At 36.8% G+C, this 144,179-nt stretch overlaps 1 pseudogene; it reads left to right on the top strand.

Moving 5' to 3' along the window:
• Positions 1 to 26,673: 26,673 nt before the first annotated feature.
• LOC118857550 lies at positions 26,674 to 29,234 on the top strand (annotated as a pseudogene).
• Positions 29,235 to 144,179: the final 114,945 nt, after the last annotated feature.

The raw sequence follows: 144,179 nt of genomic DNA, 5'->3' as shown, positions 1-144,179 counted from the left end.
AGATCAGAGTAGAACTTTGTGTAAAATATCTGTGCTGAAGACAATATAATCTGTGAGGGAATTGAGTGACTTATTTACAAGGGATTAAAGAAATCTGCATTTCTCTAATCAATAGTGTTTTAGAGCATTTTAATATGACTATAGATTGCTTTAATTTCATCAGAAAACTGCCTGTTCACATCCTTTGACCATTTATCAATTAGGGAATGACTTGTATTCTTATTAATTTGACTCAGTTCTCTATATATTTGAGAAATGAGGCCTTTATCAGAAACACTGGCTGTGAAAATTGTTTCCAATCTTTCTGCTTTCCTTCTAATCTTGGTTGTGTTGGTGTTGTTTGTGCAAAAACTTTTTTATTTAATGTAATCAAAATTATCCATTTTGCATTTCATAATGTTCTCTATGTTTGGTCACAAATTCTTCTATTCTCTATAGTTCTGACAAGTAAATTATTCCTTGCTCTCCTACTTTCTTTATGGTATCACCCTTTATGTCTAAATCATAAACCCCTTTTGACTTTATCTTGATATAGAGTATAAGATGTTGGTCTATGCCCAGTTTCTGCCTTACTGTTTTCCAGTTTTCCCAGCAGTTTTTGTTAAACAGAGTTCTTATCCTAGAAACTGGAGTCTTTGAGTTTGTCAAACAGTAGATTAGTATAATCATTGAGTGCTGTGTATTATGTACCTAATCTACCCACTGATCCACCACTCATTTCTTAGCCAGTATCAAATAGTTTTGATGATTGCTGCGTTATAATAGAGTTTTAGATCTGGTATAGCTAGGTAACCTTCTTTTGCATTTTTTTTTCTTAATCTCCTTGATATTCTTGACTTTTTGTTCTTCCAGATGAATTCTGTTATCATTTTTTCTAACTTTATAAAATAATTTTTGGTAGTTTGATTGTTATGGTATTGAATGAGTAAATTAACTTAGGTAAACTTGTCATTTTTATTTAGCTCAGCCTATACATGAGCAATTGATATTTTTCTAATTGTTTAGATCTTACCTTATTTATGTGAAAAGTGTTTTGTAATTTTGTTCATCTACTTCCTGGATTTCTCTTGGCAAATGGACTCCCAAATATTTCATATTGTTAACAGTTATTTTAAATGATATTTCTCTTTCTAGTTTTTGCTGCTGGGCTTTGTAGGTAATGCATAGAAATACTAATGATTTATATAGGATTATTTTACATCTTGCAAGTTTGCTAAAATTGTTAATTATTTTAAGTAGTTTTTTAGTTGATTCTCTAGGATTCTCTAAGTATACCATCATATCATCTGCAAAGAGTGATAGTTTTCTTTCCTCCTTGCTTAGTCTAATTCTTTCAATTTCTTTTTCTTCTCTCATTGCTAAAGCTAACATTTCTAGTATAATACTGAATAATAGTAGTAATAGTCATCTTTGTTTCACCCATGATCTTATTAGGAAGGCTTTTAGCTTATCTGCATTACAGATAATGTTTGCTGATGGGAAGTATCATATTTTCAAAAACAAATTGACCATTATTGCTGTATGACAGCCAGACCTGGAATACCATTGTCTCCAAAAACTAAAAATGAGCTTCACATAGAGTATAATAGAAAGTATGACCATGCTGAAACATATACACCACTAAGGAACTCCAGAAGAACAAGAGAAGGGCATTTTATCAAATAAGTGTATGACAAAATGAGGAGAGGGCATGTACATGACAAGTGGATAGTCAAGGTGCTCCACTAGTACACTATGATATCAGAAGAAAGTGGCCAAGTCCTCCAGGAAGCTGGGTAGAACCTTTCTAATGGACTTTTGGGAGAACAAGGATAAACAGATAAAAGTCACACATGCTAGGCATGTATAGAAGGGTTTTAATCTGCATTATGGGAGATTGCAAATCATTCTAAATCAGTAGAAATCATCTACCTAGCATTTATATATTACTTTAAAAGTTAGCAAAGTGCTATATATAGGTTATCTCATTTAATCCTTGCAACAACCCTGTGAGGTAGGAGCTATATACCATTATCCCCATTTTACAGTTGGGGAAACTGAAGTTAAAAGAGGTTAAGTAACTTGTCAGTGGTGACAGACCTAGGAATTATCTTTACTTTATCTATCTGTACTTTAACTCAGTTCTTCCTAACTCCAAGTTCAATATTCTTACACACTGTACTACCTAGATGCCTATCAATGAGATCATAGATACATTAGATTATTTGGGTGATGGGAACAGATTAGCTCTTGGGAATGAATAAAAGGTATGTAAATAAAACTTCACAGAATGGATCACAAACAGCATTGAGTGAGGATGGTGAAGACTTAGAAGGGTGACAAGAGCACTGTCTTCAAATATTAGAAGAGTTATATGCAGGGAGAATGTAAAGTACTCTTCTTGGTAGCCAGAGTAAATTACTAGATTGAATGTTTCAAGAATTCTGGTCAGAAAAATAGAACAGAGTAAAAAGCTTCCTTGCCAATCAGCATTGGGATCAGGCTGTGAGTGGCCACTGCACTTCCACTTACACAAATGAAATAGGAAAAACATGAATGAATGAACAAGCAAATAAGTAAGTGAACAAATGAATGAAATTACTTCCCTCCCTTCTTTTAACAGATGAGAGAATATGTGTGTAGAATAGCCATATGCTACCAGAGTTGGTTTTGTTGAATTGTATTTTCTCACTTTTATTTATTCGTTACAAGGGATGGCTTGATGGCGGTTTGGGAGGAGAAATACACAATGCTATATTCAGAAATGAAGGTGATAGAAAAACAAAAGCTAACAATGAAAAAGTATCTTCAAATAAGAAAAAAATCCTATTTTATCAAGTCATCTCTTCTTCCTTTCCCCCAGGAGAGAGAGGTTTTTTGTTTGTTTTGTTTTGTTTTTTTTTTGCTGAGTGTAGCTTCAGAATAAAATGGAAAGAGAATAAAATGTGCTATATAGTTGAATCATCTCCAAATGGTTGCAAGGGAAATATCAAAATAGAAATTCAAATGCAGACACATCATGAAGCTGTACCATATGTTTGCTAGCCGATGCAAAGCAGAGAAGGTTCTACTGATATACATCCAGCAGTAAAATACTAACTTCTGTCTGGAAATTCCATTTTATTATGTAATATATTTGGGAGGAAAAAAATTTGTAAATATGGAGCCAAGATACAAGTGCTACAATAAATGGAATTTTCATTACTGTGAAATCACTTCTGTAGCATTTGACTGCTTTAAATAAATCATAGGGGAAAATGTTTTCATAGCTCTACAAGTTAGTAGTGCTTTCAGAAAAAATTCCAAGTTTCTTTTTGATTATTAAAGTTTAAAACTATGTACTACCATCACTTAAAATCAAGGGCTTAACCACAAGATCCATTATTGGGACAAATTCTGAGTTATGCTACTTTCAGTTCATGTGGTTTTTTCCTCTCTTTTAGGATTGCAGAAATATATAATGATATTTTAAAATTCAAGTATTAGGAAATGTTAGGTGATAATATAGCTTATCTGCAGCACAAATTCCCACTGAGGCTGTGTATACACAGGAACATGACACTGCTGAGAGAGTGTGTTGCATAATGGAGAGAATGCTGGGCTTGGAATCAAATAACATTTATTAAGAACCTACTATGTGCCAGGCATTTTGCTAAGCACTGGGAATATCAAAAGAGGCAAAAGGAATCAGGAAGATTCAAATCCTGACTCTGACACTTACTAGCTATGAGCCTGGATTAGTCATTTGACCTCTCTCAGCCTCAGCTTCCTTATCTGTAAAAGTTACAATAATAACAACTGTAATATGACTAACTTACAATGCCACAAAATACAAATGAGATAATCAATATAAAGTGATTTGTAAATTTTAAAGTGTGATCAAACTTCGTCATTATTATTATTGCCACCATTTGTGCAAGGATGAGAACAGTGTGGGAAAGGTGTCTGAATGATTAACTTTTATGCACAGTATTTTTTTTGTTTCCTTTTTAATTTTGATTCCAAAAGTTTCTTTTCCTGTCAGAAGTCTATGGAAGGGCTGTTATTGAGTTTTCCACTCTGATTCTACTTAAAGCTAGATATGGGTTTGAAATTCCTGTCATGCAAAATTTCCTCTACTAATGGGAGTGAACAAGCAGACATGAGAAAGACAAGTTGGCAGCCAGAGAGAATCCAGAGGAGGGCTCTTGCCCATTCATGCCCTGTGGAGTGTATTCCAATAACCATCTCTAATTCCAACCTTTCATTTCTCATCAGGTCTTTGTTTGGCTATATGGGCAGGCACCCACCACCCCAGTGTCTAGGCCTGCATCCAGGGACATCCATAAAAAAAGCTCTCCTTGATGAAATCTAAGCTTCACTCCCCTTATTTTGTTTGAATTTAGTTATGTTTTCTTTATTATCTATGTAAACAAGATTTCAGAGGGGTAGGGAATGTGTGAGAGCAGTATATCATGCTGTTAAAGTGTAAAGAAAAAAGTCTTTGAGACACTAACCTGAAAGCAATGTTGGACAATGGAAAGAATGCTGACCTTCAAATCCACAAAACCCAAGTTCAAATCTCACCTCTGCTGTTTGTTACCTATCTGACCTTGGGCAGGTCAGCCAAACTCACAGGGTCTCAGTTTTCTCATCTGAGAATTAAGGAAGTTGGACTAAATGACCTCCAAGGTCCCCTCCACCTTGAGATATATGATACTGTTGCGTGCCTCTAGGCTCTGTGATTAATTTTTTTTTTGTTCTTTCAGACTTTTTAGTTTTTCCACCTACCTGAGAAATCCACATTCCTTCATCCCTCTCCAAGGATTTTCATTTTTAAATCTTAAGGTTTTAATAGAAACTTAACAATAGCATCAATGCAAACAATTACAAGTGCCTAGTGACTAATTCAAATATTTAAATTAATTTCAATGTTGGAACACTTTTTTTTTTCATTTCCATTCTTTAAAGTCTACATCAGAATGATTTGGTCATTCATTCTCTTATTAAATTTAATATCTGTCTTTCCCCCAATTACATGTAAATCAATTTTAAACATCTATTTAAAAAAATTTGAATTCCAAAATTCTCTCTCTCCCTCTTCTCCCCCCTCATTGAAAAGGCAAGCAATCTGATATAGGTTATACATGTGTGGTCACATAAAACACATTTTCGTGGTCCATTTCATGTTGTGAAAGAAAACATACCAAAAAAACCCCATGAAAAATAAAGTAAAGAAAAAGTATTCTTCGTTCTACATCCAGATTCCATCTCTTTCTCTGTAGATGGATAACATTTTTCATCATAAGTCCTTCAGAATTGTCTTGGATCATTGAATTGCTGAGAATAGCTAAGTAATTCACAGTTGATCATCATAAAATATTGCTGTTACTGTATACAATGTTCTCCTGGTTCTGCTCATTTCACTTTGCATGATTCAATAAGTCTTTCAAGGTTTTTTCTGAGAGCACCCTGCTTGCTATTTCTTTTAGTACCATATTATTCCATCACAAGCATATACAACAACTTGTTCAGCCATTCCCCATTTGATAGGCATCCCCTCAATTTCCAATTCTTTGGTCATTCATTCTCATTCACTTTTACTCATGTGATTCTAGTCAATGTGCAATAATTTACTTAACAAGTATCGCAAAAATATTGTTTACCATTTTTTGTTTGTTGCTCCCTCATCTGATGTTTTCAAGATACTTTACAATTTTAAATCTGCCAGTGTGATCCTATGATTACTTTCCTTAAACTTTCATTCCTTTCTAATTACCTTACCTTACCTCTCCTAATAGGTTCCTTTCTCTTTTCATGACCTCTCTTCTTTTCCCTCTCCCCTGTTCTCTACCTTCTCTTTTTAATTTTCAAAAATACTACTTCTATCTCATCTTCTTGCTCTGTCTTCTTTCTCTCATTTCTAGTGTTAATTCCTTCAATGTTAGTCCTCAGAGATCTCTATCTAGTCTCATCACTCTACTCCCTGTAATTTCCAACTTCCTTCTTTCCATTCCATTCCTCAAATTACCTCTATCCTCTGTTTCCTCCTGCTGTTTTTTAAAATCCATATTTTTCTTATACCCTTCTCTGACTTCTTTCTTCCTTCTTATCTACCCTTCAAAAATATGAGTTAGAAGAAACCTTATAGATTACCTAATACTCAGTCACTCATCTTCCTCCTCCTCCTTTTCATCCTTCTCTTGCGCCTTCTCCTCTTCCCCTTTTTTTTCTTTCTTTCCCCACTGTCTCCAGTCCATGATTATGCACCAGAGTAGGAATTTACAGGAAGTTTACTGTTATTGGTATCCCCTCCTGCACCTGCCTTCTTCATCTTTTGAATTTAATTCATTCAAATTCTTCTCCAAAAGCCATCTAGTCCTATTTTTTCATTCTGACAATGATACCTGAGTCACATATAAAGTGGTTTATTGTTGTTGTTATCCTGTCACCTTCATCCCCAAAAATCATTCTCATAAACTCATGCAGACATTTTCACCTCTCATTTTCTCTCTTTCATCCTGGTCTTCGAACTCAATAAAGATGAATTTGAAATACATTCTAGTGCCAAGGTAGAGTGGGTTCCTCTGACCACTACATTGTTATAGACCTAAATCACACCATAATTTTCCTTCTTTTTAGGAAGGCAAATTAAATGCATCTAACTAGCACCCATATGACATCACAGGATTTTCTATCCAAAACATGAATATCTTTGGATGAAGGAGTTGACCAGAAGTGAAAATAGCTGTGGGAAAATTATATGTTAAAGTCTCTAAGGTTTGTATTCAGCATATTTGTAGCCAACATCTGCCCATTAGATACCTTTCCAAAATCTCTATGGGACTAAATGTATAGGTACTTAAATAACAACAACAAAAATTCATTCCTAACAAATATACAAAAGCAAATTCATTCCTTAAAAAAGATAGAATGTTATTGCTCCTATAAATGTAACAGAAATAATTCCATTTTGTATCTGATTTACCAGTTACAATATCACTGCCTATTGGAATTGAGTAAGATGAGGTGGAAGATCAAGAGCGAGAAAGAATTTTGGCCTCCATGGTCAACAGCTTGATCTTCCCTTTTATCAAGTGTAGTACTAAGGCAGTATTTCAGGGTTCATTCCACTATAAGGACACATTTTCAGAAAACCATTTGGGCTGCCCTATTAGGACTGAATTGATTGAGCTGATGGTGTCACCAGGTCTTACAATACCAACTGCAGAATGGCCAGTAATTATAATAGCACCAGGCCTCAAGTTTCTCATTGAATAGAGTATTATTAAAGTTAAAGATTATCAAACACTCCAACAGTACCTAACAACCCATATGCATCATAATATTAGGCTGTGAAAGGGGCCTTACTTTGCCTTTACATTTATTTTGTAAGGCTCAATCTTTGTAAATAAAAGGATTCAATTAATTTTTGGCCTTATTCTTAAGAGAACATGGAAAATAATAAAAAAGTTTATTGCATATACTGAGATAAATGTTGAAAGTGATAATACCTCTTCTTGTAAATGAAGATTTTCTGCTAAGGTTTTTTGAAGTACAAAAATCACAAGATAAAAAAAAAATCTCAAAAGCAATTTACTGAAAACATAACCTGAAGGTAAAAGAAATTCCTGACACACTTAAACATGGAAGGCCTTCTTGGGGTGGGTAAAGCAATGTTGCTCATGGTTTATATTGCACAAATGGCCTTTTGAAAATTTGGTAACTATTTCCTGCCACTGAGTAAAATTTTCTTTAGAAGTTTGTTAGACACTTTGAGAGTTGTCTTTCTCTGTGGATCCTTGAGAAATACAGGATTATAGATTTAGAGCTGGAAAGGACCTTAGAGGTCATGAAATCCAACCCTATGTATTTTATAGGTGAAAAAAATGAAGGGTGAAGGGTGAAGTGACTTGCCCAAGCCACACTCACCTCATAGGTGAGATTTGAACTCAGGTCTTACTGAATCTAAGCCAAGCACACTAGACTACAACAATAAGGCAACTACTGCTGCATTAAAGAAAAGCCACAGCAGAAACACATGTTGAAAGGGGAAAACGATGAAACTAGAGATTTGTTGGTGGTGGCCATTCAGGATCTAAAATTGAGAAGTAACATTTACATATTTGGATAGCTAAACTGGGTTATCAGGCCTACTCTGTCTACCAAGACACAAGCACCTTTCGTTTTTTATTTTTTTCTATTTCATTTAACACGACAGAATTATTAAGCACTGACATCGTGCTAGATGCTGATGATACAAAAAAAGTAGAACCACAGTCCCTCCCCTCAAAGAGCTTGAATCTGATTGGGGAGTATAGCAGGTACACCTTTAATTACATGAAAAGTAATTTGTGGAGAGTATTCAAGAAGGCTTGAATAAGGAGATAAAGTCTCAAGAAATATATTCCAGCACTGCAGAATAGCAATCCATAAAGACTCTCCAAATATAACAGGTTTCTTAAGAGTTTATGGGATGCCTTTGCTGTTTTCTTGTTACTTCCTGAGGCTAAACTTAGGGCTACAATTCAACACATTCTGCACTGGTTCAGCCCATCCTTCTGGAAATTCTCTCTTTTTCAATCCAGCTATTAACAATGACTTCAACATTATATCATAGTCAAGTAAAACTGTTTAAGAGATTTGGAAAAGTATGGTAATATTAAGCAGCAGTAGGCCCAGACAGCATGAACTACAGTGGAAAAAAAGCCCCTCCTCAAGGTCAAAGTTTCTCTCCACACCCCCCAGGGTGGAAACCAATTTCTTCTGACTCCCTTGATACTTCCCTTTAGTATATGCAAACAATTGGGCCTTCTCATAAATCCATCAATATATTAACTAAGTGGGAGGGTATTTTAATAACACTTTGTTTTCTCCTCAATTACATGTTAAAACATTTTTTAACATTTTTTAAAGTTTTGAGTTCCAAATTCTATTATCCTCCCCTTCCCCTCTTCCTGAGATGGTAAGCAATCTGATATAGTCAGTTTGTACAAGAAGACTTGAACAAAAAGGAATGGAAGGAAGGAAGGAAGGAAGGAAGGATGGAAAGAAGGAAGGAAATATGAGAAGGAATGGAAGTGAGAGATGTGAAAATAACATCAATAATATTTAGCTGTCAGCTATGGGTAGGGAGCAGCATTAGCCAGATTCTGTGTATATTAACAGGCATGACCAACACCAGTTGGACAACTCTTTTATAAATGGAATTGATGAGATGTAAATACATTAGCACAGAATTACTGAACTTCAGAGTTATACTGGACATCAGAGACCATTTAATCTGACCCATACCTGAAAAAGAGTTGCCATAACATGCTTGGCAAATGGTCTAATAACCATTGTTTAATGCTCTCTAATGGAGAGGCACTCTCTGCCTCCCCAAGTAGCCCATTTCACTTTTGGACAGCTCTAATTAAGATTTTCTTTCTATTAAGCCCAAATGAGCCTATTGGCTGCTTCCATTCCTTGCTTCTAATTCTGTGCTCTGTAACCAAGCAGAACAAGTATCATCTTTCCCTAAGACAGACCATCAGATACTTGAAGACAGAAACCACGTACTTTAATCTTCTGTTCTGCAGGCTAACCATCCACAATCTCTTCAACAAAGTTCTCTTTTAATCTTTTTTTCCCCTATATTGCTTTAAGACAAAAACAGAAGCAAAAACAAAAAACCCAACACCTTGTTTGTTTTCCTTAGCATTACTCCCCATCCTTAGTTCATCCTGAACTTAAACACTACTGATAGATGCTATTCCTGAAAGATAACACCATGCAGATATAGACATCCATTGTTAATTATGCTTCCTTTATCTTTGATGTATGGCCTTTTAAAATGCATGCTAGTCAGTTACCATTCATGTCAGCTTCTTGAGACAACCACCCCCGTTTGCACAACTTTAGAATTGTTATCTTTTCATGTCTCTAGAATTTAATTCATGAAAACTTCCTTCCTCTCTCTTCTGGACTGACTTCCTCTTTTGAACTTTAGAATTTTAGTCTAGTTGATCCTACCTATATTTTCTATGAATCCTTTAAATTTGTTCTTTGGAAATCTAGTTTGCAAATTAGACTTTGTCTAGCATAACAGATTCTTTCTCTAGCCCTTTATTTTCGCTCTGTGTGTGTCTCTCTATTTCAAGTATATTTCTTGTAAACGATATATTGTTATGTTCTTGTTTTTAATCAATTCTGCTATCTGCTTCCATTTTCTGGGTGAGTTATTATCTTTCTAAATAGGCTAAATAGCTAAAGTCTCAGGAAATTGTAGTTTTCCCAGCCTCGGAAATGATGTGGTTATCGTGGGTAGGGTTTTAGAGTTGAAACGGACCTTAGGAATCACTTGGTGAAGTTCAGTCCCTTTAGAGGTGAAAACATTGAAGCTAACATAAATTAGCTGACTTGTCTAATGTAAGCAGCTAGCTATTGATAGTTCAAGACTAGAACCCAGGTCTACTGACTCCCAGACCATATTATTTCCTCTTGACAGTATGTCTAGACCACTTCCCTTTGGTGTCTCTCACCTAGAACCCAGAGAATCAAAGTTGTTAGCCTATAAAATAGTCTACCCCACTAACAGTGTCATCAGCTGATAAAATGCCCTGGTAGCCATCATATAAATTGAGAGTATTCCAAACACTTTTTTTGTTTTATTTTGGTTTTTTTTCTAAAACATTTGAGTTCAGCACTTTGTTTCTTGTTGTTGTTCAGTCATTTCAGTCATATTAGATTCTTTGTGATCCCATGTGGGGTTTTCTTGGTAAAGATACTAGAGTGATTTGCCATTTCCTTCCCCAGCTCATTTTACAGACGAGGAAACTAAAGCAAAAAGGTTAAGTGAGTTGCCCAGGGTCACACAGCTAGTAAGTTTTTGAGGCCAGATTTGAATTCAAGTCTTCCTGACTCCAGTCCTGGCATTCTATTCACTGTGCCACCTACCTGCTCATCACTTTGTTTAGGAGTAGGTTAAATGCCATACTCTTCATGAGCAAAGTGTGACTTACTTGATTGGTGAGACTGATTTGGGATCAATAAAGGGTCTGACACAATTGACACAATCATTAGATTTAAATAGCTGCCTTTATGAAATCTGAGAAACATAAAATAAAATCTATCTCCACTAAAAAATTGTTCTTTAGATCCATTAAAAAAGATTGAATTTGAAAAGAGAACACCAAACTGTCAAATGTAGCATACAAGGAAAAATCATGTGGGATTTCAATGAATAGTGACAGATCTGGGGTTCTAACCCAGGCCTCTGACTCTAAATCAAGTTTTGTCCTGGATCATAGTCTACCTTTCTTCCCCTCATTTATTGAGTAGGTGCTTACTATGAACAATTCGTGTTTGGCCTGTAGATAATGAAAATATATAAACTGCAATCCTCCTCAAAGAACTTACAGTATTTTTTTAAAAAGCTGGTGCCCAGACTTTTTACAAGTATAACTTGCATTTACCCATTAGCACCATGGAGTTAAAAGCTCATAAAAGTCATATAATGCTTGATGTTGATATAGGCAAAAAAATAAAAGGCATGCATTATCTCATTTAAGTCTCACAAGTCATGTGAGGTAAGTGCTGCAGGTATTATTATACAAATTTTATAGATGAGGAAAATGAGACTGAAAGAAGCTAGGTAACTTGCCCAGAGTCATACAGCTAGTAAGTGTCTGAGGAAAGATTTGAACACAGATCTTTCTGATTCTAAGACAAGAATTCCATCTAGTTTGTCGTTATCATGTCATTCTCTACTTCAAACCTCCCATGATCATTCTGTGGTCATTTCTTTAACTTAATAAATTTCACTTCACTACACAATTATCTAAGAGAATGCACCATGCTCTACTTTCTATGAAAAAAAAAACAAGCTAAAACAATTGATTTTTTGAAGGAAGAAATATGGTATATTTTCACATGTAAGAGAAATTAGTCTCATTTTGCTTGGTTATACAAAGTAGAAATAATTCAAAAAAAAGTTATAGAGAGGGAAATTTAGGCTTGATACTAAGGGAAAGTTTCAAACAATTGGAATTACCCCAAAGTAGAATAGGCAGCGTGGGAGGTTACTTGTTCACTGGAGAACTTCAAGGAAAAACTGGATGAACACTCATCATGTATGTTATAACAAGGTTTATTTTTCAGCTATTGGTTGGACTAAATAGTCTCTGAGATCTCTTCCAACTCAGATTCTGTGATATTAGTCATAGTCAATATTGAAGGAAAGAGAATTGCTTTAATTCTTTCTTCAATTGTAATTCAATTGCTTTTTGTCTTAACCACAGGTCTTTGAAATTATTTGTTTTCAATAGATACTATTGCAGACTTGGAGTCATCCCTTCTACAATACAAACATCAGCTGGTATCACATTTCTAAGATTTCTTTTTATTTAGAATATTTTTTGGCATTAAGTAATCTTTTCACTACTGTTTTTTTCTCATTATAACTTTGTTTCAGAATGGATCTAAATTGTCTATATCCAGTCTTAAATGAGATATACACATTTACACATACACACATATGTATATACATGTATGTTGCAGGCAAAGCCTAAATATTATTAATCCCTGAGAAGGTATTTTATGGAGTAGCCAATTTAGTCAACATCTATCCAAAATAAATTTCCATTGTGGATGGTTAAGTGATATCTACTGGCTTCTCCAAACATTTCTGAATACTACGAATTCCAAGGGTAAGATAGGGTAAAACCCAAATCCAGATTTCCCAAGCTCAAATTGTCAAGGGTTCCAAATCTGAACCACCCCCATACCAGTCCATAACAAAACCAGAGGGAAATTCCTTACAGTTTATTCTTTTCCCATTGTCTTTTCTGGAGGGTGGAGAGGGGAGGGGAGAGGAGAGAGCATGTGAGAGTCTGTGTCTATGACCATGGACAGAAACAACTTGCCTATTTTCAAGTGACCAGATAAACTAGTCCTATTCAAATTCAGGAAGTTATTCAGTATTATTCAGAGCCATCTCAACTGTTTAGATTTTTAGTACTGAAAATATTGTATTACCAACTTGGAATAAACAGTATAAGAAAATAATGAAAATTATTTTAGGCATTTGCACATCAATAAGCCTAACTTAATGATTCTAAAAAGTAGTAGAACTAGTTTCCATTTGGCAAACTAGTTTTATTTTTCTCAAGGAAAATAACTAACAATCTTAATGATTTAAAATAATTCCTTTCTGGTCAGGGCAGAGTTAATGAAAACACATAGATCTTCGTATGCACACACAGGTATGTTCTAATACTTTAGTGTGTCAATAAATTCATGAGTGCATTGATATTTAAATTATATTCTCTCCCACAGGGCATATCACTTCACATTCACATTTTTTGTCCTATGTGATCTCTGTCCATCTCTAATGCTCCATATAGTCAAGCAAGGAAACATTTATTAAGGGTCTGGCACTCTGCTGTGCACTGGGGTATACATATGCAAAAGTAAGACAGTGTATGCCCTCAAGGAGCCTACATTCCACTAGGGAATCCTAGTATGTGAACAGATAAGTAAATACAGGATAAACTTGTATATACAGATATACCTAAGAAATAAATATAGAGGCATTTGGGGAGTAGGAATAGGAGACTAACAAATGGGAGGATCAGAAAAGGCCTGAAGGAGGTAATACTAGAAGTGAACTTGGAGGGAGGTAGCAATTCCAAGAGGCTGAATTGAGGAGAAACAGCATTCCATTGATGGGGGGGGGGGGCAACCTATATAAAGGCATAGCGGAAGGAAATGAAGTGCTATGTATGGAGAACACTAAGTGGGAAAGCTTGCAGGGCAAGGTGAGTGGTGGAGGAAAATAATGTGTAATCAGGCTGAAAGTGTATTGGAACCAGATTGCAAAGAGCTTTACATGCCAAGCAGAGAGATTTGTATTTTATTCTAAGGGTAGTATGAAACAACTGAAAATCCTTGAACAGGGCATTGAAAGAATCAAACTTGCAGTTTAGGAATATCAATATAGGATCAATTCTATGTGCTAAACGCTTCCTTTTAATTTTTGTGTTTTTTTATATTTCAAGAATAACTATGGGATACACTCTTGCTCTATGACCACACAACACCCTTTTGGATGTCCTTGATGTTGTTTTTCATATACTGGAATCCATGTTTATCCATCCTGCCCTTTGAATCATCTGCAGCTGGGAGTCTTCTGAAATTGCAGTGTTTGTTTCATGCCCTGTGGCCATATAGCATCACCAAGAGAGTACTGATGTTAAAAATGATGGACTTTTATGGCAATAAGCAGCTAGGGATCATTGAAAACACTGCATGATTTTATAAGTAAAATTAACCTTTAAGTTTCAACTAAAATTCCATCTTTTACTAGGTTTCCTCATCTCTTAATTCTAGAGCCTTCTCTCTGTTAATTCTTTTCCTATTTGTCGTGTATAAAGATTTCTTTGTCTATATTTGTTTGCATGTTATCTCCCCCATTAGATTGTAAGGTACTTGAGGGCAGAGACTGGATTTTGCCTACTTTTATATCTCCAAGTTTCAATACAGTGCCTGGCATCTAGTAATTTCTTAATAAATGTTTATTGATTGGTTGTCTATTCAATTCTTGTCCTTGTTCATTCGTTGTCTATCTGCAAGTCCTGCCCTAGATATGTGTGTGCTCTCCTAGGCGTTTAAATCCTACTGTTAAATTTTCATTGTTAACATTTTATACCATAGAAATTGGCAGTCTTGATTTATTGGTTTGTTGATTGTCTAGACTTAAGAAAGTGTTAATGATGTGGATTAAATTTAGAAGTGGGTGCACAAGAGCAGGATTGTTAAATTTTTCCCACACACCCCTGTACTACTCTATAAGCATCATTTAATCTAGGCAGCACTGTAGTACTCCCATTCTGAAAGGCAGAGTGGGTCCCCCAAGAGGGTGATTAAATTACCTTAGTAAATACCTATGTCTGAAAGCTAATTAACTCAGTCTGGTTAATTGATAATCAATGGGGAAGACACTAGTATTAGAATCCAATGCCAAACTCTTGAGGATTAGAGTTGGTTTCTAATATTACCAATTGAGTTTTCTACCAGTGGTTCCCATTGATTATCTAATTAGCCAGACTAAATCAATTAGCTTTTAGAAACAGGTATGTACTAAGGTGGTAAATTAAAAACAGTTGGTACAAAATTCTGCGCAAACTGCAAGCACTCTCTCACAAGTACATACAGATGCTGGGGGAAGTGGAATCAAGCTTGAAGTGCATATGTGACCGAGGGATGGTAACATAGGGTAACACAGCTCCCAAATGGATGGAAATCCTTTTCTTCTTTTGTGACATCCTGAGATTTGCAGCATCCATTAGTTGTATAGTTTAATGTGAAGTTAAATAAAAAGTAGGCAAAAGTTTATAGCTTCATGGTTTAATAATTTGTGAGGGTCAGGGCCCTCCTGAAGTTTTCTGTCCTACTTGCATCTAGCTTGTCCTCATTCTTAATGCGGATCTTACTGACAGTTATTGTTTGTTCTGGGGCACTGCTCTACTGCAAAGTCTCAGGGGCTTGACTGGAGTGCCAGCATTAGACTGGTCTGCTATTGGAATACCAGATTCTAAATTGGCTGTTTGTTTTATTCAATCCCCTCAATGTGTGATTGATTCTCTTTAACCAACCATAAGACGTTCATTGTGTGATGTCAACTGTTTTCATCACACTGGAAACTAGGTATACCTTTGATTAATTAATTGACTGATTCTATAACTCAATTGAAAAAGTATTTTCCCCTGATAGAGGGAGAGCATAAGCACCTACTATGTGACAGGCATGGGGCTAACCACTTTTTACAAATATTATCTCATTTTATCCTCAAGACAACCTTGTAAGGTAGGTGCTATTATTACCCCCATTTTACCTTTGAGGAAAATGAGGCAAACAGAGGTTAAGTGGCTTTCCAAGGGTAACACAGTTAGTAAGTGACTTAGATCATATTTGAACTCATGTCTTCCTGAATCCAGGCCCAGTGCTTCATTCTCTGTACAGCCAGCTGCCTCTGATAGAGAATCATATTACATTCATTGGGCTGAAGGCAGAGACAGCCTCTTACAATTTGTATGTACAAAGTCAGTTCATCCAAATGGTAGTGTGCTATAAAGGATAGGGAGCAGACCTCATAGCCAGGAAGAGTTGGGTTCGAATCTTTCCCTCTGACACATACTGGCTATAACTCTTGGTAGGTCACCTAACTTCTCTAAGTAATTTTTTTTAATACTATGAGTTACAAACAAGTTTACAACCTATATTGGTGGGAGGAGTTTCCTTACTAGTGAGTTCTTACGCCAGTGAAATCACAAATGCAGTACCTGTCCCAATCTCTACACTATAGTAGAATATAAGCTCCTTGAAGGCGGATACTTTTTTTGTTTTATATTCCCAGCACCTAATCAGTGCTTTGTGTATAGCAGGCACTTAATAAGTGCTTATTGAATTGAATTGTTGGACTAAATCAATATCCTGCCAATTGCGTGCCACTCTCTGAGTGATGTACTTTCTTCAATCACTTTGTTTTTCCTATATAGACTGCCAGTCCAATACCTTTGCATACTAGGGCCCAATGCAATCCACAAGCTATTATTTACAGAGAGGGAAAAAAAAAGAGTATCCCATAGTTGAGAAGCTGGAGTCTAATCCTGCCTGGTACATGCATTAGGAGGTGACTACAGGCAAGTCCTTCATCCTCTCTGTACCTTAGCTTCCTCATCGTTGAGATGCTCTAGGTAACTTCTAAGGTTACTTTTAGGTCTACATTGTTGCATACACATATAGGTGTATATAGATATATTTTAGGAAAATCTATAGGCCTTCACCATGCCAATGGAATCCATATTCTATCTGGTCTATGCATAATACATCCTCTGCAACACTGGAAAACTCTTTTAGATACTTCAACTGATCTTAATACTCATTAAATCACTGAGCAGTAATCTCTATGTTCATAGCTATCATAGAATCCTGAATTATCTCACATTTGGGAGATAACTTAAGGGAAGCCTCTAAGGCAATATTTTTCTATTTATTCAAAGTTGTTTTGTATTGAAAAAAGCTATGGCTATAGTATGTTTTCTGCTATTTACATCTTTTGGCACTGAATATATAGAACACTGTCTGCAAAAAGTCTGCCTATTTTAAGAACAGCTTTGATGATAAGCCTGTTTATATTGCAACAAATTACAAACGATTATGAAGAAGAGAAATTGTAATCAAAGAAATAAAAGGGTAAAAAGGGAGGCTGGATGGTTCAACAATGAGGGATAAACAATGAACAGAAAATATATTCCATTCATATCTTTGCAATGTCAAGAGAAATTGAGGAAGGTGCCCAGTCCCTGGGGTTGATCCCTTGTATTAAATCTTCAGAAGGACAGGGGTAAGAGTTATTCAGAATGATCAAGGCAAAGCAGTAAGCATTTACTATGTGCTTACTATGTGTCAGGTAAGTATTGGGGACACAAATGCAAGGAAAAAAGACAGCCCCAGACCTCAAGGAGCTTATGTTCTAATGAAGACAACACACAAAAGGAAGCTTAAAAATTAAGAGTGGGCTAAGGAAGAGAAGAAGGTAATGAAGATATGCAGCTCCTGTTGAAGTCCAGAAAGTAAGAAGTATATGTAGGGGGAGGGTTTAATAAAGGATGCCTGGCTAGAGTCCCTTTCCAATATGGAGTCCAATATGGGAGGAACTCACCAATGGGGAAAAGGGCTATCCTGGTGGATGGATGTTACAATGTGAAGCAGGCAGGAATGGACTGCAATCTGCATTGTTGCAGTGAATATACAAATCGATGAGCTCCATTTGAGAATATCCTTGCTGAGTGAGTAGACAAATGTAATGGCAAGCAAAGTGGGACTTTTTGTTTTGCTCTTTTTTCTTTTGGAGTTCTAGTTCTTCTCAGCACTAAGGTAATCAAGTGCCTTTAATTGAGACTTGCCTTTTTTGAATGAACAGTCTTTGATTAATCAAAAGTTTTTGATGACCTGCTTAAGTCACAAGAAAACCCAAGTCACATGACTTAGGTTCCAGTCACACAGTTGTGACACTCTCTGTGGGCTGACCCTGAAGAGCTGTATATTTACTCTAAGGTTAGCATTTTGCTTTGGGGGCTCACTCATTGGAAGACTGTTCCTGTGATTTGGCCAGATGAAATTCCGGGTAGCCATTAAGGAGCACAACACGCCTCTCCCCGCCTCTTTGAAAACTCAGATGTTGGTGCTTCTCTCTCTGGTAACTATGTATGTATTGCTATGGATGGACAGAAGCCCTGTCTTCTGATTTGTGTTACTTGCTCTGTTTATATAATTTTTGCTTGTAATTTCTATTTGTGTTTTCTCTGAAGTTCAGGGTGTTGACTTCTTCCCCTGAACTAATTGAATGATATATGTATGTTTAATTAAAGTGAGATTGTAAACTCCTTAAAGTTGCTTTCCTTAGAAAAGCAGATCAAAGAACCTGTGCTAGCAGCCCTCCTGTGTGCTGGTGTTGTTGGTCTTGTTTTTGGCCTTACACAGTCACAGTAGCTGCAAGTAACATTGTTGTTACAACCAATTCCATAAAAATTTTACAGAGATGAAAAGTAGTCATATGAGTCGGTAGCAGCTGACCTGGAAGTAACTTTAGAAGCCAGTAATCCTCGTTTTATAGATCCAAAAACTGATGCCCAAGAGAAAGTGTGACTTGCTCATGATCAGACAGCTAGTAAGTATGAGAGCAATGATTGGAACCCAGATTTTAATGACTCTAAATTCAGCAGTCTATCTACTATACTACATCGCTTCATGTCTTTTAGGTGATTTTAGAAAAATCCCAACATGTGATATTTTGCATTCTTTTACATTTACACTCTTTTAGAATCTTTTCCTACATAATTTACCTTGAAACTATGTATGAGTGTAACTAAAAATGTACTATTGCCAATACAGATTTCTTATGTATATATTTGCTCAGATTCCACCTTCTTGTTCTAAACTGTTTCTAGTGTCATTGATTCCTCCTCATATAATACATCATTGAATGAGGTTGTAAAGTCCAAATGTGATGATGATGCTGTTGTTGATGAGGCTAATTAATTAGAGATATGGAGCAGATCTATTCCATTTCACATGTATTTGTTGCCCTCCCTGCAGTTTCTTCTAAAATGTTCTCTGGATGCTCTGGCTTAGCTGGGTCTTACATGAAGTCTCAACCCATTTTCTCCCTCAACTGTATGAGGAATATATACAAAGGAGCTTTGCTATGGCAACTACTCATGCAGACTTTTGCAGTTTTCTATACCTTCATAGCCAATAGACAAAAATTGCTGAAGATACACTTTATCTATAGCTTTTTCCATGGCCGCATTATTAACCCCAGTAAATCCTAAGTTACTTGAGAGCAGGAACTTGTTTGTATTATGTTGTTGTTTTTTTTAAAATCTCTAGTGCTTAGCATAGTCTCTAGTAAGGTAGTTGTTCAATAAGAGCTTATTTAACTGAATTGAATGTATTTAAAACTAATAATTAGGTATTATGAGGTGAAGAATGAGAATGTGATTTATTCCCAACATTTCTAATTTGGTTTCAAAAGGAATGAAGTATCAAGCATAATAGGAATCAGTACAACTTTATTAAAAAATCAAAGGGGGCTTTGATGGAGGTAAAAACTTAGAGATGAATGAACAAAAACTAAATCATATTTGGTAAGAATTTGCTTTTTGAGGAAGTTGTCCAAAGAAAACTACCTTTCAAGAAAACAAGTTTTGAAGATCCCAGTCATGGTATATAATTTCTTCCATTTATATATAGCTTCCTGTTTTCATGACCTTTTCATCTACATTATCTTATTTGGTCCTTTCAGGAAACTTTTAAGTTGGTGAAAGAAGAATAAGGACAGGCACTACCATCCCCATTTTACAAATGAAGAAATTGAGGCTCAAAGAAGATAAATGTTGGCTTCAGGCCATATAGCTAATAAATGATGGTGTCTGACCTAATTCCACTGCTATTTTTACTACACCATGCTGCTCATGTCAAAAACAGTTGTCACTCAGCAATTAAAATAATATAGCAAAAAGAATATTCTATACTTTGGGGAACTTCTCCAGTCTACTTTTGAAAAATAAATTTAGTTTTTAAATACTACTTGTAGCTTACCATGAAGGCTTTTTGACATATGCTATTTATATTGACCTAAACATTATCCTTCACTTTAAATCAAGTATAATATAGTGAAAACACTCCGTAGGCATAGAATGACCCAAGCAGACAGTAGTAGCATGTTTGAATGTGCCAACTCTCATTCCATTCAAATGAGCCTTCCTTTCCAACTGGAGCCCCTCAGTGGAAAAAATGACTTTCTCATAGGAAGGCTTCATTGTACATATGAAGAAATGTGGGTTCCAAGAGAAAATAGCATTTTGAAAACTCAGAGAAGGAGAATTTTTAAAAGGCCATATACCAGTAAAATACGATGATATTTTAAAAGTTTAAAACTATGTTAAATAATAGTATGAGAGTGAATTTTGCACATTACTTTAATATCAAATGAAAAAGTAAGAAGTATTTTTCAGTATTCATTAAACAATCATCAATGATCACCTGGTTATTACTGGTTATTGTAAGAAGTGGGAAGGAAAGAGTGAGTCAACACTCATTCTTCTACCCCCACCTATCTTCTACCCTTATTCCTCTTCTTCCATGTCCCTTTTTCCAATACAAAACAATAATAATAAGTCTCATAACTACTACTACTACTACCACCACCACCACCACCACCACCACTACTACTACTACTACTACAATTCCATGTGGAAGACTGGAATGGCTAAAGCACTCAGCCTTCTAAAGATTCCCTCCCATGTATACTCTGCACTTTCATATCTAGATTCTGGTTTATGTCTATCTTCAGCTCCTTCTGGATCTCTCATTCAGCCAAATCTGTCAGCTTCCTTTTTATGGGCCCAAATCCTAGGGTAGAGCTCAGATCTCTAACAGCCCTGCCTCAATCACACATCCCCAGTACCATAACTCAATCAGTCATTTTGGGTTGAAGTGCCAATGGATGAATAAGTTCTTAAGCCTCTGCCACAAATATCATCAAAAAGATGTCATCAGTCATCTCACTGAGATATTAATGGGGATATCTACACCCTTCATAGTTAGAGGTTTCCAAGGCAGAACAAATGCATTATCCTTTAACCTCATCAGATTGTCTTGGGCTACACCCCACTAATGAGAGGTCATCAATCATCTAAATGGAGATATCCACACCTGTATATACCACACTCTCCATAATTAACAGTAACGACTGTTCACTTTACATAGTATTTTCAAACTTGTGAAGAAACTGTGGCACTGAACTAAAACTCTAGCATATGCCTGGTCTTTCATTTTAGGAACCAAAAGTATTTAGAGATCCAAACCTGAAATTCAAAATAAGCCCTGAATATCAGTATCACATATTTTTGTGAGAGAATGAGGAAATTAAGATAGTTAATATGAAATGTACAGAGACTTCTTTAACATATTTTTTCTTTTTATGTTTAAGTGCTATTCTTCAGGAACTGCCCTAGGAAGGGAGACATGTTAAGAGAGCAAGATTCCAGTGAACTTTTTGTAATTCCTGTACAACTCTGGGTGAGCCACTGGGTGAGAGATGCTAATTTTTATTAAATGGCAATTAAAACCTCAAAGAATAATATCATGGCAGGGTACCCAGGGCATTCAATAATACTAAGTCCTCCCACAGAATCATTAAAAAAATATAGGATTAAAAGATATAGAGAGGCTGGAGGGTTTTCAATCTGTTGAAATAATGGATCCAGCAAAGTCAAATCAAGTCTGTTCTTTATACTACTGAAAAACAAATTTTTATGCTCAAACTACTTACATTTATGCTCAAACTACCTGACATTTGAGGTCCTCCAAAATCTGGCACCACCCCTGCTTATCCGTTCATGAACTCTATACTGCAGAAAAACTGTATTTTCTATTTTCTGCCACATATATCCTTTTCTTTCTTCCTCTATGACACTGTGGACACCATTTCGTGTGACAGGAATCTTCTATCTTCACTAAATCTATTTCAAAATCCTACGCATCCTTTAAGACCCAGCTCAAATGCTACCCCTTCCAGGAAGCTTTACCTGATTCCTTCAATTAAAAATAGTTTTTCTTTTTCAGATAATAGAATCATAGACTTGGGGCTGAGGAGGACCTCAGAGTCCATCTTGTCCAAGCTCATTATTTTATGACTCAAAGTTGTTCAGATAGTAAGAGCCAGAGTCTATATGTATACCCAAAGCCAATGGTTTTTCATTGAACTTTTACTTGGCACAAAATTTGTTTTTGTTTTTTTCCTATTCATTTTTTTTTTACTATTGTTACTTGCATCATATATGGAGACAGTTAAGTGGTTAGAATGTTTCACCTGGAATCAAGGAAAACTTAGTTCACATCCAGCCACAGACACTTATAAGCTGTATAACCCTGGATAAGTCACCACTTCTGTCAGTCTCAGTTTTCTCAAATGTAAAATGGGGCTAATAATAGAACCTAGCTCCCAGGTTTGTTATGAGGATTAAATAAGATAATATCTGTCAAATGTTTAGAATAGTGTTTGACACAGAGTTGGTAATTACTACTTCCCTGTTCTTCCCTCTCTCCCTCCCTCCTTTCCTTCCTTCCTTTCCTTCCTTCCTTCCTTCCTTCCTTCCTTCCTTCCTTCCTTCCTTCCTTCCTTCCTTCCTTTCTTTCTTTCTTTCTTTCCTTCTTTCCTTCCTTCCTTCCTTTCTTCCTTCCTTTCTATATCCTTAAGTATTTCTGACTATTCTCAACTCTCCCCCTCTCTCTCTCTCTCTGGATCTCTTGACATCTGCCAGATCTGTCAGTTCCTTTGTTCCAGGTCCAATTCCAGGGATGCAGCCCAGATTAACAGATCACACATGGTACGTGCATAATATCTGTTAAATTTGAATTTAAAATATGAAAAAAGTTTGAGAAATAGTGCAAATAAAATATTCCACATCTATTGTCCCCTATGTCATTGTATTTATTTGTTCCCATAGCAACCCTTGATAACTGCCTTCTTTCCACTTCATTCTGATACCTAGATTTTCATCATACAATGAAGATTCTCAGGCACTGAATATTTTTTAGAAATTCACAAGCTTCTTTCTATAGAGCCAGTTTCTTAAAGAGGCCAAACATTTTCCTCACTGAAGATTTTACCTTTATTTTGAATGCAATAGAATAAAGCTATTTTAAGTACTATATTGTCTATCAATTGGTAAAAAATCCGCTACAAGAGAAAAGAAAAAACACAAACACTTAGTCATGTATATTCTAGAATTGTGGTGGTAGATACTGGACTTCAATATGTAATATAATAAAATAAATATAACATAATATAACGTAACATAACATAACATAACATAATATAATATATATGAATTATAATAATAAAATTTATACTATTTTAAAAATTCTTCAGACCTTACTTTACTACACAATTAAGGTCAATATAACAGAGAAGTTCCTCCCAAATTAACTGATGAACACACTTCTTCCCTCATAGAATTTGGACATAAGCATTGAAAGAATAGGGACTGGCTACTGATTAAATTTCAAGGATAGAGTAGTATTCCAGGTCATTGCCTGGGATTCTGACAAGAATGGATTATATCAGAGGAGCTAATTCTCTTCAATGACCTGTAAAAGTGAGTAGACAGACCTGCTCAAACCCCTAGTCTTCTTTTTTTTCTTTTTTGAGAGTACCAATCAGAGTGCAACAGAGTAAACTTTTACGCTGGACATGAACATGTACAGAGTCTCTTCTCCTCATGAATCACTACTTTTTGTCTAAGGGCAGAAGAACGATGCAATTAGAGAACATGTGTTCATCCCTGGTTTTCTGAGCCCAAGTCAGAGATGACAGATCTGATGATCAGCTTCCCTGGTCCATGAGATATAAGAAGCTAGAGAGTAATGCTTTCTGGAAACTGAGACAGGAGCTATATTTGGAGACTTCCTCTGGAGTGAACTCCAGGATGGAGCAATGAGCCCCAAAGAAAAAAAAATAACCTTTTTGGGTTCACCTCCAAGATTGTATGTGGTCTGTGTGAGTCCAACAATTTGGTGGAGCTGGGGGTGGGGAATAAAGATGGGGGCAATCCTGGGCTTTGGGCTGTATATTACTAGGTACATCAGTACTATATCATAAAATCCAAAATTTGGGAGAGACAAAGTACATACAACATCATTGAAATCAAATCAAGACTCTATTTGAAAATATCTGGTAATGGAGATCCCACCAACAGATAAGTCAGTCAGTCAATAAACATTTATTAAACACCTATTATATGCCAGGCCCTTTATAACCACTAGAGTTATAAAGAAAGGCAAAGATAGGATCCACTCTAGAGGATTTCAAATCTAATGACAAAGATGATATGCAAACAACTTTGTATGGAAAAGCTATATAGCAAATCAGGGGTGGGGAGCCTGCAGGCTCGAGGCCACATGTGGCCTTTCAATGTCTTTGGGTGCAGCTTTTTGACTGAGTCCAAGTTTTACAGAATAAATCCTTTTATTAAGGGTATTTGTTCTGTGAAGTTTGGATTCTGTCAAAGGGTCGCACTTGAGAACCTAGAGGGCCACACGTCTAGTAACTAGACAAATTAGAGATAATCAATGTGTTTCCTTATCCTAAGTTGAAATTTGGATCCCTTTTGCAAAGGTAACTGTCACATGGTGTGGAAAGGATTCACACTGACCTAATTCTGGGACCACTCAATTTGATTTACTGAGTTCCTAAGAAGTAGTAATGTTTCATGACCCAATGCAATCTAAAGCACAGTTTGTACCTTTCAGACTATATCTGAAGGACTATATCTTTAGAGGAGAGTACTTAGTTTCAGAAGTAACTTTTGAAATCAATTCAATGGTACAAATTTGTCCCCAGCTCCAGAGAATAGACTGAGGTAGTTTTCACTAGCATGAATCTAAAAGTGATCCATAAGCTAATCATAAAGACCATAATTTAAAGCTGGAAGGGACCCTAGGATCCAGTTCTCTATGTAAACATAGGAACCACAATTAGGGTAAAACACTTTAAATTTTTATCTACAATTTGGATTTAAAGGTGAGAGTATTATTTTCTTCAACATAAAGGTAAAAATAAATCTAACTTCCAATGTAAACCAGTTGTCATTGATAGTTGGGTCTTAGCCTTGGGAATTAAGGAATTGGAATTAGAATTGGCTCTTTTGAGCCAAACCATTTGATAAAATTCATTGCTAGAGCACTGATATATTACAGCAACCTAAAGTAGGTTGGAAAGAGAAATTTCAGAGTTTTCTTTTTAAAGTTCCTTTCCCTCTTATTCTTGCTTTTTTACAACAGCCATGTAATATCTTAAAGCAAAATGTGTCCTTAACCTAACTTCTTTCCTCTACTCTTGATAAAACCTTGTTGGCTAACACCCCACAGGATTTTTCATGCTTTCCCCTAGGCTTGTTTACACAGTGGTTTTGTTAATAAATAGTGTATTCACCAGCCTACAACAGTAGCCAATTCAAAAATCCAATGATTCTTGACCATTAGAAGTGTAAAAGTCATGCTGCAAAACCCTATGGTGAATGATAAAAGAAGAAATTTGGCAAGCATTTAATTTATAAAATGATAATTTGATCTTTAGGAAATCAAGCACACATAATTTTTATCCTTTGAGACTATTTGCATGCATAATTATGCTTTATTGTTAAACAATAATTCTAGGCATGCCAAAAGAAAAAGTATGGAGATACTTTATACCCTACAGAGTTGTTAGATCCAAAGGAACCCTTGTGGTTTGCTACTTAATATATATTGTTGGTTTTTAAAGGAATTTTGGGTTTTTCTTTGTTTCTTTCTTTTTTTCCTTCAATAAACCTAAATTCTATGCACCAGTACCTGGAGGAAGGAAGAAAGAGAGAGACCAAACACCATCCTACACAAACTTCCCTGAGCAGCAGTAGAAAACTAAAATAAATAAAAATAATTAATCCTTTTGGACCCTGAATCAGATTTTCCAGATGCAATCTCCATTGAAGGAAATGGGCATGTTGAGACTACCAAAACAGTGCCAGGGAGTTAAATTCCTCCTCTATGTTTTTTCTTTAATTATCTAATTTATTTTGACTTTCCTCCTTGCTTTAAAACAAAACAAAACAGAAGCTACTTTTAGAAAATGTGTTAATCTAAGGACATGCCCACAAGAACCTCATCCTATGGCGCAGAAAGGGGTGTTCTCAATAAGAAGAAATATTCCTTAAAATGACAAGTACCTTCCTCCTTTTAAAATGCTCTTCTGTTGAATACATGGAATTTATAATATTCTTATATTTTGAATCAAAATGAGGTTCAACTAAATGTTCTCTGTCATTTTTTATTTGTTGAGAGTGTCTCTGTTTAATATAATTATTAAAAAATATTTTAAAGTGATTGGTAGAAACACAAGAGCTAGGAATCTAGAGACACTAGTACACTCCTCACTGGAGTTCTGGAACTAGCTGCCTGATCTGCTTTTTGGTGTTCCCTAGTTCAGTTTCACAGTTTGCATCAAAACTGCATCCTCTAGCTCAGGTAGTGACTAAGTTTATGGGAGGGAGGTTCTTAAGCTGCACTGCTGTAATGAAAGGAAAGGTGTCATTTTTACAATGTTGGATTCCCCTTGGATATTCGGGGATGACTAGCACCTCTGCCATGAGAGCCTGCAGAGTGCTTCTCAGAGCTGCTGATGCACCATTGGTGCTTACCCACCTCTTACCTTGAAGAGGCTGTAGCATAGGCAGAGGCCACATCCTGGTAGAACCATCTTAACAGATGAGCTAAATCATGTTGAGGGTAACTTCAGGCCTCAAACCTGTTGGTGGGTTAGGGGGATTTCTACCCCAAACATAGGAACACTTGCCCAGGTAGAATGGGCAGATGAGAACAAAAAAGCAGGCACTGTGGAGCTTGGTCAGACATCAAAGATGCCAAGGTCATCCAATGCATCCTGGGCCATCGCCAGTCATCCTGATTTCTACCATGCCCCTGGATTTCAATGGCTTTGGAAGAAAGTGTGATGCTGTTGACTGTGCAACTCTGTATCACTTAAATCCAATGCATGCCTAAGTCAAGACATCACACCATGATGCTACTGGTCCTCTTTGAAAAACAAAAGATGAAGAACAACTTTTCATTTAAAAAATGGGGTCCCCCTGACAGAAGCCTGGAATCAAAGTGAAGGCTTCTAGTTACTATAAGGCCCACATGTGAGTCCACAACTATGGGGCTCCTAACTCTATTCTAATAGAAACCACATCCCACTGACTTGGGCTTGAATGTTGCTGTTGTTTTCAACTCTGTATTGCCCAAAGAAAACAAATGGGAAATGGAAAACAAACTTTTAAAACTTTTAATATGAGGAGTAAGCACTAACTACATTTGTAACAATTATAGGGGCATAGAGTAGAGCTGGAAGGGTTTTTAGAAGGTCATCTAGCCCCACTCATTTTATTTTACGGATAACGAAACTGAGGAACAGTACAAGGTCACACATGTAATAGAAGACAGGAGTCAGGAAATAGAAAAAAGAGAATACCATATTACTCATCCTCACCAATAGTGTCAGAACAGGCTCAACCTGGCCTGTAGATCTAGATTAGGGTGGGCTTGGGGAGTCAGCTGGACTAGAGGAAGGAGTGGCCCTGGATAACAGAGAACCCACATTGTCCATTCTAAAGGGAACCATCTGGAAAATTAAGGGTCATACCATAGATTTAGCTCTCTGAGATAAACTCAAAATAGCAATGGAAGTACCAATATAATTTAATTGGCTAGAATTTCCAGAGTAGCTACAGAATAATCATAAATTCTTGGCAGTTCTATGGTTTAACAGTATTCTGGGGTTGGGCTGGAAGTCTCATAACACTTTCAAAGTGGACTGCCAGAAATGGGCAGAGCTAGTGGCAAGCCTTTGGGCTTTGGCTTCATGTGGAGCACCACATCATTGATAATATTTTCAAGCTCAACCAAATCACACTTTCAATTAAGACACTGATTTGCAAATTAGTATTAAATAATTTAAAGGAATCTCTCACTCTCTGCCCTCCCATTGGTGAACATGGTCCATGTGAAGCTCTAAGATACCCTGGGGTCCCTCCAGGGGCCAGCAAGAATGAGCTTGAGAAGGTGCATAAAAAGTTGACCAGAGAGTACATGCTGATAAGAATCCAAACGCAGGAGACAAATTCAAAGAAATAAGTTTTATCATATGAAGTCTTAGCAAACTCCGAAAAACAAGAGATACATGATTGATATGGAAGGCAAGGCCTTCCAAAAGGTAGTGTTGGAGGCAGTGGTATGGATGATATTCTTTCTCACATTTTTGGTGGCAGATTGTTCAGTTTTATGAAAAATCAAAATACAAGTCAAAATGGAAGAAGATGAGGCAAAGACATGATGCATCCACCCAAGGTGTCTTTAGAAGATCTTTATAATGGCAAGACTACCAAACTGCAACTTAGCAAAAATGTTCTTTGTAGTGAGCCTAGGGAACAAGATGAGAGCTTTTCAGAAATGTGCTACATGTGCAGGGTAAAGTGTATGAATAATGATAAGATAGTTGGCTACTGGGATGGTACAGCAGATGCAATATGTATGCTCTGATTGTAATGGAAGAAAAGTTATTAATAGGAAGGATCATTGTAAAAAAATGTGAAAGAAAGGTGATAAAAGAAGTGAAGATTCTTGAAGTGCATGTGGATAAAGGTAGGAAACATGGACAAAGAATTACATTTCCTGGAGAAGCACATCAGGCCCTAGGAGAGGAACTAGGAGACATTGTTCTTTTGCTACAAGAAAAGGGGCATGAGGTATTCCAGAGTAATGGAAGGAGTGGTCAGATTGTTGTGAAATACCAAATTGGGAAAGTAATTGAACCAGGCTGTGTCCACGTAGCTGGAGGAGAAGAAATGCCACCATGTCATAATACCTGTGAAAAAGGTGATCTTTATATAAAGTTTGATATATGGTTTCCTAAAAACAACTGGATCAACCCAGAGAAATGTTCAGAACTTGAAGACCTTCTTCTAGCCAGATCTGAAGTTTCCAGTGTGATTGGTAACACAGAGGAGCTAGATCTACAGGAGTTTGATAGCACTCGAGGCTCTCCATGTGATCAGAGGTGGGAGGCATGTAAAGCCAGCTCTGAGGAGGAAAGTAGCCATAACAGACCTGGAGTATAGTGTGCCCACCAGTAAACATTGCTTTAAAAAAATAAAAAGTTGCACAAGAGGAAATACTTTCCAGTTTTGCCTGATATGTTTTCAGCTATTTGGCTGAATTATCTAAGCAATCCAGATGAACTGATGTACATCTATTGCTGTATATGAAACTTTTAAACTAGTTGTAGTACCTACAGAGTGTACAATTTAAACCCATCACAAAGCTTTACATCTTCATTTTAACTGTTCTGTAGCAGAATAAAGCATTTGAAAGGAAAACAAGATTCCCTTTCATATGAATTCTAAGTTTCAGTATTGGTATCCAAGCTTGATTTTTACAGTTGTGTAGATTTTGTGTTCTCTATTTTAAATTTAAATCCCATATTGTAAAGTTTGTGTACAATTTATCCTTGTGCTTTTTATTTATATTTTGGCTGTACTTGCATAAGCTGATACAAATGTAATTAAAAAAAGTCATAGCCTGTATGTGTCATTTAAATATATGGTCAGTGGGCACACAATGGATTTGGAGCTGAGTTGGAACAATGGAAAACTATACCGGAAGGGGTTGTAAAGCTTTAGGGGTTTTTTTTGCTGTTGTTGTTGGGGTTTTTTTTACCATCTTCTGAAAGTTTCTGAACTAAGGTATAAAAGTTGGTGAAATGTTTTTCTTAAAGTGAATTACCCTAACTTTTTTTAAAAAGATAACATTGATGCCTTTGTTCTTAACGCTCCTACTGAGCTCAATTAGTTTAAAAATCTTAATAAATATTCAATTCCATTTCTCTAAAAACATAATTAAGTTTTCTTTTCATGAAGTTTATATAATGATTAGTCAGTAATTAATTTTCCCAGATGATGTACATATGCAAACCCTTTTATTTACTTGTGTACTCTTCAATTAAGCAATGCCACCTGCTGAGGATTTAACATTTCATGCATGCCCCAGTAAGCCATGATAAAAAAAATAGCCCAATGCTTCTCTGGGTTGCTTTTTCTAGTATTGAATTCCTTTCTTTTTCTTTCAAATAAGCTTAATTGTCTTTTGTTTTTAGATCACAGTAATTTCTAGAAATGCCCCTTTGTCCCCAATATATATTGAATGTTCCCTTGAAACAAAGAAAAACAATTATCCCACCAATGATACAGTGGTCACATCTGACAAAAGATATATCTGTCTTCATAATTCCCCATCTCTTTGCTATGAGGAGGGAAGTATATAAGTGTAGGTAGGTAGCACAATGGAGAAAGGATGGGGCCTGGTGTCAAGAAGACCTTGGTTCCAATCCAGCCTCAGACACTTATTAGCTATATGCCTATAATGGTAAAAATGTGCGCCATAATTCTTTAATATTAATTATTGAAACATCTTTCTCATAAGTTTGGAGAAAGCAAGGTTTGGAGAGGAACAGTTTCTGCAGCACCATGTTTATAGCCCTCACCATGTCACAATTTTTTGGTTACGCACTGAAAATGTACATGGTGTACCAGAAAATCTCAAAGTTTTTAATTTTAATTTCTCTTTACTATTAGTACTTGGAAATATTTTTATCTTTTTTAAAACTTCATATTCTTTGGCCACTTAGTAAGCAATGGTTCTCGGTCTTATGTACTTGTTTCAATTATCTTCATATCTTGGATATCAGTTTTTATCAAAGATATTTAATACAAATATTTTTGCATTATTTTTTTCTTCATAGGGGAGCTTGATCCAAAAAGTTTGAATACCCTATGGTACTTCTTTCTCCTCCATCTTCCCAGGGTATTTTTCAGATGCTTTCTGACAGGAAAAAAGGAAAGAAGGAAGGAAGGAAAGAAGGAAGGAAGGAAGGAAGGAAGGAAGGAAGGAAGGAAGGAAGGAAGGAAGGAAGGAAGGAAGAAAGGGAGAGAGGGAGGGATGGAAGGAAACCAATATTTACTTAGCACCTACCATATACCAGGTACTGTGCTTTACGATTTACATTGTTCTCTCATTTGATCCTCACAATGACTCTGAGAGGCAAGTGCTATAATATCCCCATTTTACACAGGAAAAAAAAATGAAGCAAACAGAAGTTAAGTGACTTGCCTGGGGTGACATATATGGTAAGTGTCTGAGGCCAGATTTGAATTCAGGTCTTCCTGACTCCAGGTGGAGTGTTCTACCCATTGTTCCACGTAGATGCCTCTGAAATTCTCAGTTTTTCCATCTGCAAGATGGGGGTTTGATTTTTCTATTTTCTTCACAAAGTTGTAAGAAATAAATGGGATAAAGTATGTGAAATACTCTAGTCTAAGGCACTGCAAGAAGTAATCGCTATTAGAGGATAGGTACTGGACATATGATTTGATTTGTATAGGAAATTCTTAGGTGAGGAACTTCATGTACTACAGCAGATCAGCACCATCTCTATAAAATATAATCCTAAAACTGATCTTCAGCATTGACAAGGTTAAGTGACTTGCCCAAGATCACCTAGCCTATATGTGTCAGAACTTAGCGAAATTCATCAAATCAGTAAAAAGGCTTTGGGGCTTTTATCCCTTCATTAATTTAGAATAAAAATTTAATTTGACAGATCTTGGGGGAGTGGGTTGGTGCCCCCAGACTATCACAATTTTATAGGCTCATTCAGTTCACATTAGACTGATCATCAAATATTTTAACATTCATACAATTAATTAATCTCAATTTTACATCAGCTATAATGTTATCAGACCCATAAGGATTTCCAGGAGGAGAACATACAATTAGCAAAGAAGAGGTGATCTAGCTTGTGTGATGTCATTTCCTAACAGTGGAGATGTTGTTACTTTCTCTTTTTTCTTATTGCTTATTTAAATTTGGTATTAAGCCAAGAGGCACATCTTCCAGCTGAACAAACAGAATTCTCCTTATGTCTTTGACACATTGAAGTGAGCACTGAAGTGAAAATAATGTGAAAATAATTTACAGTTTTAGGTTAAATTTTTAACTAAGATTTCTTTGAGAGCTTGCCAGGTCCTCTCAACCTGCTTTATCATTTTTTGAAAGATGTACTGCCACGTTAGTGGGTGTCCCATGCTCTAAGAAGCCATAAATCAAAGAAGCACTAATGAAGTTTTTGAATTTACTGAAGTGAATGAGCAGGAATTAACTTATGGGTGGGGTCATTAAGATGACTGCTCTCTATATCAATTCTGGGATGTAAAAACAGCCAGTGTATTTAATCGTTAATATCTTGCATTTCAACTTTCAGTCTCCATAATAACATTTCCATTCTACAGTACAGTATCATTCCCATGGTTCAGGGCACAGTCTGTTCAAGTCAAAAATGGATGCTTTGCCAAAAATACATCTGGAAACAATGTTATAGGCTGGAATTTCTATGTGCAAAAGCTTATGGAAGGATCTGTGCTTTTTCGCTAAAAAGCCCACCTCAGGTTTCCTGCTCTTTAGTTTACAAAATGACTGTTACTTCAGTGCTAGTCACTCATTCCTAACTCTTTGATGTGCTCTTCTGGGACAGTTTCCTATTTATAATGATCTTTTCTGGGGGGAAGGATGCTCTGCCATGGTGTGCACTCTAATAGATTATGCTGGTAAATCTTGGGTCTCCCGTTCTACTTCCTGAATAGCCAAGAGGCAGCTGAATGGCCAATGTCAGTTTACAGAAGTCGAATACATAGCAGAATGAGGTTTCTTGGTATGTTCCTTCTGCAGCCAGCTGATTCTTTTCCATCCTGCTCTTGAGTGTAATGAGAGAATCCCTTTTCAGTTTTGAGGTTTGCAGATCCAAACCTCTTCAGTTGTATCATCAAAAACAGTTCTCAAATAACTCTTCTGGTATGCCCCATTTTCTGCCTTCTACTCAGAACTTATTCTTTTCTAGCATATACATATTTTTTGTACCCTGGCAGACAGCCTAATAGCTATCTCCACAGCTGATACCAATTTGGCTCCTGGGTTTTACAGCAGTATATGGTCTCAGATAAGCCAGCTGGCCATCACGAGAAGCTTGTCATGGCAGATTTATGATACATTCACAACTGCTGCCCATCCTGTTTCTATCCATGTCTATTCATATCAATTCAACAAGCATTTATTAACTGCCTACTATATTCCAGGAATTGTCTTAGGCAAATAACAAGGGATAAGAAGACAAAAAACTCAAGGAACTTGAATTCTACCTGGAGTATACAACTCCAAATACACAGTCTTTCTCCATGACCTGGGCAATTATTTAATTTTTTAACCTGTATCTCCAGCATCTGGCACATAGCAGGTGCTTAATGATGATAATGGTAACAATAAAGACTAGCATTTATATAACACTTTAACATTTTCGAAGTGCTTTAAATATGTTAACTAGTTAGACAAATACTGGTTATTTGACTGACTGAATGATTTTGACCCTCGGACTTAGCTTTTCTTCTTCAAGATACTAGGAAAGTCAAATCAGATATAGTTGGATGTTATCAAGGATAGTCACAATTATAAAACAGTACTTCTGATCTCACTATTTGATTGCTAAAATGGGAAAAATAATAAAGATAATTAGTTTATTTGCCTATTCTGTTTCTGTAGACTTTTTAAGTCAGGGGTTCAAAATTTAGATATGAACCTTTTATAACATAAAATGAGAATATTAAAGAAGAGATAAAAATATTGGAGGATAAAGAAGAAGAGTATAAAAGGAAATGAAAAGGAATAGTCTGGGCCATGGAGATCACTTTAGTCAGTTTCTGTTAAGCACAATAGGGCCAATAAACAGAAAAACAAAGTCATGCTTTTTTTCCTTTCTGGGTTCCTTTTAATGTTTTCAGAATGAAGTTGGGCCAGGCATTGAGAGGCAAGAAACTTTGTAGGCCCTCTCTCCCATCTGTGTCTTTGTTTCTTCTAAGAATACTATGGATGTTTTCTGAAACAGGAAAAGGGTCATATTCTAGGAGGTTTCTACCCATGGGCAGGTCTTTATGTATTTATTAAACTTTTCTTTATTTGAGATGGAATTCTGAAGACCATATAATATGTCTCTGGGGCATAACACTCCTCCAAGGACAGCTGTGCATGATGCTGAGATGGAGACAAGAAACACAAGTGTACTTCTTTTCAGGCTTCCCTAGAGGCCTAAGGGTGCAGCAAAAGTCTTAAAAAAACACTGGAGAATTAATAGTGACCATTTTCCTCATTTCCACAGTGTTTAAAAGTATAAAATTTTGAAAAGAAGAGGTAATTAAAGAAGTACCAGACTGGCATGATACTGTGGAAAAAGGTATTAAATATGTACCAATGAACATGGTATCAATGCAGCTGAGTTTAAATCCCTAGCTCTACTACTTCCTACTTATAAGACCTTACCATCCTTAACCTCTCAAAGTTTCCACAACTGTAAAATGAGGGGAATGAACTAGATGAACACTGAAGTCATTCAAGCTCTATATTCCAGGAATATGTGGAACTATGATCCCATGGCCCTGTGATCATATGATAAAGACTTTTCAACATATGGCAGAGAACTCGTTTGGACCTTACTCTATATAGACTCTTATTTATAGAAAAAATGAAGCAAAAAATGCAAAAATAATCATAAAGAACATATTTCTTTTCAGTATACTTAAGGGAGTGCTCTATTAATAAATGGGTAGGTAGGTGGTGCAGTAGATAGACTGATGGACCTGGAGTCAGGAAGACTCATGTTCCTGAGTTCAAATCCAGCCTGAGACACACTAGCTGTGTTACCCTGGGCAAGTCACTTCACCCTGTTTGCCTCATTTTCCTCATCTGTAAAAAAGCTGGAGAAGGAAATGGCAAACCACTCCAGTATCTTTGCCAAGAAAAACCCAAATGTGGTCATGAAGAGTCAGACATGACTGAAAAATGACTAAACTGAATACGTATAGAACAAAACGAATAATTAAAACATTATGAAATAATTCAACCACAATAGATTTCATCTGAAATACCTAAATTATTGGGAGAAATAATTTTATTCTGAATTTTTATATTATTTTCATATTTGTCTTTTTGCCTATTCCATTTTCCTATGATACCAAACATCAGAATGCTAATAGTCATTATCATAAAGGTAATGACGATAAAAAGTCCTATATGTTGCTTATGTTAGAGAACATTTGAGAATTTGTATTACTCATAGAATAACATGATGATGTAGTAGATAACAAGACAGCTTTGGAAATAGAAAGGCCTGGATTCAAGTCTAACCTTCCACATATATTGGCTGTGTCACTCTGGTCACATTACTGTGCCTCTTAGCATATCTGCAGGGTAGTCTTTAAGACTATAAATTGCCACACATATGCTTTGACCCAGCAATATCATTATTAGGTCTATACCCCAAAGAGATCAAAGAAAAAAGACCCATTAGGTACAAAAATGTTTATAGCAACCTTTTTGTGGTAGTAAAGAATTGGAAATTGAGTGGATGCTCATCAACTAGGAAAAAAGTTGAAAAGGTTATGTTCTGATGGAACACTACTGTGCTATAAGAAATGATGAGGTGGATGGATTCAGAAAAACCTGAGAAGACACATATGAACTGATGCACAGTGAAGTGAACAGAATCAAGAGATCATTCTACACAGGAATAGCAATATTGTAATGGTGATCGACTGAAAAAGACTTATCTACTGTGATCAATACAATGATCCAAGACAATTTCATGAAGAAAAATGCTATCCACCTCTAGAAAAAGAACTGATGACCTCTGAGTACATATCAAAGTTTAATTTTCTCACTTTATTTTTCTTGCTTTTTTGCAACATGGCTAATATGGAAATATATTTTGCATGATTTCGCATGCATAATGGGTATCACATTGCTTGCCTTCTTGGTGGGGCAGGGGGCTAGAGGGAGAGAGAAAATTTGGAATTCAAAATTAAAAACATTAAAAATAAACAATAACTTCAAAATCTCAATTCCAAAAAAAATGACTTTAAGTTACTGCCTGAGTTGAGGATCTACATTGCTGGATGTAGTTTCCACTGAAGTAGTTCTCTACTGTGTTGAAATCATAAAAGTACAACATCCCTGATGAACTCAAAATTAAAAATTTATCTAAGTGCTGAATAGTTAAGATAATGTATGTATGTATGTATTTCCTGAAAAAGGTGGTCACAAAATCACTAAATTAACTTTTACTTTTAACCCTTAACTCATGGAAGTAGCCAATTGCCATTTTCTAAAGGTTTGATTCAATATTCCTCCCTGAGACTCTGGCCAGCCACACAACTCAGTTGGGTGTTCTGGGCATTGCTGTGAATACTGGGAAATACACCAACTAGAATGAATTCTGACTTTAAAACATAAGCCAAGATACATAACCATTCAGAATGCAGTACTGTAGTGTTTGGCTCATTGAAGCAGGTGCACCCTTTTCTATTCATTGGAAGCAAATCAGAGCAATATTTTGATACTGTTCTACTGTTCAAGTCCTATTTTCAGGACCAGATTTGGGTAAAATGGGGAACTAAATGAATGTTGTCCCTCGGCCTTCCCCTAACACAACCCAAATCTTATCTTTCAATGTGTCTCTCCCATCCGCCCCCTGACCACTGGTGTGCTGCAGTCTGCTGGAGCTAGTCATTATCTTTTTAGCGTGAGCATTTATACCTCAGAAACAAATATTACAAATCCGATTGTGATTTGTTGTCGTTGCTGCTCTCGATTGTCTAGACTTTCAAAAGTGATAGAGGAAATGTTAAAAAAGTAGACTAAATTTAACAATGGGTCCCAAGTACATTTTCTTCAGAGAGCTAGTTATTTAACTTTTATCAGCACATCCCGTATCCAACCATGTAGAGTTGAGAGAATACTCTGGAAACATGTGGCCAATGCGGTTTAGTATAAACAAACATACTGGGCTAGGGTGAGAGAATTGGGTTCAAGGCTCAACTCAGTCACTGATTAGGTATAATTGAGATTATCCTTAAGAAAGTAATTTATCTTCTTTGTGCTTCAGTTTTTCTACATTTAAAATAGGAATATACATATATACACACACATGCATGTATTTCTGTGCATGTATTTATGTGTACATACACACATTTGTCAGTATGTAGGTGTGTATGTATGCCCCACCAATATTAAACACTTTATTTAAAAATGAAATATGATAATGGATATGCAAGTGTACCCAGTGCCCAGTGCCTGTCTCCTTCCCCAGTGAGGAAGAGACTTGGAATTTTAAAAATGGGTGACCCTCAAACTCTGGAACCCTTGGCTGGCAATTTTCTACAAGAACAGTCTCTCCATGGATGATGACAAGATATATTTTAGCTGTTGGAAACCAAAGAATTCACATAAGTTTTCTACTTCTAAGCTAGAAAAGGGTCTCTGACAGACTCAGGCTTAGTGAAGAGGATTTATAGCATAAAGATACAATTGTGTCTATGGACACTAGGTAGCTAAGACTAATTCTACTCTTTGTACTGAAGAACTTGGCACCTGGGACAAAGAATCTCCTTATGAGGAGGATAGCCCATTTTAGCTAATTACAATAGATAAATACCCCCTTAGGAGAAAAATTTATTTTCCCTCGAAGTTGTTGCCCCATCACACCCACTAACCATAGCCCCAGTCTAAGGACTGGACTTATTGAGGAGTGTACATTATAAAAAGCGATAAAGGAAAGCCTTAGGACTTACAAATAAAAAAAATGGCAGAGTCCATTCATCCTCTTATGAAGAAGAAATATCAATACAGCTAAAGAATACAGGCATGCTAGAATCTGGAAACAGAAAAAGGTCTCCAACCAGTGGAGCCTTTCATGACAATAACCAACCAACTATGGGATACTTAGCAGTAGTCACAACAAACCAGAAGAAAGAAATTCCTGGCAGAGATTATGCATCTGGACAAGACTACATGTCATATTAGAGAAGCTAGTGGAAGTACTGCATTTCTATTGCCAGTCTTATTGGACTGAAGGTATGAATGGGTTGTTATCTCCATACAAGTTCCCCACAGTCCATGAGTGTTCCTTGGCCATATTTTCCTGCTGAGAGTGTGTATTTCTGAGAAAGTGTGCCAAGTTTTATGGGGGGGGGAGATATTTTATTGCTACTTTTCTATGTAAGTTGATTGAAGACTATTTTGAATAAACTGTTTTCTGGATGGTTTGTAATGTAAGCACATGTAGGCTGATGAGCTATGGTTTGGACCAGACCCACAGAGTACTTTGAACCTAGGATAGCCTTGTCTGGGGGCCCCATTTGTGAGTTTGGTGTACCCTCAGATTCTTTGTTTTCTTCCTTTCTTTCTTTCTTCCTTCCTTCCTCCCTTCCTTCTTTTTTTTCTCTTTCTTTTTCTCTATAAAATATATATAAATATATCTTTATATATAAAATACACATGTGCATATATGTGTGTGTGTGTGTGTGTGTTTGTGTGTGTAAATTTATATATAATATATGTGTGTGTGTTTAATCTCCAGGCCTAATCTCTTTCCTAAACTCAAGTTCTACATTGCCAAATGCCTGCCAATAAGTTCATCTATACATACCATCAACATCTCTGACCTTTTTGCCTAACCCAATAATTCTCCAAACTTCCCTGGTCCTATTAAGGTCATAGACATCCTTGCAGTTGCCTAGATACAAAACCCAATTGATGCATTGCACCAAAGTTAGTACTACCTTCAAGGGACAGATCTACAAAATCCTCTATACTTAGACCAATATAATCAACAGGAAACCTGGAAGGGTCAATAGAATGACTTTTATATGCCCACTCTCTCAGACTCACACAATTCTTGTGACTTATTATACCAGGGAAAGGCAAGGTCTAGGGGTGCTCCTCAGTATTGTGACACTGTTCCTCCATTGAAATCTCTGCTTGTGTAAGAACTGCTAAGGAAGGCACCATAGGATGGTAAGAGCGCTAGCTTTCAAGTCAGAGGGTCTAAGTTCAAATTCTGCACCCGCCACCACCCCTGTGACCTTGGGGAAATAATCTTTCTGAGCCTCAGTGTCCTCATCTGGAAAATGAAGGAGTTGAATAGATGGCCCCTGAGGTCCCTTCAAGCTCTAACATGTATCATTCTTCTTAACGCCGTCCAGAAGACAGTCTAGATTCTCCTGCAAGGGCTCAGGAACTGCTCTGTTACTGCTTTTACTTTTTTTTGAAGGGGTCAAGAAGGGAGAGGAAGGAAAAGGAAAAACATCATTAAGTATCTACTCAATGCCGGATACTTTACAAATATTATCTCATTTGATCTTCACAACCCTTGGGGGTAGTTGTTATTGTTCTCCCCATTTTACAGTTGAAGAAACTGTGACAGCCACTGAGTATCTGAGGCCAGATTTTGTTGACACTGTCACCTCCACTGCTGCCATCTCCAATTCTTTCAGTCTCTAGTTAGGTCCAGGAATCTCTATTTCTCCCTACTCTTTTTTTGTCTCCATCTGCCGCCATCTCTGGGACCATGTGGTTACCTGGAAAATGAGGTTTTCTGGAGAAGCTTATGGGTAGACTCCCCTCCTGGGCTCCAGTCCTTGTATGTGCATGACTGATTTTTTTTTCTGTACAACCTCCTAGTATTTTCTGCTTTCTCTTTTCCAAACCCCTTTTAAAGGCAAAATCCTAAAGAATAATGGAAGGGGAAGATGAGGACGTAGTGAAAGTGATGTAAAAAAAAGAAAGAAAGAAAAGAGTGTCACTGAATTGTACAAAAAAAAAAATCACAGAAGAGAACAGAAAGTAATTCAGAAGGAAAACAGACAAAAAGGTATAGTTTTCAATTTAAGTTCAAATAAAAAATTCAAAACTAAAATGCTTAATTTATTTTATGCCTTAAAAGTGACAGGAGCTGGATTGTAATTTCACTGGTAGAAGGAATTCCTGAATAATGAAACTCCTCCTAAAGATGTAGGTTGACACCATTTCTACAATTTATTATCTTAGAAAGTCGCCTAGAGCATTGAAATTGAATGACTTGCCCAGAGTCACAGAGCCAATATGCCTTGATGGCAAAACTGGATTCTAGGTCTTTCTGGCCTCAAGATGGTATCTCTTACCTAATTTGCCACACTTTTTAAAAGCATTATTAATTAACATGTAATAGGAATTTGCAGTTTCATGTGCAAATCTCTTTTTTCTCTTCTCTGTACTCAGGAAATGTTTGTTATTAATGGTGTTTGTCAAGTGGAAAATAGCAAAAAAAATTTAAATTAAAAAAAGCGATCATTTCTCTTCAGAGGAACCTCATAAATAAAACAATAATATCCATTAAGTTAATATCATGTGAAATGTACATGTGAAACGTACTAAGGGAAATTAAAAATAAATAAGAAACTTTTTTAAACAGGAACTTAAAGTTGGAGGGAAATTTAGAAGTCCATCTTAGAAGGCAGCTTGTTATACTCAAAAGTATACCGTCTAGAGTCTGAAGACCTGGGTTCAGATCCACCTCTGATGTCTACTACTTATGTGACCTTGGGGAAAAAATGCCTTACCTCCTTGGGCCTTAGTTTCTTAGTTTCTAAAATAAAGGGACCAGAGTAGATGGCCTCTGAGGTCCTTTTTAGCTATAGATGTATGATAATCAGAATTGATTATTTAAATCCTTGAACATATTAATATGGAATTAAGTGCAAAGGAAAACTGTATAGTAAGAGTTAAAGTCATGAAGAAAGTTGAAAAGAGCAGCATGGAGACCAGTATTTGACAACAACAAAGTTAGGAATTATAGCCATGCTATATTTGGTGAATCAACAAATATTTGTTGTGTCATCTATAAATGTGGTCCTATAATAGATATTTTAAGGGATAAAAAGAAGATATGATTCCTACTTCCCAGGAGCTTACATCTCGGAAAGATAAATTTACAGAAATAACTACAATGTAAGATAACATATAAGTACTCAATGAGTGGTTAATAAGGTAATGGGACTTCCAAGGATGGAGTGATTGGTTCCAGTTGTACTGAACAAAGAAGTTCACAAGATGTCCTAGGCTTGGCCACCACAAAAAGACTTGTCCTAAATATTTTTGTATATATGGGTCCTCTTTTTAAAAAAATCTCTTTGTAGTATAAGCCTAGGTGCAGGGTGGGGAGGGGTGCATATGGCTGGGCCAAAAGTTTCAAAGTTTAGCAGCTTTTGGAGTTTAGTAACAAACTGCTGTCCTAAATGGCTGGACCAGTTCTCAACTTTACTAACAGTGTAATGATGAAGAATGCTACCCACCTCCTGACAGAGGAGCGATGGACTATATATGCAGAGCAAAACATACATTTCTGGATGTGGTTGCTATAGAAACTTGTTTTGCTTGCCTCTATATATTTGATAAAGGGTTTTATTTTTGTTTTATTCCTTATTAATGGGGAAAGAGAAATAGAAGAGAGAAGAAATAAATGTTTTTACTTATACAATTTAATTTAAAAAAAAAGTTGTGCTGGACTTGGGATTGGGCCTTAAGTTTTGTTGTTCAGTTGTTCTCTTCATGACCCCATTTGGGGTTTTCTTGGCAAAAGATATTGGAGTGGTTTGCCATTTCCTTCTCTCATTGATTTTTTAGATGTTCAAGAACTGAGGCAAAATGGGTTAAGTGACTTGCCTAGGGTCACAAAGCTAGTAAGTGTCTGAGGCCAGACTTGAACTCATGAAGATGAGTCTTCCTGACTCCAGGCCTGGCACTCTATCCATTGTGCCACCTAGCTGTCCTGAACCTTGAAAACAGGGTAGAATTTTGAAAGTTGTGGATGTGTAGCTGACGGTGTACCAGATTAGAGATAGGATTAACAACAGGAAAAGTTTAGGGAGCAGGAAATTTCCAGGTGTGTTCCAGGGTAGTACATCAGGCAAAAGATAAGAATTCATGTATTGAAGAAGTGAAAAAGAAGACTAGAAGTCTAATTTGCTGGCAGATGGTGGAGAGCCTTAAATGTCAAGCTGAGGAGCTTAAACTTTGTCATACAAAAGTGATACAGTTATACAGTGATACATAGAAAAGTGATAAAGGGTTTTAAATCATATGAAAAATATGACAAAAGTGGAATTTTAGAAAAATTAATCTCATTATACACAGAATGTAATGAAGAGGACAGAGACTGAAATCAAGGAGACTGGCTAGAATGCTATTGTGATGATTAAAATGTGAAATAGCCACGACCTGTATCATCCTTGTATTCATGGGAAAAGAAAGAAAGGAGGGTATTTAAGAAATATTGTGAAAGGGGGCAGCTAGGTGGCACAGCGAGTAAAGCACCGATCCTGGAGTCAGGAGGACCTGAGTTCAAATCCAGCCTCAGACACTTGACACTGGTACTAGCTGTGTGACCTTGGGCAAGTCACTTAACCCCAATTGCCCTTCCTTCCCCCCTCCAAAAAAAAAAAAACATAAAAAAAAAGAAATATTGTGAAAGAACAATTGACAGAACTTGGATATGATAGACACAATAGAGAATGATGAAACTTCAAAGTTTGTAGGTTTTAAGCCTGGGTAACTGAGAGAATAGTAGTACCACTAACAGAAATTTAAAAGTATCAGGGTTTGTTTGTTGTTTATTCAGGGAAGAATGGGGTAGGAAGTAAATGATTTTATTTTTATTCAGGTTGAATTTCTCCAAATAGCTCCCTGCACTCTATCATGTCTGGGTTTCCTAGCTTTAAAAAAATAAAATAAAATCAATTGCATCATTCTTTATGCAAAGTTAGACTTTTTTTACACATGGGCAGTAGGGCTATATTATCGTCCTGTTTGAACAAAACAGCATTTTTTGACTCTTGGTCAATCCCTTTCGTCATCTCTCTAAGTGCATGTCTATACTTTTGTGGGCATACATATGTACGGAACTATATTATTAAATTTGTTTTATTTTGTAATCTCCCCTTGTACCCATAAACACATCTTTGAGATTTATTCTCTCATAAACCCACAAATTACTACTAGGAGGGTAACAGTATATTCATCCCTTTGTAGCGCTGACTCTTCCAAAGTATGCCATTTCTTCATTAGTGCCCTGCCTTTTCCAGTAGAATACCAGGGCATGAAAGTCCAGCTTTAAGAACAAGAAGATGAATGCATGAGTAACCAGCATGATCAGCAAATATACCCTGTACCAGAAGGCAGGGTTTGATAACTCCCTTAAGAAAGGAAAAACAAAAGCTACAGTTTTGGTTAAAGTGATCAAACCAATGCAGAAAATAGCAGGAGTCAATTCTAAGGGACTGAGACCTAATATATTCTATTTCAGTGGCAGTTATTCTGAAATTAATGTGAAGCTTTCCACACAAATATTTGTGGTAATATGTTGGAGAAACAGATACCTGACCTCAAAAATTAAGATGATTTCATAAGGAAGGAATAATTTCACAATGCATTAGGCAAAATCACATTCTGCTTAATTTTGTCCTGTGTGGGAGGTAAAGATTCTTCCTGTGGTCCCTTTCTCCAACCCTCAAATCTCAGTACCTCCTACATTTCCTCTTACTCCCAGATAATATCCTTAAGGATGTGAAAACTGAGCCAACCTCATTCTAGAATTAGCCTTAGTAAGGTACTGAAGCCACGGGTCCAGCAATCAGAAAATCTATGACACACATAGGTGGTAAGGAGAAGACATGGCAAGACAACTGTCCATGTGAAAAGATTTGTTTTAGATGAGTCCTAACTAATTACCAGCCAAGTTTATGATGTGGCTACTAAAAACAAAATTCTGTGATTTTAGGTTGTATGAATTATAGTGTCTGCTATTGAGAGCAACTGTTTGAAAACTTTTCCCCTTTCACACTTCACACCCCTCAGGATGTCTAAGATCTCATTGGTAAATGCAATTCTCTCTGTAGTATCTATGCACATTTAAGGAGTGGGAATTAGAAAAGGGCAAGCATGGTCAAAGAACTGCTCATGATGATTTGGAGTATAAGCAGATCCTACAGGTGTCCTTGAAAGGAAAGTTGGAGATTAAAGGGGAAAAGAGGAAAAGGGGAATTTTGTTGTTGTTGCTGTTGTTTAGTCATGTTCAACTCTTCATAATTCCATTTGGTATTTTCTTGGCAAATATACTCAGTGGTTTGCCATTTCCTTCTCCAGCTCATTTTATGGATAGAAAACTGAGGCAAACAGGGTTAAGTGACTTGCCCAGGGTCACACAGCTAAGTAAGCTGTCTGAGGTTATATCTGAACTCAGGTCTTCCTGATTCCAAGCCTGATAGTCTATCCACTGTAATACTTAGCTGTCCCAAGAGAGGAATTAATAGTGCTTAAATTTAAAGCATGGGTATGACTTTTAGACCTTGACTTTTAGACTATGTCGCATGGGCATTGTTTTGAGGGATGGAGAACGGGGTTACAGGGAAAGACTAAACACCCTTGCTGTGCTTGACCTTAGCAATGATCATAGAGCAAAGTCAAGAAGTCGCAAGGCAGGATCATGCCTCATGTAGCTCTGGGAGAAGTCTTGTTTTCAACAATACTATGGTAATTACCTGGCCATTCCCATCTCCTCAGGCTGAGAGCCAGGACATTTATGAATGGATAACAATTCTTATCACCTTGTACTTAGAACTATGCAGATGAAGGTGGGGGCCCAAGCTTCAGCTTAGAAAGGTCTTCTGATACAGAGATCAAATGGAATGTGTGGCCTATGTCTACGGGACATGCAAGGAATACTTTTGCTCTTCTTAGCATTTATGTAATTTTATTAAATGCTTTATTTTACAGCATGTTTCTGAACTACAGACAAATCAGTGAATTTCATAGCTAGTGACATAAAAAGGAAAAGAACCAGTTCATTGGGGGTCAAGCCATTGGTGTTGGGGGATGCAGATCCAAACTCCTAGATTAACATAATAAAATCAACACCACCCACAAAGCAACAGGGCCAAGGGAAGAGTGATCAAAAAAATTATTCTTTCAGCCAGAGATAAATACAAGGGCTTAGACAATTATGCTGGAATTTCCTCTGGCATTGGGGTGTGTATATGTCAAGTGAGGAGGAGAGTTTAATTGAGAGACACATGTCTAGGGGAGTGTGGAATATAAAGAGACACTGGTCAGAGTACTCCTTAGGATGATATCATACATATATACACACATGTATATATAAAATATATGCATATATATGTAATATACATACTAATAATGCAGATCACAACTTATCCCCTCCAGTCCAACCAATATCCATCTGCTCCTATAATTTGCCACAGAAAGTACATATAACATGTTAGGAAACTTCCTAGTGTTCTCAAAACTCTGCATTAGATCAAGGGAGCTTGAAGTTTGTCCATTAGCTGACCCTAATTACTATTATAGGACTGGTCCATCTCTTTTGCTGGCCATTATTTTTCACTGATGATATCCTTTTCAGCCCTCTCCTACATAATTCCTTGATTAGAAAATTTTGCATTATGATTACACCCACCATGAGCTTCTCCATTGTCCTTTGTATGATCCTAAATTTTAATTCTTTGGAGACAGCGGTTGTCCATGACTCACAAACATACATCATCACTGGAGGAATATCTGCATCAAAAAGTTGGGTCTTTGTTTTAAGGAGAAGGGCTAGGTCATAAGAAATGCTGTGCTATTTCCCAAAGGCAATCCAACCCACTCTTCTCCTCCTGTTCATTCCTGGGCTTAGCTCACTTTCCACTTTCTGTGTCTGTACTGGATTTATATAATGATGAATGAGCTCAAAAGATAGTTTCTCTGACTACTTAGAACAGTTGAGAAAAGAGACATTCTCGATTTACTGGGCTTTCCTATGTGGTTAGTTAGGTCAAACTCATTTCATTGATTACTGATCTTATTCAAGAGGCTCCACAATGTTCCCAGACTTGATGAAATTGGCACAATCTCATCCACATTTGGAGGATGTTCTCATTCACAGAGAATTCCCCTTGGGCTTAGACTTTTGCTAGACTTCCTCTACGGCAATGGAGAACACTTTGGTGAGCATATGCCTTCCTGTTTTATGCTTCACTTGATATTAATATTCATCAAACAGACATCTTTCAGAGTACCTTAAATGATTTTGACATATGCAAGGGAGAGATTTTGTTACAGAGGAATCAAATGTCTTTTCACAGTCAAAAATTCACTTTATTCCCCTCTGTGTACTCTGTGATAGGAATGTAAGGAGAGAGTATGGGGTAGAGAGACTACTGTGGGCTAAAATTATGGAATAAAGTCCAGAGATATGTGACTTGAGCTGGATCTTGTAGGATAGGTAATATTTGAATATGTGAATAGGCAGGCAAACTGTATAGAAGAGTAGCCCTGACTGGAGTCAGAAGACCTTAATTCAAAATCCTGCCTCTGATACTTACTACCTATGTGACTTTAGGCAAGCCTCCTTAGCATTAGTTTCTTTATCTATAAAATGAGGAGTTGGTCTGGATGAGTGTATGGAAGTAAATTTATAAAAGTGGGATGGGATTAAAGTTATATTATAGAAAGCTTTAGATAGCAGGGTAAGGAGACTGGGCTTTACCTTCCATAGGAAAGTGACATAATGATGGGAATGTTTTAAGAAGATTAGTTTGACGTTTTTTCAAAAAATTGTTGCTCTGGAGCTTGCTTCATCAGTATTTGGACGTGATGCTTGGTTTTCAAAAGTTACGTAATTAGATAAAAGTTCGCCTAGGCTGTACCAAACTAGTAAGGTTTTAATTATGGCCTTGGCAATCGACTCCATCTATTGTCTGAAGACCAGTATAGCTAAGTGTCAGAATGGTCATCACTAGCCAATAGACTTAATAATTCTTTGGTTCAGATAATCAATGGAATAAGTAAAGCTGTAAAAGAAACTCCAAGTATAAACATTACTAAAGAGGAGATATGTCTCTAATTACTAACAGCATGATAATTTGCTTAGGAAACTACAGAGAAGAAGGAAAGAAATTGAGACAACGAATAGTTTTGGTAACACAGCAAGATATAAAATAAATCCACTCCACAAAAAAAAAATTCTACATAGCAATAACAAAATTCAGGAAGAAATTGAATGTCCACTAAAAAAAACTGCAAAATGTATAAAAGTTATTGATATATCAATCTGCCAAGATGCACTCACAACTTATATAAATAAAATTATGAAGCACTTTGAAAATAAAGAAAGAATTATAATTAGAGGCACAATTGTTGCTTATGAGGGAGCTAGGTGGCACAGTGGATAGAGTGCCAGGACTGGAGTCAGGAAGACTCATCTTCCTGAGTTCAAATCTGGTCACTATGTGACCCTGGGCAAGTCACTTCACCCTATTTGCCTCAGTTTCCTCATTTGTAAAATGAACTGGAGAAGAAAATGGCAAACCACTCCAGTATCTATGCCAAGAAAACACCAAATGGGGTCACCAAGAGTCAGACATGACCAAAAAATAATAAACAACAAAAAATCACTGCTTAATATTATAAAATTATGACACTACCTAAATTATTTTATAAATTTAGTGTTATAAAATAAAGCTACTAAAAAGGTATTAAAAAGAGTTACACAAACACACATAAGATCTAGAATCTCAAAAGTAATAATGAAAAAATTAATAATGAAAGAATAACACTTCCAAATACTAAATTAAATTGTAATGTAATAATGTTGAAAAATATTTAGTATCAGTTAAAAATTTTAAAAGTTAGATCTGTGGAACAGATGAGATGATCAATAATCATAAAAAGATGCAGTTACTCATTGTTCAGTAAAGATGAGAATTTAAGTTACTTGTTGTAGGACTCTTTCTTCCAATAAGATTTGCTGGAATAACTGCAAAGTAGTTTAGCAAAAAATAGACTTAGACCTACATCTTATGTCAAATACCACACTAAGTTCCAATTGAATCTATAATTTAAGTATGAGATCACATAATTTTTTTTAATTAGAGCAAAGTGGGCTGGGGTTATCTTACAACCATGACAGAGGTCCATAGTAGCAGATAGAAATCCTCAGATTTCATCTCCCGGATATCCTGGGGACATGCCCCTGCACTTTAAGTGCTGGTGCCAGACTTTGACTAGTGAGTCTGCCTCCTTTTCCTATAGAAGAAGAGGATAGAAATTTCAGCAACAGAACACTAGGTTATGGATATGGGCAGGAAGGTGGGGTAACTACCATGTCAAGCAGTTGCACAAGAGGAATGTGTGTACTAAAAAAGTGAAAGCCAAATACAGGAGAAGCCAAGGAGCTATAGGTACCCTGGGAAATGGAAATCAGCTAGGAATCATGCAACATGAGAGAACAGAAGCCAAGTATAGTAACTGTCAGGAAGGTGGGAACAGAGCTAAAGGGATAAGGGATAGGGTCAAAAAGTACGTCTGGGTAGATCCTGTATTTTGCTGAGCTCATCAAAAGGAATAGACCCAATGCTCATGATTCTTCACTTCTATTCTCTGTCTCCCTTTCTAGGAAAAGTGTGATTGTTCCCTGAATCTCTATTTCTTAAGAACTTGTTTGCTTTCTGTTCTCTTTTGTCTTTTAGTATGATAAATGTGCTCTAACATTACTAACTAAGATTACTAATCTACATGTTTCACTACTCAAATGGAGGAAAGAAAAATACAAAAAGAAGAGAAAAATAAATTTCAAATTGATATGTACTTAAGGTAAGTGCTTAATAAATGTTTATTAGTTGATCGAGATAGTATCTAATTTCTCTGGCTAGGGGCTCAGAGCTATAGATAAAAGAATTATTTATTCATTTTAACTACCCAAAAAGAAATAGGCATCTGAATCTTTTTACACAAAGTATGTGTTTTTTGTTTGTTTGTTTGTTTTTGAGAAGGATATGAAAATTAGGGACTGTTATGGGAGGAGGGCCTTGACCATTTGCTCATGCTACTGTTTCTTTTTTCCTCGACTGGCTTAAAAGGAAAACCAAACTACACTTGAAGTCAGAGACAAAGGAATGGATATAGAAAACATCATGCCTGAGTAAAAGAGCTGGGCATTAGTAATGTCCAAGAATATAGAGGTCAGCAAGAAAGAGTGACAACTCTGACTTAAGTATCACAGCATAAACCCAGACCAAAATATTTTTCAAGCTAAGAAACGTATTTACTTTATTTTTCAATTTTCATTCATTGTTTCTCCCTCCCACCTCCCTTCACTCCCACTAGGAAAAAAGAATTCCCATATTGACCATGTCCAAAAACAAATATATGTCTCATTCTGCATATTAGTCCTTCACCAGTCTCTCAGAAGGTAAGTAGCATTCATTATTGGTGTTCTGGAATCATGATTAATAACTGCATTGACCAGAGTTCTTAAGTCTATCAGAAATGTTCATTTTTATAATATTAATATTATCCTATTAATTGTCCTATGTCAAGTACTTTATCAATCTGAGTGAATAATATGTGTTGGCAATCATCATCATCATCATCATCATCATCATTTTACCTTTTTGTTTTATCTTTTTGTCTGCCTCCAATACTGCCCATACCAGGCTTCACACATCTCCAAATTCAAGGTCATCTAGTAACAGCCTAATAAGGTCATTTGAATGGTGGAAAGTCTTCTACAACACTATTGGAGGAGGAGCAGCTAGGTGGCACAATGGATAGAGCACTGGCCCTGTAACCAGGAGGACCTGAGTTCAAATCTGGCCTTATACACTTACCACCTGTGTGACCCTGGGCAAGTCATTTAATCTTGATTGCCCACCAAAAAAAGACTATTAGGCTTTTGCACCATGATGTGCTGTGTCATAGGAATAGCATCTATTCCATGCAAGTTAGGCTGGTTTTTCCTTAAAATTTATTGGAGGCATCCTCAAGACTTCATCAGTCTGGGGACCCAAGCCATTGATTGTAGGTAGCTTTCTTGCTGCTTCAATATAAAAGTCAGTACATGAGAAATCAGGAACTCTTTTCACAGGCCTGATGCAGGCTTCTGACAAGCACTCTAATACAACCATTGCTGAAGCAGGGAAACTGTACCCATACGAATCAACGTTGTATACTTGCTGAATATCTTTTCCATTTCACAGCTAGAGAACTTTTTTGTTAACTCTTAGATGGTCTATGAGTGTTAGCCAAATTGGATGGGGTTAGGGTATTGCTCTCACAATAAGTGTCTCATTCAATTCTGAGAATCATAAAATTCAAAAGTTGGAAGAAACCTCAGCTACCACCTAATGCAATCTGTGACTATCCCTCAACCTCTATTTAATAATTTGTCAAGTGTTATTGGTTCTACATCCACAACAGCTTTCATATCTGTCCCCTTCTGTCTATTCACATCCTCAACCTTCTAGAAAATATTCACTGGTCCTCTTTTATCTTTATTATAAAATAAAATTCCTTAGCCTGGCTTCTAAAGCCTTTTATGACCCAGCTACAAGCTAAATTTCCAATCTGACTTTACATTATTATCATTCACATACTCTCTGTTCTGGTTAAATTGTCCTGCTAGCTGTTCCCCTACGGAGATATTCAATCTGCCATACTCCATGTCCCTGTGCATGATTAAAATAGGTATAGGAAGTGAATCTGTGATTTCTTGGCAACAGCAAACTCTCAGCTGAAGAAACTTCCTTTTCTAACCCAGACTGGCATCTTCTCTGAGACTTAGAGTCTTTGAAAGTTGCTAGAGTGTTGAGAGGTTAAGTGATTTGCCCAGGATCACATAGCTTGTATGTGTCAATGCTGGGACTTGAAAGCAAATCTTCATGACTTCAAGGTCAATTCTCTATTCACTATATCAGTCTTGTTTCTCATTGCAAAAGATTAGAGTAGATAGATCATAGATAAATAAAGATAGAGGGAGATGTGCGTAATATATATGTATATACATATATGTATATGTGCTTATACACATACACATACATATACACATACGCACATATATCAGCTAGGTTGAGGAGTGGATAGAGCACTGAGCTTGAATCAGGAAGACTCATCTTCCTGAGCTTAAATCCAGCCTCAGACACTTACCAGCTGTGTGACACTAGGCAAGTCACTTAACACTGTTTGCCTTGGTTCCTCATCTGTAAAATGAGCTGGAGAAGGCAATGGAAAACCACTCCAATATCTTTGCCAAAAAATCCCAAATGGGGTCATGAAGAGTTGGACATGACTGAAAAAATGGTTGAACAACAAATATACATGTATATGTATATATATGCACATATACACACACACAAATACATATATGCTTATGTGTACTTATCTAAATGGACACATTAAGAAGAGGGAGGGGGATAAATGATGAACAAAGGGTTGGAAGCAATAGTGATATTCTGTAGGACAGTGAAGAAATAATAAAATTTAGAGCTACGTGTGTTGTTAAATGTTTGGCTGAATTACTCTCTAGTCCTAATTTAACAAGATAATTTTAAAAAGTAAACAGAGGCCAGTTATAGTGACATACACTTACAATTCCTGCTACCAAGGAGAACTAGCCTCTCTTCTGATCTCTAACTTCTCCAACTGCCTATTAGACATCTTGAACTGGATGTCCCATAGACATCTTAAACCCAACAAGTCCAAAACCAAACATTATTCCCCCCCAAACTCCCCCTTCTTCCTAACTTCCTTAAAACCATTGAAAGTACTATCATTCTTCCAGTTAACCAGGTTCACAATCTCGGTGTCATTCTCGACTTCTGACTCTCTCTTAATTAGGAACTAACCAAGTCTTGTCATTTTTACCCTCAAAATATCTCTAGTATATCTTCCCTTCTCTCCACTGACTGCAACCTCCGTGATGCTGGCCCTTATCATGTTAGGCTTGGACTATTGCAATAGTCTGTTCCTTGTCTCCTTGCCTCAAATTTCTCCCTATTCCCATTTATCCTCCACTCAGATGTCAGACTGACCTTCTTAAAACAGGTTTGACCATCTCATTCCCATATTCAATAAACTCCACTGGCCACCTATTTATTCCAGGATAAAAAAATCCCCTGCTTGGCTTTTAAATACTTCCATAACTTGGCTCCTTTCTATCTTTCCAGTATTTTTATACCTTACTTCCCTTCATGTACTTTGTTACACAGTGACATTTACCTCCTTGCTGTTCCTTGAATTAGACACTCCATCTCATAACTTCTAGAATTTTCAGTAGCTGTCTCTCATACCTGGCATGCTCATCTCCATCTTCTAGATTCTTTGGATTCCTTCAAGTCTCACAGTTTCACCTTTTGCAAGAAGTCTCTCCCTGTGTTATTTAATCTTATTGCCTTCCATATTATATATATATATATGTGTGTATGTATGTATATATATATGCATATGTATATACATACATACATATATGCATGTACAGATTATACCTTCTAACGATAGGTGACCTCAAGTTTTGAATCTTCTTCTCTTATACCTCTATACTATTTAACTTGATGGTCCCATCAACTCTCATGGATTCAATTATTATCTTGATGCTGATGATTCTCAAATCTGCTTATCCAGTCCTACCTTCTCTGCTTACCTCCAGATTCTCATTTCCAACTGCCTACTGGACAACTTGAACTGGAAGTCCTATAGATATCTTAAACTTAACATGTTCAAAACTTATCTTTCTTACTAAATCCTCTCCTCTTAACTTCCTTATTATTGTTGAGGGTACCACCATCCTTCCAGTCACTTAAGCTGACAACCTAGGTATCATCCTGAGTGTCTCACTCTAATTCTTATCAATCTGTTACCATGCTTGTCCATTTTACCTCCACAACATTTTGTATGTATATATACATATATATAATATATGTATGTACATATATATGCACACACATATATACACATATATACATACATATATGTGTATATATATACAAATACATATTATATATAGACACATACAAACATTATATATATAATATAATATATATATATGTCCTCTTTTCTTCTCTGACACTACCACTACCATGGTGCAGAACTTCATCAACCCTTGTCTGGACTATTGTAATAGCTTGCTGGTTGCTCTGTCTGTCATAAGTTTTTTCCCACTCCAGTCTATCTTCCACTCAGCCATGAAAATGATCTTCCTAAAGCATAAGCCTGATAATGTAATCACCTTACTTAATAAAGCCCAATGCCTCCTTATCATCTCCAGGTTTAAATATAAGATCTTCTGTTTCACATTCAAAACCCTTTAGAGCTTGCCCATCACTTTTCCAGTCTTATATCTTATGCAACCTCTACCTTTCCTCCATATGCTCTTTGATCTAGTGCGCTGTCCTAGCAGAAGATGTATTCCATCATTTAGCTTTGGCATTTTCTCTGGCTATCTTTGGTGCCTGGAATGCTCTCTCTTCTCATCTCCACCTCCTGATTTCTCTAGCTTCCTCCAAGTCTCATCTAAAAACTTACCTTCTACAGGAAGCCTTTCTCAACCTCCTTTAATACAAATGACTTCCTCCTGTCTATTATTTCAACTTATCCTGTGTATAGCTTACTTTTACATAGTCGTTTCTGCATTATTTTCCCTATTAGACTGTGAGCTCCATGAGAACACAAATTGTTATTTGACCTTTTCTGTTTGTACCCCCAATACTTAGCACAATACCTGGCACATGGCAGGGACTTAATAAATATTTATTGACCTTGCAATTGCCTAAGCCAATGAGGTATCCCCACTAAGCCCTGCATCACACTGGTAAGCTTCCAGAGCAGGAGCCACTAATCTGCCTAAAAAGGGGCAACTAAGCCCAGGTAAGAGAAGAGAGAAGGTCAAAGCTTCCATGCTGGTCAGTTAGTGGCATCGGCCTGGGGAAGGCTGTTACACTTCCAACCTGGGGGAGATAAAGAGACCCAGTCCCAAAAATTATAACAAAATAAAATAAAAATAGAAAGAGTCAATCTACCCTCCACAGAAGCCATCTGTGAGACTAAGATTTTTTTAGCCTTACTCCTTTGAGCCACAATCCCAAGGGAAGAACCAGGAGTCCTCTTACATTTTCTTTTTTCCCCCCTAACTTGCCACATCACAAGTATTTTCTTGCTCTAGGAAACAGAGTTATACCAATAGAACAGCAGAAGAAATTTATTCTTAAAGGACAAGAATCTCTAGAAAATAACTGTAGTCTTCATCCATGCTTAGAAAAAATAAACCCAGCTTCTCCAGTGCTCTTGAGGCAGTTGGAGGTTTGAGTTTGAACAGGTGGACTACAAGTGACTAATTACAAGCTGCAATATAATTTCCTTGAAACAACACATACTGGACAAATACTTATTTGTGGTTATGAAATGACTTAAAGTTACTATAAAAATAAGACCACACCTTAAAATAGTGCCATATGCCATAATTTACCTTTTCTATATGTAGTCATATCTTGTTCCTGGCTTAATATTTAGTAACTGATAATTTAATGTGCAAATCTCCAACCTAAGCAAGAGAGTCTTTGAAATAGAACTACCCTTGTGCTCATTAATTATGGGGGAAATATGGCCAACCCAAGCAAGTGCACAAGAACTAGATGAAACAGAAGAAGATTTTCACTCACAACAAATACTGGGCTAATTTCCAGTAATACACTGAAAGCATGCAACACAATTCTATTCAGTTAATTCAGGACTTCAAACATTTTCATGATGCCACACTGCCTTTCCAGAATCCAGAATTCAGCAAAAGACTTTACATACCATCTCCTCTTGGAAATGCAGTGTGACAACAGAAGAAGGACAGTGACTTTTTTCTTCCTCATTTGTGGATCTGGAGTAAATGTATTTTTGAGTAATTGCCCTTCCCCTTGACTGCCCAAATATTTATCATAACATGCTGTAATGGCAACCACATTGGCACACCCAGGATGGCTGCTAGCAAGTTCTTTTATCTGCTTTACTAGGAAAGAAAGCTGTTTCCGGGGTCAACAATCTTCTTTAATTAAACAGAAAAATACAGAGAAGAGAAACAAAGACCAACAGACAGGGCTCTACTGCCTGAATCAAAGCTTTATATCCACCACTGAATCGAAAGAGCCTTTACCTCTGAGGAGTCGGGGAGCTCTGGACATACTGCCCCTCGGAGTCTCGACCAGGGAACCAAAGCAAAAGCTCACCTCTCAGAATATATGCTCTTTCAGCTAATAGGCTCAATGCCTAATTAGAAATTAACAAAGGGTGTGTAAACCTTTCTACAAGCAAGCAAGTTTCCCTTAATGGGCTCTACATGAGGCCTATTGATGGGCAGGGAAGATCTTATTCCCCATTAACCTTACACATACCTATGTGTTTCCCCCGTATACTATGGGAACCCATTAGATACTATCTATGCATTAGATTCTGGACAACATGAATGAATTAATTTTTTGCTCAGGGGCATGTTATTTCATATAATTCTATGTGGGTAAATCCAGACCTTTTTGGTAATTTATAAGGCTACTTTCAGGACACTAAGGTACCATTTTGTAATCAGGTGGTTTAGATTAAAATGGGGAAGCTATCTTAGCTGACTCATCCACTAGAGGGCCTAAGACTATACCTCCCCATAGTTTGTGCTCCACCTAAGACAGAATGGCTGGACACTGCAGCAGGATGGGGCTCTGTTGAGGAACTGAGATAGCTTCCCCATTTTCTATATCCTCCTCCCCCAAATTTGCAATAGATGTCATGCATATACAGCAAGAACTTAGGGTTCCTATTGGCCAACCATCTTTCAGTACATGTATTAGTACTGATCATTCCAGAATATGCAATCATATTGCAGAAGACAAAGATCATTGCAAAATAATCAAGGTTATGATATCCACAAGATGAATGGACAGCCATGGCCATTCTACCACAACTGGATTAAAAATACCTTGAGTATATGTTGTTATATAGATCCCAATAACCTAACATAGTCCTATGATGATGATGATGCTAGTGATGATAGTAGTCATTTACCTATCATTTAAAAGTTTGCAAGCCCTTTTACATATACCATTTCATTTTATCTTCACAACAAGCCTTTGAGAGAGGTACTACAGGACTTGCCCCCATAGTACAGATGAGGAAACTAAGGCACTGATAGGTTAAGTGACTTACCCATGGTCATACGGCTAGTAAGTGTCAGAGGAGATATTTACAGGTCAGTTTCTTCTGACTCTAAGCAGCGATGTTAGTTATTATTATTGTTGTTATTATTATTACAGCCTATTCCTAATCACAAAGTATCACAGAAAACCAGAATGTTAATGTTAAAAGTGATGGCAGTAACTAACTAGTCCACCTCCTACTTCATAAAGTGTCTTATGCCTAGCAGGTGCTGAATAATTTGTCAATGGAGTCATTGAATACTAATGAAATAGGCACATTTGAAAGTTCACTTTTTAAATCCACAGGAAGGAAACAAATATCTATTAAGTCCCTACTATATACCAAGTGTTTTACAAATATTATTTCAATCAATCTTCAATGCAAGCCTGGTAGGTAAATGCTATTATTTTCCTCATTCTATAGTTAAGGAAACTCAGGCAGACAGAGGCTAAATGGCTTGCCCAGAGTCACAGCCACTTAAGTGTCCAAGGCCAGATTTCAGGTCTTTCTGACTACAATCCCAGTGCTCTATCCACTGTGCCACCTAGCTGCTTAACTAAATCCAAAGATGGAATTTAGAATAAAAGAAACCTAGAATGAGAAAGAACCTTAAAAGTCATCTTGTCCAGTCTCTCAGCCAAAGTAAAAATTCCTTCACAACATTGCTGGCAGATCTCAGCAATTGAGCTCTGGCTGAATAACTCCACAATCCTTTATTCAAGTTTGATGAAGTAGAAGGTTTCAATTCTCTCACTTTTCAGATCCATAAATGGATAATTAAATGACTGACACAAGGCCCAATTGTCACTGTCTTCAAACATTTACTGAATGCTTTTTATAGGCAAGGTATTATGAAAAGTAGGTAGGAGTAACCTTTATTCATGATCAATTTAAGTTCTATCGGAGGAGAGGGGAAATATCATTGTTTTAAAGTGCTAAGTGCTTCAATCACTTATTTATATTGACACAGCAGGCCTATATTTCAAATATTGCCTATAATCAGACATGGAACATCACACTCTGCCTCACTGATTTAAGTGATTGGGTTTCTTTTTTTAAAGACTTTATTTTTTTAGCATTCACTTTTATAAGATTTTGAGTTCCAATTTTTTTCCTCTCCCTCCCTCTCCTCTACCCTCCCCAAGGCAACAAGCAATCTGCTATAGGTTATACATGTATAATAACATAAAACATATTTACATATTAGTCATGTTGTGAAAGAAGAATTAGAACAAAAGGGAAAAAAACACAAGAAAGAAAGAAAAAAAAGAAAATAATATGCTTTGATCTGCATTCAGACTCCATAGTTCTTTCTCTGGATGGGGACAGCATTTGCCATCATGAGTCTTTTGGAATTGTCTTAAATCACTGTATTGCTGAGAAGAACTAAGTCTATTAAAGTTGATCATTGCACAATGTTACTGTTACTATGTAGAATGTTTTCTTGGTTCTGCTCACTTCACTCAGCATCAATTCATGTAAGTCTTTCCAGATTTTTCTGAAATCAGCCTGCTCATCATTTCTTATAGCACAACAGTATTCCATTACATTCATATACCACAACTTGTTTGGCCATTCCCCAATTGATGGGAATCCCCTCAATTTCCAATTCTTTGCCATCACAAAAAGAGCTGCTATAAATATTGTCATACATGGGATCCTTTCCCCTTTCTATGATCTCTTTGGGATACAAAACTAGTTGTGTTATTGCTGGATCAAAGTGTATGGATAGTTTTAGAGCCCTTTGGGCATAGTTCCAAATTGTTCTCCAGAATGGTTGGATCAGTTTACATGGGTTTCTTCTTGATAAACCAGTCATGGGAAATAAGGAAAGGCTCTAGTTACTCTTAAAGACAAAAGCATAGATCTTTATTTGTGGAAATAACTAAATGGATATACACATTATGGGTCTTCAATTTCATTGACTTGGGTGGTCCTTCCACTAACTGAGATCACCACATCTAACAATTCCCTAGCATCTTCAGAGAGGGAGGACAACTCTGACAAAAGGGAGGCACATAAGCTACTAAATCTTAAAGCTTCACTAAGATTTGGGGGATACTCTATATTCAGTATGATACAATAATTATATAGTAATCAAAGTGCAGAAAAGAAGAGAAGAAGATAGGTACAAGGTGCTATTCTAGGTCACAGGAAGGAAAGATATTTTCTGATAAGGGAGAGGGAGCAACAAAACTTCTTGGAAGAAGGATTTGCTGGGACAGCTAGGTGGCACAGTGAGTAGAGCACCAGCCCTGGAGTCAGGAGGACCTAAATTCAAATCCAGCCTCAGATACTTAATGCACTTACTAGCTGTGTGACGTGACCTTGGGCAAGTCACTTAACCCCAATTGCCCTGCCTTCCACCCTCCAAAAAAAAAGGATTTGTGCTTAGGGCAGCTAAGGGGTACAATGGATAAAGAACTAGGCCTGGAATCAGGAAGTTTTGAGTTAAAGTTCATCCTCAGACAATTAGTAGCTGTGTGACCCTGGGCAAGTCACTTAACCTCTGTTTGCTTCAGTTTCCTCATCGTAAAATGGGGATAATAGTAGCACCTACCTCTGGAGGGTGTTGTGAGGATCAAATGAGATAATAATCGTAAAGCACTTAGCACAGTGCTTGGCACATAGCAGGTGCTATTATAAATGTTAGCCTACTATTATTATTCTAGAAATGTGGGTTGGATTTCAAATGGGAGCGATGAAGGGGAGAGCATTCTAGGTAGGCAGGAGGCATAGAGTGAGCAAAGGCAAAGTGATGAGAAAGTGCCAGGTAGGAGTAAAGGACGGTAAGTAGTCCACTTTTGCCAGAATATAGCACGTATGGAGAGGAAGAGTGTGTGAGAAGTCTAGGACGGTAGGGAGTTATCAGGCTATAGAGAACCTTGAATGTTAAGGTCAGGAGTCTGGACTCGGTAGTCAATAATAAATACAAACAGAAAAGAAGTATTGACGAAAGCATTCTTCTAATAAAAGAAAGTAAAACAATATATGTGTTAGATAAATATTTTAATATTTTTCAACTATGTATGCTGTTCACACATTTCTGCATATTTTGTATCATCAGTAGACTTAATTAGTTTACAACAAGATCTAGTTTTGCCCAGATCATTTATGTTGGTTAGAGGCCAAAAGACGGCTAAACACTGACTTATTAATTCCCCAACTAATATTTTTGCAGTTGGATAAAGTATATTACATGTACACACATAATTCCATTCAAAAATATCTCATGTTGTTTCTTGTAAATGGATTTTATTTATTATTCTGCTCTGTGCTGCATGCCTGTGTCCCTAAGTAGAATGTTTGCCACATGCAATTTCAATAAGGCCTTTCTGATACATTGAAATAAATCAAATTACACAGAAAATGGGGCTATCGCAAAAGTCCATTCAAATACAGGTATAGAGAAAGAAAAATAATCAATCATTTACCTTGTGGCTATCAAAAACCAAATTGCCTATGTCCTTCCAGTCATATCTCTGAGGGGCTGCTATCTTTTTTTTTCAAAAGGGAAGTACTAAAATTTTCACTTTCTATGGGAAAGTAAGCCGCAACTTTGAAGGCCTACCCAGGCCTTACCCCATAATCCATCTTTGCTTCAGCACAGCCCACTGATTCTAGACCCACCCAGTACCTTCACAGTACTTGCCTTTCACCAACTCATACACCACTGAGATTAACTTCAAAGTCAAACATAATTTAGTGGTCACTATGTATGTGTCACATGCAGTAACCACCATATATGATATGCAAAGGAGGACTTTTCAAAGAAGCAAGGTGGTAATAAAATATCTCAGGATGCCCAGGACCATGAGTTTCCATTTTTCATCATTAGTGCAATAATAACCATAATAATTAATATTATTAACTACTAAAAATAGGGATTTAATGCTTTCCAAGGTACTTTACACATATCATATCATTTTATTTTCACAAAAAGTATGTGAAGCAGGTGTTATTATACCCATTCGACAGACAAAGAAAATGAGATTGAGAGGTCAAGACATGTCCAGAGCTGTCACACAGCTAAGAGTCAGACTTAGGATTTATACTCCTTTACTCTAATTTCAGTACCCTATCCACCATACAACCTTATTGTCTCTATGTTCCTATCATGCTGATTCTAGTCACCTACATTAGTCACTAGATTATATTGAAATTGTCCTTAATTCCTTCTAATCCTTCCCCTCCCCCTACCCTACCAAATCTAGCCAGTTGATAAATGTTGATTCTTGATTCAAAACATCTCTGGCATCCACTATTTCCTCTTTATCTGCATCATGCCTACTCTAGTGCTGATCCACATCTCTTTATGTCTGTATAATTCCAAGTCTCATCACTGGCCATTTTATCTACTTTCTTTCCTTTCTGACCCACGTGGAAACAAATCAAGCTTTGGGAAACACTGTTTGGCATACAGTTATTCCTTTGCTTGAAAGACCTTCAATGCTTCTGCTTTTCCTATAGAGAAAAATTCAAGATATTCAGTCTAAAATTCCAAGAATCTTGAAAATCTGGCCCTAAACAACTTTTCCAGCCTTATTTCATCTATGTACAATCCACTGTCCAGCAAAACAAGCCAAGTACATTTTTCATATCATTCACCCACCAGGTCTAAATCTAAGTACTATTCTTTCAAATCTCATTTCAAGTCTATCCCCCTTCTTAAATCTTCAGTCCTCATCTTAACTCTGTAGGATTTGAGGGCAATTAGAATTTACTTTTTATCTATATTTCTCATCTCCACAAATCAGTTGATCAACCAATAAACATTTATCAAATCCCTACAATGTGCCAATCGCTGTACTTGGTGTGCGAGATATAAAGACAAATCTTTAATGGGCCATGGTCATTCAAATCTATTTAAATTCTCTACCTAGAAAAATATCCTGAATGCAGTGGATAGAGAACCTGGCCTGGAGTTTGGAAGACCTGAATTCACATTTGGCCTCACACACTTACTAGTTGTGTGACCTTGGGCAAGGAACATAACCTGTTTCCTCATCTGTAAATGGGGGTAATGATAGCACTTACCTCACAGCATTGTTACGAGGATCAAATGAGATAATAAATGTAAAGCATTTAGCACAGTACCTGGCACACAGGAAGCACAATTTAAATGTTATTTTTATTGTTGTAAAGAAGAATAATTATGGGTACTTGATAAAAATTATGAATGATGGTGTGACCTTGGGTTAGTTGCTTGATCATTAATTGCTTGATTTGCAAAATGATAGAAACAAAACCTTCTATCTCACTTGGTTCAAATAAAGGACTGTGGATAAATTCTAACAGAGACTATATGGGATACAGAGATATATGCTGGGGCTGTTGTAAAGGTATTCCTGCTTTGGCTTGTAGGTTGGGCTAGATGTCTTTTAATATCCCTTCCAATATTAAGCTCCTGTTACTCCAACTGCTAAATTCAACCTTTGTATAATTTTTTTAAAAAATCTTTCATATGTGGTAATTTTATTCAGTGATTTCTTTAACAAATTTATTTAGCACCTATTTTGCACAAGGCCTCTCTATTTAGGGCAAGATTTGCATTAGACAGCTATTGAATTCTGTTCCAACTCTGAAGTGTCTGCATTTCACTGACACTATGTGAGAGGCAACAGGCTGCTCTAGTAAAAGATGAGAAGAGACCTATTTGTAAACGCTACTTCTGACACGTCTTATGACCATGAGCAAGTCACTTAAAATCTCTGAGACTCAGTTTCCTCTTCTATAAAATGAAGATAAGAACTTAAGTCCAGCCATAATAAAATAATTATTATGAAGATCACATGAGATGATATATAAAAAGGTTCACATGCCTTAAAATGACAGATTAATGACAACTATCATCATTATTATAAGATAGTGCTAGTCTTTATGAACTTATGCAAAGAAGCATAAAATATGGTCTATGCACTCCAGAAACTTTCAGCTCATTTGGGAATGAAAGAAAAAGAGAGAGAAAGAAAGAAAAGAAGGAAGAAAAAGAAGAAAGGAAAAGAGAGGGGAAGAAATGGACAAAAGGAAGAAAGAGAGATGGAGGAAGGAAGGAACGAAGGAAGAAAGGGAGGGAGGGAGGGAGGAAGGAAGGAAGGACGGGAGGGAGGAAGGAAGGAAGGGAGGGAGGGAGGAAAGAAGGAAGGAAGGGAGGGAGGGAAGAAGGAAGGAAGGAAGGGAGGGAGGAAAGAAGGAAGGAAAGGAAGGAAGGAAGGGAGGAAGGGAGGGAGGGAGGAAGGGAGGGAGGAAAAAAGGAAGGAAAGGAAGGAAGGAAGGGAGGGAGGGAAGAAGGGAGGGAGAGAGGGAGGGAGGAAGGGAAGAAGGGAGCAAGAGGAGGGAGGAAGGGAGGAAAGAGGTAGGGAGGAAAGGAGGGAGGAAAGAAGTTAGGGAGGAAGGAAGAAACTATAGAAAAAAAGAATTTATTAAAAACATTACATTTGGCTAAGTGCTAGGTATAAAATTAGAAAAAAAATGAGAGTTCCTGCTCTTAATCTAACTGTAGGAGGCTACACATTTACAAAGTTTCTACTTTTTGATGGATAGAAATGCCTAAAAGTTCTAAATATTCAGTGGTTGCATGACTCTCAAAGGCTGGGGGTCCTTGGGTTACATCAAATGACAGCTCCTGGGGTCAACAGTGTGTTGGAAAGGGCTGGTGATGTTCTTCTCATTGGAAGGTCTAGAGTTAGAGAGCCCCATGTCATCCAGGACACATGCAAAAACATGAAAAGTTAATCAGTAAAGTAAAATAATAAATGCTAAGTGGGGTACCAGAGATACATACAACAAGGCCAACAGTGTTTCAGAGTAAGAAGAGCTCACAATGGTTTGGAAGGATCAGAGGAAGACATATGCAAAGCAGGCAGTACTTGTCTTTAAAAAGCTCTTAAGTCTTTTCAGCGAAAAAGGTGCAGCTAGCCTTTATAATCTGTGAACCCTGGTTTTACAGATGAGGGAAATAAGGTGAAAAAGATGAAATAAACATGTTATACAGAAAATATCAGTCAGTCCATCAATGCTTTATCTACTACGGAGATCACTATCATTCAACTTCTTATTCCTTATGTGTTTATTTATCTTTGTCATTTGTAATTACTGATATTAAAATGGAATGTTTTCATTCCTTGACAATCTATAATCCATTTAAAATTTGGTGGTCTTGACATTCCCCCCCAAAAAAGGACCAGGGGAACGATGTAATGTATGAAAAATGGTGATTCAGGATCAGGATTAAACTTCTGCACCAAATTCATATTCTAGAGCTCTCCCGACTATTCAAAGAACAGGCAGCCTATGTCATGGTACCACTGAGCAGCAGGTAACATTCTACTTCCCAGTACCTTATTACATGTAACTTTTGGCAAGACTTTACTTCCTTTCACCTTGTATATGTCCTTCTTATAGGGTGTATTGGGGATCCTTGAAGAGTTTTGCCTTTGTTTCCTTTGATTAATTCAGTATCTTTGATCGAGTCTTACTAGGTGCTAAGTCCCAGACCCAAACCCCTATTAGGTGCTAAGCCTATGTGGGTGTGAATTGGTAACTAAGGTGGGGCCCCAGGTGGGGCCAATGAAGGGAGGTGCTAACACCAGAGCCAATCGAAAGAGCCTAAGTTCTGGTGGCTCAGATAATGTTTGATAACGTCTGAAACTGTATAAAAGGAGAAGACAGAGCTGTTTGTGGAGGGGCTCTCACTCTTGATGGCAGCTGATTCGGAGACTCCTGGCAGCTGTAGCTAAGAGCCCTCCAGCTCGTAACCCGGATGTTGGGATTTTGTTAAACTCTGGTAACTATTTATTGGGATTTGAATCAGACAAGGTTTGTCTGTCGATGTTTGTAATTTTTGCTCTGAAGTTCAGGGTGCTGGCTTTTTCCCCTAAATTAAGTGAATGGTATTTGTATGCCAGATTAAGCTTTTTAACCCCTTAATGTTGCTTTCCTTAGCAAAGCAGATCAAAAGAACCTGAGCTTTTGCAGTGTGCTGGTAGCATGCTTGTTGTTGAGCTTGTACTGGTCTTTCACCCCCACAACAGCTGCTAGCCAGATTGTTGAAACATAGGGGAAGTATGGCAAATTGGGTTGAGTTGTGGAATAGGAGTCAAGAAGTCCTGGAATCAAATCCTGCCTCTAAAAATTTGGCTGTGGGATTATAAGGATGGATTTAACTTCTTTAACCTCTCTGAGTCTGTTTCCTCATCTTTAAGGTGGGGGTCATAATACTTGTAATATCTACCTCATAGGGAGGATCAAATGAGATAGTATTAGCTCCTCTTCATTTCACTTTTTTCTTCCATTATTCTTTTCTTATTTTCCTAAACTATTTAATTTTAACTCCTTTTAAACTCCATTCTTCACATCTACCTAAGGTACCTAGTGGCACTTGAAAACATTGAAGGAGATTACTCAGTAATAAATGAGTATCTGAATAATAAATATATTAATCCCTTATAAAATTAAATTCTTTGTAGCTTATAAAAATCTTTCATGTATATTATTTTATTTGATCCTGACAACCTTATGAAGGAGGTATGTGTAGAAAGGCATTATGCCCATTTTGCAGATGAGTAACTTAATCTCACCCAAGTTAAATGACTTGTTCAAAGTCATATGGCTGTTAAATAGCCAAAAATAAGATGAGAAACCCTATCTTTAAAGTTCTAGATATTTATTCTTTCACTTATAACATGTTTCCCCTTGAATCTTTCCACTGGATGTCTGGGCTAGGTTTGATGGGATGGGATAAAAAGGTCCATGCAGCTGCTGGCCCTGAATACTAAGGTTCTCTTTGACTCATCAATGTTTCCCTTGTTTTTTCCTGTGATATCTCTTGTAATGCCTGTCCCAAAGCCCATTGGTATGGGATTCTCTCCTTATTGGTAGAGATGAAGGAGCAGCCCTATGTGAGGGGCAGGGCAGAATTAGCCATAGATAGAGAGCTTCAGTTCTCAGCCAGTTCCCACTCTTAAAGTGGAAGTCCCCCTTCAAAGATCTCTCTACTTAAAGTATAGTATCCAATCAGAGGGAAGATGGAAGAGACCAGCACCATTTCTAGTTGCTGAAGGAAAAGACTGGAAAGACATAAGAGAAATGGGTAGTCTTTATCATGTCCCTATCTTCCCCTTGAATGAGATCCACCACTCTTTCTCTTGGTTGAGTTATCTGGATTTCAGTGAGAGAGCTCCTTCACTCTATTGTTTGGTATATATTCACCTATGTATACCTTCTCTGCTTTCTGTTTTGCAGTGATTTGGACAAATGGGCTTCTTTGCTTTTTGTTATGTATTCATTGGGGAATTGATATTAGGTGGGCAAGGGGTCAAGTCTTAGATAAGAACTTGGGAGCCTCCTTCCCCCCTAAAATGACAAAATGATCAAAACTTAGATGGAAATCAATCACATTTCCTAGACAAATAATATTTAAGAGAGCAGATAGATATACTTCTAGCCTGGCATTCCCTTTCTCAGAGAAGAGTAGAGTGGTAGCCTCCAGGCCCAGTCTCTTGCTTCTTCTCCTGGCAGGAATGAAAACCTCCTATGATGAAGGCTTGGGGGAGAAGAGATTAGAGATGTCTATTCTGCCTCCCTTTGAGTCATGTAACAAAAACCTCCCTTGTAACTGGTGTGCCTTCTCTAAACGTGTGATGCCCATTGCGCTCTCTATCCATACTCTAAAATAAAGGATAGCTATGCCTCCTTAAATGTGGCTAAAATGGTTCCTTCCCACAAAGTTACTCAGTGCACAAATAAATGTTATCAGGTATGGGACATTAAAAAAAAACGACAATTTCTTTTCTACCACAGAGGACACAATGGCCCGTGTGAACAAATACATATGTAAAACGAGCTTGTATAATGTTGTCCTGTCTCAAGTTGACCATGTACGCTGACTCAGTACTGAAAGACTAGGGTACAAAGTTACTCCTTTATTGGTTCCTTCGACCTGTAATGGCAGTAGATGAGTTACATCAGTTTAAAAAGAAGAGGCATATTTTGCTTTGCTCTCTCCCATGAGCCAATTAGCTCTCCTTTATAAAACTTCCTCGAGTGGTGAGGGGTTGCTAATGGAGGAGGAGCAATATCCTTGCCCAACCTTGGCACCACAGCAGCTGCATTTACATGGCAGCTGGAGCATTTGCTCAGCCTGGGGTTAGGGACTCAGTTACCCTTTCCTCTTTGTGTTTTCTCCCTTAAGTACAGGTAACAGAAGAGTGATCCTGAGATGGATCTGTCCAGCCATGGAGAGACAAAGTTGTGAATTCGAGAGGTATTAAGAGCCTAGTTTCTTTGATCAGAGTTGACTGGTGGCAGGGGGTGGAGTTTCTGCATTCAACAGGATACAACCTGAAGGGATTGTCATTAATCCCTTTATACTGTAGTATAGGATTTTTGAAGTTGGAAGAATGATAAGACTAGAAAAGAAATAGTTGCTAACCACTGCTATGAAGAAAAAAAATGCTTTTCACAGGAAAGACAATACAAAAGCTAAAAAACTAAAGTTAGGGGAAAATTAGTTTTTACTAACGAAATTCAGATTTTTATTGAAGTTCATACCAAAATTAGAAAAGTCCATGTGAGTTTTTAAAATCTGGGCATCTCCATCAGCCTATAAAACATACACCTCCAAAAATATTTCATATATTTTCCATGTCCCTTAGGCCTGGAAGTTTTGTCTCCATTGAGGGAATGATGAACTCTGATAATACATTTGATCTTAGTCCCAATTGAGATAATGAGAAAGAGAACTGTTCTGGAATTATAGAAACTCCCAAATAGTGATGGAATACTGAAACATGGCCTTTTTCCATTTCACAAATCATGACAAGTTAAGTTATTTATTCAAGGGTTGTAGCTAAATATGCTTCAGTGGTCTAGTAACATACCTGATTTAAACTCCATTGAAAAGCTGTGGGCTATAATTAAGGATCGACTTGGAAAAATTGACTGTTCATCAAAGGCACGCTTAATATCAAATGTAATGAAATTGTGGTTTCATGTTGAACAATAAAGGAACATATGTCAAAATCTTTTGAACTCCATGCCAAGTCATGTAAAGTAACTGGTTATAACAAAAGAGAATTTATTGTGTATTAAAAAAGATTTTTTTTAGATTCAAAAAGCTGTAAAGTTTATTTTGTATTAATAAGCTTAATTATATTACTTTGGTCTGTTGAATTCACACAAAAATGTAGCTTTTCTGTATATTGGCTTCCTAATCTATAAAATGAGAAAAATAATATTTGTAGTACCTATCATGAAAGGAAGTGGAATAGAGTGGACAGAGAGCTGGCCTCAGTCAAGAAGATCTGGGTTCAAGTCCTGTTTCTGACACATAATAACAGCATCACTCTGAAAAAATCACTTAACTTCCCAGTGCACCCAAACAACCCTCCAACACTGGAAGTTATGGAGAAAATACTAATCTGCTTTGGTAGAGGGGTTTCTTACTGGGAGTACCCTACGCCAGTGAGGTTAAACTCAAATAGAAACAGGGCCACTAAATGTTCATAAGAATCCCTGCTGGCTGCATTTTGACTTAGAAAAAACACCTAGGCTAAGAATTGAAAATCACAGGGATGCCCATCAACTGGGGATGGCTAAATAAGTTGTGGTATATGATGCTAATGGAATATTATTGTGCTATAAGAAATGACAAGCAGGATGACTTCAGAAAAACCTGGAAAGACTTACAATGAACTGATGCAAAGTGAAGTGAACAGAACCAGGAGAACATTGTACACAGTAACAGCAATATTATTGTACACTGAAAAATTATGAATGACTTAGCTATTCTCAGCAATGATCCAAGACAATCTCAAAGAACTAATGATGAATAACACTATCTGCCTTCAGAGAAAGAACTGATATTGTTTGAATACAGACTGAAGTATGCTATTTTTCACTTCCTATCTATCACACTTTCTTGTTTTACTTGAGTCTTCTTGTACAAAATGACTATTGTGGAAATGTTTTACATGGTTGCATATGTATAACCTATACCTTGCAGTCTCGAGGAAGGGGAGGCAAAAGAGGAGGGATAGAATTTGGAACTCAAAACTTTATTAAAATTTTAAAAACTGTTTTGACATGTGCCTGGGAGAAATAAAATGTTGAATTTAAAAAAATTGGAAAACACATTAACATGTTCTATTAATATGTTCTATGTCCTATTGTATTTTATTTATTTTTTTAAATATTTCCTAATTATGTTTAAATCTAGTTCTGGCCTCCCATTGTCACATTTGTCCTACACCAATGAAATGAAAATTCACTGGCTGGTGCGTTAATGAGCTTTAACAGGGCAAATGGTGCTTTATTTCAGGTGCCTCCAAAGGAAGATTCACTTTCGTACTTCTTCCTAAAGGTGACCACCGTGCCTGCTCACTAATTCCTGGTCTTCTGGAGTCTTAATGGACTCTAAGCCCTGTCAGAGGATTAGTAGCAGTGCTCAGCCTTGGAAGTAAGGGACAACAGTTTGGGCACTGGCACGGGTAACAGTGAAGGCCCCTCATAGCCCTTTTTTTCATGGGAATGTTTGATTCAGCTTGGTCTCCATTAGCTTAGGTTTGACATTGGAACAAAATTACACACTGATAATTCATTCAACAGCTAACAAAAAGAGGTTTTATTTAGTTGTAGGATATCCAACAAGGATAATGAAGAAATTAGCTTAGATAGTTTACACACACACACACACACACACACACACACACCTGGCTTCTATATAGAAATGAAACTGGGCTATAGTGAGTCAAATGGTCTTGGGAGACATGCTAAGTCTGAATGCCTCCAAAATCCACCTGATTGTGCCCTTACGTGATCAGAAAGCCATGTCATTGTGGCCAAAAAACACCTAGAAGTTGTGCCAGGGGAGGGATACCTTGACCCTTAACTTCCTGGTCTAGCCAAGCCCTTTGTTCCCTTTCAAGGAAAGAAAAAATAAAACTAACAATCCATATGGTAGGAGAGAAGCAAACCTCATAGATAGTGATCCCATCACACCTTTGCTTACTATATTCTGGGACTGATAAGGCTCCTTCACACTACTACTAGTATCCAGGTTGTCAATGTACAAGTTGCTCTCAGGGTGAGTTGAAGTCATGAAGGAGTGGAATTTCTGGAGGTGTTTTGCTTTCCAAGGTTGGGGATATTTGAAGCTGACTCTGCATAACTAACCAGCCCCCTTGCAAGAAGGAGGCAGTTCCTCAGTAGAAGGCCCTAATGGGACAAAAATATTATAGCCTTCCACTAATGGAATTCATGGGGTGGAGAGTGGGGTGTCCTGGCTGAAGAACCAGAGAATCTTGTGTTGGTGGTGTTTTAACAATCCGGCTGGCAGCTTCTGTGGGGGCGTAAGATCCACCCACAGCCAGCACCCAGGAGGCTGCTGGCACGCCAGGAAAGCACAGGTTCTTTTTATCTGCTTAACGAAGGAAAGCACGGTGAAGGGGTTGACAAGCTTACTTTAATCCAGCATTCAGTTAGTTCAGGGGAGCATACAGGCAGCATTCAGTTAGTTCAGGGGAAAAAACAGCCAGCACCCTGAACTTCAGAACATTCATTTAGTTCGGGGGAAAAAACCAGCAACCCAAACTTCAGAACAAAATACAAACAAATTACAAATATCAACAGACAGACCCAATACAATTCATAGTTACCAACATCTAGGTTCAGCCCGAGAGCAAGGGCTGGCCCAGAGTCACGCTCGCCACTGCTCCCGCTGCTGCTCCAACCGAAAAGGGATCTTCAAACTGTCTTCTCCCCTCTTATAGAGTTTTTGACATCATCAAGTGCTGCCTGAATGACTAGGGCTGATTAGTTCTTGAGTTGGCCCCTTCCCCTAGGACCCTAGGAGGTTCACATCCATGCAGACCAGGTCAACACCCAACAGAGGCAGACCCAAACCCACTTGGTCCAAAAGCCTCTGCTGTCCCCGACATGCAAACCAGGCCCTCCCTGGGCCCCCAAGGGCCCAGCACCTAGTAAGGCTCAATGAAATAAACTGAGTTACTCAAAGAAAACAAAGGCCATTTTGCCTGCCGACACAGGTGGTGGTCTTGAGCAACTATTGGTATCAACTCTGGAACTGGTACAGGCTATATCCAATAGAGTATTAATCTCTTCACTACCTTACCCTAATTTGTGATAAGGATCAGTGACTGCCCACATCTTATCATTTGTGCCATGATCTTGATATTAAGAATGAAAAGAAAAGAGGACCCAGGGCAGAACTGTGGGGTATACTTTTACAAAAGTGGCTACATATTGATGATGATCCCACAAAGGAATCTGAGGAGTGATCAAATTCCTAAGAGAAGGACTAGGAGAGATCAGTGTTACAAAACTCCAGGAAGTATTGAGTATACAGATAAAGGGGCTCTCAATGGTGTGAGATACTACAGAGAACAAAAAGAGTGACAATTAGAAAAAACATTGGATTTATCAATTAAGAGATTAGGTTCATTTGAGTAATTAGGTTGGAAGCCTGAAAAGAGTAAGAAGTAAGAAGAGGAGGCAATGAGTGCTGATAGCCTTTTTTTCTAGCAGTTTGGCTGTGAATGGGGAGGATCCTACCACAACTATTAGGACAAGTGCTTGATGGGATTATAGAGTCAAGTGGAAAGGTTTTTGTTTGTTTTAATTAGAAATGGTAGAGATCTGGACAGGTTTTTATATATAAGAGTGGGATTTGGTCCACAATGATTGAAACTGAGAACAGAGAGAAGGACTGAAGAAATAAGATCACTGGAGAACTAGGATGAAATGGGCTTAAGGACACCTGTAGAGGAGCTGAATTTTGCAAAGAGAATAGCACCCTTTTTCCTACAAGCTTATAATAAAGGAGGGTAGAATGGGTGAGAGGATTTGAGGTGTAAAATGTAAGAGAAAAGGAAATACACATCTTTGTTGTCATTTCAGACTCTCCATGACCCTATGGAGTGGTGGGTAGGGGAGGTTCTAAATATGTAACAGGCAACTTAATTGTATCAGTATGTATAAAGCAATGTCCTGCTGAGAGAACATAAGAAGGATGATCTAAACGGGCTTAAAGAAAGAAAGAGTTTAGAAAGGACAGGGAAGAGAATATTATACGGGGCCATTCAGGGATGAGTAAAAAGATTGTCATTCAGGAATTAGAGACAAATTGAGATTAGATTACATAAAATTTTAGTGAATCCAGTTAGTTCAGTTGTGTAGCTTTGTTCAGTAGTTGTTAAAAGTGAATAGGAGCAGAAAAGGAGTATGGTAGAGGTAATCTAGGGTTGAGTTTTGGAAAGTGATGAATGATGATAGGATAAGGGGGCAAGTAGAAGATGGGGACTGTTGAACAAAGAGGAAAGAAATGATACAGATATGAAGGCATAGCATAGACTGACTATGGGACATGAGGGACAAGGGAAAGGAGAATTTGGAGAAAAAGACTAATAAGAGTTGATTCATCACAATAAAATTTCGGAAGAGGTTTAGGACATTTGAAAAAATATTAGAATTACATTATTTATTTTTTAACAAATCACAATTTAAAGAAATATGTTGGTAAACTAATTTACTAATACCCTTAGAAAAGAATGATTTTACTTTCATGGAAGATGAAATGGTGATGTTAATCCTCTCAGGAATGTCCTGAAATAAATCCGATGACAGCTGTGATTTTTAGAGATACATAAATACTGAAATGTTATACTCAATATGCTGCCCCTAACAAGAGTCAAACATGTTACCTAAGTCCGTTTTGTTGTCTATTTTTAACAACAAAAAATATTTAATTTTTTCCATTCTTTAATAACATTTTCTTAAAAGTTTTTTTTAATAACTGAACTTGATCATTTAGGACAAGTGATCAACCTCTGGCTTATCTTTGTTATTGAGAAAGTATTTTTCCTGAACTTTGATGAAGTAACTATCTTAATTGTTGACCAAAAGGAAATTCTTGTTCATATCTTTTTCAGGAAATGAAATACATATTTTACTGAGATTTTGTTTTCCCTTTCCATTTGAATGGTCTTAAAAAAATGCATCCTCTAGGCACCAGGAAAACAAATTTCATTACATTCATCACTATGTCAATCATTCACTATGTTGAAAGGGTATAGAGTATAGGAATTGAGGTCAGAGAACCTGGGTTCAATTCCTACTTAGCCACTTACTGTCTATGTCACCATGGGTGAATCATTTCCTTCTCTGGATATCAGCTACCTCATCTGTAAAATAAGAGTTCAATAAATTACCTCTGAGGTCCATTCTAGAACTAAGTTATAAGGATGAGGATGAAAGCACCTCAATTTAACTGATACCTTAACTAGGAACACTTTGTAATTGAATCAATCAAAACTGAGTATAAATAGGGCCTGTTGTTCAGTTATTTTTTGAGTTGTGTCTGACTATTATCCCATTTGGAGTTTTCTTGGCAAAAATGCTGGAGCCTAGGTCTCTGCTTAGAAATAGAAAACTTTTGTGACTTCTTTGATTTCCAACAGCTAAAGTATATCTTGTCATCATCCACAGAGAGACTGCTCTTCTAGCAGATGGCCAGCAAAAGGTTCTGGATTTGGGGAGGCGGGGTGCTGCTATTTTAAAAATTCCAAATCACTTCTTGTCCCAGGAAGGAGAAAGGCATGGAGGCAAAAATAAACAGTGAGTAATATTCATTGAATTTACTCTGCCTAGTCACACTACTACTTTTATTAGTTATTTGTTATTGTTGTTCTCACTTATATCCAAGTCTTTGTGACCTCATTTGAGGTTTTCCTGGCAAAGATACTGGAGTGGTTTATCATTTCCTTCTCCAGCTCATTTCACAGATGAAGAAATTGAGGCAAACAGGATTAAATGACTTGCCCATGATTATACAGCTAGTAAGTATCTGAGGCCAGATTTGAATTCAGGAAGATGATTCTTCCTGATTCCAGGCCCAGCACTCTAACCACTGTACTACCCAGCTGCTCAAACAAAGCCTATACAACTTCTTGAATCAAAGTCATTGTTTGAGAGACTGAATCACTAGCTAAATGATTTTTACAAAAGGAAGATGCTATCTCATAGAGAAAAAGATTCTAAGCATCTGCATCAGAAGGGTTGAAGTGCTCATGGTTTCTCTAGCATGCTTTTAAGGAGCAAACAGAGGACTGACCTGTGACAAAAACAGAACACATTGGGGAGAAACATTGACTTTACAGGCATTTTAAAGTGAAGGCCCTAGACCGAGGAAAGTCCCAAGAAAAGGAACACTCTTTCCCCAACTTCTCCTCCTGGTGCTTGTATATTCAGCCAGAATATAATCTGCTATTTCATTATGCAAAAATTTCCAAGAAACTGACTTTTACATGAACTACGAAGAAGTTAGATATGAACATGAGACAGATATAAATAAAAGGTCAAGCAGCAAGCCCAATTTGCACCTAAGAATTAGGGATTTTCCTAACTTGGGGCTCAGAGCAGTTGTAACTAAACTCAGAAGCTTTCATACAAATAAACTCCCCCAAGTCAACAAGGGTGGAATTAAATTGACTTTAGGGGCTATTATAATGCCTCAGTGTTAAAAGGAGTTAATTATTATAACAGAGTATTATATTTGGTTATTTGTACATATGTGATAACTTGCCTATTAAATGTGTAGGGCACTAAGATTCAGTTAATTTTCAAAGAAGCTTCTGTTTCCTCATCTGCAATATAAGGATAATGCATTTTAACCTACTTAAGGAGAAAATAAGAGAAAAATTACAATATGTGACTATATCAAATATTTTGAACTTCCTAAAGAACTGGAGGCACTTAGCAAAGAGAAAACCAAATACTTAAGGGGGACAAGATCACAGTATTTCACATATGAAGAATGGTAGTGGATTAGCTTCTTCTCTTTGGAACCAGTGGGATGAACCACCAATAGGCAGAAGGTATAGGGAGGTAGATTTTCAATAAAACAAAGACAAATTTCTTAATAATTAGAATTGTCCAAAATTTCATGTTCTATCTTGAGAGTCTGAGTAGTTCCCTGACAGTGATCTTAGTTTTTAATTTTTTTCCTTTTAAATTTATTTATTTTTAGTTTATAACATTCAGTTCCACAAGCTTTTGAGTTCCAAATTTTCTCCCCTTCCCTCTCCTCCCCACCAAAGACGTCATGCAATCTGATATAGGTTCTACATATACCTTCAAATTAAACATATTTTCACATTAGTCATGTTGTAAAGCACCAACCATTATAACCAATGGAATGAACCATAAGAAAGAAGAAAAAAACAAAATGAGAGACAGAGAGAGAGAGAGAGAGAGAGCAAATAGTTTGCCTCAATCTACATTCAGACTCCATAATTCTTTCTCTGGATGTGAATAGCTTTTTCCATCATGAGTTTTTTGGAGTTGTCTTAGAACCTTAGAACCTTGCATTGCTGAGAGGAGCCAAGTCTATCAAAGTTATTCATATCACAATGTGCCTGTAATTGTGTACAATATTCTCCTGATTCGGCTCCCCTCACTCAGCATCTGTTTATGTAAGTCTTTCCAGGTTATTATGAAGTCCATCTGCTCCCCATTTCTTATAGCATAATAGTATGTCATTACATTCATATACCACAGCTTGTTTAGCCATTCCCCAATTGATGGGCATTCCTTTGATTTCCAAATCTTTGCCACCACAAAAAGAGCTGCTATAAATATTTTTGTACATATGGGTCATTTTCCAATTTGTATGATCTCTTTGGGATACAGCCCTAGAATTGGTATTGCTGGGTCAAAGGGTATGCACATTTTTTAGCCCTTTGGATGTAGTTCCAAATTGCTCTCCAGAATGGTTGGATCAGTTCACAACTACACCAACAATGATTTGCATTTCTCTAATCAATAGAGATTTAGAGTATTTTTTTATATGACTATAGATATCATTAATTTCTTCCTCTGAAAACTGCCTGTTCATATCCTTTGACCATTTATCAACTGGGGAATGACTTGTATTTTTGAAGTGTTTTGTAAACTGAAAATTGCTATATAAATACTAGCTGCTTTCTATTACTATATTACAAAAGTGGTTAAATACAAAGTAGTATGTAAAAGTAGACATTAGCAGTTGGGGAGATTAGGAAAAGTTTCATGCAGAATATGGTACTTGAACTATATTTTAGATGAAGAGAGAAATTCTGTAGGGCTGAGGTGGGGAGATAGTATATTGCAAATATGTGGTACAGCCAATGCAAACACATGGAGATGGAAGATGGAAAATAGTGGATGAAGAACAAGGAGAAGGCCAGTTCGGCTGAATCATAGAGTGTGGGGCACTGCTCCTTAAACTTGAGCGGCTTATTTTTATCTCCAGAACAAACTCCTCCATTTGGCATTTCAATTTAATTCAATTTAATAAACATTTATTAAGTTCCTACTATATGCTAGACATTATAAACACTTGGAATATAAATTTAAAAAAAGATATAGTCCTTGCCCTCAAGGAGTTTTCAGTCTATTGGGGGAGGACAACATACAAAAGGAAGCTGAAAAGGTGAGGGGAGGGGTGCTAGGGGATATGTTGCTCCATGAAATCAAAGCCAAGTAAAGCAGCTGTTCAAAAAGGGAGAGTTTTTATGGATAGTGTCTTCCTACCTTTGCTGTCTTCTTATAATCCCCTTTGTGATCCCTATGAGCCAACACCTTACTCCCACTTTCTTGAACATACCATCTATCTCCACTTTCTCTTTACCCCAGTTGTCTCCCATACTTAAAAAATTGTGAGTTCTAACTTCTCTTAGTTTCCCTGGTTTCCTTCAAGATTCAGCTCAAATCTTATCTCATGTAAAATATTTTTGCTAATGTTTTCCCCTCTCAAACTGCCTTCCATCTACTCTACATATGTTGTATTTACCCATTTGTATATTCTTCCCCATTAGACTGTGAGGTCCTTGAGGACAGTGATTGTTTTTGCCTCTCATGAGAGACATCCAATGTGAAATGTCCAATAGACAATTGGTTATTGGACTGAAACTCAAGAGTGGGGCTCGATATATTCAAATATGTGAGTCATCTGCATAGAGATAATAGCTAAATCCATGTGAGTTGGTGAGATTACCAAGAGAGAGTATAGAGAGAAAAGATCTAGGACAGAACTGTGGGGAAACTGTTAGAGTTAGCAATCATGATATGGATGATGAACTAGGAAAGTAGTTGAGAAGGAGCAGTCTGACAGGCAGAAGGAGGGGAAAGGGAAGCTAGGTGGCACAATGGATAGAGTGCCAAGCCTGGAGTCAGGAACTCATGTGGCCTCATACACTCATGTGGCCTCAAATGTGGCCTCAGACACTTACTAGCTATGTGACCCTGGACAAGTCACTTAATCCTATTTGCCTCAGTTTCTGAGCTGGAGGAAAAAAAAATAATGGCGAACCACTCTAGTATCTTTGCCAAGAAAACCACAAAAGAGGGCTTGAAGAGTCGGACATGATGGAAATGACTGAGAAACAACAATCTGAAATGGAATAATAGATAAGTTGGTCTCACCCCAAAGACTAGCATAATTTATAGTTAGCTACAGAAAGTATATTGCTTTTCTGTCTGTTGCAGAATTACTTGAAAGAAAAGCCTGATATATAAAAAGACTGAGAAATGTAATACCTTTATTTTTTGCAACTTGTCATTTCAAAAAAGCCCAAACTAAATTCAACCTTTTCCAAACGAAAATGATTATTTTAAAAATCATATTCCAACTGCATGTCTTAGTATTGTGCTGACAATTACAGAAGTTTTTCTAGATCTTTATAAAAAACTCAGTACATAGAATTATAAACCAAGTTTTTTTTTCTTTCCTCTCTCCCTCCTTTCTTTCCTTTCTTTTCCTTTTTCCTTTCTTTCCTTTCCTTTCCTTCATTCCTTTCCTTCTTTCCTTCCTCCTTCTCTACTATTCAGCAAATATTTTCTGAATCATAATTTTGTTCAAGTAAGGTTTTTTATAGGATTCCAAATATAAACAATAGAATTTGTCTCCAAATGGAATTTGTTCTCTTGGAGGAAAAATGGTGCAAAAGTGACATTTTTAAAAAAAAATTTTAAATGTTTGTATTCACTTTACTTCTATCATGTCTTACATGTAGTCAATATTGAATGATGTTTATTGAATATAAGTGAATATAAGTGCAGTACATGTTTCTTATGAATGGTAGAGACAGATAATAAGTGTTATTATAATGTAATTAATGTAAGCACAGAAGTTCCAGACAGGTGGATTCAATCAATTCATCAATCAAGGATATAAACAAGATGAAAACATCAATTTTGGAGGATTAAATTATTTAATGAGTGGATGAAGTCAGATGATGCCACACAGAAAACATGTTGTTATTACTGGAGAGAAGAAACCACATCTCTGGGCCTATGTATAACAGAGCAAGCCAGTTTGGAATTATACAATCTAGCAGGAGATCAGTCTCATGGTTGGTCATATCCAGTATTGAAGGATTCCTGAAAGAGATTTTGCCTGAAGAGGGCAGGATTAAGTTACTCTCATCTTCCCCTGCTAATGACCAGTTGGTTTATCTTGCAAACTTTGAAAGACTGGGAAAATCTATTATTCTCAATATTTCAGTAGCAATGTCACCAGAGCAGCAGTGGTGAGGCAGTGTCTTCACTGAGAGCTAAGAGACACTCTAAGGACAAACCTGACACACCAAGAAAAAACTGCTTCATCCCGCTCTCACAGCCCAACAGAGAGCCAGACGTTAGGGTTGCTTCATGAAAACTTCACAAAGGGACAAATAGCTTCTAGCACCCAATAACTGCGAGTTTACATTTTGGCCACATGAGCAAAGTTACAGGTTGTAAAACAAACCCACATAAATCCTCAGCATTCCTATATATTACTTACAAAAGCCAACAGCAAGAGATAGAAAGGGAAATTCCATTTAAGGTCACTGTAGACATTATAAAATATTTGGGAGTCTACCTGCCAAAACAAACCCAGGAACTATATGAACACAATTACAAAACAGTTTTCACACAAATCAAGTAAGATCTAATTAATTGGAAAAACATCAGTTTCTCATGGTTAGGCTGAGCCAATATAATAAAAATGACAATTTTACCTAAATTTACTTATTCAGTGCCATACCAATCAAACTACCAAAAAATTATTTCATAGAGCTAGAAAAAATAATAACCAAATTCATCTGGAAGAACAAAAGGTCCAGAATATCAATGGAATTAATGAAAAGAAATGCTAGGGAAGGTGGCCTAGCCATACCAGATCTTAAACTGTATTATGAAGCAGCAATCATCAAAACTACTTGGTACTGGCTAAGAAATAAAGTGGTGGATCAGTGGAATAAGTTAGGTACACAAGACATAGTAGTCAATGACTATGGTAATCCACTCTTTGATAAACCTAAGGAATCCAGCTTTTGGGATAAGAACTCATTATTTGACAAAAACTGCTGGAAAAACTGGAAAATAGTATGGCAGAAACTGGGAATAGACCAATATCTTACACTGTATACCAAAATAAAGTCAAAATGGGCTCATGATTTAGATGTAAAGGCTCATACAAACAAAGCTAATGCAACAAAGATTAGGAGGGAAGCAGAAAATCGGGAAAGAATTTTTACAACCAGTGTCTCTGATAAAGGCCTCATCTCTAAAATATACAGAGAACTCAGTCAAATTTACAAGTCATTCCCCAATTGATAAATGGCCAAAGGATATGTACAGGCAGTTTTCAGAGGAAGAAATTAAAGATTTCTATAGTAATATGAAAAAATGCTCTAACTTGCTATTGATTAGAGAAATGCAAATCAGAACAATTCTTAGGTACCACATGTCTCCTGTCAGATTGGCTAACATGTCAAAAACAAGAAAATGATAAATGCTGGAGATGTGGGAAAATTAGAACACTACTGCATTGTTGGTAGATTTATGAACTGATCCAACCATTCTGGAGAGCAATTTGGAACTATCCCCAAGGGGCTATAAAAATGTGCATACCCTTTGACCCAGCAATACCACTTCTAGGGCTGTATCCCAAAGAGATCATATAAGGGGGAAAAGGACCCATAAATACAAAAATATTTATACCAGCTCTTCTTGTGGTGGCCAAGAATTGGAAATCAAGGGGATGCCCATCGATTGGGGAATGGCTAAACAAATCATGGTATGTGAAGTTAATAGAATACTATTGTGCTATAAGAAATGAAGAGCAAATGGACTTCATAAGAACCTAGAAAAACTTATATGATCTGATGATGAGCGAAGGGAGTAGAACCGGGAGAACACTGTACACAACAACAGATACACTGCTTGTGTGATGACTAACTTTTTCAGACTTGACTCCTCTCATCAATACAAGGTTCAAAGACAGCTCCAAAAGACTCATGATGGAAAATGCTGTCCACAACCAGAGAAAGAATTATGGAGTCTGAATGCAGATTGAAGCAAACTATTTGCTCTCTTTTATATTTTATTTTATTTTATTCTATTCTTGGTTTTGTTTCACCTTTCTTATGGTTCAATTCACTGGTTATAATTCTTTACAACTTGATTATTGGGAAAATAAGTTTAATGTGAAGGTATATGTAGAACCTATATCAGATTACATGCCATCTCTGGGTGGGGAGGGAAGAGGGGAGAGAAGGAAATTTGGAACTCAAAAACTTGTGGAACTGAGTGTTGTAAACTAAAAAAAAATAATTAACTTTCAAAAAAAGGAACTCAGGGAATGCCCATCCACTGAGAAATATCTGAATAAGTTATGGTATATGAATGTGATGGAGTGCCATTGGGCTGTAAGAACTGAGGAAATACATGATTTCAAAAAGATATGGAGAGACTTATATGAAGACAGGCAAAATGAAGCAGAACCAGAACAATTTATAAATCAATATTATAAATGTTATTTGTTCTTCATTTTTCTAAGAGGACCAATAACATCACAGGTGATATCTTAACTTGTAAATGAATTGTATTTAAATGATGCAGAGCTGCACAAAGTCATTAGCTTTACCCTCTCTTCTGCAGTTATCAAAATCCAGTGGCAGGACAAAAGGCAAGGTGACTGGCAATGGCCTGGGATGCAGTGGATGACCTTGGCATCTTTAATGTTTGACCAAGCTCTAAATGCCCAATGGTACCTGTTCAAGCAGCTCACATGGCCATTGGCACAATTTGTTCTCATCTGCCCATTCTGCCAGGGGAAGTCTTCACATGCTTAGGATAGACATCCCCAGCTCACTGATGGGTTTGAGGCTTGTTGGTTACCCTCAATCTGATTTAGCCCATTTACTGAGACGGTTTTACCAGGGTATGGCTGCTATATATACTACAGCTTTTTAAAGTCATAGGTGAAAGTTTGGTGACAGGTGGACACCAAAGGTTGATAAGCAGCCCTGAAAAGGGCTCAGCCAGTCCCTTACACCAGAGGTGCTAGTCTTCCATGAATATGGAGACAGTACCCATAAAAAGAATTCCCTTCACTGATGAAATCACAGCTCTAAGACAAAAATTAATTAAATGGAAAAAAGTACCATTGGATAAACCAAACTTTTCAGTCATGTCATATTGAGTCTCACATGAATAGACACAAAATAGAACATTTATATAAAGCTCCAGGGATTCTTCGATGAAAAAAAATATATACCTACAAAATGCCTTTAGCTATGTACTGCATAAATATTCTAATAAAAACCATCTTCTTTCATGTGTCAAGAAAATATCTGGAAGCTTTCTATTACAGCTTAAAATTAATGAATAATACATTATAAACAAGTGATATCGAGGCTACCAATACAAGAAATTTTTCTGTTAAGAGACAAATTTACATTATTTAGCAGAAGCAAAATCATTGCCCTATTTATCAGAGGGGAGCAGAACAGGTGTTAAGTGTTCAGCAAGATTGGCTTTACAATTCTCACTTCCTAATGTAGAAATTAGATTTGGATTTAGCAATATGTGATTTCAGAACATTATATGTATATGGATGTGTATATATATATATATATATATATATATATATATATATATATATATATATATATATGTAAACATACACACACGTATACATACATATATATAAAACATATACAAATGTGGGGTGTAGGGTGTGTTCAGGGAAGACTAATACCTCTGCTAATTTAGTCAATTTTGCATCTTAAAAAGTTATATTTATTTGTCATAATGCTGAGGATAAAATAATGACTTGTATTAACAAAGTTTTGAATTTTCCGAAACGTGTTGCAGTCATTCTATCATATAAACTATCATACTATTCAAACATAACATATTACTAACATAACACTCATCATATAAAGATAGAACCATGAACATTGTTATCCTCATTTTACGAATGAAAAAACTGAAGGTCAAAGAGTTTAAATGGCTTGTGCTTTGCTGCTCATAACTATCCTTACAGGTCTTCCTGACTCCAAATCCATTATTCTATCCACTGTGCAATGCTACTTCTCTCACATCCTGCCAGTTAACTGACTATATTTCCTACTTTTGGTTGTTATGTTCTAATGATGCCATCATCCCTACTTCAATTTTCTTCCTGAAACAGTTTTTTTTCTTTCTCTATAAATCATTTGGGTTTCCAATATGGTCATGGTCGTTTTCTTAGAGCCATCCTTGATGTTATGAATATAACCTTATTCTCATCTAGGTTGTCGTTTTATTCTAGACATCACTTCAATGACTATTCTAGCTACCACTCATATGGGAAGAATATGTTAACTAAATCAGCAGGATGTTCCTTTGGGTGGAGGTGAAGATATTTACCTTTGGAAACTTGAATTTGCTGACAAAGGCAAATTCAGCTTATTCCAGACACCTCTCAGGGATGGAGTCACAAAAAAATTGGAATTTAAGATTGATGAGTCATTTTTTTTCTGAGAGTACAGGCTCAATTCTCTGGAATTTTTTTTAATGAACTATGAAGCTCCATAATTTAAATGATGACTTTAGCTTGCTGCAGTCACATAAAATATATTTGTAAACATGATGCAAAATATAACTCATAATTTTTGCAGGATATAATTTTTAAATAACATTTTATTTTTCTTTAATTACACATAAACCCAATTTTTAACATTTGGTGTTTTTTTAGTTTTATGTACCAAATTCCATCCCTCCCTCCTTCTCTCTGAGATGGTAAGCAATCTGATATAGGATATACATTGCAATCATGTAAAACATTCCATATTAGTCATTTTGTGTAAGACTTGAGAAAGGAAGAGAAAGAAAGAGAGAGAGAGAGAGAGAGAGAGAGAGAGAGAGAGAGAGAGACAGAGAGAGAGAGACAGAGAGATAGAGAGACAGAGAGAGAAAGAAAGAAAGAAAGAAAGAAAGAAAGAAAGAAAGAAAGAAAGAAAGAAAGAAAGAAAGGAAGGAAGGAAGGAAGCAAGAGGGAGGGAGGGAGAGAGAGAGAGAAAGAAAAAGAAAAGAAAGAGTGAAAATAATATGTTTCATACTGACAGTATCAGTTCTTTCTCTGGAGATAGATAGCATTTTTAATCATGGGTCCTTTGGAATTGTCTTAGATCATTGTATTGCTGAGAATAGCTAACTGATTCACAGCTTCATTGTACAATATTGCTGTTAGAGCATATGGTGTTCTCCTGATTCTGCTCACTTAACTCTGTATCAGTTCATCTAAATCTTTCTAGATTTTTCTGAAATTATCTTGCTTGACATTTTTTATGGCACAACAATATTCCACTACAATCATATACCACAGCTTGTTCAGCCATTGCCCAGTTGATGGGCATCCCCTCAATTTCCAATTCTTTACCACTGATTTTATTATAAGGTGACTGATGACTTCAGTACCCTAAAAGCTTTGTGATTTCATCAGTGTGGCTATTCTGTCACTATTTTCTTGAATTGATAATGCAAACTTCTAGACAATATTCTGATAAATTAGTTAAATTAGTCCTCTGGTGACAGACATAAATTCTATTAGTAGGGCTGCACTTAAATTTGTTATAGTTTGATAGAACCTGATAAAGAAATCTTTCTTCTAGCACATTTTAATACTATTTTTTAATAATAAGGGTCACTTCCATGCTATGATAAGTCATCATAGTTAAATTTCTCAGATCAATAAGTAGCTATGCAGGTCTAAAACCACAATTTATCTTTCATGAGTTCAATTTTCTCATCTATAAAATGGAGATAATACTTTATTTCCTATATCACAGGGTTGTTGCTGGAAAAACACTTTGTAAATCATAATGCTATTTGTGAGTTAATGATAATAACAACAATACTTATGATAAATAGAATTTTTTTAACAAATTTAACCACAGGAGGCACTGTTCATCATTTGCTTGCTTCTGTTACATTGAAGGCCTGTAAAGCTAACACCCAGGAGCTATGTATTCGAATTACTTAAGAAGCTCCAGTAGGTGAGACTAGACAATATGATAGAATAGGTAGAAGTGGTATAGTCTTGATCCCCCTCACAATTGGAACTATGGCAAGTCCATAGTTGTGCTGTTCATATTGAAACTCAAGTCAGGAGCTTACAAAACTTGAGGAAGGCAATAATCAGATTTCACCTTGGATCATACTGTATATTTTGAGAACTTCCAGGTCCCTAACCTAAGTAGTCCCTGAGATCTTTGAAAAACTCAACACACAATACCTAGCAAACACTGACCTTAAAGCGAAGTCCAAAGTTGGGAAGTAAAGTTGAAGAACAAGGACTAGTTGCTGCCCTTTGTTCTCCAAGGGGGCCAAAATGGCATCATTATGCTAGAGTCAAGTTTCAATGGGTCCAACTGTGGCTGATCAGAACAATACAAGCTTGGAATGCTCTACCACAGGTCGGACACAAATAGGTCCCTGTGAACATCTGGGGATGGATACTCTAAATTCGTGCACCCTGCATTTTCTCTGAGCTGCTTCAATTCTGCTTTGCTCATAGAGCACAGCACCTTCTCTGATGTGGACAAACCATGTTGGAGAGGTCCTGTGCTAGTGTCTCCCATGTCACAAAATCAATTCCAAAGTTCTTAAGAGAGACCTTGAGAGTGTCCTTGTATCGCTTCTTTTGACCACCATGTGAACAACATGTTTTCATCTGAACAACATGGCCAGCCCCCTGGAGTTGCACTCTCTGAAGCAGAGTTTGAATGTTTGGCAGTTTAGTTCAAGAAAGGACCACAGTGTCTGGTATCTTATCCTGCCAGGTGATCTTCAGAATCTTCCTAAGACTAATCAAAAGGAAGCAATTCAGTTTCCTGGCATGACACTGGTATACTGTCCAGGTTTCACAGGCATACGACAATGAGGGCAGCACAACGTCTCTGTAGACCTTCAGTTTGGTAGTCAGTTTAATACCTCTTTTCTCCCACACTTTCCTTCAGAGCTTCCCAAACACTGAGCTAGCTCTGGCAATGTGTGTATCACCCTCATCATCTATCTGTATATCCCTGGAAAGTATACTACCAAGGTAAGTGAACTTATCCACAGCATTCAAAACTTCTCCATTTGCTGTAACGAATGATTCCATATATGGATGGTGTGGTGGTGGCTGACGGAACGCCTATGTTTTCTTGGTGTTAATTGTTATGCCAAAATTAGCACAAGCAGCAGAAACTCGATCCATACTTTGCTGCATTTCAGGTTCAGAGGCTGCATTGAGTGCATGTACCAATACTCCCTCTACGTTGGTCTTGAGTGCGGTAGCTGACCTTGATGCCCTGTTCATCCTCCCTGAACACATTTGACAACATGGCTGAAAACATCATGCTAAAAAGCATGAGAGCTCCTGGTGTGAGGAAGGGGCTAGAAAAGGTTCCACACACAACATACACACACACACATACACACATACACACAAATACACACACACATAGTAGGTATAATCCCTACCTTAACAAAATATGAAAAACAGGACTTGAATAACCCAATCTCAGAAGAAGAAACTGAACAATCCTTACATGAGCTCCCAAAGGAGAAAAAAAAATAAGTGAACAAATGGAATTAGCAGCAAATTCTATTAAACACTTCCGGTACAATTAATTATAATATTATAGAAACTTCTTTTAAAAAATAGGAAGATTTTCTACCAAATTCTTTCTCTGATATACATATTGTTTTGATAACTGTGCTAGTGAGAATCAAAAACAGATAATGCAAACTACAGACCAGTATCCCTGATGAATATTGGTGAAAAAATGTTAAATAAAATTTTATCTAGGAGATAACTATAGCAATGCATCACAAAGAGTATGGACTATGACCAGGTTGGATTCTTTTGGAAAAGGTAGGATTGGTTCAATTACAGAAAAATTATTAACATAATAGTATATATTAATAACATGAACAACAAAAAATATGATTTTATTAATAAAGATAAAGCACCCATTCCTATTAAAACACTAGAAAATACAGAAATTAATGAATCTTTCTATTGTATAAGTAGAATCTCAAACCAAGAGGCAGCATTTGATGTAATAGGGATGAACTAGAGGCTTTTCCAATATAATGGGGGGGGGGGTATGTTCGCAAGTGTCAGTTTGAATGTTGGGATGGGGAGAACATTGCTGGAAACAAACACTTGACTCCAGCCTGGAGTCAAGAAGACTCATCTTCCTGAATTCAAATCTGCTTCAGGTAATTACTAGCTCTGTGACCCTGGGCAAATCACTTAACTCTGTTTGCCTCCCGTTCCTCATCTGTAAAATAAGCTAGAGAAGGACATGGCAAACCACTCCAGTATCTTTGCCAAGAAAACCCCAAATAGGGTCATGAAGAGTTGGACATGACTAACTACAACTGAACAACAAAGTGGAAAAAAGTATTACTTTTTGAAGATAATATGATATTAGGAATGATAATGATGATGATAACATTTATAAAATTCTATGTGTCAGGTACTGTGTTAAGTACTTTCAATTGTCATTTGTCAATTTGTCAATTGTCCTTTGATCTTCACAACCACCTTAGGAAGGAAGTGCTATTATTATCCCCATTTTACAGATTAGGAAAGTAAGAGAAATAGAGGTTAAATGATTTGCTTATGGTCACTAAAGAGACTGGATTTGAACTCAGGTCTTCTTGACTCCAGGGCTAGTGCTCCATCCATTGTGCCACCTAGATCCTAACTGTGGTGAGAAAACCTTAGGGTTCAACTAAAAATTAGTTTAAAAAATTACAGACTTCAAAAACTGTTGCCAAGTCTTACCTGCCAAGATACATAAAGAAACTACACAAACACACAAAACACTTTTTACACAAGACAGGCCTAAAAAATTGGAGAAATATTAATTGTTTATGGGTAGGCTGAGCCAATAAAAATTTTAAATGACAATGCTACGCAAAGTAATTTGCACTTTCCAATGCCATAACAATCAAACCTCCAAAGGATTACTTTATAAAACTAGAAGAAAATGGAATTCTTTTGGAAAAGCAAAGGTCAATAATCTCAAGAGAAAAAAAATTAATAGGAAGGAATTAGGCCTCAAAACACCAGATCTCAAACTGCATTTCAAGGCAATAAGCATCAAAAATGATTGGTACTAGTTAAAAAGTGGAGAAGTTGATATGTGGAATGAATTAGGTCCTCAATATGAAGAAATAAATTGAATAGTGTTTGACAATGCCTAAAATCCTAGCTTTTGAGGTTAGAATCCACTACTTAACAAAAACTGCTAGATTAAAAACTAGAAAGCAATCTGGCAGAAGCTGGGTATTGACTATCGTCTCCAAGATAAGCTCCAAATTGGGTACATGACTTAGATTTAAAGGGTAGTATCATAAATAAATTAAAGAGTAAATGAAGAAAATACCTTTTAAAACTATGGATTAAGAGAAATGTTTATGACCAAACATAGGATAGAAAAAATCATAGACATTGAAAAGAAATATTTTAATCAATTAAAAAAAAACTTTTGTCAAACAAAACCAATGAAGCAAAAATTAAAACAGAAACAGTAAGCTGAGAAGAAATCTTTGCAATGAGTTTCTTTGATGGAGATTTTATTTCATATATAGGTAGGAAACTAATTCAAATTTATAAAAATAAGGGTAAACTCCAATTAATAAATGTTCAAAGGACATGAAGAGGCAGTTTTCAGATAAAGAAATCCAAGCAAGCCATGAATAGCCATGGGAAAAAATGTTCCAAATCACTAATAATTGGAGAAGTGCAAATAAATGTATCTTTAAAGTTCTACCTCATACCTATAAGATTGGCAAAGTTAACAAAAATGGGAAATCACAAATTCTGGAGAGGCTGCAGAAAATAGGTTCATTAAAGTACTATTAGTGTCACTTTGAGCTGGTCCAGGCATTTTGGAAAGCATTTTCAAAGTAATCTCTCCAAATTACTAAACTTTGATCCAGCAATATCACTATTAAGTCTATGTCCCAAAAAGATAAAAGAAAGATGAAGAAGACTCAATATGTAAAAAAAAAAAATTATAATGATTCTTTTTGTGATTGTAAAGAACAGGAAACTAAGAAGGAATGGATACACAAATCATGGTACTAGAATACTATTGTGCTCTGAGAAATGATGAAATGGATCGTTTCAAAGAAATATGGGAAGATTTGTATGAATCGATGCAGAGTCAAATGAGCAGAAGAAGAACAATGTAAACTGTATTAGCAACTTTGTAAAGAAAAACAACTTTGGAAGACTTAAAAATTCTGATCAATGCAATGACCTACCACAATTCTGAAAGAGGACTGAAGATGAAATATGCTACCTACCTCCTGAGGGGATGGATGTGGGGCGAAAAATGACATATTTATTTATTATTAGTATATCTATATCTATTATTATTGTATCTATTTAACATGACCTATATTGGAATTTGTTTTGTCTATGCACATTTATTACAATAGTATTGTCTTTCTTTTTCAATGAGACATGGGGTAGGGAGTAAGGTAGGAAGGACAGAAGATAGATTTCTATTAACTAAAAAATTTTTTTTAAAGAAACATAAATACGAAAAGAATCTTCAATAACTTCCAAATTCTGCCAGAATAAAACTACTGTATTTTCCATCATTTAATGCTTTTTAAATGATTCCAGTTTTTTATATGTTATTACTGCATACTTAAACATTCTAAATTTCAAGCTAAACTAATTTACTTGCTCTACCCCATAAACAATATTCCATCTCTCTTATCTTTATGTCATTGCACAAACTGTCTCACATACCTGAATTCTTTATCTTCTACATCTTGGAACCCTTACTACTAATAAGGTTTAGCTTATGTACTTCTTTCTTCAAGTGACCTTTCCTGACTCTTTTTCAGTTCTTAGTACCCATCCTATGACTTTGCATATACTGTATGTGTATATATATGTATATATGTATGTATGTGTATATATATATATATATATATATACATACAGTATATACAAAGTCATTAACTTACCTATGAGCAAGTCAAAATTCCCTAAGTAGAATGTCAACTCCTAGAGAAAGGGAATGTCTTATTTTTGTATTCGAAGTGTCTGCACAGTAACAGACTACTAAAAATTCTCTCTCTCTCTTTCTGTGTGTGTGTGTGTGTGTGTGTGTGTGTATCTCCCTCTCTCTCTCTTTAGACAGGGAGAAAGAGAGAGAGAGAGAGAAAGAGAGAGAGAGAGAGAGATTGATTTTCAACTCTAGGGAATGGATCTATATGCTCTAAGTGATGGAAGTTTTAACATAGGCTTTCCCTCTTTACAAACTTCCAAAATTAGAGTTCTAGAAGGCAACCTTCCATCAGAAAATGGGAAATCCTTCACAGAGTCAAGACAGTGTAGAATGATTTTCTCGTCAGTGCTCACATTGGGAACGTTTTCTCTAGTAAACCCAAATTAAAGAATCTGGAAGCTCCTTTTCTATAAGGAATTTCCTAGGAAGAGCTAGCCTCTAGCAGAGAAAAGAAATACATTAACATGACTGCTCAAGCTAGAGGAATGGCAAATACAGCTTAATATGAAGAAACAAGAACTTCCAATTTTTTATATCACTGAAACCACAAATTATTGAGCTGTTGTGGCTATAGTACAAAGGAGTATTTCCTGTTTAACAGCCCTAAATGTTTTTTTTTTCTTTTTAGGGGAGTGAAAGGACTTAGATTAGTACCATGTGTGGTAAAAGTGAGACCCATTTATTTTTTGTTTTGTAGGCTAGGCTGGCTTCCCTTTAAAGAGAAAGGGAAATCACTCTAGATCATCATTATTTTGGCTTCTTTGCTGCCTGAGGCATAAAGGGCCAAGCCTACTGTGTTGGTAATCAAAATGGGCTCCTTAGCACTTAGTTCAACAAGTGCCCTTGAAGAGTTTGGCCTTTGTTTCCTTTGATTAATTCAGTGTCTTTGATTGAGTCTTACTTGGTGCTAAGCCCCAGGCCCAAACCCCTATTAGGTGTAAAACCTTAGTGGGTGTGGATTGGCAACTAAGGTGGGGCCCAAGGTGGGGCTAACTCCAGGGAGGGCCTAGTTGACATGTCTGGGAGAGCAGAGGCTTTTAGACCATGTGGGTTTAAGTCCGCCTCTTTGTGACAATTCTAGGTCACGTGGGTGAGTCGCATGTGTGACTCACCCCTGATGCTGAAAAAAATATAAAAACCAGGGGTTGGCTGTCTGTCCTTTGGAGCTCTACCTGCAGCAGTGGTGGCGAGTGTGACTCTGGGCCAGCCCTTGTTCTGAGCTCCCGGGCTGAACCTAGATGTTGGTAACTATGAATTGTATTGGGTCTGTCTGTTGATGTTTGTAATTTTTTTGTATTTTATTCTGAAGTTCAGGGTGCTGGCTTTTTCCCCTGAACTAAGTGAATGCTGTCTGTATGCTGAATTAAAGTAAGCTTGTCAGCCCCTTCAACCTTGCTTTCCTTATTAAAGCAGATCAAAAGAACCTGTGCTTTCCCAGTGTGCTGGCAGCTTTCTGGGTGCTCGCTGTGGGTGGATCTTACACCCCCACAGAAGCTGCTGGCCAGATTGTTGAAACACCTACAGGGTAGGTGTTAGAGGTTTTAGTGGAATTTGATTACCTTTCTAGCATAGCATAGCAGATTGTCATAGTGAATGAGGAGGCAAAAGGCGGTAAAAGTTTTATTTGAATTACCAACTTTATAACCTTAGGAATTATATAATTTTTAATTAGTAAAGTCATTTTTATTGCATTTTGTGGTACACAAGTGTTTCATTGCCTTCTAACCCCAAGACTGAATCATTAGACTGAACTGGCTTATGTCTGAACCAGAATAATTATTCTGTATGCTAGTATATAGCATTCAGTGGGGGGAGGGAGTGAGAATCACTTGGAATCCCCAAGTTCATTTCCCTTTTAGTTCAAATCACAAGAATCACAATATGGTGCTATGACCCTGAATGTAGGCCTTTCTATAGAATATAAGACTAACCAGAAAGTAGAAGGAAGATTTTGCTACTAACTCAAAGGTAATTTCTCTTGCAAGGGAAAATAAATATATAGGATGGAGAGATTAAGTTTTATGCTTCCCTATACAAAGTAGGCCTCACCAGAGACAGAGAAGGATTGCATTAATTATGTGTAGTTATCATAAGTTCTGTATGTATTGGGAGCAACTTGGTGGTACAATAGACTAGCTAGATGGCATAGTGCATAGGATTCCAAGCCTAGAGTCAGGAAGACTTATCTTCCTGAGTTCAAATCTGGCCTCAGACACTTAATAGCTGTGTGACCCTTTGCAAGTCGCCTAACCTTGTTTGCCTCAGTGATCTAAATCACTATTGATTAGAGAAATGCAAATTTAAAAAACTCTGAGGTACCACCTCACACCCATTAGATTGGCTAATATGACAAACAAGGAAAATGTTGTATGTTGGAGGGGATGTGGGAAAACCGGGACACTAATGCACTGCTGGTGGAGTTGTGAACTTATTCAACCATTCCAGAGAGAAATTTGGAACTTTGCCCAAAGGGCTATAAAACTGTGCATACTCTTTCATCCAGCAATACCACTGCTAGATCTATAACCCAAACACATAAAAAGGGGGGAAAGGACCCATTTGCACAAAAATATTTATAGCAACTCTTTTTGCAGTGGCTAAGAATTGGAAATCAAAAGGATGCCCATCAATTGAGGAATTTCTTAACAAGCTGTGGTATATGATTGTAATGGAATATTATTGTGTTATAAGAAATGACAAGCAGGATGATTTCAGAAAAACCTGGAGTTACATGAACTGATACAAAGTAAAGTAAACAGAACCATGAGAGCATTATATACAGTAACAGCAATACTGCAAAGAACTGTGAATGATTTGGCTATTCTCATCAATATGACAACATCAAAGGATTCATGATGAAAAATGTTTTCTGCCTCCAGAGTAAGAGCTGATGTTGACTGAATACAAAATGAAGGAAAATTTCTTTCTTCCTTTCTTTTTCCCCTTCCTTCCTTGCTTCCTCTCTCCCTTCCTTTCTTCATTTCCTTCCTTCCTTTCATCCTTCCTTCTTTTCTGTCTTTCTTCTGTTTGAATATTCTTACATAAAATGGCCAATGTAGAAATGTTTTACATGATTGCAAATGTATAACCTATATCATATTGCTTACCATCTCAGGGAGAGCGGAGAGAAGGAAGAGAGGGATAGAATTTAGAATTCAAAGCTTTTTTAAAAGCCAGTGTTAAAAATTATTTTACAAGTAATTGAGGGGAAATAAAATATTATTTTTTATAAAAAGACTGAAAAGGTAAGAAGAGACCAGCTTATGGAGAGATTTAAAAGCCTAATCAACTATTTTGTATTTGACTCTGGAGTTAAAAGGGATCTCTTAGAGCATAATGAATGGGGTATGTGTGTGACATGGACAGAATCATATTTTAGAAACATTGCTTTTGATGGCTGAGTGGAAGATCAACTGGAGTGGAGACAGACTTGATGAAGGGAGAACAATCAGAAGTTTATTGCAGTAATCCAGATATGATGCAATGACGACCTGTATCAGGATCAACAGGACATGGAAACTGATTGGATGTGGGAAGAGTGATAATTCAAAGATGATACTTAGATTGTGAGCCTAGGTAACTTAGCAGATAATGGTGACCTCAAAAGGTATAAGAAAGCTAAGAAGATGGGATGTCTTGAGTGCAGGGAAAATAATGAGCTCAATTTCGGATATATTAATTTAAGACGTCTATGGGACATCTAGTTTTAGATATTCAAAAGGCAGTTGGAGGTAAATCATTTAGTCTCTCCATGCCCAGGTAATTCTTAGATTATTGACTGCAGAACAGGTGCCTGGTCAACATCAAAAGTAGGGGTTTCTTCTCTAGTTCTCTACTCCAACAAAATCATACAAAACAAACCAAAACAAACAAACCCAAAATAGTTCCTTCTCTGGAGTTTGAATAAACTTCTCCATCCAGTTTAGTAAAAAAAATGAATGTTTGCCTTTAGGAAGCAGCATTTAAGTAACTTTCAAAGGAAATTGAAGATGGCAAGAGGCATCTGTGCTTTCATTAGAAATAGAAACCCTACTGGAACATTTTGTCCAAACAGCCTTGTCCCAAGAGGCTGTCTTGTGAGATTTAGCTGTTTAAGGGAACTTTACTAAGAAGAGGACCAGGCTTTGCAGTTTTGGTAAGATAAAATATCTTAGAGGATAGAGGTGAGGCAAAAAAAAAAGAATTATGTCTATTAGAAGCCAAACGATTCCACGGTTTGGAGGAGAAAATGAAGTAATTTGCCTTATGATTCAATGTATACACTCAAAAAATGAAGTCATTGTAAGACAAAATTTTATTTAAAGAATTATTGCCACAGTATATCTCATTCAAAATTCCCAGAGGTAATTAGAAGAACCTTGATGAGAAGGAGTGGAGAAATTTGATGTTGTCATCTCTTGCACTGTGTTGACATTTTCTACACTGTTTCTTTGTATTCTGTAATTGTGGAAGACTGGACCCAAAATGCTCCTGAATCATCAAATAATTCACTTTGGGCTTTTGCATCCTGAAAAAAAAACTTACCTTTCTTGACACCACTGAAAAAATATGGTACATAAACACCAGCAAAATTCCAGTATGCAGGCCTTGGAGCAGAACTTTCCAAAACTATGCACTGCACTTTTCCACTGTAGGAAGAGTCTATGTGTTATTTTTCTGACTCCATTTCTTTCCACTCATGGAAGCTCTAAAACTTGACTATTTCAGTACTCCATGGAAAATTTACTCTGCCAACGTTTCCCTTGGAGGAAGATGTCTTTATGACAAGAATCATCAGCTAAATTAACTATGTTACCTAAATTAACTATACTCACTATTTAGTTAACCTCCATGGTGAGATATAGTTCCTGCCTAGCATTCAGGGCCCATATAATTTGGATCCATCTGTTTACTATGTAAACTGATGGAAAAATTTTTCCTAGCACACCCCTTCTGCTCCATCAGAACTGTGCCCTCTTTATACCCCAAGCAAATCACAATCATTCCTACCTTCATGCTATTGTTCACATGCCTCTCCTCAGCCTGGAATGCCCTTCTGCCTCCTTCCTCTCTATGCAGAACATACTTTTCCTTGAACACCCATCTGAAGTATCATTTCACTGAAATTTTCTCCAACTCTTCAGGCTACACTAACCTCTCATTCTTCTAGTGCTCAAAGTTTATAAATTCAGTCAATAAACATGTATTAAGTTTAAATACTTACGATGTGTAAGGTGCTGTGTTAAGTGTAAGTTGGATTGATCAAGGTAGCTCCCCAATCAGTTTGAAGAGTTTCCTAACCAATATGATTAATCTTCATGGATCTAGAAAGCATCTTTCCATGGAGAATGTGGGCATGACCAATGGCATCTCATTGAGACTATAGGAGATTATCTTAATTGCATTTCAGTGACGGGAGGTGACTAAGATGATTGGCTTGCTGGAACTCAGGAATATGGACTCCAATAAGAAGATTTCCCTTTTACAAGGACCTATGAAAGAGATAACTTATTTCAGCCTTTTTAATTTTTTTTGCCTGTGGGTCTTTGCCCTTGTATCTTTATTCTGCTAGTTGGAGAAATAGCAAAGGTGGGCATTATGCTGCTTCACCTAGAAACACTTAATGGTATTTTGGGGCCCCTTGGTTCTTTCCCAGGCCATCACCCCTTCACTGGCTATAGTCTCCTTCAGTCCCCATATGGATTTATTTCTACACTGTCCTCTTCTCTCAGGTCCCTGCCACCTTACCCTGTGGCTGATCTTACCCAGCCAAGCCTCTGACCTTTTTTCCTAAGAGCCACACCCCACCTATCCCTGTCTTTTTTCCTACTTATATATTACTGAATAAGTTAGTTAAAAAATCATCAAACTGTGCTGACTGGGTACACTAAAATTTATGTTACATGATGTCACTTAGGTTCTCACTGTGGCCAGACAAACCTTTCACACATCCTAATCAATTCACTATCTCGCTCAACTCAGAAGCTTTTCCAAACCTTTGCATCCCTTTTCAGACCTCCCATTCCTCTTCCTCCCCTCGTTCTCTCAACCAAAAACTTCATCTTACATGAAGTGACCCTTCTTCTTACCAAGGCTAACCCCTCTAATGCACAAATGATAACCTTCTATCCTGTTTTCTCCAAAATTTATTCCCTGTCTGTAATAGCAATTTAGATTTGAAGATCTTTCCCACCTATTAATAGGCCATGTGACCTACTTACCTCACAGGAAGTCTAAGTCACATGTGGTGGGAGGAACTTCCTGACAGGAAAAGGAAGTTGTATCAAAGCAAATGCAGAGAGAAGGAACAGTTATGGCTGCTAATGGTTGCTAAGGGCCATCATGATAGTTAGAGCTGAACAGACTGTGGTAGCTGTACTATGAATTTGTTTTTGGGAAGACCCCAGCAGGGGGTCAGAGAAGTTTTGGGATGGCGAGGCTCCATGTTGTGATATTGTGTTTTCAGTTCCTTGCTGTTATGATAAAGTGGGCCAACTGGCTGTGGGAGCTGAACATTTGGTTATGCGATATGGTTCTCTGATGTCTGAATAAATGTTATACTTTTTCTACCGTTTTTATGGAGAGTCTCTCATACTTTGCTATATAGAACTACACATTCACAATTATCATTGATGTGTTTATTGCTTTACTGATACACCATCTCTTTTCCCCACTTTCTCACTAATTTTCAATGTCTCCAACTGTACTGCCTGCTTCCCCAATCCTTAAAACATCCCCATGGCTTATTTTTAAAAAAACTATCATTTGATCTGGCCATTCAAACTAGCTAGCATTCTATATCTATCCTCACTTTGGTGACTAAACTTCTTGAGGTCATCTACAATTGGTGCACGTACTTCTCTTCTAAGCCCTCTGCAGTCTGAATTTGACTTCAACATTGAACTGATATGGCACTGTCCAAAATTATCAGTGATCTCTTAGTTCCCAAATCTAATGGCCCTTCGTCAATCCTCATCCTTCTTCACCTCTGTGTTGCTTTAGATTCTCTTAATTACTCTCTTCTCCTTGATATTCCCTATGTTTTCATGACACTGATCTCTCTTGGTACTTCTACATATCTACCTGCTCCTTCTTAGTTTCTTTTGCTGGATCTTCAGCTAGGTCATGCATTCACACTATTGTGGGTGTCTCCCAAGGCTCTGTCTTCAGCTCTCTTCCCTTCTCCCTCCACACTATCTTTCCTGCTCATTTCCCAAGAATTGCTATCTTCTTTTGGCAATAATTCTCAGATTTGGGGCAGCTAGGTGGCACAGTGAATAGAGCACAGGTCCTGGAGTCAGGAGGACCTGAGTCCAAATACAGCCTCAGACACTAGACACTTACTAGTTGTGTGACCTTGGGCAAGTCACTTAACCCCAATTGCCCTGCCTTCCCTCCTCAAAAAAAAATTCTCAAATCTATTTATCTAGTCCTATCCTTTCTCCTGACCTCTAGTCTCACATCTCCAACTGCTTATTAGATATCTCAAACTGGATGGCCCAAAGATATCTTAAGCCTTTTCTCCCTTTTCTTTGTATCCCCAGCATTGAGCACCATGCCTGGGAACATAGTGGATGCTTAATAATATTTCTTGATTTACTTGTCAAAGCATCAAATTTACAAAGGAAGTATCCTCACTGATAGTTCACTATGCCAAAAGTATCATGTCTGGATTTTATTGGCACAGTAATTTCCAAGTGAGGAAATTTCCTGTTGCAGGTTGCAGTTGCTCTACAAGGTAGAATCTTAGAGTGTTAAGTGACATGTCCAGAGTCATACAGCTAGTAGGTGTCAGAGGAAGGACTGTTCCTGACCAACCTCTAAGCCAGTTTTCTCACTACTATACCATTCTATTTCCCTGAGTCATAAAATGTCATGTTTATATAATTTCAATTTATTTTCTTGATTTACATATTATAATGACCTTTGAAATCATACCCAGAAAATAGTTCACAAATTTGTTTTAAAGATTTATAAAATTTTTCCCCTTTCTAAAAGTTAATATGGATGTCTAATGTACTGAAATAAGTTTATTGGAGTTGTTTTTTAACATTAGCTCTAGAGTATACTTAGAAAGACATTTCAAATATATATATATATATATGTGCATATATATATATAAATACATATATATATATATAATATGTATACATATGTATTTTTTTGACTGGCCTATTCCCTAGCACAGAGAACTTTTTTGTGCACACTATCGAACTTCATTGCCTGAGACATTTTTTTCTTAACTTATTTTGCAAAAAAAAAAAAAAAAAAAATGTCTCACTGCCTTTCATTTGTTATTTCACGTAGTTTCTACTTTGAATCAAATACTTTTCATAGTTTATTTGTCTTCTTCCTTATTATGTTCCTATTTTCATACTTTGGACTGCAGTATTTCATTATTGAATAACATTTAATCATCTTCCAACATTTGCTGCATGCAGTTGGTCTGAGGTAGTACAAAGTAGCTTTCCAGAACTCAGACATGCGCATACACAGGAACAGTCACACACACACACACACACACACACACACACACACACACAGAGGTTACACTGAAATGAATGAATGTATTCATAAGAAAGAGAGACCTGTGCAAACTTTTAAAAGGACTGTTGTTTCATATATACATATATTCTACCACATTCACCACCTTTATTTGTGGAGTGCAAATCTTTCTGTCGGGAGTTTTGCTTTACTTGCTAATTATTCTCCATTTCATATTCATTTTTCTAGGGGAAAGACACTCCCATAAAAATTTAGATCATCCCCCACATTAAAATAAACACCACCACTGGCCCTCAACCAGTCATGGTAAAAAGCATGATTGAGAGAGCTGAACTGACAGCTTAATGCATAATTCATTCATCTGAATGTACAGTTTTGTGCCTCTAAAATCTAGTGAGTTAATGTTTCTCACTCCTCCACAACCTCATTCATTGGCTTGGGATTTTAGCTGAAGAGAAAGAAAGGAAGGTTATACATGATGGTATGTCAATCCTGGAGAACTTTGATAAATAGATGGTATACGAATTCTGGACAACAATACAGTCACTTTCCATTTTTATTTCCAGAACACTGGTAATTAAATTTGGTGGCAGCTAGAAATATTCAGGTACCTAACCAAAACTTTTAAAAAGAGCACTCTTAGCTTTTGCTGATTGTAAAATGAACAGTTGTGACTTAGGTGGTATTTAATTATGAAGACAGGGAGAAAAAGGAGCTGGAAGAAGTTATTGCCCTAGATTTGTCTGTTTTTCTGTATTTTGCACAAATCAGGTTCTATTAAGTCATTAATTAAGTCAAATGGGTAGCTCTGGAAAACAGAATGTTTAAAACGTATTACTCTAATGTAAAGAGAGGAGAGGAGAGGAGAAGAGAAATGCGATGAGATGCAATGTGATGTGATGCGATGTGATGAGATGAGTTTGAAAAACAGATTCAAAGGCTAGTTTGGAGGCATGATATAGTAGTGATATAGAACTCGTATTTTCCCTATATTTATTGAAACTTTCTTATTCGAGGTAAGATCTTAATTTGTAGTCAGCATTTCATCCTTCAAAAGGTGAAGAAACAACTATGGGAACTTTTATTCTGGATATGATTCTTTTAAACAGAATCAACCAGTAGCCAGAAAAGATATGATGGGAACCTTAAGAAGCAGGGATCATTCCATCACTGTTATGAAAACTGCTCTCTGATTTTAGAAGAGGTATTTTCAAAATGTTCACAGAAAGGATAAATAGGATTCCAGTAGCCTAAAATTCTCCAGGAGAAATCATCCAAGAAGGGACTAGGAAATCCTCCAGAATTAAAAGACACAAACAGAAATAATTCCAAGGAAAAGGAAAAGATGAAGTTGTCCAAAGAGACATGCATGTAATCCAACAAGCAGTTTACACTATTAAAAGACATAAATAGAAGATGAAATCAAGAGCAAATAATGAAGGAAAATACAAAAGTGTGGCATAATCCCATAAGAATGGTATCAGGAGTGTTAAAACTCAGAATAAGCTGAGTCTGGAAACGAAAGTTAAGGTTGGCAAAAGGTTTGCTTTTTTATAAAATGACTTTGGGCAGAAGAGGAGGATTCAAGAAGGGATAGGGCCACTATAAGTGGGATAAAAATAATGGAACAGAGAGATGATGTCTCTCAACTCCCACTTTGCTTCTTTATTTTTTGACTGGGAGAAATGATATTTGGAGTGAAAAGAACAGAACAAAAATGGACAATAGGAAATTGATACTCAAGGCAGGAAAGGCAAAAGTAAGAAAGCATCTAGCCATTAATGGTTCAATGCAGACTTGAAGAGAGGGCTTCAGTGATGTACCACAAGAAGCTCTGCTTTGTGTTTTCCAGTTTTGGCAGTGATGTAGATTGCAGGCATCAAACTTGGTCCTCCAGACCCATTAAAATGTAATTAATAAACATATAATACCACATAGATAAGGTTAATTTGTCACTTTCTAAGTCAACATGTGGCCCACAGAGGTCCATTTCATTTTAAATTTGACAACACTGATTTAGATAAAAGCATTAATAGTATGGTTATCAAGTTTGTAGGTATTACAAAGTTTTGAGATATAGCTAACACACTACATGACAAAATCAAGTTTCAAAAATATTTTGGCAGGAGGCAGCAAAACAAAGATAATAAGATGGATCGCAATAGGGTTAAGAATTAACATATGATATTCATATATATGTATGTATATATACATATGCACATGGAAAGAAGCCTCATGTATATATACACACAAACATGCACAAGCACATATCATTATATGTATATATATAGAGAGAGAGAGAGAGAAAGAGATGTATATATAATGTAATAAGCTCTGGGCCCCAGTTTTCTCTAAAGTGGGGATAGATATAAGAGATATAGATAATAGAGTACATCCCAAAAGTCTTAGTGTACTTTAAAGTTTTTATAGCTCAAAACTCCACTGACTTTTGGAATACCTTGTATGTGTGCATGCATGCATACATGTATATATACACACAAATACTGTGCATATATAGTATATATATATATGTATATATATATGTAAGCATATGTGCATATGGAGTGTGTATATGTATGTGTGTACATATAGATATAGATACAGATATAAATGTTCACATAGAACTGGGGCCCATATATGTGTATATGCTAGAAGGTCTTTTCTCACCTTCCTCCTTCTCTTCTAATGTTCTTGGTTAGACTAAGCAATCCCAGAAACACCATCTATAGTGAGGCCTCTGAGGGAGGAATTAAAATGATAAAGGATAGGGATAAGAATTGGACTTGGATTTCGCTGGTATAAGTACTCCCAGGTGAGGAAAATCCCTCTACCAAAGCAGGCAAGAACTTTTTCTGCAAATTAAAGGCTTAGAGAGTTGCCTAGAGCACTGAAAAGTTAAGTGGCATGTCCAGAGTCAATCATATTATCAGTATGTGTCAGATGTAGGCTTCCAACCCAGGTCTTTTTGGCTTTGAAGCCAACTCTTTAATTCCTAGGCAGCACTTCCTCTGTATGATAAACCAATATCAAATGAAATTCTGTGGTTCTTTAAATGAATATATTCTAAAATTTGTGTCCATTGATTTATGCCTGGAGTCACACATCTATATTTAACCCCTGGACCAGCTTTTCTATTCCTGTCCTTACACCAAATCTGCTATAGGAGCTCTGAAAGTAGCCATCCTTATCTTAAGAATTTCTAAAAATACAGCTCTACCAAGGATGGAATTGATAATTAGCATATATTACTGATAACAATGAATTTAATATATTTAATTTAATATTATATATAATATAATTATATATAATAATAATAATAATTATTATTATATATTATATATTTTTATTATATATATTATATATTATTATATATATAATATAATTAATATAATAATATATATAATTTAATATTTCTTAAGTGCTTAAAGAGAAAATTGGGTAACAATTTATGTATCTTGTCAACTCCTGGTAAGTGGAAGGAAATTTGGCTGATATAGAGGGAGTAGAAATCACAGCTGGAGTTTTGCTTGCTGTATATGAGTACGAATGTTAGATGTGAGATGTCAGATGGCACAGTGGAAACAGTGGTGGGCCTGGTGTCAGGAAGACTCATTTCCATGAGTTCAAATCTGGCCTCAGACACTTACTAGCTGTATGATCTTTGGAAAGTCACTTAACCCTGTTTGCCTCAGTTCCTCATCTGTAAAATGAACTAGAGAAGAAAATGGCAGAGCACTCTAGTGTCTTTGCCAACAAAATTCCAAATAGGGTCATGAAGACTTGGACATGACTGAAACAATGGAACAACAAAAATTTGAATGTGAAGTTTATACTGAGAACTTTCATGGTGTTAAATATGGAGAGAATTGTTGCAAGTCAAAAGTTCTAAGAATGGGGAGGGTAGGAGAGAAGAATAGTTCCTCCAAGATGATACTGAAATCTCCCTTTGACGAATCTGTAGGCTAGAGTTTCAGAGATTACCTCTATGCTGCGAGTATCTGCAGATAAAAGAGATTACCAAAATGTTCACATGGACTATTTGTGCCTGACCTGTGGTAGAATATTCTGAGCTCTTATTGGTCTGATTAGCCACAGTCAGACGCATTGTAACTTGAATCTAATATAATGAAGTCATTTTGGTCCTTTCTGAGAACTAAGGACCACAACCATACCTTTTCTTGAGAGACTAGAGGGAGAAGGCGAGTGCCTGATGAAATCCCATAAGTGGAAGAAGTTGGAAAGCCTGTTTCTAGAAAGGCATGATGACATGTAATGGAAATTCCTTGGGGAGATATGAGCATGGTGTTCTAACAATCTTGCTAGCAGCTACTGTGGCTGTGTAAAACCAACAGCAACCAGCACACAGAAGGCTGCCAACACAGGTTCTTTTGATCTACTTTACTAAGGAAAACAACGTTAAGGGGTTAACAATCTCAATTTAATTAAACATGCAAATATCATTCACTTAGTTCAGGGGAAAAAGCCAGCACCCTGAACTTCAGAGCAAATTCAAACAAATTACAAACATCAACAGACAGACCTTTTCTGATTCAAATCTCAATGCATAGTTACCAGGGTTTAACAAAGTCCAAACATCTGGGTTTACAAGCTGGAGGGCTCTTAACTACAGCTGCCCAGAGTCTTCACATAAATACACCTTCAAGAGTGAGAGCCCTCTGCAAATAGCTCTGACCTCTCTTTTTATACACTCTTTAGCTGTCATCAAACGTCATCTGAGTGACCAGAACTTAGGCTCCTACCACTGGCTCTGGTCCTAGTAACTCCCCTTAGGACCCTGAGGGCTTCATGCCCACATAGGCTTAGCACCTAGTAGATAGGGGTTTGGGCCTGGGGCTTTGCACCTAATAAGACTCAATCAAAGACACCCAACCTAATTGATATTCCACATGGCCAGATATTCTGTGCCAAGTTCTGGTCTGCTAACTACATGATAAAGAGGAACTTCTTTGATTAGCTATGTAGCTGGGACTGGGGTGTGTTCAAAGAAGTGAGGGCTCTCAGATACTTTATCTACACTTGTTGGCATTGGAGAAACAAGAGTAGCTATTGGGGGAGGAGTCTTGGATCCTATCTTACCTGGAGCCAGCATTAGGCTAAGAGTGCATGGCCCTGCTGTTGCTTCTGTCTCTCTTTTACCCAGTCTTTTCTGCCCCCAGGTAAAGATTAGAAATAGCTCTGACCTTGTGAGCTTCATAATATCAGGAAACTGAGACATCTGGAAATCTAGGAATGGATTCCAGTCTGGGCTTTATGGCCAAAGAGTCCAGCATTGAGACCCTAAAGAGTGATCTTTGGGACTCAAGTCAGCAGTAGCTGAGATACAGACTCATGTAGCAGCAATAGCATATTTGGACGTGAATTTATGAGATCGATGCTATGTAGAAATTGCATTGTCTATGACTACTTTCCCCAGGGACAAAGGCAATTTAGAAGAGAATGTATCCCTGAGGTGTTGAGAACTGTTTATATGGCTATTCTTGCCATTTCTGCAAAGTAAATACACATTGGTGAAAGCTTATTGATGATGATTGGTCTAAAGGAACTGGTGAGTTAATCTCTGGGAGTTAACAGTGAGAGGAAACACTGGAATGGCATGGGGCTTGAATTGATAGCAATAAAGACGCCCTTAAGGTCTCAGGGATACCTCTATACGCCTGAGAGGGAGATGTAGCCAGCTCTGCTCTGGGAAAGTGAGACCAGAGTTTGGCTGTAACATTTTTATAACACTTTCTTTTCCTCTCCATCTATCTGGCAAGTAAAGAGATGGTGCCAGCTTACTGAGCTGTCTGTGCTGTGTCCCAAGTTTCTGGGTGAGAATTTTGGCCAAGAGAAAAGTGTGAAACTCCAAAAAGTAAAGTGGGCCCTTAGTGCTGTGGATGATGTCTCTGAGAAAAAGATGTACATAAAAATGAAAAGACATGATTTAAAGGTAGAGAAGGGATCTAATATGAAAATTTAAATTAAAATGTAAGATCATTTAGATTCATTAGAATGGGGACTGGTTTTGGTTGTTTTTGCTGATGTTTTTCTCCTTAAGCCCAATGTGGCATAAAGTGCTTAATAAATGCTTATTTGATTGATTAAATTGTGTATCAAGAAAATAATTTGCTTGATCATTTGACAAGACTTAGAATCACAGGTCTAATCCAAATAATCTGGACAATTACCCTACCCACCATTGCTTGATGGAGATAGTGGGGGAGAGGGACAATTCTTCCTACCCTGCTACCCAGAGAGCACTTGTATGCTAGGCCATAAGCCATGCTAGGTGTGTAAAGCACACAGGATGCATCAGAATGGGTAAAATTGTATAATTAAATCATTGTACAGACATGATAATTCTACAAGTGGCTTCAACAGAATATCTAAGAGGTCTTTTCTGAGTCAGGAATAGGCTAAAAGGAATAGTTAGAGGATTGTCCATTGAAACTGAGCTGACAACCAGGTTTACCTGAAAATATGGAAAAGGGGAAAGGAGATATTCTTCTCACAACATTCCAAATGACTCATAGTTCCTATTTCCTTGTAATCGGTGAAGAAAACGAAGAACTGCCCAGTGTACCACTTGGTTTTTAAAATAATTATCCAAGGAGTTGTATATAAGTATGCAATTTTAGAAATCACCATCCAAAATATGTGGGGAGGAATGGGCCAAAAAAAAAGAGTATAAAAACAGTTTGTTTTTAGATCAGATTTTCCTAAAAAATATATCATTAACACAGTGCCTGACACATAGGAAGAACTTTTAAAAAATAACTTGTTGATTGATTTGCTACTAGGAATGGATGCATTAAACAGAGGGAGACCCTCAAATTCATCATTGAAGGTGACAGAATCTCCTTTAGGACTAATTTTAATGAAGGCAGTTGATTTTATAATAGGATTTAAGGGCAATCAATGCAGTGGGACAGATTAAATTAGATTACCTCTCAAAGTTCTTTCTCAAACTCTGGCTCTTTAGTCATCTCTTTATAATGAAAATAGAGAAGATAGTTTACTGTGAGTCAAGTGAACAAAGCCAACACTACTCACTGTGGTTACATGGTATAATTGTTTGACACTGTACTTAGGGTACCATAAATGGTATTTTACTGCTAGTGCGGTAACACATCATTCTTCTTTAAGTAGTTTTAGTAGACAGAGCTACAAAATATGATCACATTTTTAAAATGCCCTTTATTTTTTAGCTAAATCCTCTTAGTTCCAGAGAAAAGAAGGCTACTTTAAAAAAAAAATCTGTTTCCACTCAGGGATTCCAACCTTTCATTTTGCAAAGCCTTATGGGAATACTTTTTTTTTCCTGGTCTGCATTCCAGTAGCTTTTTTTATTTCCTGTGACTGTGTCAAAAGGAGTAATAGTAATTCTAAAGAATGGAACAGGTTACTTTATAATATACATACCATATGGTTCTACAGTATTCTTTCTTCCTTCATTTGTTTGGAAATTATTGCAAAGGATAATGGTCTGTTCTCTAATAACTGTCCCATGTGCAAGCAAATGGATGTAAAATACTTAACATCTGTCCTCCTTCTGAATCTTATCTATTTGATTTTTCTTGTGGTTGAAGCCTCTAAATTACAAAAATTTCTAAAAATGTAGCTTCTATGGCAGCACATTTTGGATCAGTACCAACATATATTACATTTATGCTTTCTGTTTTTACTGCCTATTTCCACATTTGCTGGAAAAATGCATAGTTTGCTTTCATCAGCCTTCTCTCAGTCTACAGATTTTTCAGGATGGGAATGGAAAAAATTGGGTGGGGAATGTGAATTCAGTAGTATATCAAGGTTGTAAGTTGTCCTCAACAGGAAATTCATATTAGAGTTCAGTATAAAAGATACCCTTTTTTTCTAAAATGCTATGCAGCACAGTACTTATTAAATAAATTTCCATATGTGCTGCCAACAGTGAAATTCAATGAATTCCAATTCAATTTAGTGATAGTAGTATGATATATTGGGTGGGCAGGGGGAAGCTAGGTGACACAGTGGATAGACCACTGGGCCTGGAACCAGGAAGACTCAAATTGAGCCTCAGACACTTAATAGCTGTGTGACACTGGGCAAGTCACTTGACACCATTTGCTTCAGTTTCTTCATACGTAAAACAAACTAGAGAAGGAAATGATAAACCACTCTTTGCCAAGAAAATTGGATTTAAGTGAAGGAGGGCTGTGCAAAGTCACCAGCCTCACTCTCTCCTCTGAAACCATCTGGGTCCAGTGGCAAGATATAGATCAAGGTGACTGGAGATGGGCTGGGATACAGTGGGAGACTTTGGCCTTTTAAAGTTAAGGCCTTTCCCAGGTCTCAGTTTGACTGAGGCAATGCCAATTCAGTGATTAAGGTTAGGTAAGAAATGAGGCAGAGAATGGCCTCTTTTACCTAGCTAAAAAAAAAATCAATCTGGGAGGGGAAGACCCTCAGGGTTTCTGGCCAAAACAGAAACAATTGCTATTTACACACATTCTGAGCCATCAGGGCTCAAACAATGACCAAGTGAGGCTTGGACTAGGACTTACTGTTGGCCAATCAACGAGAGCCAAAGTGATTTGGGTTTAAGGCATGGTCCTTAAAAAAGAATTCTAGCCTGTAAACTCCAAGATATCTTGTGAGGTTTCAGTAGTCAAAATATTACATTCTTTTGAGCAGAGTACCCCTAGGTAAAGGTGTGATACCCTATGTGGACAGATGAAGAGGAGGGAGGGAGAAGAGGGAGGTAAAGAAGAAGAGAGGGAGGAAGGGAAAGAAGGAAGGAAGGAAGGAAAGAAGGAAGGAAGGAAAAAAGGAAGGAAGGAAGGAAAGAAGGAAGGGATGGAGGGAGTTGTGTTGCCCAACTGGAGCTGTACAATTGGGTCACCAGTGGGGCAGCTCCTAGGTTGTTCTTTGTCCTTCATTCTCAAAGAAGACCATGATATCAGGAAAGTGATAGCATGAGTTTGCAAATGAATTGGATTTAAATGAGGGAGGGCTGTGCAAAGTCACCAGCCTCACTCTCAATCCTGGAGCCATCTAAGTCCAGTGGCAGGATCATTGAGCTAGGCACCAGAAGAGACACAAAAATGACATTGTCTTTCCCTTCTGGAAGGAGGCAAGCCACATGTTAATAATGATAACACTAAACTGTACCATATCTGCATGTGTAAATTATCTGTGATTTACATAGCAGATTGCAACAGTTTGCAAATTAAGAGACAAATCACAGGGAGATGATTATGGGCCATAGAGGTTAAGTGACTTACCCAGAGTCATAATTCTTACAAGTGCCTGAGGTTGGATTCAGAACCAAGATCTTCCTTACTCATAGGATCAGAGATTGAGAGTTAGAAGGGATCTTGGCAGCCATCTAATCTAACCTTCTCATTTTTAACAAATGAGAAAAATTAGGCCCGAAGAGGTTGTGAATTGTCCAAGGTTACACAGATAGCTTTGGAGGTAGGATTTGACACCAGGTAATACAGTTTTCACTACAGTTATCCTTTCCACATCATGAGTTTCCCCATAGTGTTTTGGATGTATCATGGGTCAGCATAAAAAAAATTAAGTGGGAAGTTTTTGAAAGTTTTGCAGAAGCCACAGATGACACGCAAAGGCCAGCAGACAACATAGAAAAAGTTTAGAAACTCAAAAATGCATAAAATACATGCATAGTATTTGTATATCAAGCCAAATTTTACAATAAGGTACTGTAAACACCCCATAAAGAAGAAAAAAATTCAAACTTCTCTAGTATGAAGGGATGGCCAAAAAATTTTACATGGATTTTCCAGATCCCAGGAGCCCCATTCCCCTAACCCCTGCAATGTAGAAGGGATAACTGTATATCACACTCTCTCCACTCTTTCATACTAGTTCTGCACTGTCTACAAAAGAGGAGGGTGGGAAGTGTTATGTGAGTTCAGAAGGGTGAATAATCATTTCTGTTTGGGAAGAAACAGGGAGGACCTTATGTGGGAGGTGGTATTCCATCTGGGCCTTGGCAGATAGAATTTCAACACAGATGAGGGAAGAAGGTATTCTAGCAGTAGAGAACAGAGTAAGCAAAGACTAAGAGGCAGGAAATCTTAAAATATGGTGGGGAGGAGGCAGTGAATACTTGAGTTTGTCAGAACACAGAGTACATTTTTAGGGAAACATGTGAAGTGGGTCTGGAAAAATAAGGTTGGGCTCAAATTGTGCAAATCCTTAGATACTAATGGGTTTTTATTTCATTTGAGAATCATTGGAAAATCATTGAAAACATATGATCAGAGGAATGCTATTGTTGGATCTGTGCTTTAGGATGATTATTCTGTCAGAGTTACAACTAGGATGATGCAACGGTAGAGAGCCAGTGCACCAAATTGAGAGGGAGGATTTTGAGAGCACTGACAGCATTTTCAGTTTTTAAGTAGAAGAAAAACAATAGAGTTTAACATTTAGTTACTAGGTCTGATTAATTAAAACAGGAAACTGGCCAAATGGTAAGCAGCATTGAGCTTTTCTTTGTCTCCCCCATTTCTCACTTGAGGATATAATTTATTGCCTCTTGCCCCATGAACAAAATTCCTTTTTACAATTCTGATATGGTTTTGTCATGAAAGATGCGCTAAAATTTGAAGTAAAGTAATGGTTGACCTAAGAAATAATGTGGTTGTGGACCAAGATAACAGGAATGGAAATACAAAGGATTAAGAACAGATTTGAAACATATTTTGGAGGTGGGAATTAAAGGTAAGCTTCTTTTGTGGAACATAAAAATAAATTCAGAAAACAAGAACTATTATTCAGATGTTCAGTTTTTTCTGGGCCTGTACTTTCATTGGTGTAGAGAATGCCAAATGAGGAATTTCTACCAATGCAAATTAACAACTGATCTGCATATTAGAATCTTATAGAGTTCCCTGGGGGCACTGGGATGTTAAGTGACTTGCTTATGAACACATAAGCAGTATGACCCACAAGCAACACTAGAACCCAGATCTTCTAGATTTCAAAGTCAACTCTCCACCCACTATGACAATCTGCTATTACATGGATGATGAATTCAGTATGATACCTATGAGCCAAAGAACTACATGCACAAATCAGTATCTTAAAAACAATGATATATTTTCTTTACATGAATGCAAAAAGCAATGTAGCATAAAATTTATGTAATAGATGTATTCCCTTTTAAGCAAAAAATATATTTAGTATATAAGTCAGTATGATGAGTTCATTAGTGTAAGATGAAATGTTAGCTTTATCTAATCCTTTACAATTTAAAAGGCATTTTTCATGTCTCATAGTCATTTTTGACTTTTAACTCTCTCTCATGCCAACATTTTATAAGTATAAAGTCCCTTTCTGTTGATTCTACCTCCAAAATATCTCATATCAGCCATATGTTTTCACTTACCTGCAATCACCATTGAAAAATGTCTCATTTGGAAGAATATCTGTGTATTTGATGCTCTATTCCATGCCTTGAGAGAAGGTACTGTTTTATCTTTGTATCCCCTAGGACCTAGTAGAGATGACTATTGCACAGAAGGTGCTTATAACTGCTCAAATTAAAGGTGATTTTTTTAAACATCATCTCATTTTATCAACCTTGTGAAGTGTATAGGGCAGGTTTTAATATCCCCATTTTCCAGATGAGCAAATTGAGGTACAGAGAGATTAAGTGATTTGCCTAAATGAACAGAGTTAAGTGTCACATATAGGATGGAACCTAGGTCTTTTGAACCCAAGCTTTAGATTCTAGTATATTGCACTGCCACTCTAAATTTAAGAATGCACAATTCTTCCTTTTAATGTTAATGTTTTTCAATACAAAGTTACAATGCAATACTGAATAAAGTAAAATACTCATATTAAAGGAATTTCTGGCTTTGTACCATCAGTTAGATAGGTAACAGGCAAAGGAAAGAGCCCTCTGGGCTTACTCTTCCCGTCCTCTAATGCATTAGCAATTTGTGTTTCCAGAGAGTTGGCTGCCAAGGGTAATCCAATGAATGTTTTATTCTCTTCATATTATAACTCCTCTCACACATGAGCCCCCATAAGTGTGCTTTTCCCTTACAATAAACCAGTAGACTTATTCTTAAAAAACAAATTTATCAAATGGTTTAGAAAGAACAGTAATTACAAAGCATTTTTCCCCAAAATCTAGAGCAGGGGTGGGGAACCCGTGACCTCAAGGCCACATGTAGCCCTGTAGGTCCTCAAGTGTGTCCCTTTGACTGACTAAATCCAAACTTCACAGAACAAATTGCCTTAATAGAAGCATTTGTTCTGTAAAACTTGGACTCAGTCAAAAGGACACACCCAAGTCCTAGAGTATACTTTCCCAAAAATACATACAGTCAGTAGGAAGAACAAGTTTGAACTTAAAGGAGAGTACTGAGGTGCACATAGGCACACATATATGGAATACACATTTCCAAGGCAACTCACACTTCTAAGATGGCAAGGCCTCAAGGCCCTTTATTTCTTTTGAGGTCACAGAAGTTCAGTGTGGCGAGGTGGGGGAGGAGGGATGGTATCAGTGGTAGATGAGTCACTCAGCTGTTCAACTGGTTTTGGTCCTTATAGGGCATGGTATATCAGCTGAATGGGTCAAACTGCTGCTAAGCTGGGTCAATCACTTCATTCCACCACTGAGCAGCTGGCATTAGACTAGACCTGGTGGGTGTTGCAGGACTGTTGTTATTGGACTAGGACAGGAAGTTCACTAAATTCTTTATAGGCTCCAACAGCTTTACTATATGGCTCAAATGTAAAGGCAATCAATGCATGGGAAGATCTTCCCCACCCATTTGAGTGGGCTTCAGGGGCAGGGCTCTCATGGTCCTGGTGGGATTAGATAGGACTAGAGCCAGTAGAAGCCTGTGGTGGGAGGAGCTTACTGAAAGGTTGGAGCAGAGCTAAGAGGCAGTTGGACAAAGCACTTGAGAGCTGAAGGAGAGAAGAAGCAGTCAGCTAGCTGGAACACAGCTTGGAGACTGTAGCAAAAGCGGCAGAAGCAGCGGCGATGGCGGCAGATGCTACAAAAAGCAGGACTGACCCTCGCAGAGACCAGAGAGTGCTGAACAGAGGCTTGAGGCCAGTGGGTGGTCTTCTTGCTGGAGGGCCCTGGCATTGGTGGGGGGAGGGGGAAGCACCAGTATAGCTTGGTTTGCTGCCATAATATTTTTCTGTGGCCTCCTGGTCACTATTGTGAGATGGGCGTACTGGGTTTGGAACATTCTTGCCTGGATGTCGAATTGGGGGACACTGGTCTGTGGGTCTGCTACTTTTGAGTTTCAATAAATGTTTTAACTCCTCTGCCTTCTACTTAGAGAATTCCTTATCTCCTGCAATTATGGACCATTCAGGCATATTCATTGTTACCTTCGAAGTCATGAATTCTGCCTTCCTGATATATCAACCTGCTAGACTCTCTTGGATTAGTGGGCAACTATGATCATCACCACATCTAGCCCCTGACTCAGCTGAATTTTACAACTCCTTTTTTTTTCAGTTGGAGGGTTATGGTGTTCTTTTTAGCAAGGGCAACAACCTAGGATTTTGTAGAAGTATCTCCTCTTTAATCATGTTGAAGCCTCACCCATGAAGTTTGTCACTTCCATCTAGGAAGTAAGAAAGATCTAGTCTCTCCTGTTCAATAGTCCTTCATAGTTCAGTGGTGGGATCCTTCATTTACCATTTTTTATGCTTTTCAGGGCCAACAGTACAGAAATAAGACAGCAGTGAATGCAATCAAATTTTATTGACTATTTAATAATATAAACATCAACACTTCTGGGTGAAAAATGACCCATTTGATTCCAAAAGGTCTTACTGAATGCGTCTGGTACCAATACTCACAGCAAGAATCTCTTTCTGCCCTTCTGAAAGCTATGTGCCTCCCTCCTAAGTAGTCTTCTGACAAATGTTTGCCATTCAGAACTGCTCTTTAGGAGTACTCAGATTTTCAAGCATGGGGAATACAGGAATCAGTATTGGTAATGACTCAGAAACAGATTGTTGGCTAGGACATCAAGTGTGTTTTTATGACTATGGTTAAGGCCATTTCTAAGTTACACATAAGTTCTGATTAGTGGTTGGTTATCTAAGCTTATGATAGAAGTCAAAGCTAACACCATTAGCTAGTATTTATCAGCTGTTTGCCAGATTTGGGGAATATATAAGTCATTAGGAGTTGTTTACCAAATTTGAGACATATACATGTCCTCAAACTATATACAATTGCTTATCTTATTTTTTATAATTGTGTCACAACTACTTAATAACAAAATGGAAGCTTAAAAACAATGGCTCATGTTAACAATAATGGAACTTCTCATACTAAGTTAACATATTTATTCTAACTACAGAGGCACTAGCAGTGGGAAGGATTTAAAAAGGCTTCATGTACAAAGGGGTATTTGAGCTGAATCTTTAATGAAATTAGGAATTCAAAGAGACAGACATGAGGAGGGAATACTCCAAAGTCCTAGGGGGCAGCAAACTCACAGAGGTTAGAGGAGAAATGTTTTATATAAGAATTGCAAGAAGGTCATTTTGATCAAAATATAGAGTGCATGAAAAGAAGTAATATAAGATTCAAAAGGAAGGTTGTAGCTAGGTTGTAAAGGACTTTTAATGCCAAGCAAAAAAGTTTGTATTTGACCTGAGAGATAGTAAGGAGAATTTATTGAGCAGGGAAGTAATGGCAAAATTTACTTTTAGGAATACCATGTTGGTAGCTGTGTGGAGGATAAAATGGAAAGGAGAGAGACTTGGGGCAGGAGGAGCAATTGTTGCAATGATCCAGGTGAGAGGGGATGAGCACCTGAAAATGTAACTCCAGTTGTGGCAGCTAAGTGGCATAGTGGGCTTGGAATCAGGAAGACTCTTCTTTGTTCAAATCCAGCCTCAGATACTTACTAGCTATGTGACCCTGGACAAGTCACTTCACCCTGTTTGCCTCAGTTCTTCATCCGTAAAATGAGCTGGAGAAGGAAATGGCAAATCACTCACTGTCTTTGTCAAGAAAACCCCAAATGAGGTCATGAAGAGTTCGACATGACTACAGCAGTTGTGACTGAAGCATTAACTTCAATGGTTCCTTATCTCTAGAACAAAATGCAAACTTCTCAGTTTTATACTTAAAACGTTTTATTGGCTTTAGTTAATTTTTCAGACTTTTCATACATTTGCTCCCTTTCATAAACTCTATATTTCAGCCAAACTAACCTGTTTTTTTTTCTTTTTCATGAGTTTTCTATTCCATCTCCGCATGTCTGCACAAGAAATCTCCCATGTCTATAGTACATTCTTTCCTCATTCTTGCAAGCTGTAACTTCCCTCCAGACTCACCTTGGGTGCCACCATAATACAGGAAACTTCTCTTGATCCCACTAAATTTTGATACTGTCACCATTCTCTTCAAATTATACTGTATCTAATTATTTGTTCAAATGTTGTATCTCCTATTAGACTATAAGTTTGTTGAAAGCAGGATCCATTTCATATTGTGTTTTTGTATACCTGACACCCACCCAGAATTGGGCCTTATATGTAGCAGATGCCTAATAAATATTTGTTGAATTTCATAGCATTGAATTATTCCCAAATGCAATAATTAAGTGCAAAGCAAGTGGTGAGCTTCGTTAATAATAAGTCACCAGATAGGCTATTTCACAATCATGGTTGAGGTTTGGTTTGGTATAGTTTTGCTTTCTTTTTTTAAAAAAAAAATCTGAAAGATAATATAAAAAATCAACATGTACTATTTAAAAAAAATTATAGATATGAGGCCATGTGCATCATATCTTTAGATAAGAGGGTAAGAGAGTCATCCTCAGAATCAGAAAGATATTAGTGCAAATCCTGCCTGTTACACAAAGTCTATCTGACCCTAAGCACAGTACTTAATGTTCAGTTCTTCCAGGCAGCTCTCTAAGAATGTAAGATGCAAAAGCAGGTGACATTCTTCCTTGGTATTCCTATGGAATTTCCTCACTGGGAATTCCCTATATTGATGAAATCATAGGCCTAGTCCAAAAAAATTTTTTACAATAAAATAAAATTTTAAAGTGTCCATAGTATACATCTAATGCAGGAAGGGATATTAGAGGCCATCTTGTCTAACTACACATATTTTACAAATGAGGAAACTGAAGCTCAGAAACGTTAAATGAGTTATGTATAATCATAGCTCTAGCAAGCCTAAGAAGCCAAATTTGAATCCAGCTCTTCTAGGCTCCAAAGCTAAGCACTCTATCCATTACCCTATTCTGCCACACCCTGTTTTATAAATCTTGCTTAATGAGTTCCTTAGCAATGAATACTCATGGTCTATAGACCTGTAACCATTTGAATTTTGTTAAAAAGAAGATGCATTGACCTTGGTGACCATGAATAAAGAAATGTGGGCCATTCCATTGAATTATCCATAAAAGACTAAATGATCTTGGAGTTTTTTGCCAAGTTGGTGGTTCTGTGATTACCCAATTCCCCACAAACTGACCCATCCTTCCTTTTTATTGTGTGCTATGTAGATGTGGCAGAACAGAGCTAAGCTCGTAATATTACCTCAGATTTCTTCATATCAATGGCATATTATTATGTGGGTGTCATTATAACATTCTTTTTTAGTCTTGTATTGAACAACTTGATTCATTCCATTTTCACTGCCCTATATCCATCACATCAGGAGCTCAGGAACACCAGACTGACTGATGAAAAACAAATGCTTCTTCCTTAGGATGCTTTCATGCCTCAGGTCCAGCAGTTAGTGGGAGAGCCAAGATTTGAACTTAGGTCTTTGAACTCTAAATTCACCACTCTTTTTATCATATTTCACTGCCTTTTAAAACATACAACTACAACTGCCATTCTGATAGGGGAAGATGGAATTCATTCAGAGCTTAATAGGGTTCTCAAAATTAATAGAATGATAAATATCTTGCTTTCTTAGGACTCAAAGAAGGAAGCTCTAATGCTTCTACCTACTGTTTCAAGTTATATGCTTAAGAGAGTCTTAGTGCTGCCAATGCCAAATGTCAAAGTTTTAAGGTTGTCTCACATCAGCTAGATTTGCCTCAGGAGAGCTGAGTAAGAGAGTGGCATCCTGTAGTTACCAAAGGAAAAGAAAGGAAAAAAATCATTTAACTTTTCTCATCACCTCTTTCAGGAATGATGGTGCTCTTAGCCAGTAAGTAGGTAGGTGGGTACATTTTATTCTGAAAAAGCAGATATTTAGCTCCCAGGGGGTTCATGTGACTGGTAAGGAGAGCATTCCATAAAACACTTCCAGAGACTTCGTGATGTTAGTACATGTAGCTACTCTCTTACATAGAATACATGCTGATGAATGAAATCAATTGTAAAAATGGCATGTGGTTCTATTTTTTAAAATTTGGCCTGAAATTTAAATCACTAAAAGATCACTCCCGTAGCCACATTGATCCTCTTATCTAATTGAAGATCTAAAGTCATAGAAAGACTGACTAACAATATCCAGTAGCAAATTAGGACTAAAAAAAAAATCTTCCTTCCTCTTTCCCCACATCTCCTTCATGGGAAGAAATTCCTACCAGTTACACCACAGGTAGGATTTTTGACACAGCTTTTCTCTTTATTCCAAATGGAAGGTTTGGCTGCTTTCACTATATCCAGAGTTCCTTCAAAAGACTAAATTGGGTTGCACAGCCTCATAGCTGACCTTTTAAATTCTGACTACACATTTTTCCTTTCTTATTTTCCACATTCTTCCCTTCAATCTGCATTTAATTGACAATGTCCTTAGTTTTGTCTTTGGTTTTGTTTTGTTTTGGTTTTGTTTTTTTTTCCTATGGGAGGAGGCAATGATTCCATGGGGAAAGTCAGGCAGCAAGGGCAATAATATTCTAACTCAGCCACCGATTAGCTTCCTTTGACAGCTGATACCTATGTGGGACATCCAGAGAATCTACACACATCCCAGACTCTAGCATGAAAAAAAATTAAGAAGAATTAAAAAAACTCTTACATCAGACATCTTAGGTAGATTTATTTAAGATCTAGAGCCCAGTCCTAAAGGATTTAGGAACTCTAGTAATTATTTTACCTTAAGTATCTATGATAAATATTTGTTTATCATTCTATGCTCATCCACTAAAGTTCCATTCCTGTATCATCAAGGAATAGATCTTGGATCTAAAATTGGAATGGACTTTAGATGCCACCTAGTTCAAAGCCTCCTTTTGCAGGTAAGGAAACTGAGTCCCACATAGATTGTGACTTGCCAACAGTAAGTAGTAAGCATCTAAGATGGGCTTTGAATCTTAGTACTTTGGCTCAAAGGACAATATTCTTGGCACTGAGACATACTGCTGTTGCTAGGAATCTTAAAAAAATTTGCCCAACACAGCATAAACTCTAACTAGCAATACTAAGTCAGAAGAACTTCAAGTATAGATAGTTGTCCAAACACCAGTCTAGCAAAGTTCTGAGAGGTTTGGCTTCAATTTGGCCACAGGGTGATAAACCTTCCTGCCATAGATAAACAGTAGACCATCTACTAAGGTGCAGGTGGTAGAGGGTGGAGGTCAGTACAGTTGCCATCACTGGTAGGGGTACCCATATTAACAAAATTATAGATTCTTGAAATATCAAAGTATTTTGTTAGACATTTCAAAGGATGTAAACATGAACAAGGCTTGTCCATATACCCACATACCTGAGGAAAGTGTTCCTACCGTCATCTTTATCTCAGTTCATTATATTTTTCAAGATAAGTCTATAGATACTTTAAAGGAGGTAAAATTTTCCTCATCTGAAAAATGTAGGTCTACTAGATAATTACTATGATTTCTTCCAGTTCTAAAATGGTGATTCTATAAGGAAACAGAGTCCTTCAAAGGCCAATAGGTAACATCTACTACTCTCCCTTCTTCATTTTTTTAAAGACTTGAGTGAGAAGATGACAACTTCCTATCCAATTTCTTCCTTTCCAGCTTTTGACCAATGAATTTTATACTATTTCAAATTTTCATGTGTTCTGTCTTAATTATAGACTTAAACAAACAAGCCCAATTCTCCACATAAAATACATCTTTATACCTAACCAAGTTCTCATGGTTCTAAATATAGACTTTAGGTAGTAAACAAAAATTTAATATATTAAATTAGGACTAATTTATTGATAGTTCCTTAAACAATCTCCTGGTCTGTGAAAAAAATCTCCTATGGCTACAGTTTTACACAATGGCCTTTGCTTTAGATAGCAGAGCTTCATAGCAGAGAGGAAAAAGTAGAACAAATGAAATATGGCTACTATTTGTGTAATTCTGTGTCATGTGTTGGGGAGGGGTGTTATATGTGTGACTTGATGTTTGAAACTGTCCGGGGTTAAGGAAGAAATTTCCTTCCCTTAAATATTTTACAATGCATCCTGAAAGTTTCATAGGTATGTCTCAAATGGGGGGTGGGGGGGGAAGGTTGGGAAAACTAACCCGGATAATTCTTTTTTTCTGTAGTTGGATTTTCTGCAACTGAGTTTACTCACTTTTTCTGACATGACATTCAGAGTCATTCAGAATGGTTATATCATTGCAAGCTTTTCTAGTCTGTCTATGTACTGAAGAGCTTGTAAAGACTTTCTCTTGTTGGCTAAATGTTCATTGTCCTTCCTAATCTGCAGCCTTTTGAGAATGGGCCTAAGAAAGGATTTGCCAGATGAAATCTTGCCGGTGTTTGGGAGTTTCTGTTTTTGGGAGCCAGGAGCAAGTCACTTAGTGCTTTATCCCAGTCTTGATCTCCAAGGAGACAGTTATTTCACTCATGGAGCCTGAATCTGTGCAAAATGGGGTGATCCCAATAAAGGGCATACTTAATTTAGGAACTCCTGGTTTGCACACTTAATGAGATAACAGCTTAAGTGGATTGATGGTCATCATGGCCTTGGACTAAGCAATAAAATACATCTCCATTTTTAAATATGTTAACCCTAATATGCTAGTTCCTTCTAATCCATAAACTACTCCAGAGTTTCTGGCAGCTCATTTAAGTTTCTAGTGTCTAGTTACAGCACAAAAGAAATAATTTACAAATAAGTATCTGACAGAATTAGTGAAATTTTCCAAAGCACTGAAAGCCAGGAGTTGTGCTGAACATCAAGCCTCTAATTCAATGAGTAATTTCTGTTATTATTTGTTCCATACTACCCCACTGGAGTCATAGGTGGACTCAATTTCTTTTAATAAGTAAATATTGATCACTGTTTAATTTTTTTAAACCACTAGGACTTTAGTAAGTGATCATGGCAGCCAGCTGATGGCCTACTATTGCTGTTACTGATGCCCAACCAGAAATCAGTCATCAACACTCCCATAATGCCCACAGGCTGAGGGCAGGTCTCCAACATTTCTTTTACTAAGTCTAAGTGGCTGACTGCCTATTGTGCAGGCCTGACAAAGTTGATGTCTATGTTGGAATCCTAGCCCTTCATTTCTAATTATATTTTTAAGACTTACCTAAAAACAGATTTTAAGCCAGTCTACTATTTTCAGTATTGCTTAAAAATTATTCTAGCATCAAATAATGAACTTCCATAGTCTAAAACTTTAAAATGATTGACATTTTAATAAGGTAATCTCATTTTTTTAAAAAAAAAATGAGAATTAGCCAGTTGAGTTTAAGCCTCAGAAACAAAATTTTCCTCTGTCTGAAATCCAAGATTTTACACATTGTTAAAATTGTATGTTTTTCTTTTTTTCCTTCTTGGTGTTACGTAAAATTAAGTTAAAATGAGTTTCAGAAATTCTTAATATTTTTTAAGTAGTCAAGGAACTTCTTAGCTATTCTAAAAAGTTTTCAAATGACCAATACAGAAAAGGTTGCTTTGCCACAAGCAACCCTTGAACCCTGTAGTTCCATGCTCTGTCCTCCATCACTACATTCACTGGGTTTATAGGTTCTCTATCGACTGAGGGCACCCACTGTTGCTTTTCAGAAGGAAAGCAGAGAATGGGGCCAGCCTCTCATGATTTCCAAAGAAAGAAATTCAGATGGCAACGTGATATAGTAGAAAGAGAAAATAGGTGCTGGCAGATGCCAATTCACTGTTCATTTTTAAGCACCTTCCAACACCTTGAAACAAAGAATATTTAAATGCAGTAATTGATTTCTGGGGGGGGGGGGATTGGACAAAGGAGACTTCCCCACAAAGCAATTCATTAAACTTGAGGGGAAAGCAATGAGTTTCAGCTGTATTTTTAGGGCAAATTTAATGAAAGGAGTGGAGGCTGAATTGGGCCTTGAAAAGAAAAGATTTTAATAGGCATTACAGTACAGTTGCAAGCACTATGACTGGGGGCAAAGAGCCTCAGTTCAAATCTCATGTCAGGTATTTACTACCTGTATAAGTTTGGGCAAGATACATACCTGTCTGGTGTCAGTTTCCTCATCTGTAAAATGGGAAGTGGAATAGACAGCTTCTGAGGTTTGAGTTCTAAAATTATGTTTCAATCTTGAAGAAACTGAGCCTCTGATGAGAAGTTAGCTAGACTCATTTTTCTTATACTCTTTGGCTAAAACACACTCAAACTGAACCCTGAGAATTTCTTTTTTACATATCTAGATTCCCCCCAAAAGAAGGAGCAAAATGGTACTCAATGTGCCATGTATATAAGGTATAGTTCAGGTATGCATTTTCCACACATGAAAAAAAATGCTAAAAACCCAAAAGATTCACAGAAAGCAATGATAGAGACTGAACAACTGTTTTTCAACAACTTAAAATGTAACTTCTATCAAACTTTCCTGGCAGGTTGATACACAGATCTCAAAAGAATATAATAAGCCTTTCAGGATTGCTGAATAGGCATTATGGCAATTTATCTTGGTTCTGCTCTGTATAAATAACTCTTGGCTCAAGTCTTCTCACAATATGGTTCAGGTTGGGCTGCTCCTTTTATTGGGCTTCTCTACTCCAAGAAGACTAGAGGAATTGTCATGGACAACTCCTTTTGCTACTAGTAAGCTCCAACCAAAAGGACCCAAAGCCTCTCACCATCATAAAGTTAGCTGCCCTCCAAAATAAAATAAAATAAAATAAAATAAAGTTATCTGCCTAGACATGTCCATACTGGGATGCTTATTATCATAAATGAGGAAAGGAGGCAGCCCAACGCCTAGGCTCAGTTCACTTAAATATGTGCTTTATCTAACATGCACATGTGCTTTGTCTACCATGTGCTCACCATGGCTGCACTGAGGATGGGGTAGGGGGATAGCGAAAGCCACCCTCTCCTCCCCTCAGCTTTTCTCTTTCTCCCAGGAAGTGGCTCAAAACAATTTGAACACAGTCCACAGTGAGTTGAGAAAAGAGCACTAAGCATGGGGTCATCACATTTTAAATATCCACTTGATCATCATCTCTTCCTGTTCGGTGGCCAACAAGAGGATTGCCTCATCATCTGGAAGCACCAAGCTCCCTCTGCACTGAGGCTGGCACATGTGGTTAGTTGAAGCAGAAAAGTCAGCTTTGCACATGCCTTGTTCAACACCGATTATGCTATGAACCAGTTAAATATGGAGAGAGCACATGAAGCACACTTTACTTCAGCTGTGTGTGTGCCTGTGTGCCTGACTCAGTGCAGAGGAAGCTTGGTTCTTTGAGATGATAAGACAACTAATAATATATACATAATGCTTTTAACTTTAAAAATCACTTTACAGATATGATCTCATTTGATCCCCATAACAATTCTATGAGTTAGGTACTACTTTATTATCCTCCATTTCACAGCCAAAACAACAGGCTCAGAGAGGTTACGGAGATAGGATATGCAGGATGGGACAGACTGAGCAACAGCTAGAAATCCAGTCAGACTGAAACTCTGAATGACTCTAAAATATGACTGCAAAGTTAGGCGGGAGTTAGATTGTGAAGGGACTCTCCCACTTCATTCATCTCATCCCAGTACTTAAACTTCTTATGTTACTACAGCACGTTGTCTTCTGTAAGTAGTCCTATAACATGTTCTAAACTATAAAATAGGTAGAATGCTGAATTTGAAGTTAGGAAAAGTGGACTTCAAATTCTATTTTGGACACATTAGCTATATGACTCTGGACAAGTCACTTCATCACTCTCAGTCTCAGTTTCCACATCTCTAATAGGACCTACCTCAGAGGCTTGTTTTGAAGGTAACATGTGTAAAGCACTTTACAAACTTTAAAGCACTATTCATGCCAGCTAGTACAATTACTACTACACTTAAATGGAGGCTTCCATTCTCCGTTGTTAATTACTCTTTTGCATCTCAGCAACTGCCATTGATTCATTTATTTAAGCTTTTATTTAAATATTTGGGTAGACCTATGGTTTAATCTAAATAGACACTGGAAGCAAAACACTACTACTCCTTACCTCCACAATCCCTGTGGTTCTTACACATGACTTTCTGCAAATAACCAATAATGAACATGCTCAAGCCACTAACTCTACCCATATCTCAAGGATGCCAAAGAAGTATTAAGACTATCAATTTTCATCTTTGCTCCTCTTCCAATCATACATCAACTTGATGAGTTACATTACATCATTTCATTGGTGTAAAATTATTACTGGAAACAGGTTTGGGATCTGTTTATGTTCACTATGATTTTTTTCCATTGTGTTTCTAGATTGCATAAGATAATTGGAAGTACCATGGGATTTCCCAAATAGAATCCAACCCAATCTTTTCCTCAGAGTCAACTCTGGGTCCAGATCCGGTTTGTTCATTGTTCATATGCACCAACTATCTGATAGTGGAAATAGAAATAGAGAAGTGAACTGCCCTTTTCATTGTAGGCACAGGTGGTAGAGTCCCTGGACCCAGGAACTCAAGAGAAAGAGTCAAGATGGCAGTTCAGACTTTGCAATCAGCCCATCAGAGAATCCCTTAGAAGTCAGAGTACTAGGAAACAAATCCAGATGTATTTGGATGTAAAACCTGGTGCAATTATGGTAGGATGTGAGTTAAGCTATAAATCTATCCTTTCCTCCCCTCCCTCGACTAAGATGTTATAAGGGGGTATTATGCTGCACTTGAGGACCTAGAGGGCCACAGGTTCCCTATCCCTGGGCCATGAGCACACTGAGATACTAAGTAACTTGCCAAGGGTCACCTAGCCAGTATATGTCAGCAGTAAACCTGAAGCCAAGCTTTCCTGGCTGGGTCTCTATCTACTACTATACCAAGCTGCCTCTCTCCACTGTTGTAGCTGATCATGGTAGACATATCCCCAGATTGTTTCATTTTGTATGATTTCTGTTCTTTAAGTTTCATCTTACAACTTGCTCTTAGAATTATGTGGTTAGCTAGACTTTGATACAGCTGGATCTCTCCAAATGCTTGTTTTCTTTCCAACTGATTTTTTTCCTTCTAGCTTTGTGTTGCAATATTGCTTACATTTTTCTATCATTGTCCTTTCCAAAGTTTTTTTGAGTTTATATTCTAAATCTGTGTTTCCCTTAGCTATCATGTTTCTTCTCTTAGCAGGTATGTCCAATATCTTATGATTGAGGTGGTTTCTGGGTTTGGGGGCCTATTTTCTGTGTTGACTATTTGAATTGATTAATCTTTACATGAAAATATTGAAAAGCAGCATGACATTTTGGATAGAGAATTGACCTCAGAGTCAAGAAGATTTGAGTTCAAGGCCTGTCTCTAACATATATTGGCTATGTGATGCTGTTTAATCTCTTAGCCTCTCAGGTAAACTCCTACGTAAATCTAAAAGACTACAAATAGCAGAACAGTTGTAGATTCCTCACTGAGGGTTCTCTAAGCTATCAAAATCACATATTTGAACCTAAAACAAAGAAGAAAAAAGAAATGAGTCAACATCTTTACTTCTGTCAATTTCCCAGAGACAACAGCCTATATTCTCTATTGGGGTGAGGAACTTCCAGCCTCAAAGCCACATGTGGCCTTCTAGGTCCTTGGGTACAGCCTTTTGACTGAGTCCAAGTTTTACAGAACAAATGCCTTTATTAAGGGGATTTATTTTGTGAAGTTTGGATTCAGTCAAAGGGTCACACTTGAGGACCTATAGGGCTACATGGGGCCTCGAGGTCACAGGTTCCCCATCCTTGTGATGCTTTTCAGACAATCTTATAATTACAAATATGGTTTATTGAAGAAAATCATCAACAATCATCAACTCTTATAGCATTCTTATAAAGATTTTATAGAGATGCAAATATAGTCATGTTGTCCAGTTGTTTCAGTTGTGATTGACTCTTCTTGACCCCATATGTGATTTTCTTGGCAAAGATACTAGAGTGATTTGCCATTTCCTTCTCCAGCTCATTTTATAGATGAGGAAACTGAGGCAAACAGACTTATATGATTTGCCCAGGTCACAGAGCTAGTAAGTGTCCAAGGCCAGATTTGAACTCAAGTCTTCCTATCTCCATGCCCAGCACTCTATCCACATTGCCATCTAGCTGCTCTCAACATAGTCATATGGATCAATAAAGATAATTCTCAGCCGCTTTTTCTTTTTATTAACATAATAATTTTGTTCATTTTTTATTTTTTAAAATATTTTTCTCTTTGAATTCTCTTTTTCCAAAAATTTCCCTGAATATCTTTATAATTTCATTACTTATAATTTGTTTTTCTTTTATACATATTTGTTCAAGTCCAGTCACTCTTCTCAAATTTTGTCTTAAATTTCATTTCCACCTCTTTATATGTTAAGGTAGAGTCCGAATGTAGTGGTTTCACTGTGTAACTGACGATGAGAATAGAATGCTATCATAATTTTGACAAATCAGTTCTATTTTACGCTGATTTATTGGTTTCCTTCTAGTCTCCTCTACAAATGTCCTTTAGGTAGCTTATAAAATTTATTTGAATTAAAGATTTACAAAATACTTTACATACATCATTTCATTTGATTCTCACAACAAACCTGTGAGGTAAGTACTGTTGTTGTCCCCATTTTCCAGGTCAGGAGAAAGACTAAATTACTTTCTCAGGTAGACACAACTATTTAGTATATGACATAGGATTTAAACAAAGTTCTTCCCGAATCCAAGTATAATAGCCTATCAATTATAACAGTGATGTAAAATTAAAATAGAAACAGGGCCACTAAGCCATACATAGGAGTCCCTGCTGATCACACATTAACTTAGAAAAATCACTTATCAACACTATCTATCTTGTATTGTATATTATTTATTTTGTTAAATATTTCACAATTACCTTTAATTCTGGTTCCACTCAGAAGTATTGTGGATTACTAGTAGTGTTTAATACCTCTGCTATACCACAATATTTTCTGACTGAGTTAGTAAGCTATAGTAAGTTATATCTGTAGTTTCTTCTTCCTCTATTACTTTTTTGATGTTTTCTGAAGCAATCAAAATTATTCACAACCTTATGTCATTCTCCTCTATAATGTTTTACAAATTGGCCCCTATTCTTAAATGTTGTTGCAATTAAATACAAATTTTCTCCATTTGGCATGGAGGTCAACTGTATGCTGGCTGAAGTAGTTTCTGGACTCTTTTGACATCCTCATTGTGCTTTTTTATTTAGAAATAATGATAATCAAAGTGAGTGACTTTCTTTTATCTACTATTCATTCCTCGGTATCAACAGTTTATTTAAATAACTGAGTCATCAGTCCATCAACAGACAATAATTAAGCACCTAATACATGCCAAGCAAAAATGGAGGATAAAAAAACCCACAAAATAGTCCCTGGCCTCAAGAAGTTTATACTCTATTACAGGAAACAACAAACACACATGTAATTAAGTACAAAAGATATCAAAATGAATGAAATGTAATTTGGCGGGGAGACACTAATACCATGGAGGACTAGGACAGGTTTCTTATGAAAGGTGGCACTCGACCTTTAAAAAGAATCACGTATTCTGAGAGGTGGTAGTGAGAAGTTGAAGCTTTTATAATTGCAAGGGTGATTCAGTTTTTCACCCTTATACTTTTTTTTCTAATTTACTATTGATTTTGTTCCTTGCTCTAACAAGTCAGTGGTCTGACTACACAGACAGCTGACTGAGAAGTTACTCTTACATCAATTTTTTATTGATTTAAATTTAATTTTTTAGTGATTTAAAATCTAAAGTCCATTTAAATATTATGTAAAGGAGTTGGTAGAAAAGGGGCCAATAAAAAGGTATTAAACTAATTAAAAATTAGGGTGCTAGGGTGATCCCTTTATGAAATATCAACTCCCTTGAGAGAGTCAGAAGGAACCAACATTTTAAACAAAAAATGATTAGGTATCCTTCTGGGTGAATAACAAAATAAACGATACTAATCAGTTAAAGGCACTTGAGGAAGAAGTCACAAGTTTGGAAGAGCTCTTCACCTCTTGGGGTGGGAGGGAATTTTTCTTCCTTCCTCCCACATCTAGCAGGAGAAATATTCACTCAGAAGGAAATGTACTATTTTGTAGTTATAACTAAAGAGTCAGTTCCAGAGAGTCCTTATGCACAGTTGGGGGAGCAGAGATAGAAACTCCAGAGAGAAATACATAGAGGATAAAACTAGCTTCAAAGGAGGGCATCTGACCACAAAATAGAAAGTCAACTATTGATTCAAGAGAGGGCTAACCTTGGCAATCAAGAGTGGGGTACAGAGAAGAGCAGACCTTGTGAGCTCTGCTGAGACAAAGACCCAGTAGAGATGATGTGCCCAGGAGGAAGTTTGATGAAGATTCTACTAAGAGGCAAAGAATATTGAGGACCAGCAGTTCTAGATTTGTAAGTTACATTGGCAATAAATAAGTGTCTTCTACATATGTGTCTCATTACCACTGTACTCTAACTTTGTGCCATATATCATGGACTGAGCCTAACTCGGGTCAGCCTTTCAGTAGTTTGGTTTCAAAATTGGGATAAAATAAGACTCATAATCATCTAACAGCTAACAAAGAGAGGCTTAGTCATAGAAAAGGAAGGATATTCAGAGTGGGAAAAGGATGTTCATCCAGGGTAAAACATTCATTCAGCTGAGTAGAGCTTCACAATGTTATTCTAGCTGTTAGTATGTGGTCACAAGCTTAAGTGACAAGGTCCAACCCCTTGTGCCCTAACAAAACAACCAAGAAGCTATATTAATGGCCCAAGCCTTGTTCCCCTTAGCCAATTAAATCTCACAGCCTGTTTCAATGGCTTTTACAGAAAAAAAAAATTAGTCTGTCTAAAGAAGTTTAGGTAGTAAAAATATTGCAAGATTCCAAAAAAAAGTGCCCTTGACTAACCAGTTTGTGAGTGAATAGTTGGGAAACAAAAATTAATAGTAAGAAAACTGAAATCTATAAACAGTGAATCATATATGAGGGCAGGTAGGAGGATGGGGATTAGATTTTAAACAGTTATTTAATCATAAGTAGTCTCACTCAAGAAGAAGACTGTACATCCCCAACAGATAAATAACCTTTTTTACCTTGATTGCCTGTTTTAATAGTTACAAGTAGTTATATGCTTGAGAAATCCAGTTAAATACTTAAATAATGCCACATCTTTACTTCTAATTGAATGAGAGAGGTATAGAAGTTTTTCTTTGCAGTGAAAGTCAGCTCTTCAAAAAGAGATCTAGGAAGAATTGTATTGTCTTCATTTTTACCCCTTTTAGATCATACCCAAAGGTAGTTTTGGAGAGCCCTGGGAACATAATTTTCTCTTTCCCTTTTCACCTACTTTCACTCACAGAAACCAGATTTGCTTTTACTCATTTACTTGCACTCACAGAGACCTGCTTCCCCACCACCCTCCAAGTGACTCTTCTTAGCCATCCTCAATAAGAGTGTCTATATTTTCTCTCATATTCTGCAGAAGGGAAAATAAGAATATTCTTTTCTCCTCACTACCATTTCTAGGCTTCCTTTTTACTGCTATCAGTCATCCTTCTATCCTCTGAAGCTCACTCCATCTATTCTAACTCTCTGCCCAGTCACGATCCTGGTAGCAGTTATCTATTGTTGCCCAATAGTGATTTAATTGCACCAGACCAAATAATAAGTCTCTTTAGATGAGTAAATCAAAGAAAATGTTACCCAGTATCAAAAATTGCAAACCTAGAGATCCTCCAAAGAAAGGAAATAAACAGCTCTATAACAACTACAAGCAAAGACTTAAACCAAAAATCAAAAATGAAAGAGATAAAAATGACATAAAAGCATTTGAGAAAAGAAAATTGAAGGAAAATAAATAGCTTAGAAGAGAAAGCAGTAAAATTTATCCAAACAATTGGTCCTCTGGGAATTATAATAGACAAAACAGAAATCAATGACTACACAGGACAGTACAAAATGTTGGAATAAAATTAAAAGTTTGAAAATTAGAAGAAAATGTAAGATATCTGATAGCAAAAATAACCTACCTAGAAAACAGATCAAGGAGAGAGAATTTAAAAATCCTTGGACTCTCTGAAAAAATGCACACAAAAACACACACATGTACATACATACATATATACGTATATCTGCAGCTAGGTAGCACAGTGGATAGATTGCTGGGTCTAGAGTCAAGAAGATCTAAGTTAAAATCTGGCCTCAGATGCTTACTGGCTGTGTGACCCTGGACAAGTAACTTAACTCTCTTTGCCTCAGTTTCCTCATCTGTAAAATGAGCTGGAAAAGGAAATAGCAAATCACTCCAATATCTCTGCCATGAAAACCCCAAAATGGGATCATGAAGAGTTGGTCACAACTGAAACAACCAAATAACAGCTACACACACACATACACATGTTATGTATATATATACACATATGTAATCATTGATGATAATATATCATCGATGATATATAATGATATATCATGTATGTTGAAATTATATGTGTAAATATATTGTACCAAACACTGTATTTCAAGAAATCATAAATTAAAATACCCAGATCTATTAGAAACAAAAGCCAAAGTGAGGAGACATTTCATCAATTACCTTTTGAAAGTAACCCCAAGGACAATAATGCACTTTGGTGGAGTTGTGAACTGATCCAACTATTCTGGAGAACAATTTGGAACTATGCCCAAAGAGTTATAAAACTATGCATACCCTTTGATCCAGCACTACCACTGCTAGGTCTATATTCCAAAGACATAAAAAAGTGAAAATGAATTATTTGTACAAAAAAATATTAATAGCAGCTCTTTTTGAGGTGGGTAAGAATTGGAAATCAAAGGGTTGCCCATCAATTGGGGAATGGCTAGACAAGTTGTGGTATATGATTGTGATGGGATATCATTGTGTTATAAGAAATGACAAGCAGAATGATTTTAGAAAAACCTAGAAAGACTTATATGAACCAATGCAAAGTAAAGTGAGCAGAACCAGAAAAATGTTGTACATAGTAACGTCAATATTGAATAATGAAGAATTGTGAATGACTTAGCTATTCTCAACAAGACAATCCCAAAAGACTAATGATGAAGCATACTATATGACTCCATAGAAAGAACTGATATTGTCTGAATACAGACTGAAGCATGCTGTTTTTCACTTTCTTCCTCTCTTTCTTTCATTTTTTTTTATCTGAGTCTTGTTTAAAATGACTAATATGGAAATGTTTTACATGACTGCATATGTGTAACCTATATCTGATTGCTTACTGTCTCAGGAAGGGTAGAAGACAGAGAGAAAGGGAGGGATGGAATTTGGAACTGAAAACTTCCAAAAAATGTTAAAAAATTGTTTTAACATGTAGTTAGAGAAAAATAAAATACATATTAATAATTAAATGGGTACCTGCTCAAAAATAAAAATAAAACTTTTTAAAAAGTACCCACAGGAAAAAAAAGTCTCCAAAAAAAGTAATAGTCAAAATCCAGAGGTCCCACATGGAGGAAAAAATACTGCCAACATCCAGAAAGCTGCGACTCAAATATCAAGGATCCAAAGTCAGGATCAATAAGACCTACAAGCTTCTATTATAAATAAGAAGAGATCTTTCAAATATAATATTCCAAAAGGTAGGCAATTATAACCGAGAATAACTTACCCTGCCAAGCTAAATATAATCCTACAAAGAAAAAAAAAAGTAGTTTGATGAAAGAGAAGATTTTCAAGTACTTTTGATGAAAAAAAAATCAGAGCTGAATAGGATTTTTGAAATGCAAACAGGGATCAAGAGGAAACTAGAAAGGTAAATTTATTTGAGCAAGGGGCTATATGATGATGTGACATTAACAGTGTAAGGTGGAAAAGAAACAGATGCATCTTAAGAATCCTAATATCTTTTGCATGCAACTAGGAAATAAGATACACAGGGTGTGGAAATTTATCTTGCCCTACAAGAAAGGAAGGGAAAAGGAGATTTGAGGGGAGTGGGGTTACAGAAGGAAGGGCTGACTGGGGAATGGGGCAACCAGAATATACGCCATCTTGGAGTGGGTGGGAGGACAGAAATGGGGAGAAAATTTGTAATTCAAACTCTTGTGAAAATCTAGGCTGAAAATTAAATATATTAAATAATTTTTTTAAAAAAAGAATCCTAATATCTTCAAAATATTGCAGGAGATAAATAACAAAAATGGACAGTCTATGTGTAGGTTGGTTCTGTTCTAAAGGTTTTAAGAGGGGAAGGAAAAGGGAGAGTAAAAGAATAAGCTAGAAAGGAAGAAGGGTTGAAACTTGCATTTCTCATAAATGAGCTCCCAGAGAAGAACATACAAACATGGAGGTAGGAGCTCCAGGAATGGGCATCTGATGCACCTCACCCTTATTTGAAATGAGATAGGTTGACTGTCTACACACATTAACACACAAACTGTTGGAGTAGGAATACTTCAAACTTCCTGAGCATGGAGGCACAAACCTGTAATTGATATCTTAAGAGACACTGAGGCTTATGAATCACTTAAGCTTGGGAGTTCTGAGCTGCAGTAAGGCTAAGACGGATTGGGGGTGTCTGCACTAAGTCACTTCATAAAGATGGATAACATATAATGGGAAACTCCTCAACTGACAGTCAATTAAAAGGATTTGGACTAGACAATTTCCTTCAGTAGGAATCAAGCAACTATTTTGAAACAAGCATTAACAAAGGTAGAAAAAGACAAGGCCACCCACCACCTAGTATACTGTTTTCTACCTTGCCAATATTTTATCTTACTGTCCTCTAGAGAAGTGCTGAGTGAAAAATTATGAAAAGAATGCATTGTTATGGGTAAGTAAAAGTGATAATTCATTACTGACTATGATGACAAAAGGCATACTTATTCCTGAATTCAAAGGCATCTTAGTTCCTCATGCAGCACTAAGAAAATAATCAGAGCCTCTATGAACACTGTGATAAACCTAACAGTTGACTTTTCCAAGCTTGAATTCTTAATAAGACACAGGATAATGTGTGTTCTTGATCCAGACCAACAGGCTGCAGTGAACGCTTCTATGAATAATAACACTTGGAGTTCTTCTCGCAGAATGGAAAGAAAAATACGAGTGTTGACTCTGGCAGCTGACAACCTATGCTTAACCGACGATTTTTCAATGCAGAGATAGACAAGATCAGAACTATGCACACTATCCAATCAAAGGCTACACTGGAACTCTTTGTAGCCCCTTATGTTTGGAGTACTTTGTAAAGACAGCTATTTTCTGCTAGGGAAAGACAGTGATAGTATAGTGATCTAATTTTGCACTAGAGTACTCTATAATCCCAGTGCTTTTCCAACTTGACATTCCTTCCTTACACCCCTGTAAAATACCCTGCAAGTCTACAATCTGAGTAACAGAAATGAAATAAATGAAAAAATGAAATAAAAGAAATAGAAATGAAATAAAAAACTAAGGCTTTAATGCATGAATATTAAGTCTCTCTGTATTCCAAATGAGTTTTAAGTAAGTACCAGTGGGAGAGTTGACATGATTTTGCAGACATATTAACAGAGACTAAAATTTAACTAAAAACCAAGTTCATATGAAGTTTTCTCCAAAAATATATTCTAGGAAGCCCTAGCAACCCAGGGAAAGATGTCCTCAAATGGCTTTTGAATACTTAACAATGGGGATGGTCTGAGACAACATCATCAACCGGCTAGAGTAGGCGCCTGATTAACTCAGAGCTTGGGTCAGATGAGGTGATGCTTCCTTTGAGGGGCAGTACTACTGTGCACCCCACTGGTGCCATTTAAACAATCAGCCATCAGTAGCTTTCCCAAGAGGACGATGTTGAAGGTTCAGAAGGGGATCCAGGCTTTGTGTGGTCTCTTCCCACCTAGACCTAGTTGTTTGTATAAAATAGTTGCTCCCCCAAAGACCTCCCCACAAAGATTGTGACTTTCGCACTCAAAAAGACTACTTGATATCTTGTGAATCAAAGCTACACTACAATATCTGTAGGAAAATCATAATACTAATCTATGAATACTAAAAATTTTTCAATGAAAAGTCTACAAAATTTGAATGGGGAGAAGGTTAGGTAGAAATGTGATCATATAGTATCATGTGATAAGCTGACTAGCTGGCATTACGTATTAGTGATATCATTTAACTTAATTGTCAGTAAAAAAAAAAAGAAAATTCAAAATGACAGAAAGATAGGATATGAAATTAGCAAAATCCAGAAAGATCTATCCTCTTTCAACACAGATTACAACTTAGTAAAAAGCCCTAGAGAGTTGCCTGAGTCACATAAAGGTCAAGTAATGTTCCCAGAATTACACGTCTAAATAGGCGTTCAAGACAAGATTTGGAATTCGTCTCTCCCCAACTGCATGTACAGGACTCATTCAAGTCAGTTAAGACAACTGTTTATTAAGCACTTACCGTATCTAAGCAATATAAGTTAATCTTATAGCAGTGTCAGAATATGGAAAACATAACTGAGAAGAAAAGATTTGGGGCATATGAACTAGGAATTGAATCAATGCTGGCTGTTTCAGTTACATAACTTGGAGGCAGAGATTAACTAGAAAGCTCTTGCCTTGGAAGATGGGGAAGTATAGAAAGATGTGTATGTCTGTGCTCAGCTATAGTACATCATTCTTAAGTAATAATAATGGCAACAACAGTAATAACCATTTACAGAGCACTTTAAGATTCACAATGCATAAAAGTGAATGGTGAACATTTGTTACACGGGTTAACTGCACCCTGTGTCTTTTCAGTCATGTCCAACTTTTTATAATCCCATTTGGGGTTTTCTTCACAAAGATACTGGAGTGGTTTGCCATTTCCTTCTCCAGCTCTTTTTTTTTTTTACTTTTGAGGAACTGAGACAAATAGGTTTAGTGACTTGCCCAAGGTGACACAGCTAGTAAGTGTCTGAGGCCAGATTTGAACTAACAAAGATGAGTCTTTCTGACTCTACACCAGACACTATCCACTGCACCACCTAGCTGCCCTGACAGTACCTTAAAGATTCTCAAATCTAAACTTCTCAATTTACAGCTAAGTACATTGAGGCCCTGAGGTCTCACAAGTAATAAGTTAGCATCAGAGTCAGAATTCAAATTGCTGCCCTCTGACTCCAAATCCAATGTTCTTTCCATTTATACTACACTGCCTCTTGTGGCCAAATGAAAATAGACACAAAACCCTAAACTAAGCTCAAGCTAGAACACTCTAATTTGAGAATCTGAATGCTAAAACATAAATATGTAAATGAAAAAAAAATCATATAAACAAAAACAAATGAAAAGTACTTTGAAAAAGTTACCACTATAGCCATGAGTGGTAAAATAGCAGGATAGCTGTATTCAACATAACTCTTCAACCTAACAACCTCAAAAGAAGGAAATATACATCAAATCTATATAATTAAAGTTGAATCAACAAAACGAAAAATGGAATGAATAAATGAATGAATAAAAATTCATTAAGTACTTTCTTGTAACCCTGTTAAGTACTGGAGCCAAGGACCTTACATATAAGGGCATAGTAATCAAGAAAGATTATGTTTGTTTGGAAAGTTTCATGGATGGTAGGTCGAATTTCCTTCTACTTGATTAGCCCACATGACTAGATTGAGACAAATATTCAAAGAGCAACAGCAGTATTGATTTGATTGCTGTTTCAGAACTAGAAAGCAAGGTGCTAGAAGGTGAGTAGACGGAGAGTACATGCATTGTCATTAGATTGCTGGGGAGAAAATGATAATGTCTGGGGCCACCTAGATACACTGGGCGACAAAAGACACTCACCAATCAGGACAGTGGGGACTCTAGGTGGAAATTCCAGAGCTGAAAGTGTCGGGTCTTCCAGGGCATGTTTTCTAGTCTGAGGGTGAAGCAGCCAGGAAGCTCGCAAGAAAATGGTTGGGCTAAAAGAAGAAGCATAGCTGGAGACGGTTAGAAATAGTCAAACACCCTATATATGGAATACTAATGGATGAAACACTTTATATCCACACACAGTCCATCTGATACATTAGGTGTAGCCAGTGAAGGGCAACCTCATGAGTATCTACCTAAGGTGACTCTGTCTAATTTCCCACAAGAAATCAGAGAAGAGATTATAGTAATGTATCCCCAGAAAGGGAAAACAAAGGTCTAGAATACGCTTAAAATTACATAGCCTGCAAACATAAGCCTAATCAAATGGCTAGGGGTGAAAGATATGCCCTCAGTAAAAGAGAGCCATTTGAAGCATTCTTTCAACAACAAAAATAATGTACAGATGAGCAAAGAGCATTTGTCTTATAAACACACAAAAGAAATATAAGAAAGGTACATAAGTTACTAAGCAATAAAATAATTTTTTCCTTGTTTCTAGACTCTAAAAGAATCAAGGGGTAAAAGAAAGAATAAATGTTATCATAGGATCACAGATTTAGTTTTGCTCAGTTTCATCTGACTCTTCATGACTGTATTTTGGGGGTTATCTTGACAAAGATACTTGAATTCCTTCTTCAGCTCATTTTACAGATGAAGAAACTAAGGCAAACATGGTTAAGTGACTTGCCCAGGCTCACACAGCTAGTCAGTGTCTGAGGCTGGATTTGAACTCAAGAAGATGGGTCTTCCTGAGACCCAGTGTTTTATCAACTCTGCCACCTAGCTGTCCTGATTTAGTGTTGGAAGAGACTTAAAAATCATCCATTCTAACTCTCTCATTTTACAGCTGAGAAAACTGAGGCCCAGAGGGATTAACTGAATTACTTAAGGTCACTCAAGAAAATAGGCATCATGAAAGTTAAAAAAGTATCTAAAGAGCTAAAATTTTTAGGGCTTTTTAAAGAAACAGAAGAAGGAAGACAAACTCAATTAATATTCCATGGACTAAGTCACCATTTTCCTTATAAGTGAAAGCATAACACAGAAAGAAGGCATTCAACAGGGGAGGAGAAAGGCAAAGATACCAAGAAAGCTGGATATGAACTCACACCAGTTTGGGGGCTAAACAAAAAGGAACAGTCATTTCTTTAGTCTCTCAACAAATGGTTTGGTTGGTTTACCTGCCTCGAGTTTCTCCCCACTCTCATCTATCTTCTGCTTAGCTGTCAAAGTGATCTTCCTGAATCACAGGTCTAACTATGTTATTCTCCTATTCCACAAACTCCAGTGACTCACTATCACCTCCAGAGTCAAATATAGAATCCTTTGTTTGGTGATCAAAGTCCTTCAAAACCTGGCCTCTCCTATCTTTGCTGTCTTCTTCATCCTACTCCAACTCACATCCTCTATGATATAATGGCACTGACCTCCTTTTTGTTCCTCAAACAAAACACTCCATCTTCCAACTGTGGGCCTTTTCACTGGAGGTCTCTATGCCTGGAATTCTCCCCCTCCCTCCTCATTTTCATCTTTTGGCTTCCCTTCCTTCAAGTTCCAGTTAAAGTGCCACTTTCTAAAAGAAACCTTTCCCAATTCTCCTTAATGCTAGTGCTTTCTGTTAATTATCTACAATTTTTTGGTATATGTCTTTATACATAGTGTTTGCCTGTTGTCTCCCACATTAGACTATGAATCCTCTTGAGAGTAGGAACTGTCTTGCTTTTCTTTTGATCCCTAAAGCTTAGGACAATCCCTGGTTCACAGTAGATACCTATTAAATGCTTGTTGACTTATTCATTACTTTAAAACATGACCTCAGGCACTGGGAATATAAAAACAAAATGAAAATCAAATTATCTTAAAGGATTTTAAATGCTGTTGAGAAAAGGAACAGGGATGTGAATGGGAAAACAGAATTCAGAACAGAAGAGAAATAAGGAGGAGAACAAAATAAGTGAATACTGTATATATGGTAACCAAGTTTCAGAAAAGTGAACTGACTTGCCCAAAGTCAATTCAGAGCTAAAAGGAGATTTAATTAACCCTCTTGAACTCAAGTTTCTGCATTTCAAAGTGCCTGTTAGACATCTCCACCTGGATGGTCCATAGTCATTTCAAACGCAGCTTAGCCAATTCACAGCTCACTGACCACTGCCATGCCCTAATTTTCTCCAAACTTCTATTTCTCTTTGGAGGACACCACCATTTCTAGGTTCACAAGCTTTAAATCATTCCCTCCTTTTGCTTGACAAGACATGTTGATTTTACTAGCCCTTGCATATGTCTAAACATCTCACCCTGGTGTTTTAAACCACTTACAGTCTGGTTCCCATCTCTCTACATTTACTTAATTTTGTTCAGCTTCTATTACTCTATACTCTAGGCAAACTGGCCAACTTACTATCCTGGAATTCTGCAATAGGAACATAAACTCCATGAATGTAAGGGCTGTCTTTATAGGCTCAGTGTCTAGTACACATAGGAGGTGCTTAATAAATGTTTGAGTTGAGTTAGAGGGTATTTTTTGCTTTACAACATTAACTTCAATGATACTTCCAACTCAGAACTTGTTTAACTAATATGATGACATACGACAGTACTATATTAGAACTGCCTGAGTCTGATGCAGTTTCATAGTCATTGAAGCACTTTTTGTGGTAGCAAAGAACTAGAAGGAAAGTGGGCACCCATTGACCAGGCAATGACTAATCAAATTGTGGTATATGACTGTTATGGAATATTACCATTCCATAAGAAACAACAAATATGAAGAATTCAAAGAAAAACAGGAAAATTTATATGTGTTGATGCAGAGTGAAGAAGGCAGAACTGGGGTTGGGGGGATGGGGAGGGAAGTACACACTATACAACAATGTAAACAAAAAAGAATAACATAAAACAAAATTGAATATTGTATAATTACAATAACCAGTCTTGTACCCAGAAAAGTTAAGGAAATGCATCTCCCTCCTTTGATTAAAGAGATGAGGAAATAATGGTTCTGCATGTTGTCTATGCTCTCAGATATGCTTGATGTATGAGGTGGTTTTGCTTAACTATCTTTATTTCTGCTTTTTACAAGTGAAGAGCTTACTAGGCAGGGAAAAAGTATAGTTATATTTGGAAATGAATGTCCTGTCAAAGCAAAAGCCATTAATTAAAAACTTTTAAAAGGTTTTTTTAAGTTTTTAAGATTTTTTTTTAATTTAAGAAAAGTGATTTACCTTTCTTCCTTTTATACTAGTAACTTTTTTCAGTTACTAGTATAAAAAAAGAAAGGTAAATCTTTTATCAAGTCTAGAAAAGAGACAACTTGTATGTTGTCATGGCTGAAAATGAAACATTAGTAAATTTATTTTATTAATTGATATGGGGAGTATTTGAAAAGGTGTTCATGTCTTTGATTTTATCAGTGTAGAGTATATTCAACATGGATATTCCCTCCATCAACACAAATAAGCAACTTGACTGAGTTGCAGTATTCATAGCTACCTGGAGCATAGAGAGGTTAGGAGACTTGACTATGATCCCCACAGTTACTCTGTCAGAGAAGGATTTGAAATCAGATCTTCCTGACTACGTCACCACCACACAATGCTGCCTTTCTAATAATTTTAAAACAAATTTTTTAAAAATTTTAAAATCTAAAATTTAAAAAAATTTAAATAATTTTTTAAAATTTTTTTAAAAATTCAAAAATTTAGGACAGCTAGGTGGCATACAAAATCGAGTGCTGGGCCAAAAGTTAGGAAGACTCATCTTCTCAAGTTCAAATCTGGCCTCAGACACTTATTAGCTGTGTGATCCTGGGCAAGTCACTTAACTATTAACCTTGGTTTCATCACCTGAGGAAAGAGCGAACCACTACAGCGTCTTTGCCAAGAAAAGCCCAAATGAGGTCACGAAGAGTCAAACACAACTGAATAACATACTAAAATTTACATTTTGAAAAATTCCATTTTAATGCAATATAGCCTAATTTTTGAAATCCATACATTTTTACAATAAATAAGTTTTAATAGCTCAATTTTCACCAATTTTGATGTTTAAGTTCACTTTAGTATAACTGAATATGCTCAATAAGATAATATACCTGAAAGTATTACGTAAATGTCAGGTATTATTTTTGTAGGAAGATTATTAGTTAGATACTTCAAAGATCTAGGAATTTATCAGTATGGGGACACAATCTACTCACACAGGATAGTTTTTTCATTAGTTGTGGCTGAAAAATATTCATCATCTAGGAGCCACCTTCTTTGGATTAGCTTCTCTGAATTTAGTCAGGTTGATATTTGGAGAGTAGACATATAGTCCATCTCTAGTTTTCTACTTGAAGCCCTTCCAAAGTGAAAGGACATGCCAAAGCTTGGACTCCATTGACACAGCCTGCCTTTGAGAACCTACTGTCAAACCCATGCTATGATAAGGCATCAGAATTAAACACTTATAAAATACAGAAAAAATATTGCATGCAATTACTATGATCCATTTTTTAGTTTTTACAAAGGAATATTTACTTCAAAGATACAGCAAAAAAAAATACAATACTTGCCCTCAGCATTTCAAGGTTTATACTACATAAAGTTTATACTGCATAAAGTAGGCTCAAAATTAGCTTCATTTCTACCTAACATTAGTCCTATCAAGTTCACACCCAAATGCTGCATTACTGCTGGATGAGTCTTCTTAGCTATTTATTGCAGGGGTGTGTCTGAAGCAATCCTCGCTGCTCTGCATTGATTCTGGGCTAGCTACAAAACTCTTCACAGATTGAACTCCAAGACTTCCTGGATATCTAGATGCCTTGCTCTCCTGACCTTTTGAAGATGATACAGTCATGGCTCCTGATTTCTCCATATAATATGAAAGAACAAACATCAAGACAAAGAGTATGGAGGCCTATTTTTCAGAGATATGTGGAATCAAACCAAGAGCAAAGATCCACCAAGGAAGAACAATATTTGACTTTAGCAAAACTTTTCTCTATCATACCAAGTACAACTGGGCTTATATGTCTTCTGAATAATGAGGGGATAGAGACATTAGTTTATTATTTGGATTTCTAAAATTGGATCTTTCACAGCACAAGCATCAACTTGAAAGAAAACACTGAAATTAGATATGATGCATTATACTGATTAATATGGTCAGCAGGATTATGCTATCATGCTTTAAAAGATTATTTCTTTGAAATTATGAATGTGCAAGTCAGTTTCTGGAAAATACTCTCACTTAAAGGAAAACCTGATTTGTTTGGTTTTTTTTTTTCCAAAGAAATTGGATCAGACTCAGGCAGTTCTAATATAGTACTGTCATATGTCATCATATTAGTTAAACAAGTTCTGAGTTGGAAGTATCATTGAAGTTAATGTTGTAAAGCAAAAAATACCCTCTAACTCAACTCAAACATTTATTAAGCACCTCCTATGTGTACTAGACACTGAGCCTATAAAGACAGCCCTTACATTCATGGAGTTTATGTTCCTATTGCAGAATTCCAGGATAGTAAGTTGGCCAGTTTGCCTAGAGTATAGAGTAATAGAAGGTGAACAAAATTAAGTAAATGTAGGGAGATGGGAACCAGACTGTAAGTGGTTTAAAACACCAGGGTGAGATGTTTAGACATATGCAAGGGCTAGTAAAATCAACATGTCTTGTCAAGCAAAAGGAGGGAATGATTTAAAGCTTGTGAACCTAGAAATGGTGGTGTCCTCCAAAGAGAAATAGAAGTTTGGAGAAAATTAGGGCATGGCAGTGGTCAGTGAGCTGTGAATTGGCTAAGCTGCGTTTGAAATGACTATGGACCATCCAGGTGGAGATGTCTAACAGGCACTTTGAAATGCAGAAACTTGAGTTCAAGAGAGTTAATTAAATCTCCTTTTAGCTCTGAATTGACTTTGGGCAAGTCAGTTCACTTTTCTGAAACTTGGTTACCATATATACAGAATGAAAAAAAATTCCTTTTCTACCTAATTCCAAAACTTTTGCAAGGAATGAATGAGAAAATATGTAGCCTATACTGGAATATTCCTTCTCCTCTTCTCTCCCCCCACCCCAACCACTTCCCTTCCCTGCAGTCTGACTTAGGAGAAGGAAAGTATCCCAAGAACCTGCTAAGGAATAGGAGCCTAAGAAATAAATTTATACAACCTCTACTTGTGCCTGGGCTGATACTTAACCCACATGGCTGGGACCTTTGGGTGATTTAAATAAGCCTACAAGGCTTAAGGAAAATAAAATAGGGAACAAATATGGTGCTATGTCTACCACTGGATAAAGGGTAATATTCCCGTGGGTGAAGGATATATATTTCTGGTATCAGATCAGGAATTTTTGATTACTATACTTTAATACAGCAATACCCTGAAGAGAATTTAAGAAAGTTATCTGTGCAGTTAAATCTGTCACATGATATTGTATGATTTTTAGGATCATGGATTTCAAAAAAGAAATTGCCTTGGAGGCCATCTAGCCTGACACCTTCATTTTTTAGAGAGGAATTTAGTACAGCCAGAAATTAAGGAATTTCTTCAAGGCCACATAGGTAGTAAATAGCAGTTAGGATTTGAATCCAAATCCTTTGACTCCAAAATCAGCATACTTCTCAATTACACTGTGCCTCACTCATATGCATGAGAGATGCCTTGTTCTAGGAGACCTTTGGAAGCCACTTCTTGTTCTAAATTTTATGTGAAAAAGGAACCTAGACTTAGAAGGTGCCACAGGGGTCATCTCAACTATTTCTCTCATTTTACAGATAAGGAAACTGTGGCTGATACAGGTCAAGTGACTTTCCCATAATCACACAGAGCAAAAGTAGCGATATTGGAACTCAGGTCCTCAGACTTCAAATCCCATGCACAAGTCTTAAAATTAAACAACAAAAACAATAGTATCTTATGTTTTCTATTCTCCTCACTAAACTGTGTGTCCACAAAGACATGTCCATGGAATCTATGCTAAGGACTCTCATGTAGCTGGATTAGGGGAAACATGAGTCCCAAGGATAAAAGGGGTGTTGCTCTTCTAAGGTAAAACAAGAAACTTCCTGCTAGTTGAGTCACAGTAACAGAATCCATGGTTAGTACCTTGTTCCTAAAGCCATGAGCTCTACTAGAGAGGGCTGCGACCCCAGGCAGACCAGCAAAATCCTCTTTGGTTCACACTGACTAGTAATGGTGGAGCATCAGCCATTTGAACAACAAGATGAAGGACTAGAGGCCAATTTGCCTCTGGTCCTGAAGAAGTCTCAAAATCCTCCCATCCAAGAACTATGAAGAAAAGGTAAATTGGAGCTATCTCGCTAAGCCAAAAAAAACACCCAAGAAATCTAATAAAGCAATAACCTGATGAGCTGACAGCAGAAAAGACTAAACCCTAATATGCTCATTCAATGCTCCCTCTTCCTTTAGCCCCCTGCTCTTGCAGGGTGTGGCACAATTGGTTCAAAGAGCTATTGCTTCAGTGTCTGCACAAATTGCCCAACTGCACCTGCTGAGAAAGTGGAGGTACAGGAATACAGGAAAGTATTCAGCCTGAAGTGGTAGTACATTGCTCTAGTACTCAGCTAAAGAACTAAAGAACAGAGGGGGAACTGAGGCAGAGAGCCAGAATGGGGGTTGGGGGCAGGGCTAAAAGAAAGGGGCCTGGTATCCAGCTGAGGCCAGATCTGTCCCCACTCCCAGAAGTCACTTGGGGTGGGAACTAGGACCACCATAAAATAAATTCCCTAGTGTAGAGAAGGCTAAGGCTAAATTGAGATCCAGCCCTAGAAATTCCACCATTAAATAGGAAGAAGAAAATGAGCAAAGGAATATAACAGAAAAAAAGAGATGAAAATTGCCAAAGACCTTAGGAGGAAGGAAACTCAGTTAAAAACCTTGAGCATAAGCAGATTAAATCAACAGGGAAAATATTTAAACACAAAGAAAGATGGCATCCAAGATATCTAAATGGATTTGAATATCTCTGAATAAATATTTTAATACCAAGGAAAATATTTGAAGACACGGAGTACTCTGTGGATTCCCAAGGGAATATGGAACGGTATCAGGATGTTCCCATATGGTTCATGAGAGAACTAAGAATTGTGAAAGCAGACCTGAACAATATGAACAAAATTTATGGCCTGAACAATAGAAATAATTATCAGAATAGAGAAAGACTAATCCACATGTGTAAGCCTCTCCAAAGGGGTGGGGGTGGGAGGGAGTGGGGGAAAAGAGAGAGAGAGAAACAACTGATTTGGTAATACAAATATACAGAGGTAAATGACAACCTTGAAGGAAAGAACCAATCTCTTTATCAGAAAACATATTGATTATGAAGATAGGATATATAGAGACAATTTAAGGATTTCAGGTCTCCCAGATGAACAGGACAAATCAAAAAACCCAAACACTATAAAAGCAAGATATAATACAAGAAAACTATTGAGAACTTCTTAACACAGAAAACAAAGTGCCAGTCAAAAAAATCCACAGATCACCTGGGTGGGAAGTGGGAGGTGAAGAGGAATAAAACAAACAAACAAACAAAATCTATCCTGCAAACTCCATGACATATTAGGATTAAATTTAACAATTCCAATGAAAAACAACAAATTCTTCAAGCAACCAGAAGACCTTAAAATGTAAAAGAAAGGAAATTCAATGTGTGATGTGCCTGAATTGATTCAATAGTACACAATGAAGGGAAAATAACTCCTGTACTCTTTCAGGAAAAAAGAGGCTATGGAAGATATACATCGTCCCGATGGACCTTGAGAGGCTACCTTTACTTAATGGGTAGGGTGGCAAAGAGAAGGACTAAAACAATCCCTCTAGCTCTAATTTGGTAATGAACTTTTCTTCTCTCCATAGAAGTGAGAGGTAATTTTTTCAATCTTTCTCCAATTTGTTTATGATGTCACCTAGAATTGAAAGTTCCTACTATACATAGTTTTATAGCCAAAAAAAGAAAAAGATTGAGCACACAAAATAAATAGAATATCTTCCAAAATAGAAAACATTTGAACTAACAGAAGACAAAAGATCTTAAATAATTCAATTTCAGAAAACAGAATTAGTTTTAGAGGAACTACCACAGAGAAAAATCCTGGTCCTCATGTATTTACAGGAGAATTCTATCAAAGTTTTAAGCAATAATTAATATGAATACTACCCAAATTATTCTCAAAATTGAGAAAAGATAAGTGTTCCAGTCTTGTTTTATGAGACAAATATAGTTCTAATACCTAAATCAGAGAAGGATAAAGCAAAGTATAGAATATATATCATTAATAAATATAGATCCAAAATACTAAAATCCTCAAAGAGATTAGCAATTAATTCAAGAAATCATTCATTAGGAACAAGTGGAATTATGCCAGGAATTTAAGAATGAATTCAAAATTCAAAAGACAGTCAACATAATTATTCACATTAATTACAGAAAAATCCCAAATCACATGATTATCTTAAGATGCAGAAAAAAATTTGCCAACGTATGATACTCATTTATGCTAAATACCCTAAAAAGTATAGGCAAAAAGGGACCCTTCAATATCATAAAAAGCATCTATCTAGAATATAAACCAAGCACCTAATGCAGTAGAGAGATACACTATAAGTGTTCTCGACAAAGACTAAAACAAGGATGCTTGCTTTCCCAACTACTATTTGATAAAGTTCTAGATATGACAAGTATATCAATAAGACAAAAGAAATAAATAATTCAGAATGTAAAGATATGCCAAAAGAAGGTAAAACTACCTCTCTTTGCTAATTACATGATATTTTATTTAGAAAATTATTTAGAATTAGCAAAAATACTAACTGAAACAAATAATAGATTCAACAAAGTTGCAAGCTACAAAATAGACCCAGAAAAATTGGCAGGATTTCTATAGGATAATAATATAAACCAAGAGGCAATAATAGAAAGGAAAATCTCATTAAAATAACTCTAAAAGGCATAAAATATTTGATGGTTAGTCTAGGAAAGCACACAAAATATTTGTATAGATTCATTTTAAAAGTTTTCCCTAAAGAACAGCTTAAATAGCAATGGGAGTATTCAGTGCTCATGGCTGGGCCATTCCAATCTAATAAAAATAACAATATTACCAAAGTTAATTTATAGTTTTGATACTATTTCCATCAATTTAATAAAGGCATACTTTACAAAATTTGATAAAATATTAACTAGAGTTATTTGGAGAAACAAATCATATAGAATATCAAGAAAAATAATTTTAAAAACCACAAATGAAGAGGGAAGCAGAAAATTGGGAGAAAATCTTTGCAACTAGTATCTCTGATAAAGGCCTCATCTCTAAAATATACAGGGAGCTAAGCCAAATATATAGGAATACAAGCCATTCCCCAATTGAGAAATGGTCAAAGGATATGAACAGGCAGTTTTCAGAGGAAGAAATTAAAGCTATCTACAGGCATATGGAAAAATGCTCTGGATCGCTGCTGATTAGAGAAATGCAAATCAAAACAACTCTTAGATACCACATCTCTCCTGTCAGATTGGCTAAAATAACAAATCAGGAGAATGATAAATGCTGGAAAGGATGTGGGGAAATTGGAACATTGTTGCATTGCTGGTGGAGTTGTGAGCTGATCCAGCCATTTTGGAGGGCGGTGTGGAACTATGCCCAAAAGGCTATAGAAATGTTCATACCCTTTGACCCAGTAATACCACTTCTAGGGTTGTATCCCAAAGAAATCACGCAAGCGGGAAAAGGACCCATATGTACAAGAATATTTATAGCAGCTCTCTTTGTGGTAGCCAAGAATTGGAAAGCAAAGGGATGCCCATCAATTGGGGAATGGCTGAACAAGCTGTGGTATATGAAGGTGATGGAATACTATTGTGCCATAAGAAATGGGGATGATGCAGACTTCATAACAACCTGGAAAAACCTACACGACATAATGCTGAGTGAGCGGAGCAGAGCCAGGAGAACGTTGTGCACAGCCACAGATATATGGATTCCGTGAGAACCAACCCTGACATACTGCGCTTTTCTCAGCAACCTAAAGGGCAAGGACAACTCCAGGGGACTCACGAAGGAGAATGCTATCCTCATTCAGAGAAAGAACTGCAAAGTTTGAATACAGACTGAGGCACACTACATGCTGGCCTTTTCTGCTTCTCTTTTGTTTTTGTTTTTGGGTTGTTTTTTTTTTTTTTTAGTTCTGTTTCTTCTTTCTCATGATTCATTCCATTGGTCAAAATTCTTCTCCACGACTTGACTAGTGCATAAATTAATTCAATGCGAAGTTATACATGACAGTTATATGAGACTTCATGCCGTCTTGGGGAGGGAGTGGGGAGGGAGGGGAGAAAAACTGGAACTCAAAACTATGTAGAACCGTGTGTGGTAAACTAAAAATAAATAAAGAAATTTATAAAAAAAAAAACCACAAATGAAGAGGGAATTGCATTTACAGACCTCAAACTATATTAGCAAGCCATCACCATTTAAAAAAATTGGTATTGGAAAAAAAAAACAAAGAAGTAAATGAATGGAACAGACCAGACAAGGGAGAATTAAAAAACAGAGCCCAATAATCTAGGATTTGATAAACAGGAAAATACAAATTACTTAAAGAGGGAGGGAATGATTGTTTATATAGCACCTACTATGTACTAGGCATTGTGCTAAGTATGATGGAAACTTTAAAAAACTCCCTTTTTGAAAGAAAAAAAAACTGCTAGGTGAACTGGACCATTATTGGGCAGAAATTAAACCAACACCTTATGTGAAATCCCACAATAAATTCTGAATAGATACATGCCCTATTAAAGATCACACCTTAAAAAAATAGAAGTCAAACAGATCATATACTTTATATATATACTTTACACCATAGCTTTGGGTAGATGTGCTCTTAACCAAACAAGAGATAAAGGTAATTACAAAAGATAAAATACATAATTTTGATTGTGAAATTTAAAAGCTTCTACATTAAAAAAACATTAATGAATGTAGCTCAAAAAGAGAAGTGATCAAATAGAAAAAAA

The sequence above is a fragment of the Trichosurus vulpecula genome, chromosome 7 (assembly GCF_011100635.1).
Source record: "Trichosurus vulpecula isolate mTriVul1 chromosome 7, mTriVul1.pri, whole genome shotgun sequence".
In the NCBI taxonomy this organism is placed as follows: Eukaryota; Metazoa; Chordata; class Mammalia; order Diprotodontia; family Phalangeridae; genus Trichosurus; species Trichosurus vulpecula.
The sequence above is the reverse complement of the archived record's forward strand: the minus strand, read 5'-3'. Positions and strand labels throughout refer to the sequence as shown.